Source organism: Pleuronectes platessa, chromosome 1 (assembly GCF_947347685.1).
Source record: "Pleuronectes platessa chromosome 1, fPlePla1.1, whole genome shotgun sequence".
Lineage (NCBI taxonomy): Eukaryota > Metazoa > Chordata > Actinopteri > Pleuronectiformes > Pleuronectidae > Pleuronectes > Pleuronectes platessa.
Window position 1 is genome coordinate 17,959,775 of NC_070626.1, and position 141,448 is coordinate 18,101,222.

Sequence of the window (141,448 nt, forward strand, 5' to 3'; positions counted from 1 at the left end):
ATTTGAACCGACCACCTTCTTGCTGAGAGGCGACAGTGCTCAGTTCCACATTACTGATTCTTCTCCATCTAATCCAATTTTCAAAACTTTCACATCTTTACAAATGAAAACAATTCATCCCCATACCGATACACGATGAAAAAAGAGGCTGCTCCGAAAGAAAGGTTTTTTATTAAACAAGAGAGTGTTCAAGAGCTGAAGGCCGGCAGGGAAAGCCGAGTGAATGAGGTGCCAGTTAATGCCTTGTGAAATGTGTAGCCGGCCCGCAGGCCTCTTATCATCAGCCCGGACGGTTCATGAATTCATTCTGCCATAGTTACCCAGAACTCAAAACAGGGGGAATATCTCTCCACCTGGGGGCTGTCACACTGAGAAAGCACTGCCTTACGTATTCACCACTGATCATATATACCTTTACCTGCATGCGGGCATGAGCATCCACATTTGCACAAAAACACCACAAACACAGGCTCACAGGCTTCGACCCAGACTCTCTCTGTCCAGGATAGTCTGCAGTTCCAGTGGCAGAACTTAATGAGGTTTTCACACTGAGACACTTCAGTTAGAGAGTGTTGGGGGAGGACTGTGTGTGTGTGAAGATGTGTGTGTATGTGTGTTTGGGGGAGGGGGGGGGGGGGGGGTAGGGGGGTTAGGTCCCCACTACATAAGTAATTTGTAGTGGGGACCTAAATCTGTTTACACAATCAAATTATGTGGACTGGTTGTCTTGGGGCCAAAAACATCCCCATACCGTACATAATTGGATTTTAAGGTGAACACATGTTTAAGGGGAGGGTAAGGTTGGCTTTCAGCTAAGGTAAAGGTTAGAGTAAGGGTCTGGGCACACATGCACAAATTTGAAGCGAATATCACAGTTCAAATTCATCAAAGCTGAACTCCATGTGAAGCCACACTGCAAATTGCCAAGTCACAGGAGGTGAAGGTTTTTTTTGGCCTTCTCTCTCGCTCAGATTGGAAAGGAACCGGGAGGCGAAGGTTTGCCCCTGATACATTTGCTTATATGTGACTAGGGCCGAAGTCTCCAGGAAATCAATGTAAGTCAATGTAATGTCCTCTGAAGTCATGGAGACACAAGTGTGTGTCTGTGTGTGTGTGTGTGTGTGTGCGTGTGTTCGGGGCTCATGGGAAGTGACACAGAAAAAAAAGGGGAAAGAATGAGGAAAGGCACTCAATGATAATATATGAGCTGTCTGCAGTGCTCCATGGTGGAGGGAAAGAGTGCAGTGGTGCATTTAAAAAGAAGATTATCATGTCAAGATACAGTAATACCTCGCTGAACACTGATTTTCATTGGGTGTTGATTCTGCGCTCGGTCTGTCTGGAGCAGGAGCACTAAGCAGGAGAGGAGGGAGTGTGTGTCCGGGACGTGCCGGCTCCATAGGTCGTCTTATAAAGTCACAGAGCTGAGTTAAAACCAAACACAACCACTGATCGTTTCCTCTGTGGCTCATGCAGCTACACTGGCTCTTCATGATTATCAATGAGCTTTGTGAGAACAGTGAGACGATGTGAGGAGCGTCACTCACACTGAGGATCCGTGTTTCATGTTTTCTTTAATATTTTGCCGATTCATGAGTCGATTTTTCTGTGACTTTCCAAACATGTCATTAAAAATTATTCCTGTGATTGAAAAAATAATGCAGGTGGTGTTACTTCACGTCACCTAGAAAATATAACTGCTGTGTAAATCAGTTGGAAACCCAAGTAAAGAGAGTCAGAGCTGTTTACTGAAACACATCTATTTCACACACATGTTATTTTGTGTAAAGTCAGCTAATACCATACATTTTATACAGTGTGTGTCCACTATACGTAGAATAAATTGAGTATAGGAAATGTAAATTTGGACTGGATTATAAAGGCAACTCAGTAGAGTGTACCTCACGCCCAACAGTCCCTTAATGAATCCACATTTAAAATGAATCCAATGCTAAATTCACTAGATCTGGATATATATCTGGACCAAATCTCAAACATTCTTGAATATAAGTCCCCTAAACATTACAGACATCCTTCATCCAGATCCACGAATTACTCTCTAAGACAGTGGCGATCCGGAATCCGCACGAAAAACTAGGGGTTCTCTTTCTGGCCTATATCACATCCTAGTTTCATGGTATCAGTACAGCAGCTACTGCTGAATCCTACTAACAAACAGAGGGGCAAAAAAAATCTATAAACATAGAAGAAAACATGAACCCTTTGGCAAAGGTAACGGAAATATACAGAAACAGAACAGCAGCACCTGATGAATGTCTCAAAGTGAAAGTAGATTTCTATTTTAAAGCAGGCCCGTGCTAATGTCCACAGTTCCGTTTGGTTTCCTGTTATCTATATGTGCTTTATATAACTGGATTTTAGAGGCAACCTCTGTAGTGCATCTCAACACGGCAAAGACATTGGCTTGTGTTTTTTACTGATGCAGCTGAACATTTCTGATGCCATTTTATCCAGGGAGCAGAAGAAATTAATAAAAAAAACTGTCCATTAGATTAAAAATAAAGCCTGGTCAATAATAAATGTTGCAAAACAAAAAGCAACAAGAACTTTCTTTTTAATTTCCAAGTTCTAATTTAAATGAGTTCTGATCCCAGCGTGACCCCTATTACATTATATCAGATCTTTGTTGTTTGGTCCTCATGCTCTAATTTTCAACTTGTTAATAGTAGTAGTACTTTTACCACATTAGAAACTTGAAAATCAATATTAAAGAGCTAATGGTGTTGATGAGAATTCAGTCATGACTTGACTTTAAATTACTGCAGCAGTACTTAGTGGTTTCACTATTAATAAGAAAAAAGACATATGGTTTAAGAGTCTAGCACGGATTTCTCAAGGTCCTGTTTTTCTGTGTTGATGTTTCTGTACAGAAAAAAAGAACCAACATTTTCGAGGGCCCATGTGCCAAAATGTTGTTTTTGTTTTTAGTCATTAGGAGCTGACTGCTGAACCTCAGCAGGACTGGCTGCCTCCCTGTGAGGGTTCATCAACAGTAAACAGCCCAGAGCCCAATGGCCTTTGAAATGTGGTCAATTTGTCAGTTGGCTAATCACAGCTTGAGGACGGTTGCTGAAACAAACCTTTTTCTGCAGCTTTACAGCCGAGGATATTACAATAAACGGCTTTATTTTAAATTTACTTGGAAATAACAATTTGAATATCAATTAGTAGCTACATTTATCAATGACTCTAGGGAAATAAGGGATGCCACAAATATATTCTTTATTTTTGTAGCACCTTCAACCTGAATGGGTTTTCATCTATTTGCATGGATGCTGATAAGGTCAGAGCCTGCTTTAACATATAAGCTCAAGGTTTTTTCTCCTGCCCCCAAGAGTTTTTCTTTTTTCATATTCCTCATTATTCCCCCTGTTCCCTGTACTTTTAAACTCATTACAGCCATTTTCTGAGACTGCAGGCTAATTTCCTCTCTCTTTATGCTTCCACCCTCCCCCTCAGCCCTCTCTGTTTTGGTGAGTCAGTCCACTGGGCTGCATCAAGCCGAGTTCTGCTCCACCACCTCCTTCCCTCCCTACTGTCCCTCCACCAACATCCCAGCCCCCTCACCTCTCAGCTGTTTGAACTCCTCCGAAAGAACCAAATGCACCTATTTGCAAGTACAGCATGAACTCAGAGCCATTAACAACTGAAACCTTACATCGACAGTTGGGAAGGTTATAAATAGTGATTGTGTTTATCAAGTTTTCCCACACATACGTTAAGTAGAGAACTACTCCTTGTTTACTGTTTACGTCACAAAACCTCCAGGAATGAGACAAGGCGGGTTTATAAAAAATTGTCACGGTCCAAACTGTGGTTCATGTGACGCCTACAGGACAATCCATCCATTACCAAAACCACTTATCATTTGTGTGTCGCAGAGGGAGCTGGAACCAATCAGAGCTGACATTGGGCTAGAGGCGGGGTATCACCTGAACGCATCACAGTGGATATGTTGGACCTAATCCCAGTGTGAACTGTGGGAGGAAGCTAAAGAAAAACCAATACAGAAATGGGATGAACATTCAAACTAAACACAGAAAAGCTGGGAATCAAACCGGGATCCTTCTTGCTGGTGACAGTGCCAACCACTGGTACCCTGCTCCACTAGGGCTTTGCCTCTCGCAGAGTTCATAGGTTCATTTTGTCTTTTTCTGCATTTAGGCTTCCAAATTATCCTTTAGTTGATTTTTTTACTATGCTTATACACTGATATGACACACATGCCAAAAGTGTCACGGATATGGTGAGGACCCAAAAGCAGCACAGGCAGACTAGCTGGTAGACAGGTCCAGTGGGGGGCTGTGGAGCCACAGAGCCGAGCAGGAGCGTAACCAGGAGGGAAAAGGCAAAACTCGTGGTCGAAGGCTGAGGTAATGTCCAGGGCAGAGAAGAGGCAGGCAGGTCGGCAACAGGTGATCAGTCCGGGGAAAGAACGCTGGAAAGTCAGGCATGACACAAGAACAATCTGGCACTGAAGCAGAGACAGGAGCAGGCTTAAATGCAGCCAGGGCTGTAACAGGTGTGGAGAGTTGGCCTGATGAGGAGGTGTGGCTGACTGGCAGAGTGGAGCAGAGACAGGTGAGTGGAAAAATACTGGCAGACAGGAGATGAGCAGACTGTGACAAAAAGTGGCTTTTATGGATTTTGTCACTGCTGCCATTCAAGGTTTTACACTATGTCCTACAGTTGCTGCATGAAATAAATTCTCTCTGGATCACAGGGTATCTTTCTGAGGCTCCATGATACATCTCACTCATCTAATCAATCAGTGGTGCGCACGAGGTGATGAACTGTAACAGGAAGGGACAGGACAGCATCAGATTGTTTCCAGCTCTCACGGCAGAGCAAGGGTGGGCTGCTGGGACACCACTTCAATCCTAAGCATTTATTTTAGTAAAATCATTTGTTTTTATGAAGAATTTTAGCTGTTTCAACATTTTTGACTGGTAAATTGACAATATTCACTGATGTGTTTCCTAAAATTCAGAGATCAAGTTGTTTTTACTGTTTTTATTTATCAACACTGACAAAAGCTTTAGCTAGAGGGGGAGCGTTGAGTCACAACCTTTTGTGTATGAGGGGAACACCCATTATATAACATTGTATGCAATATGTAATAACATAATGTAAAATATTATAATGGATTATTATCTATACCATGTTTTATGCCATGTTTTTATTGTGCTAACACAACTTCATGTTCATCTTATTACTCACTGATGTAGTAATTTAGTTGAAATGTAAACATGCAATAAAAACTACTGCTGACTACACTTGTTTACATCAGCATTGAAACAATAAAGTTCTTTATATGTCAATCAGAAAAATTATTCTCACATATATATTCTCTGAGTCTGAGCTATCGTACCTTATAGGCTGATGGCCCAAGGCTAATTTAGCACCTTGTCACACCACTCAGATCACAGTTGCCCAAGGGTTAACAGCTTAATAAGGCACTTGTGCCTGAGTTAAGGGTGGTGTAAAAAGAGGTAATATTCGTTTTGGAGTTGGCTAAGATTAAACCTTGGCTTGCAGCCAGACCTACCCTGTGTTGGTTGTTAAAGAAGCTAATTAAACCCACATGAAAGCTTCTCCTCAGGAGCCAGAGAGATTAAACCCCCTCAGGTGTATTCTCTACTCAAACACCGCACAACAAAACTGCAACGATTAGACAGCACGCACACTTTACAATTCCTAAAAAGTGACTCTGCCGCGTGTGTTTGCCGGGGCTGTATCAAGATCAAAGTGATGGGAATGATGTGGTGGCATGTCATGAAAATTATATTACGGTATAATTCAGTTTTTCTCCAAGTTTGTTTACATGTAGCTCACTTATCTATAGTTCAGGATCAGTGCAGAGATTACATCACTGTTTGTCTGAGCAATTTGTAATTACCTATTAATTTATCAAATATACTTTCTCCACATGCCATTAATCCCTTTGTTGACTGTGTTACATAATCACACTGGTGAGAAGACACTCCTTTCTTCACCTTGTGTGTATATGTGCGTCTGACTTTAGAGTCCAGTCGATGTATCTTTTCCCAGAAAATATCAACAGATATTAACAATGAGTATTGGTGTTTATGTTGGCTGATATAAGATGTTCATTCATATGTTTATTTATGTTAACATAAATATATTCATTTTCCGAAGTCAGGATATACGTGTTTAATATCTACATCTTATGGATCATTGCCATTTTTTGGGGCAAGTATATATGAATTATTTACTCGTTGATATCAATATACCCCCCCCCCCCCCAGATGTAACAAAAAAATAAGAAGTACACGTTAAATTATGTGTTTGCTGTCAATTTAGGTTGTTCTTATCAAACTAATGTATTTCCTCTTTTTAAATTTTCAATTATGTTTGGTTTTAAGTTGTTATTTGATTCTATAAAATATAAAAACAGAACATCATGATTGCCTTGGATCTAAATGCGCAAGATGGTGGCCTTCGTATCCGGGACATTTTGGCTTCATTTCTGGACAGTGAGAGGAAGTGGTGAGGCGTCATCCATCTTTATATACTGTCTGTAGTTGGGCTCTAATGTTCTTACTGTGTATATTCTTCCCTTACTGCCTATATTTAATAGTATTCAATATTCAATTAATGACCCCTCTCATCCTCCTTGTGAATGGGTGTTTATCATTTTGTTTGGCCTGCATGGTGTCCATGAAATGTGACTCAAGGTTTCTACTCTTTTGATAAGTGTGTTAAGATACACACACACACACACACACACACACACACAAACACATACACTGGCAGCCTCCTCGTCGCCTGGCTGGAATGTGTGAGCCCTGAGCTGCAGCCAGGCTCCTGTTGCTGAGGGGAAACCAGCTGCACACTCATCCAATCCTCCTGCCAGCACCTCCTGCTAATGGAAGAGCCCGCCGTCCACCCCTGCTACAGGAGCACACTTGGTATATCCCATTAGTGCTCCTGTGGCTGGTTTGTCCCTGACTCAGTAGGATCGCATCAGTCAGTCCGTTAAGCAGCAGCCTAAACACACACAGACAAACACAGACACACACACACTGCACAGAGAGGACGTTAAAGGGAGACAGTTGCCAGAGAGAAGAGAAGACATCCAGCCTCTCTTCTCCCAGTCTGCTGGTTCGGCTTCCCTGATATGACCCTCTTCAGCCCCAGATGTGAGTATACCAGGGTTTATCATTGTGTGTGTGTGTATGCGTGTGTGCAGATGTTTGCATGCAGCCCTATGTTTCTGAGAGACAATCATTTCCAGTGTGTTTGTGTTGCTCTTCCCCTTCATCTTCATCTCCTCACATTCTGCCTCCTCTGCTCCTCTCTGGACTTCAACCCCAGCTTCCTTTTCACTTTTGCATCATGGACGTTTCCTGTGGGTTTCTCTTGATGTAGCCCTGAGTGGACAGTCTGTGGAACACAATCAAGACTTTTTGATGTTAACCCTGTAATTCGAGCACAACTTCTTGACTCTGAGGTTCATGTGATGAAAGCTCATCCTGTCTTGTCACTTTGGCAAGGTCAGCACCCTCTCTGCGGGTGTTAAGGCTTGTGAGACAGAAACAACGGCTGGTTTAATTATGTTATAATCCTACTCTGTGGTGACGGAGTGAAGATACACAGTTCATATTCCTGCAGATTAAATATTCACAAAATTAAACCAGACGTGTACTTGTCACAACTTCGATACTCGAAATAGCTTTAGAAATAGCTCTTTCCTCACAAAGCTGCAGGTCTGTTAAGGCAAAGTCTGCAGAGACTGGACAGTTAAAGTGTCTTTTAGTTGTTTTACTGTATTGTGGGATCTTTTAGCCTCTATATGGGACCATAAATATATCACTATATATAGTGTATAGTGATAGTACTACTGTATTCACAACTGTGATGCAAGAGAGATCTTTCGTTTGCATCTTTTTCCACAGCTGCCGTGTAAAGATCACACAAGCATCACTCTGAAAATGCCATCCATTCATGTAATCGCTCTCTTTATCCTTTGGGATGATAATCCATGTTTAACGATGACAGAGATGCCTGTGATTTAGCCCTGAGAGTGTAAATGAATGCTTCACTGTCACCGCTTGGCTCTAATTCTGACCTGAGGTCAGTTGAGGTGCAAGAAACGGAGAGGATGCAGCATGACAGAGAGCAAAGGGGAGGCATGCATACACTAGCTTTACTTCCACATTTGACAAATCACTTTCTCTTTTAAGTGAACAAAAATACATTCTGTGGCAAGTTAGGACTAAAAGGTTGTGTGCACATTAATATGGAAACCCAAGTGTTGAAGTACATGATGGGACGCAAACAGAAAGTGGCAACAGAGCATAGAGTACAGAGTAAAACAAATTAATTATTTTAATGTTAAATGTGAAAAATAAACAGGTTTAGAAATCCATCTTGCACCATTAACTAAACATTTAACATATTAATTATAATGTATTTTAATTGTGGGTAAGTTTATATTTTCTATCAGCCATAGTTTTTTAGTCATGGGAATGTATTCTCAGGGTTGATGCATAGCGAACATGATTTAACCATAGAGGTTTGTAGTTATACGTAATAGATCATTTCATTTAAATTGTTTATGATGAAAATGATACAGTAAGCTTTCACTCTGTGTCTGTTATTTAATGAGCACTATCCTTATAAAATAAAATAAAATAAAATAAATTAATTAAAACATTAAAAATAAGGGGGGAAAGTAAAGTTCAGAGAAATATCTAACTGAAGCATAATTTTTCAACAATTTTTGGATTTATTTCTAAAGCATTGAAATCAGATTTACATCCTCAGCTGACCTAGTTTGAATTAATGTCGCAGTCATTCAGACATAATTGCAACATGTTTTTGTGTTTTGGGATGGAACATTTAAAAAAAAGAAAGATGTCAGAGGAGGTTCACAAAACCTCATTTTTTTCCTTAGATTTAAAAAGCACAAAACAATTTTGTTGCGAGTCATCAGCCCAAACATTATGTTCTGTTCTGAAACGAGTTTTGTGATTTAAAAGTAAAATGAAAGAAAATGATGGTTTACTACCGTTATGCACAACATTTTTGAAATCTTAATTTCTCTCTTTCCTTCTTTCTTTCTTTCCTACCTCTCTGTGAAGTTTTATTGATAAGCTGTTGTTAAAAAAACTGAATATACAAACATTAAATAATATATATATATTAATATAATAATACCAAACCTGAAATATCTAGCTGAAGGCAAGTATTCTAAACATATAAGACAGTTCAGACAGAGCAGTGTTCCTGGAGCTGGTAAAGTTCACGTGGACTCATCGTCAGCAGGGTTGATGCTGAGGGGCTGCAGCGCCCTGTAGAGTTTCTCCACATTGTTATTGTGATTTTGTTTCCAGGTAGTATGGAGTAAGTCAGCGCTTATTTTGGCTCGGTGTGACGCGACTGTCTGGCACTCAGCCTGACATGCATTGATAAGAAGCACGGTGACAGACTGTAAACTGTCTGGGACTTTAGAGCTCATTACAACTGATCACGTGTGACCTTGATGTGTCCTCTCGTGCTCTTTGGTCCTATTTAAAACCATGCCTGACTTTTGTTTGATCCATGTGTCATTTTATAGGCAGGCTTGTCTCTGTTGTTCTACAGTGAGAATCCCACCAACTTGGATGAACAATGTTAATAAAAAAGTGTTTTTTTAAGCTTTATACATAAACTAAACTAATTTGCCAGCAACGCCCCTATTTCAGGTTTTAAAACAATATAAAGCTTGGACGACATGTCTCTACTTCCTCCAACTATCCAGAAATGGAGCTTAAATATGTTGTATATGAACGCTGCCATCTTGCACATTGGGCCAGAATCCGCATTAGTGAGGTTCCTTAGATACATGCGCTTGACTAATCATGAGTCAGTCTCCACTGTCAATCATGAGGTTTCACTCCTTCTTTTAATCATAATTAACTAAATAAAGCAAAACTTATCGGATAAAGATACACTTGAAGATGCATCCGTTGGGACTACCTTTAATGAGAGAAAACATCTATTTGATGTGTATTTCCGCTTTTCGTTTGGTCCATGTCCCATCCAGTAACATGGAGGAGGTGGGGTTAATGACCTATAATTTTGACAATTACTGCACATCCAAAAAATCGATGTTATTATGTGTGTGTACTACTACGTAATAGGGTTTTATATAGCATTCATAATTGTTTGTATAGTGATCAGAAAGGGTAGGTTAATCTAGTGTTTCTGATATGACTAATCACTGAAGCCATGCCTTAAAAGGATTTGTGTGTGTGTTTAAGTGGCCAAATTGTTAGTGTTAGTGTGTGTGTGTGTGTGTGTGTGTGTGTGTGTGTGTGTGTGTGTGTGTGTGTGTGTGTGTGTGTGTGTGTCTGTTTGAAGCTAGAGAAGCTAATTGTAGCATATAAGATTTTGTTTACAGAATAGTAGTCTGATTACCTCCTGATGTTTGGCTCCTGTAGTGTGAGACTCAGTAGCGTCCTATCCTCTCTCTCTGTGCCATCATGCATCAGACATCTTGTTGCTCAGTAAAATAACTAATACTCAGTTTTGTGTTTTCCTGTCACACCAAGTCTGCGGACAGGACAGAGTCCAGGATGTTTTTAACTGGATGTGTGTGATGCACCTCATTCTATTGCTATACAATCGTTATTTCTGGGAGTCCAGATGTGCATACATTCTAGGGATGTCACGATATGAAATTTTGATATCACGATTATTGTCAGGGGAAATATCATGGTTTCCACGACTATCGGAAAAAGGCACACAACAAGCATTATATGGCTAATAATATAGCTAATTAACTAAAATATGTATTATTATGAACAACTATATCCAGTTAGTTATTTTATTGTGTAACGTTTGGGTATTTCAAAATCTTTTAGGGAAGCTGTTTTATTTAGGTGCCTTATTGTGGAAGGTTTGTCAGTGAATTCGTGTTTCCTGTCAGCATAGGCATACTTTTATTCTGAAGGGTCACCAGCGGAAGCTTTTCTGTATAGTGTTGATTAGTCGTGTCCTGCTTCAAGCACATTCTTTGTGTCCTTATTATACTACTTCCTCTCAGTATAGGTGAAGTAAACTCTTGACTACATTATAATGGTTAATAGGAAGACAGAGTATTTGCGTGTGTGTGTGTGTGTGTGTGTGTGTGTGTGTGTGTGCGTGTGTGTGTGTGTGCGTGTGTAAACCGCTCCTTCTGGTCAGAAACCGAAAGTAAACAACATTGCTCCTCTCGCTGTGAACTCCTCCGATGGAGTTTTTAGTCCAGCGTTGGTGGAAATAAGTCTGTTGCCTCAGTTTCCTCTTCTCAACTACCGTTTCAGTTCAGTGTTCTCACACACGCACACACACACACATACACACACACACACACACACACACACACACACACACACAGCGTGACTCACCATAGTTAGATGGCGCAGTTTTTTATAATTCTGACGGTTATTAAATCTCGACATTCCTAAAACATTTACACACACATCTCAAGTATACGTTTCTTTGGAGTGTCCGCAGTAGAGCTCAGGTCGTCACCAGCTCTGTTGGCTGCAGAGAAGCCATCCAGGAGTTTGACTGTTACCTGCCAGAAAGTGATCTCTGCTGCGGGAGGTACAGGAACATACACGTGTCCCAACCTCTTTTCACACATTCAGATCCATACTTAATTAATTGTAGTTTCCAGCCATTTGACAGGCACGCTGTGTGAGTGTACGTGCAGCTGGCCCAGTCACGCTCCATTCACCCCCCATCTGTCCATGTCATTCTGGCCTCCTCTCCTCTCCTCTCTCCTCTCCTGAACACATCCTGAATCCTTGTTAATTGTCCCACATGTATGGAGGTATTTGATGGAGAATCAAAAGCTTCTTTCAGACATGCACTGGACTTCATGATGAGGCAATCCGGATATTTTCTGGAACTTCTCCTGCCATTCCCTGAGTAAACTGTCTGGAAAATGTCTGAGTGAACCCATGTGAGAAGAATACAGCAGGATAGTTCACAGCCTGCCAGTGTGATAATGTCCCCAATAGAAAAAACAAACATCTCCGGATGAGAGACATACTCGTAGAAGACACTAAGGAAGACGTCAAATCGGAACAATGAGGACAACAAAAGCTTTTATAGCACAAGGGTTAAAAGGGTGTTTGACATTTCCCGGATAATCTCCCCCTACATTCTTCATATGTAAAAGGAGAACTCCAGACCAATGTCTGAACGCAATTATCCAGATATTTTCTCGAATTCATGTCTGAAAATAGCGTAATTGTCATAGTCCATAGCTTCTGTCTATAAGGGCAGACGTCTCTGCCCATGTGCTGTAAATGAAATATGAGATTTCCCCCAACATTGTCCATTCCTTGTAAACACATTTACAAACGTTGAATTTCAGCAAAATGTCCAAATAATTGGGTCTGGATATTTTTCCAGAGTTCAAGGCTGTGTCTGAAATCACTCATCCACTTTTCCCTGCTTCACTAAATGGTGAGCTCATCGGGAAAAGAAAAAAAATGCTTTCATACACTTGTCTGGAGCGCAATGCATGATGGTAGATATTGCTCGGTTAGTGACCATCGATTGTATTCTACCTTTCACAATGCATTGTGGGCAACAATGAGTGCACTATAAAGGGAATACAAACTTCACCAAACATTCACACACCACTAAAAAATTGCGAACTCACTATTTAGTCCAATATCTAATGATTAGTGAGTGATTTCGGACACAGCCTGAAAACAGCTTAACAAAGAAAATAATTACAAATACAGGGAAATAAGGTTTGTCTTTGTCTCTAAAGCTGCACCAGGTTTTGTAGGCGTGCAAAATGGAGACAAAAAACGTAAGCAGCTGGTCGGAGTGGCAGAAGCAATCAGTGGAGAGTGATCGAGGATAGACAAGAAAAACAGCCACTGTCAGTGTCAGCCAGCCCTCCAGTCATTATCATGTCAAATGATGACTACAGCTCCACCAGATTAGGTTAATTTTGTTGAAGTAAAGAGAGGAAGTGAGAGGAGGCTGAACGCGAGCAGACAGTATCCACAGCGTAGTTCATCATCTGAACCAGCTTGTGTGAGCCTGGGCTTTGTAACCCTGCAGCGATGCTCTTTCCTGTATCACCACAAAGTTAATTGGTCGCTCTTCTTTGCAGACACGAGCATGAGTGGAGAGCTGAAGTCCGGCCGCTCCAGGGCGGGGAGCAAGAGAGCCAGCAACACCACTTACGGGTGAGTAGGAGACACAGACACAGTCCCACCCCTGCACACTCAGAGATAATCATGCACTCTGTTATTTGCTGGAGCCCCTTTATCTGTAACTCGATAGCTGCACCTTAGTGTTGTAATCAGTGCAGCATTATTCCTTATTAGCCTCACACGAGCTGTGAATGTAAGCTGGTATCGATTTTAGCCAGAGGGGCTGTCTCCATCACTCAATGTTTTAATCCATCTGTTAATGCAGCACACACGTATGATTGGGGTTGATTACTCTGTATTGCTGGCGGCTCGATACGGCGCCATAGAGCCACGCCAACATTAACCGCGAGCTTGGATCGCTGGTGGAGAGAGACAGCGTAACAGTGTGTGGACTTGTTTGAATTCATCCGTGTCTTCATTACTCTCACCCCCCCCCCCCCCCCCCCCCCCCCCCACCCCAAACTCTCTCCTTGAAGTGTACTGCACCCTGTGTCCCAGCTGCAGCTCTGTAGGCTGGAGCTCCGCTAATGAACATAAAGCACAGAAAATACTCTGCGTCTGCGGGAGGTTTGATTCTCATTTCTCCGCTCTTAGTACATTTTCTACTGCACATCGATATATTGTCCGCCATACTGTACACGACACAGAAACAAAAAGAAAAGGCTCTTAGGAAGCATCGCTAAATCAATAGAAGTATGCAAAAGGATGAATATAAATTGGGTTTGTGAAAACATAGAGTATAGACGCCAAAAAAATGATAATGAAAATGGCTGTGAATGGCTGCATCCATACAGGCACAATGCTTTTTGCTGACAATGAGAGGAGAGATGCTCACATTAAAGCAGCCTGGGTAAACATAATAAATAATTTTGGAATTGTTTGCAGGACATCTGCCTGAGGACACCAAAATGCAGAGTGGGGTTAGGAATATGAGCAAGAGCAGGAAATAAATATGAACAGATTGTCACGAGCATAATCAGCAATGTGATTATTATTATTATGCGCTTCTGCATAACTGGGACTCCACATATGTTTTCCAGCATCACGATAAATACTGATAATCCTAACCCTGACAGTTCAATTTCCTGTCCCTCTGTTGGGTTCATCAAATCCTGCAGTTGTATATATATATACAGTTGTATACATATTCCAGTGTACGATATTATTCATATCACGTCCCCAGTGTGTCCTTCAGAATAGTTAATGTAGCTTTCCGCCTGTGCTCCCTCTGACCATGTCTGTCTAACCTTAAGCCCCCACACATTATTTACCCATTCAGCCATGTAGTTATTCAACCGTGTGCAAGCATGCATTAATGAGCTTTAGTCATACACCATGCACATGCACACACACACACACACACACACACACACTGGCACACTAAATGACTAACCACAAATGGAGCCCACCTGAGGTATCGCTCCTGGCATAGCTTGGGCCTGTTATTTTTCTCAGATGTGACACGCAGGCTCTCTTGGTTCAGTCTAATCAACTCTTATTGAGCTATTTTCGGCAACAGGCAGCTGTTTGCAGCAAAAAGGCATTAAAATTAATTAAATAATGTCTGCTCAGCACCAAACGACGACCTAGCGGTTGGACACAGCGGAGCGTTTTGCAGCTACAGAGACGGCTCTTTCTCTCTGACACAAACAATCATGATAATTTCCTAGAGACAGAAACTACAATATAGCGCATGTCACAAATGTAAATTGTGGAAAGACAGCCACCAAAAATCTCTCTGTCCAGACTCCAATAATCCTGTTGTGTGCTGCTGCCAGCGCTGTGCCCCATCTCCTCCCTCCTCCCACTGTTCTCACCGAGCTGGCAGGCTAAACGCCGCCTGTGGCCCAGATTACTTTCTGAAAAACTTTCTAACCCATGTCGAAGAAAGTAGTGTAATCAACTGATCCAACACCATTCACGTTGCCAGCAAAAAAACATAAATTTCCACTTCTATCTGCAGTTAAACCCAATAATAGCTTTTATGTTAAATGTATGTTCATGTATTCCCAGTAATGTCTTGTCTCACGCAGGCAGGCATGTTTCCACCCCCAAGCTGCTCGTCCCACTGGCTCTCTCTCTCATGTGTGTTCCCCTGGCTATTTGCTTAACATCGACCCCAGACAACATGAGGGTTTTGTCATCATTTATCGTTCACGCTTCCTGACTGTCACACTTCCCCTCTAGCTTGGCGAGCCCCAGCTGTGGTAGGAGGGTTTGGGTGGAGGGAGCGGCGTGTGTTTCACAGCCCAGATGCTGCTGCAGCCGCGGCCTTTACGCGCTCCAGTGCACTACTACAAAAGTTCACTGTGGTGTGTGGCCTGTATAGTCAGGCTCAGGTGCTGGAGGAAGAGTCCTGTGTGTGTGTACAGACATCTTTGTGAGGACCATTTTGTGTTAACAACCACAGCAAGAGGACAATTTGGGACAGTGGGGACATTTTGGCCTTTCAATAAGCTATTTAAGGGTTTTATGGGTTTTTAGTGGTGAGGGTTAAGATAAATTGAAAGGGCCAAGGGAATGCATTTTGCCATTGAGTGCACTCTCTAAGATAGATGGACTAGAATGTGTTTGTGTGAGTTTGTGTCTTTTTATACTTTTGTTTGCTCCCTCTTTTGGACCCTTTCCACTTTATACACTGGACCATGTCAGGACCAGTAGATCTCACGAGGACCAAAGCTTGGTCCTAATGAGACAAAACTTGAATTCTGGGGTCGAGGGTAATGTAAGGGGTAAGATGTTAAATGTGGATTGGTAAAAGTCTGGGTTAGACGGTCCACAATGATAGGAAGTCATTCCAATCTGCCAGCAAGGATAACGGGGGCAACCCTGTGTCTGTGTACAAATATTGTTCTTGTTCAGACATTAGATCTGAGCTACTCGCGGTCGTAGCTTTCCTCAGTTTAAATGCTCAGCCTGTGTCTGGGTTATTACAGCGCTCATTTTAATAACTGCTCCACTTTGGTTCTCGGCGGAGAGGAGCAGGAGTAAGGCAGAGAGAGGGCGGAGAGGGTGCTGGCCTGAACACTCAGGATGTGAAGTGAGCATCTGGTCTCTGGTATTTCCGTCTGATTTCTCCATGCACTTGCTTCTTTTAATATTCTCTCATCGGTTTTAATTGTCAGTGGGGCCGGTCAGAGGCGAGTTTGAGTTGGGACGGAAACATTGCAGTAGAACCATCTGTCAAATGGGCTCAGAGAGGCGGATGGGAGCAGCAGAGTTGGAGGCATCATGGTGCGAGTTGTCAGGAGCAGTGGGTGATTTGTCCTACGCGAGACACAGTGGGACACAACTTGAAGACTAATCTGATGATGAGAGATATTACAAGGATGATAGGAGGGTGAGAGGAAATGGGTCACATGCGTTCATGCTAGGGCGATTAATTAAAGATAACTCCAGTTTATTACAGTGTGGATCTTATTGTCATGGTCTTTGCATCTTCAGCTTTTTGCTCTTGTTTGTGTAAAGTTTTTCAAATCAGCAACGCCCCGGCAATTATCAAGACAGACCCGAAATCTGCCCAATTTTCCTCTCGTCCACTGCAGGCATATATCTCATCTAGTTCAAAACTAATTGACCAAATTGATAAACCAGAATGGTCCTCTTTTGCAGACAATGTTCTAGCGTTGTGAAAATAACGCTGTATATTTTCAGTCACATGTTTCATCATCTAAATTGTTCCGGTGTCCCTTGCTCTGAGAGGGTATATGTGTGTGTCGCCTGAGGAATGGCCAGCTGACATCTGGGAACACCACAGGCAGTGAGAGGGCAAACAGAGGCAATCTGCTCCAAAGACAACAACATATATTTCTGGACATATTTCACTAACATCATTCTGATCGTCTCAACACAGCTGTCTGCCTGCCAGCTGCTATGATACCCACCCACAGCTAAATCTACACACACATCATGGATATTTTTTTTACACGCTATAACCATTATTTAAACATATGAGGTGTATGTTAAACAGGGCCACATACTGGCAGGGGCATTTAATCATTAAATACAGTATGATTACATTGACATTCATTTATTGCTAATGTGACAACTAGTACAACATTTTCTTGCTTGGAAAAACCCATAAAACTAGAATTGCATCCAGTAGAGCGCCTTCCTCAGTGAAGGCTCGACAGTCCCCTTATGAAAGCACATTCACTAGATCCGGATTTTATTTTGATCTGCACCAAATTCCACACATTCCAATATCAGTTCCCTTAACAGTTTTTTCAGGATCAACGATTTATCGCTGGCAAATTGGTCAAAATGTGAAAGGAAACCACTTTATCTAGCAAAGTTAAACAAAGTTATACAAAATATTCTGGCATCTGACCCTTTGTACAGATCTGCGCCAACATTTTATGGATTCTTTCTTGGCCCATGTTCCATCCATTCACCAAGTTTTGTGGAAATCTGCTCAGCAGCTTTTATTTAATCCTACTGAACAACTAACTAATAAACCCATATCCCCTATGAATCTACATTTAACTCATTTTTTGGGGATCTGCAACAAACGACACACTCTCATAAATATTAGTCCCATAAACATGCCCGATTTTTATCAGTAAGATCCATGAATGTTCTTTGAGAAATCCATGAAAATGTCGAAAAAGCTCGAAATGATGAAGAAGATGGAAAAAAATCCTCTATCCGCACCAAAATAGACCGGTTCGTCCTTGGGCCTTGGGTTCCTGCATGATCCTGCACACAAACAAACACACAAACAAACACAGACAAAAACATAACGTCCTTGACAAAGGTAATAACCATCATATATAGAGACGACATTGTGCTCTTTACCCTCTTTCCTGTGTGGCTGTCAGGTGATGATGTGAAGTGGTTCCTCATGAATCCTGCAGGAGTGTGATGTGAGCTCATGACTGGTGCTGTGTGATTCTGTGAATGGTAGAAAAACCATCCTGCAGGCCACCACTTTCAGTCATCGTAGTACATACTTGATTTTCGATTGTTCTTATACATATTGAAAAAGTCAATAATAAAACAAGAAAAACCCAAACAGGAGAAAAATCACCCACTGCAGCGGGACGGCGGTTTTCCTTGTTCATTGTTGTACATTGAAAAGCACTTGAGAGTACACTGCAGCTCACAGTGATGAATTTCTTGCCATTTAGTTTTTCACAAATAGCAAGAGCATTCTGCTTATGTCAGCACATTTGTAAAATGAAGTTAAATGAAGTGTGGAGAGAGTTCTGGGCCTGTGTGAATAATGTATCAGTGTTTGCTTTGGGAGCAGCAGTGTTGTTCTGGCCATGTCAGACACAACGTGACCAATCAGCTCTTATGACAAACTGTGAAACAAGAATGAAACGTTCTCTTTCCCAACACAAGGAGATTTGAGTGTGACATGAAATAAATGGAGGTGTTATTGTGAGTCCTTTCCAAAGATAAGACTGTACAGATATGGAGTTTGTGATCCTGTTCAAATGAATGTATCAGGTCTGTTATTGACCAAAATAGATTTGATTATGAGCCAAGAAATAAAGGTGATAGTTAATCATACTTATTTAATTATCTTTGCAGCAGGGTTCTGTTTTCAGGTGGTCCGTCCGATCTCTTCAATATCTCAAGATCATCTTGAGGGAATTTCTTCAAATTCAACACAAACGTTTACTTGGACTCAAAGATGAACTCATTCGATTTTGGTGGTCAAAGGTCGCAGTTGTTTCATGCTCTTGTGAATGTGATTCATCAGGAACACCCATAGGGAATATCATTATATCAGACCCATACTTTCTTATGGACTCAACGATGACCAGATCAAGCTCAAGGTCACTGTGACCTCAAAAACATGAATTTGGCTTCTTGAACATGATACCTGAAGTCGGAATTTACGGAATTTCTTCAGATTTTGACCAGTTGTCATTTGGAACGAAATATTAACTAAATCGATTTCAATTGTCAAAGGTCACAGTGACCTCATATGAATCTAGAAACAAATGCAGAGCAACTAAACTGTAATGATTGTTGTTGGCATAGAAACGCGGAGCAGTAATTGTAGCTATGCAGTTGCTGTGAATAGTCGACTCTCCATGATGACAGGGTTTTCACCTTGTCTCAGAGTGTGGCAGTATAGAACAGCTACAGTACAAACATTTGCCTTTAAATTAGTTCACATGACACTTTGTGCGCAAGGTTTCGTTTGAAGCTCGCAGCCTCGACAGCGTCCTCGCACACTATCCCTTTGTGGGGGAGCCAGGGACCCTGAATGGCAAGCATATCAATTGGGTGGCAGTTTTTGCTTGTGCCATGGCCAAAAGCAGCCCACTAACTATCCACCAACGCCTGATGTACCTTCCCCTTTCACTCCAGCAGCAATTCCAGGGTGTAACTGCTGCTTTCGTTTTTGCTGTTTTCATTTTCCTTCTGTCATTTGTCGGATTTCTCTCTGCATGGATGCACAGATGATTTGCTGTCCACGGTCCGTTCCTGTGGGAGGCAACATGAGGGGCAGTACTATAGGTAAAGGTCAGTGCAGTCAGAGGTGGACATCCTGCTGGGGAAAAGGTCAGAGCAGGGAGGAGAGTGCACCTGCTGGTGTCAGGGGCCACAGCCAAAGCCTCCGAGACGGCAGAGAACAACTGAAGATAGGAGAAGTGTGGATGGAGAGAGGGGAGGTATGAGGAGAGGGAGGGAGGTGGTGGAAATCATGTTCTGTGGAGATAAGGTCATGACCAGGTGGTGGTGACACCAGTAGCTCAGAGCATTGATGGCAACAGTGACCACGATCACATAACCAAGAAAATAAAAAAGATGTGATTTTCTATGTGTCCCTGTGCTTGTGCAGGGTAGTTTATACCCATATATTCTGTGGCTGTGTGCAATAGCAAGTCACATGAGCTATCTCCCCTGTCCTGCAGACCTGCATCACTCTGCAGGAGTTGGTCCCTCTGCTAATGAAGTCATCTCTATCCCTACACCGACTACTCGAAGCTGGGAGGAGAAAAGTAAGGGAAGCAGCTGGGAGAGGGAGAAATGGAGGCATGGGCGAGGATTGATGCAAATGTGCAGGGTGAGACACAGAGTAAACGACATCACAGAGGACAAGTGTGAAACAATTGAAAGAGAGAGGAGTAGATAGCGGAGAAAAAATGCAGAGGGAGAAGGAGTAACAGTGAGGGGTGAGGAAAGCAAAGGAGGCAAAGCAAGTGAGCACTGCACTGCGTGTCATTGGCCCCCTGGCGGGAACAATCCATCTCAAATTGATCTTCCAGCTCGGCCCAGCAGGGCATTCTGAATCAATCTCAAATTGATCTCTGTGCCAGAGGTCGGGAAAACTAGCAGTGGAGCTTATCAGAAATATAGTGGTGCTGGGAGGATCTGACAGGGAAACTTATCACACTGCACAACAGGAAATGGGCTCTGAGCCCCCGGGGCAGCAAGAGGACGAGCCTGCTCCCTGTATACACACATACTCTCACACACAGGCAATTGCATGCAAGCACACACACACACACACACTATGTCCCTGCGTGTACCCAACACAACCCCCACACAACACATGCTCCCCAGTGTTCAGCAACGTACAGATACTGTGTATAGACACAGTCACATAAACAAACTGGCTCACACAAGCTCTCACACCCACTGCTCCGGCATCAGCACACACACCCAGAGGCTACCTTTAAAAAATAAAAAGTTTGTGCGAGCACAATGTGTCAATATATTTTAAGTTAGACAGGTAAGATTTGAGGCCTCGAGCTCTTAATGACTTATAACACATTTAATGTGTCCTCAGTAGGGCTGTGTGAGAGGCCGGAGGAAAGACGATCAATATAGCGTCTTGCATTTAGGGCGTCAGTCGGCTTAGGGGAGCAGCCTGCCTCTCCAGGCCCAGTAAAAATAAAACCATATAAACAATCATTCAAAAGAATCTCTGGAAGCACGTGGAAAGTCCAGCACAGGAGTGTAGCAACTCCTGCCACAGCTGCCGATGACTGAAAAGTCAAGTACCTGCTACTCAAGGTAATTTTTAATTAAGTGTGTTTCTAAGCTGCATTCAGAGATAAATGTTAAATGGTCTGTATTTATATAGCACTTTTCTAGTCTTGATGATCACTCAAAGCGCTTTACAGTACAGTTTGCCATTCACCCATTCATACCCATATTCATACAGTGCAACTATAAGCAGCAATTCTTATTTTTTTCTACGAGGGGCAATTCGGGGTTCAGGATCTTGCCAAAGGACACTTCGGCATGCAGATCAGAAAGTCTGGGATCGAACTGCCGACCTTCTGGTTGGAGAACGACCGCTCTCACATTTAGCCACAGCCGAGATTCACTGAGGACTGCAATTTCCCTAAAATTTTTCAGAGGTTCTGTATATGAGAAGGCAAATGTCCCAGTCATTTGCTCTAGGACAAGTTTTTCTCCCAGCCCCCGAGTAAAATGACCGGGTAATGTTGAGGATGTTTTTAACATCCAATTGATGCATCAGGGTGAAAGCGAGGTGTGATCCAGCAGCTTTTAGCAAATAGTGCACATCTGACCTGAACAATCTCTTGCTGCGTTCTTTAGATGTGAGAGGCAAGTCCGGAAAATATCCAGACCCAATTTTCCAGACATTTTCCAGAGATCATATCTTAAAATGGCTAAAATGTTCAAGTTTGCCTCTGTAACAGAAAGTTTATTCGCTAATTATTTATTTCCACTTGTTTACACTGTGATCACTGTGAAACCTCCGTTAGAAATCTCAACAAAAATCCTCCAATCATCTCTATCCTTTTAGGCTGTTGACGCAAAGTGTTTGTTTCATTGTGCCTCTCGCAATGGAATTTGTAGAACATCGTAGAAATTCTTTATGAGCTACCCAGACACCACCCCTCGCCTCAATGTTCCACACAAGTGTTTGTGGACTTTGCTTGTTCTTTCTCTCACTTTTTGTCGCCGTGTGGGTCACCAGAACCTGAAGCTGGCACCAACTTAACAGAACAAGGGCCAGGGACCAGAACGCAGAGAAAACTCAAAGTTCATTTTGACGTCAGAGAGAGCTGCAGTGTGACACAGAAAATGGGATGAGGGGAGCGATACGGGCAGTGCAGAGGGAAAAGAGTGAGGGCTGAGCATCAGGGTGTTTGAGCAAGTCAGCATTCGGGAGGCAGCATAAGAGACCTTTCTCTGTGGCCTGGACTTTAAAAGCTCTCTGTCAGCACTGAGGGGTAATGGGGGTTAGTGGGGGGGAATAGAGGGAGAGAAGTGTGTGAGAGTATAAAAAAAAGTGTGAGTGTGTGGGTTCAAGTAGCTGCGTGTCCCAAAGAATACTACAATGACCCCAGTGATTATCAGCGCTACAGTGAGCTGACTGTGCGAGCGCTCATGAATCCAAATAATTGTCTTCCTGTAAAAACTGGAGCATTCAGTGAATTTCAGGTAAAACGTTTTTAGCGGAACATATCTTATAATTTAAAAAGTCTCATTGGAGCTCGAAAGCAGCAGCTCCCGTGAATCAGCTGCCGTGATACCAAGACAGATGCAAATTTAGAGACGGATCATTAACAGGACACCTTGGTGTGGTTTAGCCGTCCTCTTGCCTCGGTGCCAAGCGCATAAACTCTCTGATGACCAGCTTATGTTAATTAATGCCTCTGCAAAGACAGGCCAGAGATGCTCTTCCACGTTTGGCCTCCACACACACACACACACACACACTTAACAACCACCCCACAGTTTCACACTTCATTTATTCTTGCAGTCTAACCTGCGATACCAACCAATGAATGCCCTTCAAATATCACACCCGCCTCCATCCTGCCGTCTACATGACGACCTTCCGTTCACGGAAATCATTATCCTATGACAAAAGCCTATAACTACCACATGTCAACTGCAGCCTTTACTGTTACTTAAATATAATTTTATTGGGAACCCTGAACCATTGTCAAGCAGAAACTGAACTGTTCGGATATTTGCCCCAAATGTCAAGTGGACTTACTGCACACATGTTGTCTGTGCTGTAGCTTGCAACAGACACGTGTGTAGAAGTGTTTCTTGTTTTTGTCTAAATACCCACACAAATATTTACAGTATATGTTTTATTTTTAGATTAGTAAAGCTGTATGTTCACATGGTTATGTTTTTGTTATATCTCAGTCATTGTGGAAGTGGGCACACATGCACCTATGGCCAGTGACACATGCATGTTTCTTGTGCTTTGGTACATCTACAAAGTCTTTTTATTTCTCTCCATTCTGTCTTTTTCCTCATGTTTTTGAATGTGTATGAAGGAGATTTGTAAAGTCCCAGGAAAAGATCAAGATGAAAAACTTGCATGGTTCCATCTTCACTCAAAGTTGCTTTGCCCTGGACAAATCGACTGCGCTGCCTTGTTCTGTCTAAACGCACCATAAGAGCAATATAATATTAAACATAAAATAATATTATTTCTAGAAAAAACAAACACAAGGTTGTTAAATATTGAAATTATATATGGGGCATTATGCGGTCAAATTTTTTTAAAGAAATGGCAAATCAAAGTAGTTCATCACTGATATTTGTTCTATAATCTCAGTACTGTGTTCAGTCAGCTCTGCACATTCAGATAGCACATTTCCTACAGAGCCATACTAAAGCCACATGTGTTAAAGCTGTATCAGAAGGATTGTTAGGATGGCATAGCTGCTCTTGAAAAATCTTCTTTCTTCTTACCTTCTCTAATACTTGTGACTTTCTGTTTTGAGTGTTTTGTTGTGCTGCATGTTTTTTTACTAATGGCCTCTTCACTTGACTACCACAATGTTGTTCTCTGAGCCGCATGGACACATTGAGCTCTATTTTATCAATCTAAGTGCACGGTCTACAGCGCACAAGCAGACCATCCCTGTGTGTATGCACATATTGCAACCCACCTGTGTAAGTGCATATTACTATTTTAAACATGTTCCCTTCAAATAACAGTTAAATACCCCACCACTGAGGTTTTTGTTGATTGAAAGCACCATGATATTGCAGCAACAGCAACACACCCATGAGTGCTCGGACGGGGCACATGTGCATTTACTTTTTAAACAACATGTGCACTGGTCCCTCCTTTACCATTGTCAGTGGACTTCTCAGTTTTTCCCCCGTTGCTTCATGGTTGACGTCACAAACTGAGAAGCTCTCTCATCTCGCTGTCTTGCCAAAACAGAGCGTTCACCCGGGTGTCACATTTCCAATCACTGCTGATCGGAGCTGATAAAAATACTGCAGAGTCATTTGCCGATTGTATCCTTTCCCATACTAGACAGAAGCCAGATCTTAGTGGGTTTGGTGACCAGTTGAAAAAGGGTTCGAGACTGAAACTAGCACGGACCCTTGGGTCGCCATCGGCAGCCACGTCTCCCTCCTTTCCTTTTACCACATCTCTCTGTCTTCACTTTTCGATTCCTCCGCCTCTTTCCTTCTCCATCATTAACGAGAATGAGGCAAACACGGGGAGGTTGTTGACAGAGCACGGCCGCTGTTGGCTGAGGTTAAACTTTTGCCCAGTGAGGATCGCAGACTGCAGTGCGAGGTTGACTTAGCAAATGTCAGTCCTGTCGATCACAGTTAAAAACACAGACAGCTCTCAGGAGACCCTTTCTGAATGGCAGCTTATTATTTGCTCCAGATATCCCCTAAATGTTCTGATCCTCTGTCGCTGTCCGATAGAAGAAGAGGATTTGTTCTGCTGGATGACAAAGTCAAACCAGACAGAGCCACACACACACACACACACACACACACACACACACACACACACACACACACACACCAAAACCGAAAAGGTCTTTGTAATTTTAGTTGGAAGCAGAGAAGTTCATTTTTAGTGCATGCTGCTTTGCCCTTCGTGCGATTGAGCCTAAAGGACTTTTAGCTTTTAATTCTTCAATGATTTCAGGACAACAGCACAGTTCAGGACATGGAGACGACGCAGGAGCTCAACAGAGATGAAAAGGCTGGAAGGATTAATTACTCCGGGCAGCCTCGGGTAACCTTTTTAACTTTGCGCTGTATTAGCCGGTTTTGACGGGGATAGTCACCCCTGTTAGAGGAAGCGCCTTGATATCCATGCTCCTCGTGCTCTTTACGGGGAAGGGGGGAGGGGTCTCTGGATGTCACCCGTCACCTCACCGCTGTGTAATGCAGCTAATTAGCCCTAAGTGTCCTGAACTCTGAAATTTCCAATTACTGCTCCCAGCGAGACCCGGCACTTTTGATGAATGGCAACGAGCTAAAGCGGTTGGCCCTCCTGCAGCGAGGCCACATATATACATGTATGAGGAGGTATTTACGTGCACAGCGTCAACAATAGGAAGATGACTTGTTAACCGGCCCTCTTTTCCCACTGAGCTCTAACTACAAGCTGAAATACTGAAGACCTCGTCTAAAAAAAATATATAAAGAAGCGTCATTGGCTCAGCTTGTTTTGTGCTGTTGCAGATGGTCTTAAGTCCAACAGAAGAATCAGACTTATCCCATTCCAAACACTCTGCCTCCAGGAGGATTAGGCCACATCATCAACGCTACTGAGGGGATTCTGCAGTGCACATACACACAGAGTTAAACCCACACTTTTGCACATGGTGTGAAGAAATACCTCCGCCCACATACTGTACACGCTATAGAATTCACTGTAGCACACACAGAAATGTAGGCTATACTGTCTTCCAGTGATTTAAATTCATAGTTTGGAGTTTCAGCCACTGTGATCTTTTTTTTTCCAGCGTCAAACAGAGGTCAGCTGCATCTGATCAGATTGGTTTATACATTATTACATTATGAATGGATTTTGTTTTATCTGCGACAACAGAACACTGGCAGCTTTATTCATTTATTTACACCCTGTCCTGCAAGATCGCTAAATTAGCAATTAATATAAAAGCTAATTTGGTCTTTTAATCACAGCAGACACCACAGTGTCTGATTTGAAAGGCAGATTATGTTAATCTTTTGTTTCGACAGTCCATGGCAATTAACCGCCTCCTCTCCTCAGCTCCTTTCTTCTCATCTCGTCTCCTCTCCTTCCTCTCGTCTCATCTCCTTTCTCTTCTCTCCTCTCCTCAGCTCCTTCCATCTCATCTCGTCTCCTTCCTCTCGTCTCGTCCCCTTTCTCTTCTCTCCTCTCCTCAGCTCCTTCCATCTCATCTCGTCTCCTCTCCTCCCTCATGTCTCCTCTCCTTTCTCTTCTCTCCTCTCCTCTTACAGACAAGATTGACACTTTTTTCTTAGTGTGAACCCAAATGCATGCTGGGCCACATTGGAAGGAAGTGAGATTCGATCCCAAGTGGTCACAGGAGACACATTGAGGATGGTTTTTAATACCTGGTGTCAACAGATGTACTTAACACTGTCCACTTGTGATCGAGTCTCTCAGGACTCATGTTAATACCAGGTCTGAATTGGGCAACTGTCTTCTGTCCTATATGGGGAAGCATTTGAATACACTCCATTATGACTCAGGTGTGTCGAACTGATGTATTTCAGTTTCCCATCAGTCGTAGCGGCTCACATTAAATCGCAGGCTGTTCCATGAGACTTGCACATTATTTCTAACTCCGTCATTCTTTAGCTGTTGGCAAATCAAACAATGACAGTGGAATTGCCACACCTCGTGCCTGCTGATCCTACGAGCCCGCTGCATCAGTCAGGAATGTCCACACCCTGACAGCTGTGGGAGAGTCTGACTCATTTCTCTTTCTGTCCCCATCCTCCTTGTCTCTTCCCCAAACTCTCCGTTTGCTCATTCGTCGGCTCCTTTCCCCTCCACTTTATCCACTCATGTCAGTAGCGATGTTGCAATACCATTTTTCCTTTCCCGTTACCGATACCCTGGACTTTGTGCATCAGCCGATGTTACGATCAAGTACCAGTGCATTTAAAAAGCTAACAACTTATATCACGTATTTCAACTACTCTATGCTTCTTACACTGTAAGGAAATGATGGTTGCTGTCATAGGTGTATGACCTGGCTCAGGTTAGAACTTCTTTTATTTTTTAGTTTGACAATCATAACTGAAAAATAACTACAATTGCTACCTTTAAATCAGGTATCAGGTTGGCACATAGATTTGGGTACTCAGGGATGCCCGACTCGGCATTTTTGGTAGTATCCGATTTCTGCAATCGGAACATCTCTACCCGTTAAAGAGCTCTTGCACGCCTATGAGGCTACGTCAAGGATATATTCTGATCAAAGAGGAAAATGTCTTTCCTCTGTGGATCCCTCTCCAGTTCCCTGTTGTCTGACGCACACATCGGAGGCGGAAGCGTCACGAAGCGCCATGAAATGCTATCCGCTTCCTTTCGGTGCCCATGTTAATCAACTGGCAGCGAAGTGCCACAGCCGGATTACAGAGTAGCAGATGAAGCAGAATTGTGGGCTGAGCGGCGCAGAGAAATGCGCTTCCGGTGTGAGCAGCCAGGCGGCTGCCCGCACGTGAATTGGCGCTTGTGGCCCTGGCGTGATACGTGTTGCTTCTGAGGCTGCAGCTCTGCTCCCATGATGCAGCAGGTCTCCCCCAGCTGCACTCTCTTAGCCCACTGCTCTCGAGCTCCTCTTCCTGATGGTGTGACTGCAATCAAATCAAAAGGGCCGTCAGCCATTCAGAGACACTTAAACCAAAGTGAAGAACGATGAGTGCAATCTGACACATAAACCTCCATATATTTTCAGACTGAATGAATTGCTCTCAGGCCATTATTTAACCTTGATGCACGTAAGGATATAAATTTATGAGCTGCACGAGGTTCCATTACTCCACTGCCTCTCGTGCTCAGGCCTGTAGCTGTATATCACTGCCCCGTGGTACATGCAGTATATCCGAATGAAGCAAACCAGTGGGCCAAGCAATAATGGATGTCAAGGAGCAGATTACATGGTGATGTGTTATTGATCGGCTACTTTCCTTCAGGCCATTGATTAAAGCAGCAGAGTGTGTGATCGCTGCATGTTTAAGTGGGTAATCAGGAAATAATAAAGATGCTCCTTGTCAAATGTAAAGTCTCCCACAGGATGAAACGTGCCAGATACCATACGTGTGAAAGTTATTGACTGTATATACCACAATAATTCGGAAGACAAATTCTTATAGATGATACAACCATGTAGTTGTCAATAATGGCATATGGAAAAATACAAAGATATTTCATTACAAAAAAAAAAAATTCTTGTATTGTCTGTGATGGAACCAGGGGGATTAAAAGGATAACGTCCTTTCCTTTGTGTAAAAAATCTCTTTCAGTTGACATATTCAGTAGAGCTGCATGATATGGGCAAAAATTATATCACGATAAAAAATGTTGCATCAGTCGATATCGATAATTACCACAATGAATGTCATATTATTTAAGTTTGAAGACAAATTTAGCTCCTCCTTGATGGTTTTGAGTGTGGTGGAAATGTAAGTCTACAAACAAGGTGTTGAGACAAGATGTCTTTGTAAATGTATTTGTAAAAGCTTTCTGCAGAAAGGATCACACAGGCAAGGTGGAGGTTGCAAGTGAGATACAATTTGAAGTGTGTGTGCTCATATTTAAGTGTCTCTTTGTGGGTTACCTCCTGACCCCAAAAACACGAAGAGGGGGCTGTGTGAATGTATTGTTCTGTGTCTGGAACTCATCGTCTGATAAGGTTGTGACTGATGGGCTGCATCCGAAATATGTTGGAGAGGAAATGGTATCATGTGTTGGTCGGGTGTTGTGTCACTCAGCTGTGTTCTTCAAACAAAGTACAAACACAGTTAAACCAGAGTAGATCAAAAGGTCAGATGATAAGGTGATATCAGGATCAACTTCTGCAAGACATGAAGAGACAATGGGCTCACATGCTAGACAGTGGGTGCACCATAAAGTCTGTGTTGAGCTGTACCCAGGATTGACATGTCTGCTGTGAGCATACACTAAGAAGTTATTAAGTAAATTTCCATTACGTGAGTCGAGCTTCACTGAGCTTTGAATAAACAGGTGAGCAGCTCTTTATGCAGCAGCAGTGGCGCAGCTTTGTGGTTCCGTGGACTGAGTCCTGCAGTCGGTCTCTTCTCGCTGCGACTCAGTAACTGCTGGTCACTATTACTGGTTCAGAAAGAAATCTGCAACCAGCATCACCACAGGCCAAACCAACAGGCAGGTTTAGAACAGACTCTGCACCAGTGTGAAATAACTGATGATGCGTTGTGATACCACTAACATGAATGATATGAATCCGTATGACCTATAACATACCATACAGTTTTGTTATTAACTGTGACCATGTGCATATTCAGTGTATTAAATGCAGAGGGGCGTAAACGGAGAATCACTCGTGGCTTTAAAAAACAAGAGAGACAGAGGAAGGGATTTTGAATGTGATTGAAATGAAGAGAATAGGAGCGACAGTGATTAAATGAAAGGCTAAGGGGGAGTAGATTAGCTCAGATTTTGTCCTTAGAGAGCGTTTGAGAGGGAGAACAAGCTGCCAGCATCCCCTTCATCTTCCCTTCGTCCCCCATCAAAGCCGCTACGCTTTCATCTTCATCATACTCACCCCCAACATCCCGTGGTGTCTCTGCTCTGTCTCTCTCTGTCTCTCCTCTAACAGTCAGTCCGTGAACACAAGCGATATTTTCAGATTTTATGGCTGGGCAACAAGAAAAATCCCTTTCTCACACAATTTAGAAATAAACTGAGGAACATCACCTTGTGGTTCAACTTGACAGGTGATCACTACAATTTTTGACGTATCCGCACTAGATGATGGAGTTAGGTCAATGCAGAGTAATTTGCTTCCTGTGCTTTGTCGTAGTTAGTTTGAACAATAGACTGTATTTAAAGATGGACCCCAAAATCCAAAACATCTTGATCTCCGCCTGGTGGGTGGCTGCGCTATAGGTCTCCTCCATGTTAGTGGATGGGAGATGGATCAAACTAAAAGTGACAGTACAGGTGGAATCTTTTTTTCTCAAAGATGATTTCTGACATTTTAAGTAGTTCTTACTTAAAATGTATTGTAAGTAGTAGTTTAAATGTAAGTAGTAGTTTAAATGTAAGAGCTACATTTACTTTTCAAGCAATTTTTTAGTATTAATCATTTCGTGCTTTTAAAAACGGGGTGAAACGTAATGACTGACAGCTGAGATTGGCTTGTGATTGGTCAAGCATGTGTGTTGTCTGGACCTCAATACCTCGATTGCTATACTTGCAGCATGTGCCCGGGATATTTTGACATTACTGGAGGTAGGGAGGGAGAAGAGACGTGTTATTCATATTTATATACAGTCTCTGTTCTGAACCAGCTGAAAGAAAACTGTGACACATCTGCTCAGTTTGTGGATAAATATCTCAACACTCTAAAGGAGAGATTATCTCATCATCAAACTACTTCTTAACAGGCTAAGACGCGGCTGGATGAAAGAGGAGAAGTTTTCTGAGTTTTACTGTTTTACTGCATCTGTTTGGAACCTGTCCTGTTTATTACACTGTTCACTTTGAGAGACCAAAACGTGAGCTTTAGATTCATTGGTATCAACAGACATTAGGAGCGCCACAGACTCCTCTTTGTAATCACATCGTGGGAACACGACCAACTGACACAACATCATTCCCAGTCTGTCTACATTTGTTCATGTAACTAATAATGTAACAACAGGTGTGCGTACAGTGGATAATGGAACACAATGGGAAGCCTATAAACACTAATAAAAACGCCAACACACGTATAACATGAGACTTGCGATCATAAATCTGTTTCCACATTGCTCGATGGATTTTTTCCCAACACAACAATGTGTTTCTATATTAATAGATTTGAGGCAGCCTGGTGGTACAGTGGTACGCACTGTTTCCTTTACAGCAAGAAGGGTTTTGGTTTGAATCCCATGCAGTGTGGCCTGGGTCTGGGTTTCCTGCATAGATTCAATATATTCTCCTCTTAACGGCTCATTACTAGCGATGAATGCAATATTCACACCTGCTTTTTATATGATCTGGAAATCCATCATACTTCACCTGCCGCTTCCGACCTGATTTAGGGAAAAACTTATGTTAAAATAAATCTGAATTCTCAGTGGAGCACAGTCGTTAAACCCGTCTGTCCTTCACCACATGCAAATGTAAATTAATGGCCATCACATTTTCATGGAAGAGAGCGAGCGAGAGAGAAAGAGAGTGAGAGAGGGAGGGGGAGAAAGGGGAAGAACATAATAGGTGTTGAAATGAAGTAACTGGAACTAATTCCTTCCTCGTGCTTTGTACTATGACGAATGACACCAAATTTCATTAATTCTGGGAGGTTTTAGTGTAACGCTGCACTTTGCTTCATGAATTGTTTGAGTAATATATCTGACAGTAGGTGTGTGTATCGGTGCACACCTAATTTCACGAAGTCACGGGTGTGCGGGAACATGATGTGCATGTACACCGGATGTGTAAAGAAAGATTACGTTGTCATTAGCTGCTGCAATGAGAAAAATGGGACGAGCTCCAACTCAAACTCCAAGATTTACCTTCAAATACACTCAAGGCAGAGAGGCTTGATGCTCTTCACTTGGGTGAGATTTTGCTATTTTTAAATGAGATCTACTTAGCAAGACGTTCAGATGGAACCTAAACTTAGCTGCTGCTTTTAAGATGTTTTTCTGAATCCAGCAGCAGGTCTACAGTTGTGGCACTTCTGATGTAATGGATCAAAACAGATATAAACCTTTGTCTGCTTTTCGCCATCTCTGTAAATGCGGTTACTTTCAGCAACAGATGCATTTGTGCTGTGGCTCACTGTCATTTGTAAATATACAGTTTAACTTTCATATTAATTGAACTGTCCAGTCTGATTACTAAGAGCTGGTAGTGATTGTAAGAAATGATCATTTGATGTCACCACAATCAAGAAAACAAGAATCCCACATTAAGTGTCACTTTGATTTATTGTCAGTGTTGATTTAAATTGCATCTGTCAAGGCTCTAGGCCAATTGAACTACATCTATAATATTTCATCTCACACAGTTTATCTCACACACACACACTCAAACACCGTACACACACACACCTTAAAGGTTTTTCTGATGGGTTTCTGCCTTTGGTGGTTGTTCCGTGTGCACGATGGAGGAAATCTTTGTTCACGAAAAGCAACTTGTCTGTGCCTAATGCACAAACACACTCACACAACCACACTCACACACACACATGCACATACACACAGGCATGCTGAGGCTGAAGTGATTTATGGCCAGCCATGACTAATGGATTGCTTTGGCACTTGAGAAATTATGAAAAAGAAATTAATTAGCCTTTAGTGACCCTGCTGTCCATCTACCTCTCTCTCTCCCTCTCTTTCTCTCTTCCTCCCTCCCGCTCTCTCTCTCTCTCACACACACACACACACACACACGTTTCTATGCTCAGGATACACAGTAACCCTGGAACTTGGATGCTCAGTGTAGATGTAAATACAGTCTAAATGGAGGCTAAGCTTACCTGTCACAGATTTATCTACAATGAATCACGTTTGAGTATCTGTTAATTACAGATATTTACGGCACCACTGTGACATTTCCAATGACCCAACTATCATTACAAATTAATAACCTACTATGTTATTTAACATTTGACAGTTATTTAACATTTATTGCTAATAATTGATTTAAAGAGTGAAGTAGAAGTGAAATCCTGCAAAGTCTAATCTATTCAGCCTAATTAAAATAACAACAAATACAGGGATAAAAAAAGAATAAAAGCTTCACATTACAAAATGTATTTACTGCGAACACCGATGATTTATTCTGTCTGCTTCTAAGCCCAGAAGACTCCGCTGTGATGAAGGTAAACGTTTGAGCGCCACTGGGACAGAAACAGGCAGAGAGTGAACAGCGGCTTAGTTGTCCCTCAGAGAGGATTTCGGAGAATAGCTGTTATTCTCTCTCTCTTTTTCTTCAGGCAGACTTCACTTAGAGAACAGAAAGCTCGGCTCAGCTGAGGAGCTGTGGAGTTACTGCTGCTCTCCTCCTCTTTTCTCATGCCTCTCTGTGTTTTCTTAACTGGTGGAGGGTGAAAAATAAGACTTTACCTGAAATACACACATCTTTATTTTATGTCCTGGAAAGCATTATGAATCAATGTGTTGAAAACTGTTTTGACAAAATGAGCTAAAACAACACATTTCACTATTTCAAGAACTTAAATTGGATCCTTGGCACATGGGTAGCTCAGACATGAGCACTTGTTATAAATAATTTGGCAGTTTCCTGTCTCCTGACCTCCAAAACCAGCTGGTGTGAGACAGAGAAGTGTCCCTGAGAGTCACACTGGAGGAGACATGATTGGAGTCCACTCCAAAATAGGTCCACACTTCAGATCCACACAAACACACAGCGGTTGAGAGGTTTGTTCTTCTCATAACACTGACATGTTTGTCTTTGTATATTTGTACAAAGGTGCAATTCGGTTTCAGTCCCCTGATGTTTGTCTCATGGAGGAGATGAGCATCAGGGGACTACAGCCACAAACTCTCGCTCTTTGACAGATAAAAAGATGTCAAGGACGGTGAGTGTGTTATGTAACTCTCCCGAAATAAGTCACCCGAACAGTCGTGTTGTTTTCATGTAACATTTTGTGAAATACGAGGTGTTACTTGAATATCTCTAAAATAGCTCTAAAATGTGGTTGAGGGAGAACTGGATGGAGTGAGGTCAGTTTGAACGAAGGGAAAGCATGACAGTTAGGTGAAAGAAGGACAAAGACAGATAGAGGGAGTGAGTCAGAGAGGGAGACAAAGAGAGAGACACAGGGAGGGAGAGCAACATGGAGGGATTATTAGGGACTCTGCGCCGGGATTAGGGAGGAATGCTGAGGTCTGACACACCAGAATGTTCGCCCTGGCTTAGTGTCACTTTTCTCTCCTCCACTTCCTCCGGTTCTTTCCGCAGGTACACACCAGCTACCACCCCGCATAAGTTCAGCCCTGTCACATCACTCACCTGCCACCGATTCTCCCATAAACACACACACATGCCTCACAGCTTGCCTCACTAAGCTGATACGTGTACAGAGGTGTTTAGTGGGTGGTACAGTTGGACCATGAGACCATTTTTATGGATTTTCCAGCTTTGATGTTGCAGCAGAACAAATCCAATGTCTTTTTCCAGCTGGCTGGAGATCATGAACACTGTATTCTTTCCAGATGAAGTGATAGCACCATATAACCCTGCTGCAGCTCAAACACACACACACACACACACACACACACACACACACACTTTTAAACACTAACACGCCAACCAAGCTTGCTGTGTGTTAAGAGCAATCTGTGAAAGCTGAGTAAAAGTGTATGATGCACCTTCAACAAATACTTTTTCTAACCACTTCCTCCTTCTTTGTGTCCCTCTCCACCTCTCCTGCAGATCTGAGTTCGACCTGGACTACGACAGCTATCATGAGGACTACTATGACAGGTACTGTCAGAGAGCTCTGCATGGCAGCTCACACACCTCATTGCGTGTCTGTGTGTCACAGGAGGCTAAAGAGGATGAGGCTGAAGCACATTCTTCATCCCTGCTGTCTTCCGTCCTTTCTGCTTCCCACCGCGGTCTGCTGCGCAACTGTCAGTCATCCGCTCTCTGCTTACGCTGTTGCCTGTTACTGCTTAAACAGCCAGCAGCTCGCTCATCACATCACCCACATGTGGACATGGAAAAATGCAGACATACACAAAATATATTTATGTCCTCAGGCAGTGACAGTCGCACACTTAAATGTCATGAGATGTTGGACATAGACTACTGGCTGGGCCATTAACCGAAAATGTATCAAGATTGACATTTATAACCTCTAACCGACTTAATCTTGCTCATGTCAGTTAATTTCGTTAATGCTTCCCCAATGTGTGCATTCATGAACTGTCGGGTTTCGGCTACGTTCAATTTGCAGTTGCGTGTCCCCCTGCCGCCTGTTCAGGGAGGTTAGTTCACAACCCTGTGGGGAGGGGATAATCGTTAATTAATCGTAATCAAGGTTAAAGTTTGAAATAATGGTGATATTGATTCAAAGTAATATAGCCCAGCCCTATACTGTATAAAGATATGGACAAATTGTCTCCACTTCATCCCACTACTCATAAATGAAGCCATAATATCCCAGATTCGAACGCTGCCTTCTTGTGCCGATGACGCAGTAGTGAACGAGGGATGGAACCACTATATCTAATTCCTGCTGATGCACGCTGTCGACAAGTCAGTCTCAGCTGTCAAGCACGGTGCTCTTATCACATCAATAACTAAACCTAACTGAGCAGAAAAATGTATACTTGAACATAAATCGTCGTGAGAAGAACTAAACTAAAATGAATCAACACCTGATTTCCATTCTGTGCCTTACCACAAAGGTGAAGTCATGAGCAGTCCTGGGTTAAGTTTCACTCAAAGACCTTTTCACTTTGCATTGACTTTATTTAAAACAAGAAGGCTTGAGACGACTAAAGCAGATTTTTTTTCAGACAGTCTAATAGTAGATTTAAAATGAATGCCAAACTTCACGGCCTGTGTTGAGAAATGTCACAGGTTATAAGCCACTTTCACTTCAGGTTAAGTTCTTAGTAGAAATGCAGTTGAAGCAACAACAACCAGACATTAGGGTTATGTAATTCTCCATGTAGACACTGAAACTGAGCATATTATCTGGGACTCACTGTGCATTCACAGGCTCCTGGGACGGTCCATTTTCCCCAAGTTGTGAAGGCATTCTTCTGTGGACGCTGTAAAGAAAACGTGTTGTATTTATTGGTTTAGAGCATTTAAACAACACCTTACCGATATTTGAATAATAATGAAGAGCAAATAAAAGGATCAGGTGCGACAGGAGGATAAATCATTTCAAACAAACTAACATTAATCATAAAAAGTCTGTATTGGCTAAAAAGTGGTTTTAGAGAGATGAATAAGTTAAACATTAGGAGCTACCATTCAGAGCTGATTGTAAAATAAAATGTATTGGTTTATAAGTGATGACGTCAGCAACTGGTGTACCAACATTTTTGCAGGCTTTCCGGGTTGTGGTTCTGACTTGAGGCGGCGTTCCAGTGATTTTTCCCAGTCGTAAACAAACTTCTTCTGATAACTTCAGTCACCACATCAGTTGGTTTACAATCTGTGAGAATGAGCAGAATAGATTCATGTGCAGTGTAGAGTAAAGTGCAGTGGTGCCATGGCTGAAGTATTTAGACCGAGCTCTGTGTTATTGGTCCTTGACTGAAATTGCTCAGGGACCCTCCTGCATCCCCCAGGCCTCACTCATAAACACTCCACTCAGCAGATCTGAATAAAACTTCAGATCTGAACACACACACACACACACACACACACACACACACACACACACACACACACACACAACAACACAATTCAAGATACACCTCATTCCACTGCCTCTTTCTCGAACATATCGACGCTCTGATGCTCTAAGTATTAACCGTCATCTTTTTTCATTTGCTTTGCTTTGCTCTGCATTTTTCTGCCTTCGCTCCGGGGGGAACACTCGCCTTGGAATTTTTAATTTGTTTTTAACACAGTGCATGATTATTTCCCATTCTGTTAGCTAGCACCACTGACAGCTGTGTGTGGACATTTATGTGTGTGTGTACGCACATGTGTTTGCCTCCGGGTGAGGTGGAGACAGTGTGTGTGGGGAGGAGAGGAATGACTGTTTTTGTCTGCTGTCCTCTTGAGCAAACAATGGAGGAAAGTGTCTTTCAGCACACAGATAACAGTCCGAGTTTACAAAGCGGCTTTTGCTGTGGGGTCTAATCCATAGAGACAAACTCTCTCACACACACACTCGCACACTTTTCTGTAATCCTCGCTCGTCTACAGTCTCTCATTGTCTGAGCCGCCATTCTCTGAGATGACACTTCAAAGTCGGTGTAACAGCACATTGTCTATCTGCCCCTGCAAACTGCTCTAAAGTACTTTAAACTCCCATAAGTATTTGGTCTCTGCTCAAAGCCTCTAATCTTACACACTTCTGGTGCTCTAACACACTTCATCCTTATGTGACACTGCCATACCTGTGTGTCTGTGTGTGTATTAGAGCCCGACTGATATGGAGATTGAACATAGAGAGGAACAACGCATCTCCACTTCCTCCCACTATCAAGAAATTTAACCAAAATATCTCACATATCAAATAGAGTCTGCGTGGTAGCGATCATGGTGTGCAGCCGCGGTAGCACGGTTCTATCGATACACGCACAGGTCACTCTCAGCTGTCATTCCTGACGTTTAGACACCATTTTAATAACATGAAACAACTAGTTTGACTGTTTAGTTTTATCCATATCCCATCCACTAACATGGATGATCTATACTGCAACAAGCCACCAGGTGGAGATCGAGATGATTCAGCTTCACTTTTTTGGAGTAGCCAGTTTGACCATCTTTATCTACAGTCTGTGGTATTAGGGAGGAAAGAGGTTGCGATACCAACATATCAGCCAATGTTTTTACTGTATTTAAAAAAATTGGTGTATGTTGTTATCAATTTCTTATGAAAAAAAAACGTAATTGAAGCTTAATATTTTACAGCTTAACCATGCATTTTATTGTTAATAACTGCGATTACAAAAATACAGCTAGATATATAGAACCTGAATTAAAATATTATAAAATGTAAACATAAATACACATCTTTTCGTGATATCATTTTTACATTATAGATATAATATTTTATCAGTGCATATTATCAAACATAAACTACAATACTGATATGACATTGAAATGCTAATCTCGGACGATATTATTGGCTGAGAGATCCGTGAACAGATCGTTTGCAGAAATCTCTGTATCAGGTAGAGCGGCTTCACAGAATATAACAGAGGAGAAAACAACAGAGAAAAGCTTCCAGTGACTGACTGGCTAACAGCTCAATCAGTAAATCTACATTACTGTCCAACTCAAAGTCCTTGCAGCTGACAGCTTGCCTCCCTGTCGCTGGCGTCTGATATACAGCAGAGGACTCCTTCCCTCTCCTGGCTCTGCAGAAACCAGGCTGGGCTCCGTCTGTCCCTCAACCAGATTGATCCAGATTGAGACTGTAACCGGTTGGATTGCTGTTACCACCGGGATTTATAACGTTCTGGACATGACCTTAGATTTTGTAGCTCATATGACCATATTTTTTATTTTTTATTAATGAATTCACTCAATTTGTTGGTCGGTTGCTGCTACAAATCCACAGAAACCTCAGTAAAATGTTAGATTCTGTTTGCCCTGGCCGGGCCCTACGCTCTCTGCAGCTTTGCCCCACAATCATTGGTCCGTTTGAACCTTGTACCTGGGTTTCACCTGGTCAGTGGGTCAGTGAATCACAACATCATCTCTATTTCTATTGAAACACAAACACACAAAGGCACAAACACAGTTTCATTTCTGTTACCACTATAGCGTTTGACTGTGATACACCTCCTGTCGCCCGTGCTGTTAGCATGGCGGGGAGCTATTGATTGGCCCTGACAGAACCAATTACATTCAGTGACAGATAGAAACATGGAGCTGTCCACAGGGACGAGGCAATGGCAGAGCACAGGAGAGCGAGAGAGAGACAAAGGTAGAAAGTAAAAGACAAATGAATGTAGAATATAAAGTTGCACCTTTATATATGAGATACAGCTGCTTTTTTACACACACACATACATCTCTATATATTCTTTCATGTCAGCTACTAGCCTGTATCACTCCCTTGTTTGAGATAGGCCTTTCAGTAGTTGTCATAGTTTAGACACTTTACCCACAGAAATATATATATATTTGTTTCTATTAACCAAATACCAGGTTAGACAAGCATCAATATAAAACCATTTTCTAAGTGAAATATTTCACACCAAAAAACTTCTAAGAGGCTGAAGCCGTTTTCAGATATGAATTGGGTCGGACAATTGGGTCTGTACATTTTAGGGTGTTTGCCTTTCGCATATGAAGAATGCAGCAGGAGATTGTCTAAGTCAGACGTGCTCATAACAGCAGGCGATGTCCGTAAAGTTCAGGGGAGGGGTTTGAGTCTGGGTAGAGCATGCAGGACCCAGGACATGATGTATAAATTCAACTGCAGATCACGCAATACTGTTTACAGCCCATCAACCCTGGCGCTGGTTCTAATCAGCGCCAGGGTCTGTGGAACCTCTCTTTTATTTCCAGTTTTGCCTCAATCGCGGGCTAGAAGCGTCATCCATGTATTCTCTCACCCGCTGTGAATTCTCTTGAGGTTCTTTGCAGGAAAAGCTCCAGGAGAATGTCAAGAGCCACGGACTCGCACATTTTAGTCACACACATCCCCTCTGCATAATTTCAGGAAAATGTCCGAAGTTCAGTGCATGTCTGAAGCAGCACAAGCTAAAGTAATGCAAACCGGTTTTATTAGCACAAACCTTTGACTGTCACAGTATCCAGGATACTTGTGTGTTCACTCACCTTTTAAAAGGTTCAAGGAAAAGACTGAATAAAGGGAATAAACAGGCACTCACACTTCACTGCTCTATCTTTAATCGGGGAATACATTAATGTCAAACTGATTAAAAAACGAATCAGGTCACAAACAAAAAAAAGAAATAGTCTAAACTTAACATGAATGATTCTATTTTGAAGATGCTCTCAGACTACACAACACTATAGGCCAGGAGGATGAAGAGTGTGTAGCTTGCTGTGTATTGATCTGGAAGAAGAGTGAGATTAGCTTGTGGGTAAACGCTTGCCACCTGTAGAAGGCTTTAAAAGCTTTGTCCTGGCTGTCGACAGCTCCCACGGCCTGCAGAACAATTACTATCTCCACTGTCCGTCACATGCTTACTTTAGTTTTCTGAGTGTATTGTTGTTGTATCTGTGTGAGGACTGGGCAGCTTAACACTTTTGTATTTCCAGGGTGTATGACTACCAGCGTGTGCCGGCATCCCTGTCTCCTCTGCCCCTGGGACCCAGTGTGGCCAAGAGACCCCGCTCCTCCTCCCACTCCTCCGGCCACAGACGCAGTCGAGACAGAGCCCACTCCAAAAGCTCCAGAGCCCACTCCACCAGTTCAAGCACAGCCAAGTGTGAGTAATGTGTCTGAACTAAGGCTCGAAGCCGTATTCAGTCGAGGTCATGACGACAGGCTGCGTCAGATGATTCTCGTTTGCCTGAAGCTCTTGGATGCAATGGTCAGCCTCTCTGCATTTAGATTCAAATGTTTATTACAGCTAAAGATTCTGATCAAAAGCGGCCACACACTTTTCATACACAGGAAGTCAGGCTCACTGGATCTATCACACGCCAAATATTCTGTGTGTACTCGACACACACCGATTCTAGATCAGTGGTTCAGAAGCATTTTTCTGGTCCCCCGCACCCCACAATTGTTATCAATTATTAAAAACGATGGTGAAGCAACAAATAAAAACAGGATCCAAGTTGAATTTGAGGAAAATAAAGACCAGCACGTTAGCAGAGCTTTATTTTTTCTACATAAATGAATCTAACTCAATTTCGTTTCGCTCCATATATTTTCCCAAGTCAACCATTTCCCCCCCACAGCAATCTCCAAGCCCATCGGCTATTGTCTGATTACAAATCAGCCTCAGGGAGCAGCAGCCAGTATTTTGAGGCCTGCGATGTAGAGAGTTGATATCTGGATCAAGACTCTTTACAGTCCAACTAGTTTCTTTTATGACTCGAGTCAAATGTTTCTCCATATAAAACACAAACAGGGATACTTTTTTGTTCTAGATGTTTTATAAATTAAAAAGCCTTTAGCTGAAGCAATTGACTCAATGGGTTCCTCCTCTTTCTCTCTCCACATGGACTGTTTACCTGCGGGCAACCAAAGCCTGCTCAAACCTGATAAAACAAAAAAACGGAAATCAGAAAACTTCCTGCCCCAAAATCATGTTCCCCGCCTACAGGTTCTGCATATTCACAAGCAGAATCTCTTAATAGAGATTCTACCTGCAGTGGTTCTTTCTTTGCCCCCAGGGGGCGGCATCCTCATTTTCAGTAATTTTTAGACTCTAACACTTACTCACTGAGGAATTGATGAGACGGTTGATGCCCCCGTCTGGAGCCAGGAGATAGTTTCTTAAGGCTTAACATCGGAGACATCCCAGTGTCTCAGGGTGACCAGAGGACTTCAGGCCTGAGATTGAAAATGTCTGTCTTGCTCAGGACGGCTCGTAACTGATTGAGATTGCCCAGACGTATTTGATAAGAGCCTGGTCGAATTCTCTAAATGCTTTGGAAAGATGTTTCAATTGTTCGCCTCTTATCTCCTTTAGCACAGCACTGACCAAGGCGTCTGTCTTCCTCTTATGTCCTTATGAATCCTACTTCACATCTTTTCTTGACCTCAAGATGTTGAAGTCTTTATACCAAGCTAAGCTAATCAGCTGCTCGCTTCAGCCATATGCAGCTCTAAACTGTAAAGCGTTCAGATATGGTAATAATGTACTGAAATGTGTTGAACTCTTCCTTCAAAGTTCTCTCTGAAGATATTTTTCTCTCGGGCTGTGTAATGTCCCAGTGTCCCTCACGTTCTCTGTGTCTCTGTGTCCCTGCAGTGGGCATGGAGGAGTTGCAGGTGATTAAAAAGGAGCTGACTCTGATAAAGACACAGATCGATGGGCTGCTCGACAGTCTTGAAAGGATGGACACACAGAGGAGTGACCACAAAGGTGAGACGCTCATTCAGGCAGACGGCGGAGGCGGGTCGGTCTGAAACTGGATGATGGATAATCCATTCGCGCATCAAAAACATTTTAAGGCGGACTCCGGTGGTACGCCAATTTCAGATTTCTGCTTGATTTGCTCCACCAGTCACAGAATGATTCAGGGCCCGTGCCGCAGGGAGCCTGCTGGCTGGGGAACACACTGTGCCAGCGGAGTCGCTCCTGTTATACCTGACAAATCAATTAATTTTCGTCCTGTCAGGGATTTCAAAAAAATTTTAATCAATGGCTAAATCAGCTGGAGCAGGAACATCAAGATGGAACATGCTGAACAAAGGGTTTGGTTAAAGTAACTGATGGATGAAGCTTCAGGATAAAAACAAATATCAGAACGACAGTGGCTCAGTGCAGGTAAGAGCTGCTGCTGCCCTCATGTGGACGTTAAAACCCAACACAGTAACTCCCAGCTCGGAGGAAGAATGAATCTTTGTTATCCCTCATAAGGAAATTGCTTTTTACTGCAATCTTAATTAAAATAATCACAAATCGTAAAATAGGATTTACAACACTCATGTGGTGCAGTCCACCTTCCGCTAAGCACAACGTCCTCAGTCGCCACCACACTTAAAACGCTTTATTCATTTTTTAAACAATGACAGTTCTTTAACCTTGATTCTAAAGGTCATCATCAAAACATTGTGCTGAATTTATAACAAAACAATTTACTAAAAAGGCAAAGTGACAGCTGCGGCTGCAGGTGAGCAGCTGGGTGTGTGTTTGTGTGTGTGTTGTGTGTGTGTGTGTGTGTGTGTGTGTGTGTGTGTGTGTGTGTGTGTGCTGCAGAAAAGTGTGTGTATGCCTGTGTGTGTTCTCCCCTCTGCTTTGAACGACCTTGTACGATTGATAGCTCTCATCTTCATATTAATTTATCTCCGGCTCCACTTGATTCCCCTGTCTCTCACTATTTAGCCTGCTGTCTCTCGCCCCCCCCCCCCCCTCCCCCTCCCTCTGCTTCCTCCTCATCTGTCCTTCAACCTGTCACTCCCACTCTTGTTTTCTGTCATCTGGTCCAACGTCAGTGCGCAGACACTTTGTGAGCCGCAGTAAACATGTTTCTTCACACGCGTGTTTCAAGATAAGGATAAGGTCCAAATCACATTGCTTTTCCCCTCATTCCCATGTGTTGGTTTCTGTGTGGTAGGGTCTCCCCTGAGAGAGGACAGTCCGGCCTGCTCCCCGTATGCTCTGTCCGCCAGCAGCCGGGAGCACTCCCCCTCCTCCCTCTCCCCACCCAGCTCCCGCCATCGGATCCACAGGGAGAGCGCTGGCCTGAGGGAGCCTGATGAGGACCGCCACACGGTAAATGCACACCTGCACATTCTCCAGGAGTTAATACAGTCAATACAATATAGTTAATAATATGTGGATGAAGACATTAATTTGCCCGATTTTTATTTGGATCTGCACAAAATTGCTCACACTCATAAATATGACCCAAAATATGCTGTCTGATAAATTAACAAACATTTTGAAAACCCAAGGTTAAAGAAAAAACTAAGATCTGCCCCCTAATGTAAATCCTTAATAGAATTGGTTCTTCCCTGTCCCACACTGGATCCTTCCACCTGGTGGTAATCTGCCCAGTAGTTTTTGCTAATCTTTCTTACAAACAAACCAACACACACAGACATGGCTGCAAACATAACCTCCTTAGCAGAGATAATTAGAAAACTTGAATATGGCCAGAGACCAAATTTAATCTTTTATTAATTAGTTCAGTTTTATTTTCAGACAGACAAGACATCTAGATGTCTCAGTCTTGTGACGCATGTGCACATGCGCGTATCTCCTGTGAAATCAGATCATTCATGCACAATGAAATTTTACTTAGTCATTCCGAGCTTGCAGTTTAAATAAAAAGTCTCTTTGTTTGTCTCTCCCTCTTCTGTCTCATTGTTTGTCTGTCACAGATGAGCAACCACAGCTCTGATCCAGAGGAGGAAATATGAGGGAGCAAGCTCGGACGAAACGTAGGAGATGCGGATTAAGTGCCAAACACTGAGGAAGAGAACGACCACAGCCGAGCCAACGCTCATACCAGAGGCTTCATTCCCCAACTGGGTGTACATATCAGATAACACAGTACTTTTCAATGTATTGCAGCAGCTTGGTTTGCGTGACTATACTTTAACGCGAAATGGCTGACACGGGGATCTATACACACACAGACACACAGATGTGGATGTGATTGACAGGAGTTAATGTTGGCCTGAGAGAATGAGGCGGGATCTTATCTAGAAAGTAATTATAAAGACGAGCTGGAAGCAGGTTCATTTAACGTTCTCTTCTGTGTGAGGGGCTTTGCAACAACACCAATATTCCAGTATTAATCCAAATGTGACAATACAGCTGTCTGATTAAACCTTATGTAACCTGCTTAACGGTTTATCCAGTTTATTCTTCATGTAAAAAGACAGAATGAGACTAAACAGTAATACACAGTAATCATTTAAAATAATAATAATAATAAAATGTGTATTTATGGCACAAGAATCTTTCTGCTGCTTCAATATTTTATACCAGAAAAGAGAGATCTAAAAAAACAATGTCTTTAAAGAATTTTACTCTTCTCTTTAACATTTTATGTTCACCAAGCCCAATTAATTAAATAATGCAGAAAACTATTCAAAAACTGAATATATGATTTAATCCTGTATCAACTTTAATAGCATTGTCAATTCCAGAATAAGGGTCAAACTGGAATATTGTGTGCATGTAGTGTAAATGAAGAATATACATCTGTGCATCTTCGACTTGTAAAAGCAAAAGGATACGATCTTTGATGGCAGCCTTTTGTTGACAGTCAACTAATTCTAGCCTTTGCTTGTACATGCTGATCATTCAGGAGAGAAAAAGAGTTTGATGTTTTTTTTGCTTGTAAGTTTCAGGTACGCTACATCTGAGTGCTACTCTCTGAAAGTATTATACAGACAACCTTGTAATGTTTAGAAATACTAGTAGTTTGTCTTCTTTAAATGTGTGAGAGGAATGTTGCAGCTCTCTTTCCTCTGTATTTGGCACTTAAAAGGCCCAGATCAGTGTGTAATATTGTGTATTATTGTAAAACTTTACTGTAACTGTTCTGCTGTCTGATTTTAGTCTTGCTTTAGGACTTCTCGTGTGTGTTTTTTTTAAAGACGATGATGTTATTATAATTCTTATAGTGTTACATGTATTTGTTTGCGATCTTAAGATAAGCCAAGTGGAAATACTCATTGTCACAGTAGTAAAGGTATTTTCATATTGACTATAAACGCAGTTCATGCTGGTGTGTTTTATTCTGACGGAAACAGAGGAAATAATAAGAAACCAATATTTGGAAATTATGTGAAAAAAGGGAAATATAAAATTGCTCGTGTTACCAAACCAGACTACATACACAACAATCTGAGGTGTGCAAATTATATAGGGAGAAAATATATATTTATTAATTGAACTGGGGAGGTTAGATAATGGTAAATATTACATTGAGACAGAGTGGATCATTAGAGCCACTGGTCAGATAGTGACATATCTTAATGAACCTACTGCCTCAGATGGTTTCAGCAGAGGTCTGACCCACAGGAGACTGTGTGCGATATCAGCAACTTGAACCAGACTCACACTGCATCATCATTTTCCATCCAGACAATGTTTCCCATGAAAAGAATCAAATCTAAAGCTCAGTCGGAGTCATAATCCAGCAACATGTCACACAGTTCAGAAACAGGTCCAGAAATGAAATGAGTGAATTAGTTCTGTGAGATTTGTTCAGTCTGTCGAGGCTCGGAAACTAAATCAGAGGAACTCTTCAACACCTGCTGTCACTCTAGAAATTCAACTTACATATCTGAGACAGAAAAGAACTGATTTATAAAGCTAAGATGCTACGGCCACACAGAAAGGAAATAGTTATATTTATTTGTTACTGTTGAGTTGAAAGAAGCAATAGCACATACAATAAAGCTTTTGAAGTGTCACCTAACAGGAATTGTATTTAATAATTTTAAGAATACACAATGTGTGGTGCAGCCAAATGTGAGCTTCAGTGCCATTTATAATATTTCCATTATATATATTTTTCTTCTGATGACGTCATGAGGTACAATGTTTTTTTATATTGATTCAATCACATGAGGAAATACAGTTTTAACCAATTCAGATTAATTATTGAGATTAATCAATTTATTTACTACAAACCTCGTAAATTGAATTCAGTTGAGTTCACAGGTGAAGGCAAATGAGATATCGAATTATAAAATTTATCCCAAAGCCGTCTTGTGGTTGATGTGTGTAGGTTCAAACTCTCTGACCAGATAATTTTCTGACATTCTCAAAGATTTACCATATCATTTATTAAACACTGATAAACACACAGTGGACTTGATGACTTTAACACATTTCTGATGTGCTGAGTACAACAGTTTGGTACATGAGAATCAGAAAAACAAGCGGAGTAGTTCACAGTCACCATTACAAAACATGATACAGGTAATTGCTTGTTTTCAACTTTTAGCACCAAATGATCCCTTAACGATCCAACGTGTAATATTAAGGTGAAAGGGATCTATTGACAAGAATTTTATATAAAATAATCCTAGTGATGTTTTCATGAGTGGGTTTCATCTAAATTATACAAATTGTGGTTTTATTTACCCTAGAATGGGCCCTTTCTATTGAAATGCTTCATATTTACATCAGGGGGTCCTCTCTCTGGAGGCTGCCATGTTTGTTGTAGTAGCCCTAACTGGACAAACTAAACACCCTTTGAGTTTTCATGAAAACTGAAGGTTACCACAGGTTCTCTTTCAGGTTCTGAAGAGGAGGATGAGGTGAGGGGTGTTCAGCTGCAACATGCAACTTCAGCACTTCATGTCACTACATTCTAAACCCTGCAACTTTAAATTTGAGAATATTAAACTAAACGCTTGGATGTGAATTACATTGGAACGTGAAGTTGAGGGTGTGTGGGGGGAGGAGACAGAGCACATGTCCTGTCAGTGAGGAAATTCAAGCAGGAAGCTTCAGGTGAGGATAAGTAGCGAGGTAAGAAAATAAAAGAATGTTTCTTTAACTACAATTCACTACAATTGTGCCACTTTAAATGAGCCCCCGTCTCAATGCAGTCGACTGGGATCATTCATTTCCACTGAGTTCAAAGTGCTGGAGGCAGAGTGTGACTAAAGGGGAACTTGCAAAACTGGTCGTCTGTTGACAAAGAGATAAGCACATGTCTACTGAACGGGCCACAAGTTATGCTACTGCAGTCTGATGCTGTTAAATAAACCGTAACATTGCATTCCTCAGTTAAAACTGCTGACCCAGTTTCATTCCCTCATTATATTCTTCAGCACACATGAGTGTGTCCAGGCTGCAGAAACTGAAGGGACATATTTTGCCTGAAAATAAGGTAAGCACAAAACTCTAACTAAACTAACTCTATCAAATAGAAGATTTTTGACTTAACATGATGAATGTTAAGCTACACAGCATTTTACATTCAAACTGATTATAGTATTATAGGGCAACTACATGAACTCTGTGGCTGTGGAGACATTTGCGTTAAATGACTCATCAAATTCAGAGACAGATCTTACATAATATTATATCCAGGGTATTTATTAACATTTACATTTACATTTTACATTCAGATATGATTAACAACTACCTGGTATTGTGGCTTTTAAGTCATGGTGGGAAACCTTCCTCCCATAAAGGTCCATTGTAGTTGTTATAACACTGTTGTTCTGATTTTAACAATTGTTTATGATTTTACCTTGACTATTTTGAATAGTGCATCTGTACTGACATAAAGCACCATGATTTTGTATCTGTGAAAGGAGCCATACAAATATAATCTGATTAAATTACTATGACACCCTGAATGTCCTGTTGTTCAATCATCCTGAGGATATTGTGTAATAAATGGTCATGTTCCCATTTATATATAAGATTAGTTGATGACGGATTAAACTACAAATCTGCATTTAAAATAATTATTGTCATATTGTCTGTTGTGATCTGATGCTTTTCTCTGATGAAAGACACAGAATCACAATTCAAAATTTCTTATAAACATCAGGATGCTCCCATCAACTCTTAGAAATTGTCAATTTGGAATAACCTGGCCAAGATAATTAAAACTTACATGAATTCAGTGTATGTTTGAGAAAACTTGGCCTGTCTGAATGTAATTGTGTAACTTGTCAAGTATATGTGAGAACTATTTGAGATGTGAGCTCATACATTAAAGTCTTACTCCCTTGGTCTTTAGAGCACAGCAATGGCAGGCTCACCAAGTCCGCTCACCACTCACGTGCTGAATACAGCCCTGGGCATCCCTGCTTCGAACGTGGCCCTCAGCCTCTCTCGACAAGTCCCCTCGACCAATGACTGGACACTGATAACCACTGGGTAAAAAAAAAAAATTCTCATTTCAGAGTATCAAACATTAATCTTGCAAACTTCATCACATATCTTACATCTCATGTCTCAACAGGACCACTAATGACGATGGACGTTGCCCAGGGCTCATCACAAAAGAACTGTTCACCCCTGGTGTGTACAGACTGCATTTTGACACCGCTCAGTACTGGGCGAGTATGGGCGACACCAGTTTTTACCCCTATGTTGAGGTGAGGAAACATGTTTGTGTTGACATCGTATGTCTATCCTCTTTTAACCCGTAGTCTGAAGATGATAACAGTCTTTCCAATCAGTGTGATCGTATTGGTTGTTTGTTGCAGATTGTCTTCACTATAAGTGACCCTGGACTGAAGTACCACGTCCCCTTGCTGCTGAGTCGTTTCTCTTACAGTACCTACAGAGGGAGCTAGAGCTCAGATGGGATGAAGTCCTGAGACTGCCTCCATCTATCAGGCACACACTGACAGTGACAATGTCACACAAGGAAGAAACACAATCCTCCATGTAAATTTTGAATGCATTTGAATAATGATGTCATCCTCAATATGACTATTTTGCAGTTAAATAAATAATGTTCTGATATAATCTGTACTAAGGCTTTCTCATTATTTGTTTAATATATTTCACAGTCACTATGACATACAATATTTGTATTGACCCATAGAATAAAGCGTTTCCGATTTGTTTATATTTTGTAAAAATGGAAGTGATTCTTGCTCTTTCTGTGTTTGTAAAGAGGCAAAAGTGGCCAAGTTTAGTAAAGTAAAGATGTCAAAAGAATATTAATTTAATACATACACACAAAATCATAATTATCTGTGTAGTAGCGATGGTGCATTTTTGTTGTATTCAGAAGTAAAAAAAACTATTAACAAACTACACCCATTAAAAGAGCGCGACTACACCACAGTCAAGTGATTTCAACATCACCTCCACTGAATTTGTATATGGCCCACATTAAAAATAAACTTAGGCTTCAGGTCAGATATGTTAAGTTAATTATACTTAACATATCACTGTATTTATATATTCGTGAGGACCGTTGGAAAGTTAAGACTTCGTTTTAGGGTTGGGGTAGAATTAGGTTTAGGTCAGGGTGAGGTTGAGGGTTAGGGTTAAGCATTTAGTTATGATAGTTAGGGTAAGGGGCTAGGGAATGTATAAGGACTAGGGTTAGAGGTATGTCTGGGACTGTCCTCACTAAGATAGAAGTACAAACATGTGTGTGTGTGTGCACGTGTGATTGTTTTTTCTAGCTTTCATATTATTGACTATATTTATGTTTACTTTGTTGACAAGGTTGTGGTCTCTGAGTGTGTTGCATGTATTTTGTGTATTCAATAAAGAAAATACAATATTAAAACAATCTATAGTATAAGCTGAATTTCATTTAAATGTAAAGAGCTTAATTTGAAGGAACCTTCGTCCTCATGAATAAAACCAAAATCAGGAAAATCTTTTTTCTACGGCTGGTGAACTACTCTGTGTTCGATTGCTCCCTCTGCCTGTCGCATGGATCAGTCTCATCCAAATCGACTCCACTTCCTGCGGCTGGGTAGGGCCTTGGCTCCGATGGGAGAATAGTTTGATTTCTTTAGCTCAACGCTTCTCTCATCCTCTCGGACTTAGCTCCATTTTCCCTTTTGTGAAAACATGGCGGACGAAGAGTTAGAGGCGATCCGGCGGCAGAGGATGTCGGAACTACAGGCAAAACACGGGGTGAGGCACTCTACACCAGCCAAGGAGCGTGCTAGCAGCCGCCCATATAAGGGGTGGCTGGGTTCATGCTGCTGCCAGCTAGTGGAGCTAAATCAGTCACCTCACTAAAACAAAGCGGTCCCACAGGGAACACACCGTACATGCTGACTTATTAAAGCCGAGATGAATGTGTGTAAACCGTTTAAAACCAGCTGTGATGAACAGAAACCACAGTAATCACCAGCCTCGCCTCCCTGCTATCTGTGAATCTATTGTGATCCAGCGATCTGACAACGTGAAGCCTCATTGGAGCTAAACGAGTAATAAACCAGTCAAACTGTTTTATCCATGAGACAATAACCTGACTGACATGGCTCAGGTGGATATTTCATTTATTAACGAGATTATCTATTGTTCTGCTAATGATCTGCTAACCCAGAAGGCTGGACAGTTTCTGATCTTAATTTTGTTTATTTAATTATAAACTTATTAAAGAATATAGGGAAATATACTAACTACTACGTTGTAAGACAGTGTTTTACATATACTTACTGTGGTATCCTTTATAATGTAATATCATGAAGGGCTGGACCATAAAGCACTGTCACTGTAATTATGGGAATTTACTTTTCATTAATAGCAGTGAAATCAAAATCAAATATATATGTTGACATAATCCTTATGTGTTGTGTCAAACACTATAAGGATGTACAACACAAAACTGATGTTCATCAGGTTACTTTTTTGTAAAAAAAAAAAAGAAATAGAGTTGAATTTTTCTTGCCATCACTCAGTAGCTAAAATCAGTATTTGAATTTATAAGAAATAATAATGAGACATTTATTGTGATAATTATCAATATCGACCAATATGAGTCTTTTATCTTGATATCATTTTTTCACCCAGCACTAATTTCAAGCAGATCAGTGTATTCATTAAACACAAAGTTTGTTGTTAGATTATTGAACCTTAGTTTCACAGTAAAATGTCAGTGCTTAAATGTCAACGACTACAATGATTACTTGTTAAATAAAGTTTATAATAGAATAATCAACTGCTTTGATAATAAAAAAAATTAAAGCGAAGAATGAAAAAACATTTGCTGGTTCCAGCTCTACCAGTGGGAGGATTTGGCATTTCTCTTTGTCACACACGATGCTAAACTGAGGGTTTGGAAGTGATTGACAGACAAAACAAGACGTGCAGTCGAGCCTTCATCTGATGAAAATAATAGCTGGCATTTTTCTATATGTTCTGCTACTTTATAGAGAAAACAAATTCACTTGCTAAAAAAAATAATCTGCAGGATAATCCATAATGAAAACAATTATCACAGACCTTGTTTTGAGTTAGAAACTGGCACCATTACATTAACAGTCTGTTCTCCAGCGAGCACTGAGAGGTTAAAGTAGTCTCCCACTGACTATATACATAGTTAATGCCCTGATACATACAGTATATTGTACATATCATTAGTGTACTCTCCCTCTAACCCACTGTTATTATCATGTTGCTGTCTCGCATGTTCTTCCAGGATGCTTCAAATAATCAGCAAGGAGAGGAGGCCAAACAAAGGTGAGATGTGTTCAATACTTATAGCAATTCTAGTTTATTTATATACTCTACATTGACTTCTCTGCAGATCTGGAAACTCTTTATGACCTTTAAATTGAATATCAACTTTTCCAGAATCGCAGTTTATTTAAAAAACAATGAGAATTTAAATCTGTGGAACTAATCTGATTCTCTACCGGAATTTATGTTTATGTTTTTGTTTTATTTTTACTTTGTCTTGTATCCAAAGAGTATTTTATAGATGCTATTGTGGGAATATAATGACTTTATATTTACAGAGAGGGTGAAATGAGGAACTCTATATTGGCCCAAGTTCTTGACCAGTCTGCCCGTGCCAGATGTAAGTCTGCTCTCAAATTCATATTCTAGCCTTTTGAAATTTTCGTTTGGAAATGAATCCTGTTTACTCTTTTTCTTCAGTAAGCAATCTTGCTTTGGTGAAGCCAGAGAAGGCCAAGGCAGTTGAAAATTATCTCATTCAGATGGCTCGCTATGGGAAGTTGGGAGGAAAGGTAAGAGCCTGTCTTCTGAAGCTTGAAGGGCTGTGTATGTGGCTGTATGCGTATATTCTCTCACATGGCAGCATTGCAATGACCAGATTCTCTCTTGTCAGATTTCGGAGTCAGGCTTGATCGAAATCCTCGAAAAGGTCAGCCAGCAAACAGAGAAAAAAACCACTGTCAAAGTAAGTGCCTCTGAAATGTTGCATACGTTTGGTGCATTTATTTTTCTCTAGTGCAGCTGACTTTTTTTTTTTTTACATCTTCTCACAGTTCAACAGACAGCGGGTGATGGACTCAGATGATGACGATGATTTCTAACTCTCAATTGGAGCCCTGGAATGAGCCAAGAAATCGGGAGAAGAAATGCTTTACTTGGAATCGGATAGCATCTCGAATCAGCGAATTCCAGTTAGCTTAAATCCTGGGATGCTTTGGGTCTCTGGAAAACACACCAAGACATGAGGTTGACATTGTGGCATCAGTGGTGGGGGGTAGAATACACACAGTGTCAAATAAGGAGGTCTTTTGTGACCCTTTTCTGTCAAGTTGACACAAATTTGCACTGCATATGTTGTACCCCTGACAACTCACAGCACTGTGTGACTCCTCTTGTTCTTCGTGTTAGTTACTCTTTTATTTCTCCATGGTCGATTTCTGTTCTTCATATGTATAAGGTTAGATAAAATGCAAAACTCTGCGGATGCATTTTATCTAGAGTGATCATTTAATAAAAAAAATTGTTTGCATTCAGGGCCAGTTTCCTGTCACACCTGGATGTTGCACTTGGATATTTTCTTTTGCAGACATGTATCTTGAAGGTTTACATACAAATAAAAAAGAAGCCTTAAATTCACGTTTTGCTTATTTCTAAGGGAACCATTTCTAGTTTTTAACCGCTTAAGAGGTTAACATCTTGGGTTTTAACACAAATTCTGTTCCACTGGGTTGGACAATTTTTTCAGACAGTATTCAGTTCAGAATCAAGATTTTTTTAATAAACCACAAAGCTGAAACCTGACTTATTTAGTTATGTGTAAGATACTTTGTGTCATAAAATTAATTGCTTTGGAAGTTTTGAAATCCTTTAATTTAAAAAACAATTATGACAAGTTATGATCCTGCATTGATTTTTTTCTTAACTTAAATGCATGTAAACATATCCTTTACATTCCTATTAAACAGTAAAGAACAGTATTAGTAACACTTATGCAGACGGTTGCCTCTGCCATTGTTAAACAGTTTTCATCATTGTTTCTTATGCATTTAGCCACATATAAATGTAATTGGTCAAGGTGCAAAGTGTAGTCATTTATTAGTTTAATGTCTATTTTATGAGATATTCATGCTCTTTACATTTTGTGTAAGTATAGTTATAAAATATTTCTAATTGAATGTGTGATAGGAGTAGTACAGAGTATAAATACTTGAGTATTTCAGTTAAACTTCACATGTACTTATTAATGTATATTCACGCTTGTATATGTGTGTCTTTATATATATATATATATATTAGAATGACAGTATTGTACATGTGTAATAGTTGACAGCAGACAGTGTGTGTGTGTGAGGGGGACGGTCTCTATCCTTGCCCCATTTTCGCACGACCGTGGTCAGATGAGTTCTCATTGGCTATTACGTCCCCTCCATCAAAACGGCTCGTCTCTGATTGGTGGACGCCTGAGCCACATGTTCAACACCAGCCAATGAGGCGACAGCTTAACGCTCCAGTCGATGACAGGGAAGCTGCAGAACACGAGAGGAGCAGCGACAGTGACTGATGAACCGCACCAGTACCGGTACACTACAAACTGCTGGTTTCACTGGTTGTGCCTGGAGAGAAACATGGAGAAGCCGAACACAGTGACCTGCTGCGCTCCTGTGAACATCGCTGTCATCAAATACTGTGAGTATGTCCTCTGTTGCTGTGGGTCAAACCCGGTTTAAACGAACAGACGTGTGTTTCCTGAGTGTGACCCGGGGGTCAGGTATTAGTAAACACTGGTCACTTGTGTTGTTTCACACATTTACACAGTTCGACACCGACGCTCGGTAATTTACTGTGTGTTCAACTCGTGTGCTTTTCAGGGGGGAAGAGAGCTGAAGAACTAATTCTCCCCATTAACTCGTCCCTGAGTGTCACACTGCACCAAGACCAGGTATTTAAGTCAACAACCATCTGACCAACAGTGTGTGTGTGTGTGTGTGTGTGTGTGTGTGTGTCTTTGTGTTTGTGTGAGAACAGTAGGTTTTCCAGATGTCCTCTTTTGCTCCTGTCCAGAGCTGCAACAGTGAATGAGTGTTTTTTCCTGCTTTCATATCAATCAAACTTTATTTGTAAAGCATCTTTCATACAGTTTAGTGCAGCTCAAAGCACTTCACAACCGACTGATGTTTGCTGTGAAATACAACGTTATTGTATAACGTTTACGTTATAAAGCTATAATAACAACACAAAAGGATAAAATAGATGAGATAAATATGTAAAAAGTCAAAGGGGGATGAAAACAAATAATCATATTAAGACTTATAAAGACTCCAGAAACCTTGAAATATCTCGGAGCAGAGCTGGTGTCTGGGCAAAGTGTCAACAACCATGTGACAAGGTTGCTGTAAAAAGCTAACTTACCAAATAACTCAGCATAAATACATGATCCCAATTTAAAAAAGATTGATGGTGCTTTTGAATTGTGCACGACGTGTCCTACGTGTTGTAAAATATTTGGTTTCTTCTGTTTAGCTGAAAACAACCACAACCGTTGCAACGAGCAGATCATTCCAGGAGGATCGAATATGGCTCAACGGCAAAGAGGAGGACATAACCCATCCAAGAATACAGTCCTGTCTCAGAGAGAGTGAGTCCTGTCTGTTTTGTCTCATCCTCTGCCAGTCCCAGAGAGTGTAGTTTAATGTCCTTCTTCTGTGTTCTGTACGCAGTTCGAAGATTGGCGCGGAAGAGACGTAACGATGGAGACCCTGGTTCGAATTTGACCGGTTTGTCCCAGAAAGTCCACATCTGCTCAGTTAATAACTTCCCCACTGCTGCAGGACTCGCCTCCTCCGCTGCTGGATTCGCCTGCCTAGGTGAGAAAACTATCATAATTAATGGAATATAATCACACTAATGTTAATTCCCAACAGTTGCCTACAAACTACATTGTGTTGCCTCTGTCCATTCTTCGATGTGAATAGTTGCACAAACCTAAAGGAATGGTTAATCCAATAATGAAAGTTTGAGTCCTTGATACACTTCTGGAGTTTCAGGGGTAAACATTGTTAGAGCAGAATCCAATACAGTTGAAGTCAATGGTGAGTCCTTCTTCAGACCTAGTAAAACAACAGACAAACCATAACATGCCTCCATACAGCTCCTGTGGTTTCGTCAGAGTGTCTGGAAGCCCTGACATAAATTTTCGACTCCATCGAGGTCATTGTCATCTTGTTTTTATATCTTTCTATGAGGTGCATTCAGGGACCGTCGGAAATGCTAATGTCCGCCAGCTTAGCCACTTCTGTTGGACTTTTAAGCTTAAAACAAGGTGGAAAATACCTTGTTTCCAGTAGAATAGGAATGTTGGGGCTTCCAGACATTTGTATGACAACACACGAGCAGTATGGAGGCATGTGACGTTTTTTCTGTGGTTTTATTACGTCTGAAGATAGGTCACTAATCAACTACACCGTTTACTCCTGAAATTCAAAAGGTGTTTTGTGGACTAAAACACTTTACTCCTCCACTGAACTATCCCTTTAAGTATCATTTAACCCAGACATGGGCAAAGTACGGGCTCTTTAATCCGGCCCGCCGAACTTTTCCAAATATAAAAAAAGAAAAATGAATGGCACTTACTTATAGCACTTTGTAGTTTTGCTTTATTTAAAAAAAAATTGTACTTTCTTGCTTGTGGTTCTGGGTTTGTACCCTCTGGGTTGAATGCACTTATTGTAAGACGCTTTGGATAAAAGCGTCCAGTAAATTGACCAGGAGTTAGGTGTATAGGGCTGGAAAGGGCACATGATCTCCCTTCACTTTTTCGCTTTGCCCTGTGAGCCCTTCTGTAAAATGAAATCCAATCGAAAGCTGTATGCCTGATATGCCGAGAGTACAACATCAACCGTCGAGTATTTGTTAAATTGCCTTGCAAATAAATGCTTTGCTACTTGTTAAAGGCCAAATCCTTTCATGTAATGATTTTTCCATGTAATTTATATTAGTTCACAAAAAAAACCTCCATCCATCTGGTCCTGGCCCGGCCCCTCTGTCAAATTTTAGAACCCATTGTGGCCCGCGACTCAAAAAGTTTGCCCACCCCTGAATTAACCTCATGGAGAAATTTAGTTTTGACAAACTACTAAGAGTTTGTGTCTCTGTTGCAGTTTACACTCTGGCTCAGGTGTTTGGCATTGAGGGGGAGTTGTCTGGCATCGCTCGGCAAGGCTCAGGCAGCGCCTGCAGGAGTATGTATGGGGGTTTCGTGCAGTGGATCATGGGGGAAAAAGATGACGGCAAGGACAGTCTCGCGCAGCAGGTGGAACCAGAGACTCACTGGCCTGAGCTCAGAATCCTCGTTCTTGTGGTAAGTGTGATTATGTGTGTGTGTGGGAGAATGAAAGACTAAACGTGTGCCTGTGTTGGCACATACGTTCTCTACGTTGAAAAGCACTTGCCTGTTGTTTGTACTTGTATAAATAAGAATAGTAACATAAACTTGTACTTCACGTCCTCACTGTAAATGAGATTAGTACAAAGTTACAACGGCTGTAATTTGATGTGTTTTTCTCACAGGCCAGTGCTGAGCGTAAACAAGTGGGCAGCAGCTCTGGGATGCAAACCAGTGTACAAACTAGCTGTCTATTAAAGGTAATGTGTTCACCCTCCAACACGCATGAATAAATATACTAACATCACTGTCAGTACGTTGCATTTAGACCCAGTTGACTGATACTCACAAGAGGGTGTATTTCCATTCTTTCCTCTGTGTGCAGCATCGGGCTGAGTCTGTTGTCCCCGGCCGAATGGTGGAGATGATCGAAGCGGTGCAGAAAAAGGACTTCACTGCGTTTGCTGAGCTGACCATGAAGGACAGTAACCAGTTCCACGCCACCTGCCTCGACACGTACCCTCCAATCTTCTACCTCAATAATGTGTCTCGACAGGTCATCAACTTGGTGCATCGATATAACAGGCACTACGGGGAGACCAGGGTGAGTGACCTCTCAGCTCGGAGACACAGCTCCTAGAAGACAGACAACATTGAGGCAGGAACATGTTTGTTAATCTAGTGTTACATTCGTCCATCTAGATCACCGTCTGTGTACCTTTTTCCATACAATTATCACTGCATATAAACACATTGTTTAATGGTAAATGGTTTTGTATTTATATAGCGCTTTTCTAGTCTTCATGACCACTCAAAGCGCTTTACAGTACAGTTTTACATTCACCCATTCACACACACATTCATACAGTGCATCTATTCGCAGTACTTTCTTATTCTATGGGGGGCGATTCAGGGTTCAGCATCTTGCCCAGGGACACTTCGGCATGCAGATGGGTCAGACTGGGGATCGAACTGCCGACCTTAAGGTTGGAGGATGAACACTCTACCCCTCAGCCGAAGCCGCCCACAGACGCAATTTAAAAACTGTTATCACTTTATTATAATTTTCTAATTGATTAAGAGTGATTCAGTCCACTGCAAAAAAGAAACATAGCATTATACAACTTCAGAGCAAACAATGCAAACTACAAACATCATTTGTATGTGATGGTGTCTATGTTTTGTAATAATATATTTCACACAGTGTGGGTAACTGTTGTTGCCCCCTCAGCTCTATATTACTACCACAGAGAGTCTGTTCTCACAGCTGAGTTTCAGAGCTGTTGTAATAAATATGTGAAACTTATATCGTAGTCTCCTGACTTGGAAACAGAGAAACTCTATATCTTTATATGACAGTCCCCATCGGTTTGTTTCCTTCTAGGTGGCCTACACTTTCGACGCAGGGCCCAACGCAGTGATCTTCACGCTACAGCAGCACGTTCCTGAGTTCATCCAGGTGGTCCAGCATTTCTTTCCCCCAGAAACCAACGGAGGACAGTGAGTTAACAGTTCCTGGACTTTACCTCTTAGTTCTCTGATAGGTACCTTTCTGTACTATTGTAAATATTAAGGTGTGTTTTTCTTTCAGCCCTCTCAGTTTTTTTCTTTTTCTACAGGTTTATTAAGGGTCTTCCAGGTCACTGTGCTTCACTTTCTGAGGATCTAAAGCAGGCGATTGGTCTAGAGCCCATGCCGAAGGGAATAAGCTACATTATTAGTACCAAGGTACACATACACACACTCGCACACACAAGATTAGATTCATGTCTGCATTTCCTTTAAACATGCTTATGTAACACTATGTTGCATTACTTTGGTTGAGTATTGTAGCACATAGTGTATTGTACATCAGCTCTTCTGCTTTACAGACACAACAGTAGAGAATCAGTCCAGTCTTTGACGTTTGTTATTCAGGTTTAGATGTAATTCATGCTTTTAATTCTGATGTATTTTAGACATTAACACTCAGACACTTCAAGAGGCTTCTCTGGTTAAAGTCGGATCTTGTTTTGTTTTTCAAGGCTGGACCAGGCCCGTGTGTTGTGGAGGATTCCACTGAGCATCTGCTTGGATCTGATGGTCTGCCTAAGAAGACTGCATGATGCCCTGCAGACCTGAAGAAGCAAAGTTCCCCAGAGCAGTAAAGAAGCCGATTGTGGTCCTAAATAACTTTCTTTACAAACACCAGGCATCTCTTTTACCTCTATTGGTGCTTATATTTCTCCCTTCATGTCTCAAATTGAACTGGTTTCCCTCAGTCTTTACACTACACTGTATTCTTCGAATATGTTTTCATAGCTTGCAATATTTCTAAGAGACAGTTATTACCTTCGCCAAGGATGGTTATGATTCCATGCTGTGTCTGATTATTATGGTTATTTGACAATAAATGGATACTTGTAAACATACAGAACCTATTTCAGTGATGTTCCTCTTATTCTGTAAAATAGAATAAAATATATTTTCGTCAGTAAAATGTGGTTCATTGTTGTTTTGGCATAGTAATTTATACTGTCATAACATTACAAGATTAGATTTAGCTTCTTCTTTATGGAACTAACTTGGAATTACACTCTGTAGGCAAGTTTAAAGTTCTTTTAATATAATGTTTCATAAAACAATGTGATTTTACATAATTCATGTTCACCACTGATTCCCAAATGTCTCTGTGTGGGTGATTCAGTTTATTTGCTGAGTCTTACATGTGTTGTTTGTTATCTGTCCCCACTTGAATTTGTAAATGCCTCGATGATCACACAAAGCAAACACAGGACCAGGACTTCTTGGCAGAAGAGATATGGGAGCTTCCTGGATAAATAGATAAATAAAACAGATGACAACAAAACATGAAAATAACATCTTATACATACTTTTACATACATTGCCAAGCTGCTTACTTCTAGTTTTGAAACTTGGAGCATATTAAAAAGTGTAAAAGCCAAATGTGCTTTGAAAACACATCGATTGGCCAAATGTTTGACTGAGAACTCACTCATTCCTCCATTGATGGACAAATCTTATAAAAGTGTTTAGACTTAATCCATCAATATTTAAAAGTGACTCCAAATCCACCTGTTCTATTGTTAGATTACCTGTCTGGTTTGTCTCACTCCTTTGGGAAATGACGTCAAATGGGGCGTGGTGGTTTGTCGAAGCCCCTCCCCCCGCTCGCACATGCACACACCTCACATCTCGGAAAACACATCTTCTTCCTTGTAGAGTCGATCAAAGCTGCGAGTCAGTGAGGGAACTTTCAGAGTGTTTCAGAGCACTGAGACTGAGGAGGTGAACACTATGGGTAAGATAGAGTGGGCGATGTGGGCCAATGAGCAGGCTCTGGCTTCAGGACTCAGTGAGTATTTCTTTGTTTTTCCACATTCCAACCTGGATTGTTATTATTCTGCTTCAGCATTGTAACATTAGATATTTACATGCATCTGTAACTTTATATGTATTTTAGTGAAAACTTAAATTCGCAGCCTTAAAGTAAATGTTTGCTTCATCACAAGCTTGTATCTTTGTTGAGAGTCAAGTAAAGTGTGTATGTTTTCACACTTATATTTGTTGTATTCTCATTTTTATTTCATCTTCCTGTTTGCTCCTTTCAGTTCTGCTCACTGGAGGTATTGTGGGGGTGGCCGGACAGTTCAGGGGCTGGCAGTTTGCTGCTTACGCTGTGTATCCTTCATATACTTTTCATAATTCATAACAACCCAGTTAAATATCTTCCTATACTTTATCTTATTGAAAAGATAACTCTTTGAACGTAAGATTTAGTTGTAAGTGGTTTTGGATAAAAACAAATAACTCTAATTTAACATATTCTAAAGAGGAGACACGTTTATGTTGCTACATTGTGAAACTTATGTACAATACCATGCTGTGTAAGAATTCATACATCACAAGCATAAACGCACAAATGAGATTTAGATTTAGGCTCAAATATAGGGTGGAAAGTAAATTGATGCCACAACCTAACAAGATCATGTATATTTATAGTATGTTATACTTGACACATGGAAACAGCATCGATAGGAGCTGAAATACCCTCTGTGTGCAAAGTTAACATTTAAACCTGGCATCATTTTCTATGGATTTAAGGCTTAAACTAATATATAATAAGTCTCAAATGTGCCTGCCTCTATCGAGATACAAGAGTTATGATTTATTTTACACTGGAGAACATGACAGTAGTAATTGTTCTCTCTGAATTCTCACTGTATTGCAAATGTTCCTTTCTGTCAGAAACAATCAGTAAATTCATCAGGTCCAATAATGTTTATTTAAACTCACTCAGATTTGCTGTCAGTCATATGGTTATTGTGACCTATTGAACCATGTGACATGAATCAACCTTGACAGAAAACTAGTGCTGCCGGAGTGTTTGTGTGTCTTCTGGAGTATCCCAGGAGCAAGAGGTCCAAGGGCACGAGCATGGAGAGAACGTGAGTGATGTTTTAACATTTTAGATGTTTGTAACATAATCATCTGTAGTTATATATTGCAATGCTCATTCTTCACTTCTGATTCTTGTTCTGCGTCAGGGGTCAGCACTGCTTCACTGTGGTTGTAAAAGCATTCGGGCCATTGACAAGGAACTACTACGTCAGAGCATTTCTGCATGCTGCGTGAGTGAACTTTATAATACTCTTTCCTCTGCTGAACAGCATTCCTCTCATTGACATTCAATCTGTCCAACAAAAGATGAATTCCTTGTCATCTGGTCTTTTCTTCTGAAAGTCTCTTTGTGTCCTTTGGTCTTTTTTTTTTCAGAATCTGTGTTCCTGGAGGTTTCATGCTCGCCACAGTCCTCGGTTGCGTCTGCCTCGGCATCGCCAGCCTCATCTACCTGTCGGTGAGTTGGAAGTAGTCACTGTATTATTCTCCAGTCAGGCAGGTTAAATATTGTCTACCTTGATAAAGTTGCGAGCTGAAGGAAGTAAGTGGCCGGTTGATGGTAACAAGGAAGAGATTGTTTTATTACAGTTTCCTCTATTGAGACACAGCCCTTTGGTTATGAAAGCTGACAGTCAAGGGTGTGACTGAATTCTTCAACAGGTCTAAATTTGGCAATTAACCCTAAGTTTGAATCATGTTTAACTGGATTTACAATACACACAACCATTACTGACCTGCATTCTTTATCATGTTCTCGCTTTTATAGGCAGCTATCCATGGCGAGCACTGGGAGCCCATTCTGCCACGGAAGGAGGTTCGAAAGCCGGGGGACAGCATGAAGAACCCTCCTCAGAATCCACCTCCGAGACCTCCTCCAGAGACGCACAGGAAACGGGTGGACGACCTGGAAGGAGCCGCCTATGACAACCCTTTCTCTGTTACTGACAATGAGTAACCGGCCCAGCGCCCCGTCCTCTGTGTGTCATCCAGTATCTGCACTGAGAGCTTGGAAATGTTAAAAACCAGTCACAGCGGGACATCACCAGGTTCTGTGAGTCTGGTGACTGAACAACATCCTTTATACCTGCAATGAAATATGTCAATACATAAACATATTTTACTGATGAACAAAACACAGAGGAGATACACGTAAATGAAGTAGCTGCTTAGTGTCAACCACATGTATTTTTACTGCTTTGGTTAAGGTGTAAACCAGTATATGTTTCTGAACAAACCACCATGTATTTTAAGCTGTGTTGAGTATTGTGTTGTCTTGCATAGTTTTCCCATTATATTGTATAATGTATATAGTGTATTACCGTGTGTTCATATCCCTTTTATATTTCTGTATTTCTAAGTCAACTAATCAATATACTGAAAAGCTACATTTTACTGTTTGCTATAAATTGACACGTATTTGGCCAGTGTCAGCCTGTCATTGACCACACATCATTTTTTTCTCTACTTTTAATGTCTCGTAAATTAACCTGTTGAATCTTATCATGTTTTCGGTTGGTACTTTCCTGCCTCTGATTTTACAATCCTCCCTCTCAGAATTATTTTCGGTGATGACATTTGCAACTTCCCCCTTTCGCAAACAAGGGCTTTCAATATACCAGAATTTCCTGCTCTTGTCTCAACTGTTTCTTTTCTGACATTCTTGTCACATTGCAATCTATTGTTTGCTCGTGACAGAAAAATAAAAGACAATTTCATTTGGCGTAACTTCTAGTTGTCAAACATGTTTCACCTTGGTGTCATGTCTCGTCTCTTGTTACATGATTTTTCTTTTTGTCAGTCACAGCTGACCTGTGAAGCAGCTGGAGGAGGTAAGATGTTACTTCCTCATTTTAATTTGTGGGGCTGTAACACGTAAGACACACCAACAATGTAAAATGCTGAATGGAGTTTTTATACATCCATGAATGCTTTTTAACTTAAAGTCCTATAGTCTCATGTTCACAATCATTCGGATCAAGGCTGATTATAATAAAGAGTGATTTAAAACTTGCCAGTCTTGTTCAGGCACTTTTACTCACGTTACCACCTCTTTCTGCTTGAGAGATCATCAGACTTAGAGACCTGAGCAGTTAACATTTTGCTTAAGATAATTCATACAATCCAGTAGAAAATAATATATAGTTTGAAATTATGAAATGGGTTTCAAAAATAATTTAATGCTCTGCAGTTATGCTTCACCTTTTGTGTGCTTCGGGGAAAAAAGCCTGAAATTCTCACAATTTCAGGCCTGAAGCCGAAAAACAAAGTTTTGCAGCTGCAGACATATTTTGTGTGCATGTAGTCACATTCTTAACTGTGAGGTTTCACATAGTCTGTCACAGATATACAAATCCACCATTTGTGCATGTGACACACAAGTTACATGCTTCAAATATGTTTGTGGGCAAAGAGAACAAATTCTAAAAAAAGATATATAAAAGAAAATTTAAAAAAAGTTGAATATAATGTTTTTTAATTTAATTAATAAATTAAATTAAATTAAATTAAATTATTCGCAGTTCATTTCTGCGCAGGAGGTAAATAACAATTTGTTATGGGAGTACCTGAAATACTGAAAGATGAAATTCATTCACTTCACTGAAATATAAATTAAAACTAAGCCAGCTCATTTTAGACCCAGCTTTATGTTACATTCATCGATCTTGATGGGGAAAAAATCTAACATGTTAACGTGAATGATATTTATATTCGATTTAAATGTGGTTTCATAAGGGAACTGTGGGCGGAAGTATGCGCTTCACTGGGTGCCATGCCTCACTGTGGAACTTGTTTGACTGACACTCCTTTCCAGACGGTGGCGGTAATGCGCCGATAAGTGGTTTGTCAACCGCCGTTAAACATCATCATCATCAGAAAAGGAAGAAGAAGACGAAGAAGAAGATCAAGATGAAGATCTAGTGGTCAACACAGTGGCTGTGAGCTCACTCAAACTAATTCAATCACAAACATCATAGTGTACGTGTCTCCGTGGAGTAGCGGACCATGTCGACCCGGGCTCTGCGGAGGCTCCGGGGCAAACAGCGGGGTCAGGAGGCCCTGGACCTCGGGGAGCTAACTTTGAGCGTCGGTCCTGAGGAGCAGCAGCAGCAGGCTGAGGCTGCGGACGAGCAGCTGGACGTGGCTAATGTCGCTCAGCCGCCTGTAAGGAAGAAGAACAAGGCTCAGAAGAACTTCAGCAACATTTATGAAGTGGTAAGTTGACGACGTGTTGCTAGCTACTGCGTTAGTTTAGCTAGCTCTCTGTTGAGAAGCCTGGCTAACACCGAGCCGTGTTGTGTGTTAGCTCGGCTCCTTAAAGCTGCTGTTAGCTCAAATGATTTATGTCATTGTGTTGCCAACAAGGTGCATATCGATGCTTGTGGTCCAGTTTGGACAAAAAGCTTAAAACGTCCCCAGGATCCAACCTGTCCCCCCAGCTACACTTTACCTGAATAACATGTTATTGTTATGTGAAGACAATTAATAAAGATAAATAAAGTTGAGGACAGATTTCATGGATATGGGTTGTGGATTCCTTCATACCTTTGTTAAAGATGGTATCAGAAATTGAATACTTGAAACGAAGTGGGTGGAAAGGCTTGTTGTGATTAAATGTTAATTTATACCAAAGAATTCCTCACATTTGAATCGACCCTGTCTTAAAAAAACATGGGCTTTGTTTTATGAAGCCAGCGATCAAAGTTAACCAAGACTGGTAATACATTATCATCCCATTATTCTGTCATGCTCAGATTCACAGTTTTTTTTTTAAATAACTTTGTGATCTAAAGGGAAACTGAGACCCCATTTTCCAAACCAGGATTTGAAATTAATTCTTTCAGTTGTACAGGACAGGATGAATTTAAATTATATATTAGATGAGATGTGATTCATAAATTTACACTCAATGATGATGCTTGCGTTTTATTCATGCCACCCATAAGCCATGGCTCACAACAGGGAGTTTGTGTATCTGTAACTTTGACATCTAGAATTCACAGATGTTGTACTGGATTTGTTGTAATCATGACATAATTTCTGGGAAAGATGTTGTTGTCTTTATGCTGGGTAAAGCTTTTTTTAAATCAGTGATTCATCCAGCTATGGATATTCTAACCACATCTAGAACTTCGTTGCCAGCACGATTTAATGCCATTTTCACATTTTATTAGATATGTGATGTTGACAATGACGCTGAGATGGTCTCGCCAGATGAAGAGGCAGAGAAACCAGATGGAAATAAAAGCAATGAAAATGGAGACACTGACAAATCACAGAAGACATCTACAAAGGTAAAGTTTGAGCGAAGGTAGTTGGGGCCTCTTCTTCTATGATCTTCTGTTTTGACTTAAATATTCTATCGATCTAAATGTGTATCTTTGAATGTTTCAAACTGTCATCTCTCTTTTCTTTAATAGTCTGTGTCTGGAGACAGAGTTAAAAAGAAGAAGAAAAAGAAGAAGACAAAAGTGACGTCAGAGGATCCACTGGTACGTTAAGAAGTTGTCATATCTGCTCTAAAACTGAAATGATAACCCACCCTGTAATTGATCACTTTAGTAATATATTTTTTTGCATTTTCTCATTTATAAAGAAAACAATTTTTGAAAGACAAAGAAAGGAAGCCCACACTATTCAAAACTGTAGCACATTCAAAAATTACATGTTGTCACACTTACTTCACTATGTGTTTAAAACCATCTCTCTGTGGGATTTTAAAAGGCTGATCTGGACGATGACATGGATTCAATGCGGGAGGACGTGGAGTGGATCAATGGCCTGAGTTTGCAGTGTGGATATTGGGGCGGCTCTGAGAGACGATCGGTGTTACATGTCGAGCACAGGTGAGGAGACAAACACCCCATGTGGACACAATAAATACATCCAGACACGATCTTTTTGTTGTTGTATTTGTTAGTCTTTATTCAATGCTACACAGCTTATATGATCATTCTCAATATTAGTGTGACGCCTCACTGCCACCACGTGGTGGAGCTTGAAACCACACAAATGGTGTCCCAAAACAGTTTGGAGCCTATTAATCTTTGGGGATGTTCTACATTGAATTAGCACAGAGTCATGATAGGTTAGAAATTGTTGAAATATTTTGCACACCAAATAGTAAGCAAGCAATTACAATAACCAGTCATATCATCTGTGTTCAAAGCAAAACAAACTTATCTTATATACTTAATTTGACGTTCTTATTCACTGACAGAAGAGACAGTCAAACATGTTTTTGTGTGTGTTTGAACACTGGCCTTCCTAAACTATCATGGATGGGATAGCTTATTTAATTAGTTTGGCATATGTATACTATATGCTGCCTCTTAATAATCACAAAACTGAAACTGTAATCATGTAACCATTGATTAGTCTGTATTTTTGTTAATGATTCCGGACTGACTTGTCTAGAAAAATCTAAACATCTGTTCGTTGGACCATATTTCCTCAACTGGTTCAAATTGTCTTCTGTCAACCTGCTGTTTTGTGTGTGAATTCATCAGGAATCTCAACTCAGAGACGGAGCTGAAGAGATATTTCGGGGCTCGAGCTGTTCTCGGAGACCAAAGGTAATAAGAACAGGGGATCTTTATGAGTTTGTCTGAAAATTAATAGTTCAGCTCCTGAACTCTTTATATTGTAAGTTCTTCTCATTTTTTGTTTATCTTTTGCCAGACCTCGACATCGAAACAGGCAGTTTCACCGCAGCACCTGGATGACCAGTCCCAAGGAGAGCTGGCCTCGCTTCAGCCGCACAGGTAGATAAGGGTGTGTTGACATCCAGATGACGGCATAAGCCGATACACGTTGCTGGTGTATTTTAATGCTTCAAGCCAATTTAAGTAAAGGGCTTTTATTTTTCCCAAATCCCTTTGACTGCCTGGACCTGGATGTTCATGCAGCCATTATAATATAGAATGAATTTTACTTTTGTTAAACTAACGTCATCACAAAGACTGCCTCGTTGTGTTCACGCTGAAAGCCTCCATTGATGTAGTATACAATTCTCTTACTGTTGGTTGATCATTCTATGGGTGGATATGATGTAGTCAGCTGTCAAAGTAGCTAACCCGGCCATTTCAATACACGGAAATGTTATTTCAGACATTTGCTGGCTCACTCAGACTTTTTCCTCTATCAAAGTTCAGGCAAAAACTTTTTCTCATAAACTTTATGCTTTTAACACTATTGGCTTCGCCACTAGTCAGATCTCCCTAATGTTTAAAGAGCATTGCGTCACTGTTAAAATCTAGGTTGTCTTCTCATGCTTATCTGTAAATAATGCTGTTGATCAGCCGTGGCACAACCTGAGATGCTGTGATTTTACTCCTTTGAATTAAGGGTCAGCTCAAAGTGAAAACAGCAAACAAACAGCAATGGTCTGAAATATGAAATATTATAAATAATGTTTTGTTTTTTTAATCCCCTAAACATGTATTGCTAAATATTAAGTAGTTCAGAAGGGATTTTCATTTCAACATTAGTTAATACACAAAAGATCCCATGTTTTCCCCACATTTATTGAGAGTTGTTATTCACATTGAGTTCAGTTTGAGGAGTGAAGAGGAGGCCAACTGAAAAATGTAATGAGATTCATAAAGCCACTGTATCCTCACTTCCTTTCGGCCTTCACTTTCTTTCTTTGTGTTGCCTTTCTCTTATGTTCTTTTGAATTTTGTCTTTCTGTGAAGCACGTTGTAACTTTGTTTAAAATGTGTTGAAAGATAATTATATCTCTGCTCTCCACAGGAATCTCAATGACATTACTGGAATCAAAGGATGGCGTTCATTACTTCACCTATGAGCACAGTCGGGACTATCAACAAGTACAGTTCAAGTTCCTGGATGCTGTAGAGTCCATGGATCCCAACAACATAGTGGTAAAATAAAATATCCTCATTTGTAGTGGATGAATGGATGAACAACCAAATAACAGCGCCTGCCGTGAGGACTCGCGTTCCAATAAAAATAAATCAATATAGCCTTTATGGGTTTCTTATATATGCAGACAATTACTTAAAGCTAAATGCAAACTAAAATGAACAGAGGCAGAATATTCTGTATTAAATATTTTTGGATTTTTAATATACATTGTAGATTTAATATAAATTTTTCACTGCACTCTGTCAATTCACTCTGTGGTGGTATATGCATATCTCTCAAAGTCATATGGCAGCAACATTTATTTACAACTCTGTGAAGGAGTTTTATCATACATCAGAACACTGCAGGCAACTGAGTCTGTGGTTAAATGGTGAAGGACTTGTCGAGATAAAATTGCTCTCTCTGTGTAAGATGGCGTACACTGACACAGTCCCCCCAGGCAGGTTGTTTCTCACTTCCAAACAGACATTATTTGGACAAATCTATAATCTTGAAGAAATATTTTAACTGCCTGAAATTGTTTTATTGAATTTATTGAAATTGAAAGTCTAATTTATGTATTTCAATCAACTTTCCTCTGATAAACACTTTTATCAACCGTCTTTTTCGATCTGTCAGTTTCACCCTTGTCCCTTTTTTTGCCCGCAGGCGCTTCTACAGCTCAATCCTTACCACATTGACTCCTTACTGCAGCTTTCTGACGTCTGCCGCATACAGGAGGACCAGGAGATGGCCAGGGATCTCATTGGTGAGGATCATCGGCTCCCTTCATAAATGTTGACTTTTCTAAACCAAAGATGAGACAAAAAATGCGTTTAAGGCCTGCCATTACTCATATATTTAAGTCAGTAACTATACTAACCTTCAGACTTACTCGTCTGAGCTGAACACAGATTTTATTTGTGGCTCAAAAAAGAAGCCTGTTTCAATAACGGTAACAACTTAATTTAATTTCGGTACAACAAGTCTGGCTTTGACATTGTCCACTTAATCTACAAACTCTTTATTTTTTCCTATATAGACACCAGATTTAGGCATAGATATGAAATCACAGCTCCTCTTCAGACATGATTATGCTTTTTAAGTCTGTCTTTTTTCCATCATGTCTAAGAGGATCACGCATGTACTATGCATTTATTACTATTAATTCGTCACATAGATTGTTTTCTCCAATGACCTGAATAATCCTTGTCTAAAAATAAATAAATTGGTTAATATAATATCATTCATTTAGGTGCTGTGGGCATCGCTGGTTATTTTTAGGTTTTGTATTGCGTATAGTGTATAGGGTTCACTTAATGTTTTAGATTGACATAATCTATTTATATAACTTGCCTAAAGTAATCAAATCAAATCCCTGATCCCCCTCCAATATAAATCAACAAAACAGCCATTGTTAAAAAGTCAAGGCTTGGTGCACACCACAATACCTGTGTTATTATCGCAGGACCCTTTCTGCATGTAGATGGCTAAAATAGTTTATGTAGACGACCAGGGAGATAAGTTAACAAAGGACTTTTGTCTTCTTTGGTTCATTTGATAACAGGACATCAGTTGAACTTAAACATAAGACAGAAAAATAAGGCCGTCCACCGACGACCGTCAGTTGACTCATGACATTTACTTCTCAGTTTCTGTGATTTCTCTGTGAGCACACGTCCTTCAGTCTCATGTCCTTTTATTTGCATTGTTGGGTGTTGACCTATGCTAATTAGTAACTTGTGGAGACAATCTGATGTAGAGTTTCTTAGGAAACCTTTTTAACCTTTCTTTGCTGCTGTAATCAGGCAAACTTCCCCATTGAGTTATTTTGTGAAATGGTCCAGTCGTCTGATTGGTGAGCCTCAGATGAGCCAAGAGTCCCTGTGCACCAGACAGGTACAGAGAGTAGCCAGCTCCATTACGAACGATGACTCGCATATGCATGGAGAATTTCGGTTTCTACCCTCTGGTCGAAGATTTACAGTTCCAAGGGGTAAAAACACTACAGAAATTATTTTGTTCCACCAGCAAATGTTCACTTGAATGAGTTATAGCTAGATTTGCACATTTGGCCATATCCAATTCTCTATTTATGTCGAAGAATTTTGGCACATTTTGTGTGTTTTGATGGATGCCTCCTCTCTTTTTGGCTGCAAAACCAATCTACCTACGGGTACAAATAAGGTAACCTAACCTAACTTAACCTATTGTGGGACTAATAAATAAACTTCTTATCTTAAGAACAAATTTAAGAAAAATCTTAAGCAGATATTGGTAAATGAGGCCCAATGTAATTTTCTCTGTCCAGCTTCTGCATCACTGTACACAATACCTGTGTTGGAATTAAGCTACACATTGTGAGCTGGAACATTGGATGTTGTCAATATAGAAAATAAATCTAATTATTTCTCTCTTTTTCTTTTTTTTTAAGAAAGGGCCATGTACAGCTTCGAGTGCGCATTTCACCCTATATTCAACCTGACATCGGGTACCAGCAGATTGGATTATTTAAGACCAGAAAACAGGTTGGTTGCTCCTTTTTCCTTCTTTGTTGTGTTTGGTAAACATCTTGCTTTCATCATTCAGAGACTAAATTGTGTTCTAAGGACTAAGGAATTTAATGATTCAATCATTTTCTGTTTGCAGGGCATTTTATCTGGCTCTTTACAAGCACATGATGTTCCTTGAGAAGCGCGGTTGCCCAAGGACGGCGTTGGAGTACTGCAAACTGATCTTAAGGTACAAAGAGAAAGGCTTTGGCTCTGGGAAAAAGACACGGTATAAAGTCAGAAATAATATTTTTCAAAAGATTACAGAAAATAATCTTGCGCTTTTCCATTTAAATGTTGACCAATAACATTGGTCTCACATTAGTTAATAGTCGGTACCACAGTGATCTCTTTGAGACAAACCTATCTTTTCTATTATCTCTATTTCTACAAAATAAGGAAGGTGGGAGTTTGGACACTCATTTCTGTCTGATGATTTGATACACACTGTGAATTATTTCATATGATCACATGGTTTTTTTTGTTAAACAAAAAGAACTTTCATTTCCTTGAATAAAGTAACCACAGAGAGCAGTCATTGCACTTTGAAAATAGTCTTCAAAGACTGTTAACTCAGCTATTAGACAGGGTTTTCCCCATGGTTCTGGAGGGCTGAGCCTTTGTGATGGTAGACATGAGCAAGAAGTAAGGGGAACAACCACTCAGTGATGAAGGGAGTGCGATGTCCTTAAATAGTCTTTCACAATTTTGTGAGTGCTACCACTGTATGCCAGACAAAATAACATTGGTTAAATTAGCGAATGGATTTGAACTGAACTTTTGTCATCTGCCCATAATCATGTGACTTAAATAATTTTTTTTCTGGCTTGATTCTGCTCGTGAAAAATCTATTTTGTCTGTGCCTTCATAAACCAGAGGTTAAATTGGACTAACCAAACACTTAATTGATTAAATCCGAAAAACTCACTGCAAACAGATTCCAAAACACTCTATAGCCTAGCACTGGCTACACTGGTATGTGCTCCATTCAAAAAGAATATCTGTTGTAATGAATTGGCATTCTATTATTCTTGAAATATAAAACACCCAATTTTTTTATACCTAAGTCTCTGAAAAATATGGCTCTTATTTTGGGGCCATGGCTGTAACTCTCTGTATTTTTATTCTATTCTTATGGTTCTCTTTACTTAAAGCAGGGTTTGGTATCCTGGAAAAGGAAAAGCTAAAAAAAGACATGCTACACTTTGAAAAAATGCAAACAATACATCCCACCCCCCTCCCATCGACCATCTTGTCAAAAATACGTCCCCAAAACACATGAATGAGAAACTGCCTGACAACTGCTTGAAGCCCATGCTTCTATGGTTTGCTTGGTAACTTCTGGCTATCACCTCTCCCTCAGCGGGCTAAGCCTCCTACACTGAAGGCAGGAAGGTTGTTAAGTGTCTGACAGGAACACCGACCACTCATTGGTCATGTTTACTACATTATTGTGTGAGCCACAGAAGAGTTTAGTAATAGGTGGTGTGGACATGAAAGAGGATTTCAACAAATATTATCAAAAGTTTTTCACAAACTTATTAACAATTCAACTTTTAATTTTTACAGTTGTACCCTGTTGGGTTTGCTCAGACACAGGAGAAGTTGAAATGGAACTTTTTGTCTGTTGTATTTCGATTGACATGATGATAAAGTATCTCTAATAATGATTCACTTAGTGGAAAACAACTGGGCATTTACTTGAGACAGGGTGTTTTAAGTTCGCAATATGTTTTATGTTATTGAGGATGGTGTTTCTTAAATGAAGTACAGCCTAATATGAAGTACAGCCTAATTTGTGTGACCATGACAGTATAAATTAAGAACGACATTGACATTCGCAATAAAAAAATTCGCTAACGGCGATTATTTGAATCTCATATATCAACATAAAACCTTGTGGTCATGCTGCTACAGACACCACTTACATAAGGCGTATCCAACACATTGCTAACATTTGTCTGCCATAGCTTGAGATTTAGAGGCTGCCCATGTAATGTTCAGTGCTTATCTGTGATTTCCATCGAACTCTGGCTTCCTGACCTCATGACAGCTATGTTCTGGTCCTTTTTGAAAGGCAGCAGTTGGGGATAAAAGCTGACAGCTGTCCCTCTCAATACTGCTCTGATTAAATCAATGCTTCTAATGGAAACGTGATCTATAACAGAATATTTGAAAGCACAGTTTGAAGAAGTGCCTCACATTTACTGTTTGATATGATTAACCCTGCAAGTCCACTGTTTTAGAGAAAATAATCACATCAGTAATTGTTTGTTAGTGTGCACGGGTCTGTACACTAAAAGCAAATAGTATTACAGTGACATTTTTGATCCTCTGGGGTTTTTGAAGTGTTGTATATTTTGGTAACATTAGAATTTAAGATGAATGTTGCCTTGTAAAACCACCAAGACATGTTTAGAGTTTGTTTTTATGTTCCATCCTGCAGAGTGGGGGGAGACTTGAGTTGTGCTTGGTTTCAGATGTTTGGTCTTCTTTGTTTTTATGTGTATGTCCGACCTTCTGCTATCGCTTCGTTTAAAAAAAAAAAAATGTCATGAAACTGCACATTTATGTTAATCAGGTGCCGAAGTGCAGCCTTTGGTTATTCTGGGTTTCTGAGAAAAGAAAGTTTCTGAACAGTTCTGTCTACAGGGTTTGACTAAGTAGGGATTAACTGGCACTGAATTATAGGATCATTCAATACTTGACACCTCCATTCTAAATTAACACTAAATAGAGAAATGATCAGCAATTAAAATAATGACATGCCTTTTGATATTTACCTTTCTGATAGTTGAAAAAAATCTGTCCTTTACCTCTGACGGAATAGTAAAATTAACGTTCATGTGATGGCACCACATATTCTGCTCTTTCTGGTTGTGTGTCATCTCCTAATGACTCTTATTATTAGTGAAGTGCATGCAGTAACCTTTTGCCTCTCTTCTTGTCTCCTGCTATTTTTCAGTTTGGACCCAGACTCTGACCCTCTTTGCATGCTCCTGCTCATTGATTTCCTGATGCTGCGGTCCAGAGAGTACCAGCCCCTCCTCCAGTTATATCAGGACTGGGAGGTAAAGAGTGCTATTATGTGTATAAGTGCTTTTTGTACATGTTGTTATAAATTGTAGTTTGATGTTCATGTGTCGATCTGATGCAAAAATGTATCCTTTTTCATTTCAGGAGCACAGAAATCTTTCCCAGTTGCCCAACTTTGCATTCTCCACTGCACTTTGTCATTTCCATCTCAGTCAGCAAGAAGATATGGATCCTGAAGAAAGTGACAAACAGAAACGCAAAGCCGATGTAATGCTGCAGAACGCCCTCATCATGTTCCCTGGAGGTAAAACAGGGAACCACTACCATCAAAATAATAATGTAGAATTTAACAACTTTCATTCATTTTCTCACATCGTCTATGGCATGATTAAATTCTGTAAAATAGTATGGGTTTCTTGACATTGACATTTAGGAAGTTGTAAATGGGTATCTGTGTTGCAGTTTTGATGCCTCTGCTGGATCTGTGCACTGTGCAGCCAGATGCCACCGTCGCCTCACATGTTTTCTTTGGGCCAAAGAGTCAAATAGGGTAAAGTATTATTAAGTGTTGCATAAACCAGCATGTATTGCCATGAAAATGAGCTCTTTCATTAGATCTATCGATAATACATGATTTCAATATTTTGAATGCTTTATTTTACTACAGATAAAACAATATCTACAATGCCATTTAAGTTTGAAGATATTTTAAATAGTAATCAACAGAAGTTGGTGCATCTAAAGTAATTGATTCGATTAACATCCTAGGCTGCAGGAAAGCTATAAATTAAAAATAAATTTAACCCCTGAACATTTTTAATTCTCAAAGAAATTTACAGTATTTTCAAGTTTTTTTTATGGCCTTTTTTTCCTACATCCATTGAGGACATTTTCCAGGGTATAGTGGTTTATATCTATATACACTTTCCACAGCCATGCTATAGGGTTTGGAAGGGGAGTGTTTGACGGAAGGCAAACACTGAGAAAACACTGGTTTTGATAAACCATTCATGTATATTCTTTGACCACAGTTAAAGGTCACGTTCACATTAACAGGATGCTCTGCCGGGTAAGGTCCTCTCTGCTCATGTCTGAGCAAAGCATTCATTGTACGGTCGTAAAATAACCTGATTTGACATGTGTGAAAATTTTGAGTGATGGTGTGATAAGTATGTGAACAGGGTGTTAGTTGTGTTTAACCTTCGGAAACCTCTGTGTTTCATTCGGTGTCAATGTGCACCTCACTGCTAAATGTCTTTAGTGAATGAAAATGTGTGTAAAGTTTTGCCAACTGTTTGATTGATTTGATAAAGTCGTTTCTACAGTTGATAGATTGGTTTAGAGAATGGGGTTTAGTGTTTTGCCAAGTCAGAAAAAACTAACTGGTCTTCTTGGGTCAAAATAAAAACTAGAAACTAATTTGGTTGTTGTAAAACTTGACTGGTAGGATGTATGAAATACATTAATGCTATATATCTTTTCATGAATTTTCTTCAATTGTAACTTTAAAAAGTCATCCTCCCCTGTCTGTCTGTAGGCAGCCGCCAGCTCTGGCTGAGCTGACCAGTCTGTATGTGGGGAGGAGCTGCAGTGTGTGGAGGGAGGCAGCAGTGATGCTTTGGTTGGAAGAGTCCGTGAAGGAAGTGTTGCATCGAGTCGATACCAAAGACCCTCTCGTGGTGGACTGTCAAAACAAGTAAGACCTCGAGGACCTCCTCTGCTGCCACAAGTCACAGTTCTGCCAAGCAGTAACAGAGATGTCAACCCTCTCATGGAGAAATCTCCCTCTTTCTTTCTGAGTGACTGTCATTTTTATTTTCTCAGCAATTGCCAATCTGATGAACTGTAGCTGATGTATTGTTGAGGATCCAAGGAAGTTTAACTAGAAACATTTTTAGATGAGTGGTTGTCGAGGAAATCATCAGAAATGTGTCTATTTATTTTAAACGATATAGTGCAACTGTAAACTATTTGCTGTTACTATGGTTACCATGTTTAAGACCCAACCGATGATGTCACTGGTAACATCGTCAAAGATCATTCTCCAAATTGACAAGCAGAGCCCAGGTATATAGGTATAGTAAGTTAGCCTTAAGGATTTGTGTTTAGGATTGGTTACCCGGTGACTGGGTCTTAACACCCTCCTTAAAGACTTGTACTCAACACCTTCACCTTCAATGTGTAATTGTGTTGTAGGAGAAAGCAGAGGTACCAGAGTGCACCGAGGAACATCCATCGCCACGTCCTCCTCTCTGAGATCAAGGAAGCCACTTCAAGTCTGCCTCTTGTAAGAAATGATCAACAACCACTGTAACACAATCCAATGTATCCACAATGTCATGCACTCACCAATGGAGATGAGATTTAAAGATCAATTAATCAGATTAGAAAAATGTCTGTATTTATAAAATACCTGCAAACTCACACTAAGCAATGTTTTCCAAGGTACATTTATTTTGTTTCTGTGAAGTTGCGTCACACACAAATTGTTGATGTTCCATTTCTTAACTGTAATGACTCCTGATGTTCTCCGTACTACGACAGGTCACCACCACTAGAACAGATTCCAGCAATTAGACTAAACCCTTTTATGGTCAGCCTCTCCTTTAGACTGTTGACAAAAGGTTGGAGGCCAGACATTTTATGTAGTTTGAATAATGTTTGGAATTTTACTGGTTTTTAAAACTCGCTGTAATCCTGTATTCTACAAATAGTACATGTGTTAACTAATAGCTGTTGCAGATTACGAACATATTACAAATAATATATTTGTAATATATATATATATATCATTTATTTGACATCCTCAGGAGGTGACCACTCAGCCTGTGATGGGCTTTGACCCTCTACCTCCACTGGACTCAGTCACATCGTATACTCGACCTGAGAGGTAAAAGAGCTATACATCTTTGTACATGAAATTCCCTAATAGTGTCAGAGAACATACAAATATCCATCCACTTGAATGAGCTGTATGTTTTTGTGTCTGAATATAGGCAGTATGTTGGTGCATCCAATGAGAGTACACTGTCGCTGTTTTTCCGGTCACTGCTGCCAAACTTCAACCTTCAGGTGAGTTGATTCGACCAGACCAGGTAGGGCTGGAAAAAAACACCTGATCCGCGGTTCTATAGTGAGCGGGGGAAAAAGTCATTTATAGTTTCATTTGAGTAACAGAAGGAGAGACATTCGAAAGTGGAAGAGGGAAGATGGTGCGCTAGTGACATGCACTTATTGCATTTGAAGTCAGGGCAAGCCCCAACTATACTATCATCTTTTTCAATAAGGAAGGTTGGAAGCCCACTCTTAAACACAGAGAGGGTGTCTGGCTCCTGTTCTACTTTAGACTCTACGAAGCAACAGTCTACTGTTAATACAATGTTGTGGTGTGGTAAGAGGGGACAGTGAGCTCGAGCTTATGCTCTGCTTTATGATGTCTGCCAAGAATCCTTAAGGTGGCTCTGGAGGCAAGGGTAATATTAAAGTAACAATAAGATCATATAATGTTACTGTACACTGAATCAATCCAGGGCTTTATTTCTTTATGGCATGCTGGGGGTTTAAACCTAATAACGTTGCTTAAAGGAAGATTGAATAATGTGATTAGAATATATTTAACTCCAGAACCTTGTGGAACTCCACATCTAACTTTTGCATCTATTAAGATCTTCAACTAACATGGACAAAACTTGAGTACATCTGATAAATAGGACTTAAACCAAATTGCTGTGCTTCCTTTTATGCCAATGATGGTCAGTGTTGTCAAATTCAGCACGTCAGATCGATCATGACAAGCACAGAGACCTCTCACAGAGAACGATCATTGGCGTCTCAGTGCTGCGACTCACTGTACATCCTCAGATAAACTGGTGTCACACCATGTCAGTGGAAGTCACACAGCTAATGCACGACACAAGGAGTTGGGAGGTAGTTTTATGGAAGATGCAAATTAAGTTTTATCTTCAACACACCCTACTGAAGCAAGTCCTTCCATGAGCTTAACTGTGGTGATGTCATTTAAAGACAAATCTCTCTGCTGCCGCTATTGAATAATAGAAAAAACATCTTGGACATGAATAAAGAACCCATGGTGTGCATGTGGGGACATCATGTGATTAATAGCTCGAAGCCCCACATTCAAATAAAGCTCAGTTGTCTCTTTTAAAATTGTGTGAGTTCACGGAGTCAGTTATTAATCATGATGAAGTGCAACTTCTCCAAAAGGTGTCACCAGATGTTATCACAAGTTCTCTTTTTTTGCTGTGATACTCTTTGAGTTGACCTTTGTCCCTGAGCTTCCAGTCCAAACTCATTGTCGGAGACAGGTTGAGTTTGCTGGTTATTGAAATGACTCACAGATACACCCATTTATGGCAGGACCCTTAGGGCTGCTGGATTTTTCTGAACTGTCAGAAGATCTGGGAAAACATTCTAACACGTATCCTTGACTGATGAAACATTTCCTCCAAAGCCTCATGGTTCCCCTGAGGGAGTGACAATGGGGAAAAAAGCATATGATCTTGCTGCAGTTAATTCTGTCCTCCATTTGTCTATGTGTCATTGAAGACCTAAAACAATAACAACATTCATGCAAACTTGTTTGTGGCCACGGTTCAGGCGCCTCTTTCCTGAAAGTGAAAGCCGCCTTGACTGGGAAAAATTCTATTGAACAAGTTTTGAAAATATTTTAAAGAGTTTAAAAGCGAGATAATTTTCTCTATAACCTCGGTTTGCGCAACCTAAATAAACTGCTGCTCTCCTTGACTCATCCTTGGTCCGTATTTTACTCGGCATCAAATGAGTGTTTGATCTTTTCACTCATTAACTTTATCTGCGTATGCCTCATTCCCCCAGAACACACTGTTGTTTGGCCGAGAATGTGTGACAGATTCACAGGACGGCCATTTGGCCACAAACTCTGTGATGTCAAGTAGGACGGTGAGAAGCAGGATTGTCATCCTCTGTCCAGGTCAATTGAACATGTTGCGCACATTTTCGAACGGACAAAAACATGAACTCACTTGTGACAGTTTTATGTGAACATCTCAACACATCAGAGCTTCATAACCGAGTATTGAAAGCACTGCAGTAGTACTGTACACAACAGTAGTATTGATGGCATTTTACACATATTCGTATGTACAACAGAGGGCACTTTGGAAAAACTCTGCTGAACAAGTACGAGGACTCGTATGGTCATCAAAAAGTTTTGAACACGTTTGAACTGACCTGTAGTTTTTGTCATGTTTGCCACATTCAGCCTCATGATGGAGATGGACTGACACTATCTGACATGAGTTCATAAAACAGTAGACAGAATCCATAGCAAATCGTCACTGCTTTAGTGGTGGCAGAAGGAGGAGCCATGTGAATGTATATTCTTTTACAGCATCATTTCGGTTATGTCGTTGAAAGATGCATCAAAGCATGATCCCACCATGACATGTCAAAATCATTTCAAAGGCAGCGCTGAATGTGACGTTGCATTTTTTTTTTATAAAGAAAAACATTATCAGACTCAGCACTGTGTAATGTGTCTGTAGAATCATATTAAAATGTTTATGTCTCTATGTAAGTCTCGGTTGAATGGGCCGAGGGGCAACAAATACTGAACCCTTATATCATTTTGGTAACAAAATGTTTCCATCAGAATAATTTCCCGAACAGCCTGCGATATAATGTGTACTGCTGAATAACATAAAGACTCGTTGTGTCCAAGCAAGGGATCTTTGTTAAACATGGGACAGTGTGTAGTCGGGATCGGAGGTGTTATGCAAAGACTGTTTATGTACCCTTCACCATTTTTATAGACATTTACTTCAATATATAAAATCACTCAGCTTGTCTAATTTTTGAACCGTTAGTCCGCTGCTTAAATCATTACATTAAGATGCATACATATCAAGTACTTGTACACACAGAGCTATACATGTTTATTGTTAACACTTGGGCCCGAGGCATGTTTCAATCCGGACAGTTCTATCCATCCTGATCATGTTATCCACTTATAGAGAGGAAGAGATACGATATGGATAACATAAATATAGTTAACTCTTTTTACTCTTAAAATAAAGTTACATGTTGTAAAGCAACATCAACACAAAGCTAGCTTACCCTGGTATTGCTGTTTTGTTATTTGTGTTAGATTATGCACCAGTCAAGTGGGATAATCGGTGTTACTAGCTTAACAAATTATATCAAATTGATTACACACTTGGACAAATGTTTTTTATCAACATCCTGCGATTGAACAAGTTGGATCCGGTTTAGGGGGAAGATCTGGGATTTTCTTTCACTTTCTGTAACATTCAGAAAGGGTGTTTTTCTACATTTGTATTGATTTGTCAAAGGAAAATTCATGAATCTTGAAGAAATAAATCATTCATGTTAAGATGATTGTTCTTTATTAGTGTGCAACTTGGTACAGATCCAAATAAAAATCTGGATCTAGTGAATTTGAATTTGGCTTCATAAGGGGACGGTTGGGCCTTGGTGGAGCTATCCGCTCTCGTTCTTATAGTAATTAGAATGAAAGTTTGGAGGGAGCCAAATAACTGGTTCATATTTGAAGCAGTCGTAAAAGATGTCCGTCTCTTCTCTTGTTTAGGGTGAACTAAGGCAGGAGGACGATATGGAGGTGGCGCGAGCTGGTCAGGAGCTGAACCAGGAGGTGAATCGTCTTATGGTGGCGATGAGGGACATGTTGGCAAACATCAGGTTTCAAGAGCCACCGAGAGAGGACAACCCTTACAGAGACGAGGAGGAGTGGGACTGAGACGAGGAGAACCTAGGAGGACAGATGAGTGCTGAGGAGGCTGAAGAGGAGACGAGTGGACACAGAAAATATCAATGACGCTACAGAAAAAGAATATTTAATTGTGTTTGTAATTCAGAGGAAATGGAGAGGGACGAATAAATGTAATTTTTTTTTAATTGCCACAAATTCCGAAGACTCAAGGGAAAGGAAGAAGTGAGTTGGTGTCTTGAGACGGCCCACTTCTCTGCCTCCGAGGCATCGATTAGAGAGAAAGTTACTCAGGGTGATTCACTCAGTCGTAATCAAGCAGAATCTTTTAGCAGATTAAGAAAACAGGTTGTGTCATTGAACCTGTCATGTCACGAACAACAGGTTTTTTTAAGACGATAATTAAAAAAACCTTGTTCGATGATGGATGTTTCTCTTCCCCCTCCTGTTGTTCATGTTCACAGTGGACTGCTTTATGAAAGAATAAAGTTCTTACAGATCTTATGTTGAGTCGAACTTCTGTGTCACACAAACACTTAACCACCTACGTTTGTGAGAATAATTTCAAACCACAACTACATTTTTACTCTCATTGCTTTGAGTCAAAAGGCTTTGATCCTATCATGTATAATTTGGAAATCTATTGTAATGACCATGTGAACTTTCAATGGCCTAAGAATCCAGAGTTGAATTCAAAGGCAAATTAAATTTTGTTAAAAACATTTGCCACTTAACTTGAATATGGATAGTTTTAATTGTTTTGGTCTGAGCCAAATAAAGAGTTCAAATCTGATAAGTCTGTGTTTCCATAATGTTATTAAGTCAGAGCCTTCCTCATCATTTGTTATCTTTCATAGAGACTTCATTTATGAAACCCTAACACCCAACCAAACAAATAGGACAAATTGCAATAATTTGCAATTTGTCAACCGTAACTTTCAGTTACACTCCACTCTAATGTAAACAAACATCAAAACTTCAAGTAAAGTAAACTGGACCTTTGAGACTGCAGACTGAGCTGGTCGTCCATTTAAAGCCACAAGCTTTCTTTACGATGAACCTCTGACCAGCTGCGTCTTTGGTTACTTTGCCATTTTCTTACCACTCGCACAACAGAAAAAAGTACTTAATCCTGCAGTATTTCATTACTTCGTTAACTTCCCTTACTGCCTGAAAGCTGCATGTTAAACAATTTATTAATCCGTGAGAAGCTAGTTATCAATTTTGGGTAGCCTATTTTTTTTACCTTTGGCAATTTGAAGCTTCGCTTTGTACCATTAAAGATTATTAACTGAGCTCACATCACATTCAAACTTCTCAGACTGCGATTACCAGTCAAAAAAAATTAATTACAGTTCTGAAAAAGGAGGAAACAAATCTGAACAAGCAGATGAAACATAAATTAAATTACTCGACTTCTCACAATGATTGAGAAAAACTTCTAAATCTAGTCATTCCTGATCGCGCATATAATCACAAAATAATCCTTTTCATTTTCTTGGGACTGAGTACATGAACCTCCTGTGACCTGTGGTGTAAGCATTCAAAAAGTGGATCCTGGAGTCTGTAGCCCTCATGAATACAAGGTGTAAAAAACTGACTTTCGCAATGTTGGTAATCTGCTCATTTGTCTTATTCAAAAAGAAATGTTTTCATAAGATGGTTATTTTTCCGACATATGTCGCATCATCACTTTTCTTGTAAATCACGTTATTGCTGCGGCGTGTCAGGAGATACATTCATTAACGCTTACTGGTACAAATAGCTGCTTCTCCCCAGTGAGATCTGGAGAGAATACTTAGGATTATGATGCTTTATAATAACTTCACTTCATAGTTCACAGTTAAGACTCGACCCTTTCATAAAGCGTCTGTACCCTTAAGAGAGATCCTAACAAGGAAGAACTGTTCTGTGTAGGGAGGAGGGTTTAAAACAAGTATTTAGGTTGTTGTGTTAACACATTAAGGGTAATAGAAGTAAACAAAGCTATAACGACCCCTTTACTCCTCATTGGTGCAGCACAACCAGAGGAAATGAGGTGTGGATCTGCTTTTTGATGCACACTGCAGCACCCAGCCTTAAAACGGATTTACACTTATCCGTCCAGTTGGGTTTTCTCGTCCTTTTGCTTCCTCTGAATTCACCTTCAACTTTTTAACCTTTAACTCAATCTTTCTAATCTAATTATTTTTGCAATGTTTTATTTCATTTTGCTTTCACTCATTTCTCATCTAAAACATTTGTATCCTTCTATCTCTGCCCTGATGTTGTGTGATCTTTCAACTGCTTTTAATTATTTCTTTTGTTTGCCTTAAAATTTTAAGTTGTAATGCATCTTTGAAAGGTGCTCTGTAATTAAATGTATGTTTTTATTATTTTTGCTATTGAGTTGTTTAGACTCACATACCAACCACCAGACTGACCAGCAATCACAGCTGTTGATGAGAAGTGAAACATTTTCCTCTTGTTTATATAAAATAGACTAAGTATGAAATTACCAGCATGGTAAATACAGGGTCAGCACGTGAACAGGCTAATGCGCAATAGGTCTGATTTCAAGCATTTTGAGGGCTACTTTCAAAATAAGGCGTACAAATCAATCAACAGGCACAAAATAGACTGTTAATAATTTCACTTTGTCCTTGTAGAGTAAATTAATTGACGAGACGAGGTTAAAAATAATTCCCCTCTTGCTCTGAGAAGTTTCTTTAGCTTGGAAATGTTCAGGCAGAGCATTGCTTCTCTAACAACTTTCCACATTCATTCATTTAAGTCATCATGATATGAGGGTATTCTGTGTTGATATGTCGAAAATATTTTTAAATACATATCTAATATCTTTCTTAAACATTTTTGCTGGTGTTGTTCCTTGAAATAAGTAGGTAGAAGTGAAATAATGTAATTATCTCCTTGGCTGTGAAATGTTCTGGTATTCGAGGATATTTAGGACTTTAGCCCCCCCGCTCTAGCTCTATTTGAGTTAATGATTCTCACATTTCCATTTGCCTATATTTGATTATTTGTGGCTCACAGAGAAATGGCTGGAGTTTTTTCCAGTAGCATGATGCTGTTCATTAGTTTATATTCAGTGCAAGAGAAAGATAAATCTAAATTGATTCAATCTTCACAAATTTTGCCCGGACTTATCTTAACTTTTCCTTGGTGCTCTCGGCCATAACTCATGACCTCAGCCGAATAATGGCATGTGTTTAACTGAAGATGAGACTGGCTGAATTTGCTCTTGCGCCTTCCTTCTCTCGTCTTCGAGTGAATTCCCACTGCCATGGACTGGACGGATAGAGTCGTTGTTATTTCACTGGGAGTTGAAGGCCTGAGCATCCCATGTTCATTTGTTTGATTGCTTCGCTCACAAAGACAAAGCAGAGATGTCTTTACCTTTCTGGTAGGACACATCTCTACACCACATTTTGCTTTACTACAGAAGCTGCTCTCAAATCACAGGGATAGACAATGCACCAGCATGTACTGACTGAATAATGTCATTCAGCCAGTGAGCCTGTTAGTGTGACAGTCAGTCACGGCGGCCTCTCTGTAGCAGTGCAGTTAAAAAAAGAGGTCACATATAAAGCAGTGTGAGCCCTCATTTTATCTGTAGCTCTTTTCCATCTGTTCTTCTTATCTGTTAGTCTCTAGTCACACAGAGGACATAAACTTTAGAGATACTGATCAAACTGGAGCTGTCTTTACAATTACTTATTCACTCCGTGAGCCACATGATACGTGTGACTGTGCTAGTTCACCTGCAGCTATGGTTGAGGTTGCGAGAACTTTTCATGTGATGCCTGGATGGTATAGAATGGCCTTCACATCGGTGCCTGAGAAGGAGCTGTGTGTGTTTGTTCCAACGTCACCAAAACGTCACTGAAACTCTGCAGCCATTCCAGGTGTGTCACGTGATTGTGCATCAAATCTAATTATAACTTTGTTTTTATTAATTTCAGTGGCTGCCGAGCTTCAAACCGAGCTAACTGTGCTCAAGGTTTTATAGAACCGTCTTCCTTGAAGTGACCACGTTTGTCCAGTTGTTGGTGGGTTTGTTTGATTGTTGATCAACGATTATGGAAACACTACAATGCAAATTCCCATCAAACTTGATGGAAGGATATGGTATAGGTCAAAGAAGGACCAGCTCAGGATTTGTTTCTATACTGTGTACCCAGATAATCTTTATACTTACCCAAATATATGGTAAAAGAATTAGTGAACAGGTTTGCTCTATACTGAGTTCCCTCTAACAGTTGGTGTGCTACTTCTATAGAAAACACCCTCTCGGATTTGTTCCACTCTATGAGTCACTAACTCTGTGTAATGTCACAAGTTCTGATCCATATAGATATATGACTTCCGTGAGGTTCAGCTTTGGATTTCTTCCCTTCAAGTCACAAGCACAAGTTTGTCATTAATGGCTTTGATTAGTGCATGACACAGGCTCTGAAGTGTCAACAACAAACAACAGCGCTCATTGCATAACTCCAACTGTAAAGAGTAAAATATTTGTCTCAGCTCACCTCTGATGCTGCATTTAAGGATGAGGTCATATTTTGTTTACTAACATAACTTTAATATAAGCAACCTCCCGGTTCTGTGTAAAAAACTGGAAAAAAAAACAAAATTCAGGCACAAAGAGGGCTAAATGGTTCTATTTTTAGTTCGAGTTATAGCTCAGCCAAGGGACAGTCCACGTAAACACGAAGAGGGAATTTTGCTCTAAATTGACTCTAATTTCAGAATAAATGCCACTGATTAGAATTAAGCCCAACTGAACTCGTTTTAAACAGAACTAGGCCTGTGACTCCACAGATTCACTGACATTTTCTATATGGATAGGGCTACTATAGGGTGAACCTACCCTTCCATATGGTTTAATTTGATTGGTTTCAATGAGAAGAGTACTGCAGGTATAAATTCAAAAGGTCTATACACAGAAAAAAAACTTTCTGGGGACGAAATGGCCAAGACGAGGAAAATGTGAAGATGTGACATTGTTGCGCATGGTGCGTAAAAGTGCTTCGTTAAAAAGTTTTGCCACATTCGTTACGGCAAAATAAACTGTACAGCTTGCATTGAAATACACGAGTCACAGCAGAAAACAGGAGGTGACAAATCGGGCCCAACATCTGTAAAAAGCTCGATAGTATCCGCTCCCTGCTTTTCTATCCTTTTCATCAATGAGTGTGTGACTGTGCGATTAGAGGCGGCTGAGCCATGACTGCAGCCCAGCTGACGTTTGCGTGAGAGGTGGAGTCGCCTCCAGCCATCCGGAGTCAGCATCACTTTGAGAAACACTCGAGCAGGTCACAGCTTTGTGCCAAAGACACTGTGCAGACTCTCCTCTCGTGTCGGTGCGAATAGTCTGAGGAGTTTGTCGGACGGTGCACGACGAGAGTCGAACAGGCATCAACTGCGAGCGCATCGTTCTCAAGTTGAAGGACATTTTATGGATTTCTGCGCCGGACAAGTTTTGTTTTTGACGTCAGCTTCGCGAACTGCTCCGGTGCGTAAATTGGACTGTTCCCACTTCACCAGACCAATGGCTGAATTAAATACCATTAAACTGCGCTTTGTGGATATTTAACAGTCAACGGGTTGATGTGTTAAGAAGCTGAACAGTTACTCGGACTAGTCCCTTGACTTTTTCCTGCTGAGGTGTGACCGCAGCAGCTGATTCAGAAGCTTCCCCAGAGGTCACCGCCCGTCAGAGAAACCAGATGAGTCTACTTCACCATCATTGCTCAGGACAACCTTTACGCCAGACGGTCATTATACAGAAGTCAGACATGGACACCAACAGGTCCCACATTGGCTCCATCCTCCACGTGGAGCTCGGCCAGTTCAGTGACTTTATGTACGAGAACGACACGAACTCCACCGGCGGTGAGCGACCCTCTCTGGGCTGCGTGCAGATCCGCATCCCGCAGGAGCTCTTCCTGGCGCTGGGGCTCATCAGCCTGGTGGAGAACATCCTGGTGATTCTGGCCATCATCAAGAACCGCAACCTGCACTCGCCCATGTACTACTTCATCTGCTGCCTCGCCGTGTCCGACATGCTCGTCAGCGTCAGCAACGTGGTGGAGACCTTCTTCATGCTTCTCCACGACCACGGCCTGCTGGACGTGCACCCAGGTATGCTGCGCCACCTGGACAACGTCATCGACGTGATGATCTGCAGCTCCGTGGTGTCCTCGCTCTCCTTCCTGTGCACCATTGCCGCGGACCGCTACATCACCATCTTTTACGCGCTGCGCTACCACAGCATCATGACCACGCAGCGCGCCATCATCATCATCGTGGTGGTGTGGCTGGCCAGCCTCGCCGCCAGCATCCTCTTCATCGTGTACCACACCGACAACGCGGTCATCGTGTGCCTCGTGACCTTCTTCTGCGCCACGCTGGTGTTCAACGCCGTGCTGTACCTGCATATGTTCGTCCTGGCGCACGTGCACTCGCGGCGCATCGTGGCTTTCCATAAAAGCAGTCGCCAGACCACGAGCATGAAGGGGGCGATCACCCTCACCATCCTGCTCGGGGTCTTCATTATATGCTGGGGCCCATTCTTCCTCCACCTCATCCTCATCCTCACCTGCCCCACCAGCCCCTTCTGCAACTGTTTCTTCCGAAACTTTAACCTTTTCCTGATCCTCATCATCTGCAACTCGCTCATCGACCCGCTCATCTACGCGTACCGGAGTCAGGAGCTGCGCAAAACCCTCCAGGAGCTGGTCCTGTGTTCTTGGTGCTTCGGCGCCTGACAACTTTACATTCAGGGAGAAAAGATAGTCGGACCATTGTCGACCCTCTCTTCTTCTTCCAAAATGCACATTATTGTTGCAGAAGCTGAAGTGAGCCATGACTCATAAATGTTGGAACTAGCCAATGCGCAACGCTGTACATGACAGACCAAGACTGTATCGATGTTCAAGACTATTGCACATGACATCAGGGACTTTGCGGTTATTCCCACGCATGGCTTCAGATTTATTCGCCTGTTACTTTGCCTGCTGTTGCGTTACACAACTCCCGAGTCAGGTTCAAGCTGTGAAACGTCTGGACATTTAAATCCAGAGAGAGATTCTTCGTTAAAGAGTTAATATGATAAATTATAATAACTAATAACCGTTTTTGTTGTTTTTGTTTATAAAGTTTTTGTTTTTTTTCATGTTGTTGTCCTCCTGCAAATGATACTTTTGTATATAAAACATTATTGTATATTTTGGGCAGCCGAGAAGTCGATGATGGTGAAGTTGATGCTGAAGGAAGAATTCTCCGCAGACCCAGAACTTGCTTGTGTGGTTAAGTTTTATTACAAAGAAGTTCAGAGATCAGGACGGGCACCATGGTATACCCGGAGACATTCACACGCCAATAGTGAAGCCTGCTTTGCAGAAGTTGAGCCCACATTATATAGAGGTTGCCTACGCCCATGACAACGTCCCACATCCCATGGTTGAGAGGTACATGACTGCGTGTATCTGAGCGCATAACATGTAAATGAAACGATGAATTCTGCCTCGTGCTTAATAGACAAAAACCCATGTTCTATACTCATCCATTAACAGGTCAGAGATCATTCCCTAGAGGGAGAGAACTAATGAGAAATGCATAGAAGAATTACTGAGAATCTGAAGATGGGGGCCGCATGCTTAAACATGTGATTCTGGTTCATACCCAGGTTAAAGGTAGCAGAATATACCACAACATCATTTTGTGTTGGTGGAAATGTGTCATCTACTCTCGAACACTCAGCTTCTCAAAGCTATTGACAATTCAATTTGAACAAGAAAAGTTTGCGAAAAACCTGTACTGGGGAGAAATGTTTGAGGCCATTATATCTCTGATCTGAATTTCTTCCTTCATTAAATAATAACTGAATGTTAGTGTGCTTGTTATTGGGCTATTTCATGTCCTGAACCTGAACAAAGTCTCCTTATGATGCCAAAATTTGGATTTATTTCTGAGGGAGCTTAAGGTCAAATAAGCACAGCGCTTAACAAACCAGGCTTTAACATGCATGGCTTTGTAGATAATGTGATGTGTTGAACAGAAAGAATTGGGCTCCAGTGTTTGATTATTTTCATGTCCAGACCCTGAGGCCTTTTCTCCACCTTGCCTCCATTCACTGCTGTTTAAAATATGTGATTGTTGCATCCTCCAAAAAAACAGAAGCATTGTGTGCAATGAAGTATGATGCCAAAATGACTGCTGCTAAAAAAAGTACTTCACTTAGTAATTAATTGAAAAGGATCATCAAGTTTTTGCCTAAAGAACATGAAATAGCTGAGATATAAAAGGAAAGCTTTGTACGTAGCCTTGGTGTGATGTAACTTTTAAAATGGCTTGTTGCAGTCTACTTGGGGTTGTTGTGTGGGAATTACTCCCCCCAAAATAAATGTCTGAACGACTGACGATAAAAAAAAGATACAAAATCACATGACCCCTGCCTGGTGGTAGGCCTGAGGCCCAGAGCACAACAAGAGGGTTTTATGAAAGAAGTTATATCAAAGTTATGTTTGTGGAAGTTTTTGTGGTTGTTTTAGATGTGTGAAGAATGAAAGAGCTTGATTTCAGTTATATTGATAAAACTATTAAGACATTATACCTCATTGTTTATGGAGAGTTCTAAAAAGCTCTTTAAAATGTTTTTGTCTGCAAATGGCGCAGATGCCGACACATGGCTCTGGAAATTGAGAAGTTTAGTGTTTTCTTTTCTTTTCTTTTTTTCTTATCCGATAATATCTTTATTGATTCACGGATTCAGAGTTAAGAGAACATGCATGTTTTCCTTCAGAAAAAAGGAAGTTTGGTCATAAATCTGCGCTTGAGCCATGAAGTCTAGATCTTTTTTTTACAAATTCCCACTCACCCTAAGTGTTTGCGTTGTTTTTATCTACAGTGGATTCTAATTGAAGGGGAAAAGACTCACAGGTCCCATGATAAGGCTAAGAATTAGACAGAAATAGCTAACAATTCAATTCAGACTACTGATGGAAACCATTAATGAAAAGTGCATGTTAATACTCACAATGATGTCGGCTGAAATGTATTTTACTGCAGAGTACTGTAATTTACAGGTTTTCTTTCTTTTTGTCTTTCTTTCTGTCTTATTTCTTTCTTTCCACTCAACATTAAAAGAGATAACAGATCTTAATGTTTTGCCTGGTGGGTGTATTTCTGAGTTGTTAGAGTTAGGAGTAATCAGTAATGTGATTTGAAATTTATTTTTGGTCTTCAAATTTTTTCCATGGCCTGAAGGATTGAAAAGGTCGAAAATACACTGATCTGCCATCAAATCTAATGCTGAGGCTGATGGGTGTAACTTTATAGTACCGCTGTTATGTATCTACTATTAAAAAAAAAAAGTAACGTAATGTATATAAAATCTTTTAAAAGTAAGACTTGGAGATTTTGGTGCTGGCGGCTTTGGTATATTTCCTAAAGTAAACCTGATTCAACTGTAAATGCTGTGAGTATAATTATAAATCCTGCAGCATTTATCCCATGTTTACTTGAATGTGAGTGAAACAAAATTGTGTTGTATAGCTGTTGTATAAAAGGAACATGTGTTCTACTGTCTGTAATCCCTTAAGTGTGTTTGTATCTCAAATAAAGGGGTCAACACAAAAATAGCCTGTGGTCAATAACTACTAATGGTACCTCGTGCGTTTGGTGTCTTTGCTTGGACAGAGGTTGTTTTAGAAGTTTTAAGACCAAACATCCATACCAAGCTCTTCATTCATGTGCACGCCAACAAGACGGCAAAGTCCATTAGAAATGGCTGTGAAGTTTGCACCATGGGACGTGTCACGGGCGCCAAATTCGGCAATAGAGCAAATTGCTGTTCATGGCTTTTTAGATGTGAATGTCTCAGTTCATTAAATCTTTACAGCTGTGTCCATATTATCTGCAGATAATCCAGGACAGCAGGCACAAACCAACACCTTTGAACTTAAACGTATATACATTTAACATCATTTTTTCTGCCTCAAAGAAAACATTTAGGAAAGATATTTGCTGCCAGCAGACAGAAGGGCCATTGATGTATAATACAACAGAGACATTATTGAAATCCTCCATTTTTAAACTCATGATCAAGTGCTTTTAATAACCTCACTAACATTTTCCTATCCATCTAAATATCTATCTATCTATCTATCTATCTATCTATCTGTCCTTCTAACTGTCTGTCTGTCTGTCTGTCTGTCTGTCGGGTCTGTCTGTCGGGTATCTACTGTATATACCAACCATATTTAAATTTTGATTGTAGACATCAGCCATCTTGAACCATCGAGATTAGATGTCAAGCTACCACAGTCAAACTGAAATCCTTTTCCAACGCTGACTACGTTCCATCATTGTAGATAAATTCATAAAATAATAAATGACATAAGGAAGCAGACACAAGCTTGTCATGGACATGGCACTTGACCATTTTTTATCTCGACCCAGTCCAAAGGATAATCAAAGTGTGTATAATTTCGCAGGGAGCAGCATGTTTGATAGTTAGCATGATTTCATCCTTCGTTTGGCTGCACAAAGCAGCTCTGTTCACAGCAAAGAAAAAAACAAACTATCCTGCTTTTGTGATTCACCCTAAACCCTATGTCCGGAAATCAACCATGACCTCTGACCCTCAGGGATGGACACAAATAGAACAATAGACAAACTAACCTTCACTGAAAAGCAAATGTCAAAAAAATTCTAAGGGCATAAATGTGGCTTGCCAAATTATTATTACCACTGAACATGAATTATATTGAAGCCCTCTTGAAGGGCCGGAGAACAGTTGTTTCGCTGTCATGATCAAGTTGTCTTTCCTTTGTATAAGGCGATATTCATATATAACTATGCTTTATTAATCCCCCAAGGGGTATCATATCACACTGTGTCATATATTGCATTGTATCGTACGTATATCATCTCATCGATTGGCAAGGCATAGCATCTTATTGTATCCCATTCACATTGTGTTGTATCATGTTGTATCATGTTGTATCTTATCCTTTCATGTCACATCTGTTGAATCGTATTGTAACGTACCACGTAATATTGCGTCACATCACATTGCATCACATTGTGTCATATCGTATCATATCATGATTCATCGAATCTGTCGTGTCGAATCGTATCACATTGTATCGAATCGTATCATATGTTCATCGCGACACCATTACTTGGTGGTAACAATAGGGCGGGATGACCATTCAAGAAAACGACCTAGTGCCTGAAATGATCTTGGTGTGTGTGTTGAAATTGTGTCGTCATTACCAGAGTTAACTTCTTCCTTTTGGGGCAAGTTGAAGCTGAATGTCGTTTATTCTTAGTCTATATGCAACAATCTGTCGTGAGAGACTGTCCTCAGTTTGGGCACTTCGGTACACGACTTCGATTTCTGTCCAATTATGCAGCTGAAGTGATGCACAGACTAATCTGTGACTCAGATGAACTTGACGAGTGTATAAACTGAATAGAACAACCTTGTTTTTGAATGCAAACTGTATATGTTTGACACAGTGGTGGAGGAGAAGACAGGTCATTACATGAACATGGGGATGTTAGTCAGTGGTTAGTTAGTTTGTTAGTTTTGTTAGTTTGTCTATATGTTGGACCTGTGATAGGCTGGCGACCTGTTCAGTGGGTAGCCTCAACACACCCCACGCCTACGACCCTAAATGTTATAGATAATGAATGGATAGATGAATGATTGCAGTTTAAAGGTTCAGTGTTCAGAGAGATTTAGGTGAAAGGCAGAAATTGAATATAAGATAATAAGGCAAGTTGTTCTTTATTATTATTATTAGTATTATTATTGAGGGAAACTGCGACACAAAGTGATCATTCTGTTTCTCACTGTCTGAAGTGGGTCACATGTTTCAGTCAAACACAACATTTTGTGACAGGAAACATCTCTGAACAAAAGATCTTTTCATTCATGAGAACGCAGGGACCTTTTATCTCTCCCCTGAGTGCAGGAATCTTTGTTTGGTAAACGTGGAGAAATTGATTCCCTGGTCTTCGGCTGCACTTTTTAACTCAGCTCATGAAGTTCTTTCTGTTGGCATTTAGAGCTGAGAGGTTTTGCTTGTAGCGTAGCACACACAACCTGATATATCCTGCTTTGGAGGATTTTTAGCTTAGTTAAAGGTATGCCGTGTGTTTATACAGATGATACACCATGGCTTTATAATAGCACATGACATAACACATAAAGTTCAATAAGAACAAAGATAAGAAATGTGACGGTTGATAACAAACACATATTAAGAAAATAGATAGAGAAGAGATACATTCACTTCTACTTACACGTGAGAAACCTCCAAAGGTGAGGTGCGTGTCTCAAGCAGAATCTGAGCTGTACAAACCCCAGAGGGTTGCATGTGCCCACATCCACAGAGCAACATGGCCAAGATTGGATTTCATGCAACCATCTCAGTTAAGGATGGAGGAAAGAGTGTGTTCTTTATGTGCTGGTGTTCACGGACTGTCCTGTCTGACCTGTCTGGCTGTGGAGGGAAGCTAGAACCAACCCTGGTACATTGTGTTCAGAACTGACCTGTCTTATCAACCTGCAGTAGCTCAGAGAGATCCCAGAATGTTCATCAATTACCCAATTGCTACATCTCAAACACATCACGGTGAGGTCAGACAACACCACGGTGGTAGGTTATTTAAATAGGGATTCCCAGAGGTGGTCTTGTCACATTCAAAGCACAAACAACTTTTGTCAGGCTACAATGATCTTGAGCTCTGACCTTTGAGCCACAACAATCACGTCATCCCTGAAAGTAAGTAATCCTTTGTGGAAAATTTCCAGGAAGACTAACAACCCATGATGCCTGTAGGTATGACGAGCAAAACATCTTAAGAACACACGCCCTTTGTGACTTTCTGTTAAATTTTCTATTAAAGTGTTTGAAAATTTGTCAGTAATCCATTCAGATTAAAGGGATAGTTCACTAAAAAATGAAAAATTCACTCAACTGAAACTCCAAAAGTGTTTTGGGGACTCAAACACTTCGCCCACCCCTCTATCAGTATAGTGGTGAGTAGATATCCCTTAAATTACCTTTTTATATATTTTTTAACATGTGTTATTCAGTCTCTCTAGGCCTGACAATATCCGTTCAGAAAACAAATGATATTTTCCCAAAAGACTATTAAAGACGGGTGTGGCATAAACCTAATCAAGCTACTTTTTTAATCCAAATTTAAGCATCAAAAACAGGAAAACGACAGGATGTCAAGTAACTATTTTCAAAATAAAAGCATACAGCATCACGTCCACCTAAACCTCTTGTTTACACTACAAGAAAGCGACAAAACCATCGTGTTTGTTTTTCCTCAATACGTTTAAAACCATTATTCATTATCCCTATCACCTCCTCGTATTATTCACGATGCTGCTGCTTGTTTGCCGCTTGAAGGATTTTACTTTGAAACTGCTGAGCGGATGTGGATGTTTTAGAACTCGTTAGCCTGGTGATGTCGCTGATTAAGGAGACAAACAACACGGAGGGACTGCGCGTACAAACCGCAACACATACATCTCACCAGCGCCTCTGCCCTCATGATCAGTGAGGTGAACTGCGTGGTAAGCCTCCAGCAGCACCGAGCTCTCAGGCTATAGCCATCGTTAGCATCCCAAACATCACAGCACCGGGTTGTCTGCGAGGCGAGTTAACTAGCTAGCGTTAGCCTGCTGTTGACATCTGTGCAGTGATGTTTACTATCTGTGCCACAGCTGTCATCCATCTGAGTCCAATGCTAAACGTGTAGCAGTGATGCAGGACACACACTGAAGGTTGTAACAGCCTTTAGGGAGACGGTTGAAGATGAGGCAGGTTTACCAATGAGGGAAAAGAGGCTCCAGCCTGTGTTTATAACGTGTTCGGGGCTTTGCAGGGTTTCCTTGATTAACTCCATGTGCTGAGCAAAGATGTTGATGCCAAATATTTCTTTCATACTGTATCAAGTCGTCTGCATCCTAATGATTGTTCTGAAATGACTTCCTGTTGGCAGATTTGCAGCCTGCTGAGCAAAAGTGCAGTTGTCGTCCATCTGAAGAGAGCAGCTATTTTAATATGAGTAATGTAGTTTAATGCCATTTTAATCAAAAAGCATCCCCTAAACTGAGAATCATTTGAAATCACTTGTCTCCCCAGCCCTTTGCATGTTGATTTGTGGGACTTGATTTGTTTTTTAAGATTTGAATGCAACTTGTAATTTGAACCTTTCCTTCTTGACCTGTATGGTTTTATTTTGGGTTTTTTATTGTCCTTTAGCAGCGGGAATACACCGCACAACTAGAACCACTAACTGAGAGCACAAACCTGTGCCTAAAGGCTAACCTTCCCCTCAAATTCAATATCAGTCCCCTAAATGTGCCTGAGATCCAGGAATTATTCTCTGGGAAAACAGTGAAAATGTTGCTAAACACCCTGCCCTACCCTTGCAGTGTGTGAGTCGTGTTAATGACAAATAATTCCTGGATCTGCAACAAAGTTCTTTCACGCATCCTCCCACCAAGTTTTGTGGAAATCCGTTCAGTTGTTTCAGTTAAGTCTTCCCTAAATGATGGTCTTGTGTGAGCAGAGATCAACCGACCACTCATTGTGTCATGTGTCTTGTCTTCCCAAGATGTAGCCGAAGAAATGGAGTATGACGAGAAACTCACACTTTTTCGCCAAGCCCGCCTCAATCCATTTGATCGGGGAGAGGAAGAAGATGATCCCCAAGGAGGCAAGACGCCCCCGCAGCATGGTAAGGTCGGCCCTGGTTCCCTCAAAGGCAAATCAGGAGAATTTCTCTCATTTCAGGTATTTCAAGTGTAGAGTCTCACCTCGCTCTGAGGTGTCCTTCACACCTGTAATGTAATTCAATGAGCCAACAGGTGTAAATGTAGTCAAGGCATTTATTAGATCTAATTCAATGAACACTTTTGGTGGCATATCCTGCATTTACAGCACTACACTGAAAAACATTACTGTCAGTAAGTTGTATCGCTTTTTCCTGCACCAATGGGTTTGTTTATCATCTTGTGTTCACAAAACCTCATGAATCAACGTCTCCCTTTTTTATTGGTCAAAACACACGAACTGGCACAGGTCTGTTTTGCCTTCATTCTAGTTGCTAAAGTATCAGAGAAAGCAAAGAACTGCTGCTTTGTTTTGCAGCCAATCAAACTGTGAGGATGAGGAATGAGCACTAATCAGCTCTGATGTGATGCATTCTAACGTTTGTTGAGATAAAGTGTGGTTAGTCCACTTTGGCAGAGATCGAGCCATCACATGTTTTTCTCTGCTAAGAAAAATGCCCAGTTTGTGAAAAGAGACCAATTGATTTAGGATTTTTGTGTAAGAATACTAAAAGGCCCCTGTCTGAGGTCTGCCCTGAATAGTGCACAATACACAGCTGTCCTTGTGTTTGCCTTGGGGAAAATTAGGATAAAATGTTGTATTAATCAATTGGTTATGGTGTTACGGTGACTCACTTACTGTATGGGGTTTTAAAGGAGTAGTTTTCAGAAAAATAAAAATTCACTCATGATCTACTCACCACTATGCCGATGGGGGGTGGATGAAGTGTTTGAGTCCACAAAACACTTCTGGAGTCTCAGGGATAGGCAGCGCTGCAGCTGAATCCAGCACAATCGAAGTCAATGGTGCACGATATCTGTAGACATAATAAAACAACAGAAAAACCATAACATATTCGACCCAAAACGAGCCTAAAGGTCCTCTGATATCTTCCTTTGAGATGGGTTCACGGACCCTTGTAAAAACCATCCTGTGGCTACGTTCGCTAGCTCCGCCACTTCAGGTAGTGGACATTTAGGTTTAAATCACAGTGTAAAGGACCTTGTTTCCAGTAGAATATGAATGTTGAGGCTTGCGGACACTTGGATGACACCACACGAGCAGCATGGAGGCATGTTGTGTTCTTTCTGTTTTTTCTTTTTTTTTACGTCTGAAGAAGAGGTCGCCTGGGCTAAACACTGTTTACCCCTGAAACTCCTCAAGAGTATTGTGGACTCAAACACTTCACCCACCCCCCACCCCATCGGCATAGTGGTGAGTATATAATGAGTGAATTTTCATATTTGGTGAACTATCCCCCTTGTGAAACTGACTTTGACTACATTTTAAGGGTCTCCAATAAACACTAAAGCATAAAGAACAGTGGGTTGTTCAGAGTAACTCTAATCTCATAGAAAAGGAAGTAGGAAATACTGGGGCTGCACCAGAGGAAATGAAAAGCATTGGGGAAAGCAGCACCACACTAACACTTCCTGTATTTGAGGATTGAGGAAATATGCAACTCTTCTGTTTCATTTCATTTCCAGGCAAACAATGTTATAGCTGAGTTGATTTCACAGCCTTATTTGCATGTCTGTCTGACACTGAGCAGCTGAATTCCCTTCTTTTCAGAGCTGTATACAGGTAATAACAGCATTTGTCTGTAAGATGCAGTGTAAGTTAAAAAATATAGCCTTGTTTAAATGCATAATTTAAAAGATGCAATTTGAGCTTGCATGTCTCTTCAAGGGTTAAGTTCTTCTGTTGTGTTTTAGCTCATTAGTACAATTTAGCTGGTTGTTTGTGGTGTCAATAGTTGACAAAAAGAACAGTCTGCTGAAACAAAGTGTTTAAAAACAAAAGGAAAGAAAAGCAACACCCAGTGTAAGGGAACAGTTAAATACGAGTGCTTGTATCTGATATATTTCTGTACTACCCTACATAAACAGCGCATTGTTTTATAGTAATTTTGATCCGACGGGTATGTCGGATTGAACTTGACTACACTGGAGATGCCATATAGATTTCTAAATTTGTATTCTGCTGTATTTCTGTGACCAGATGTATCCCACCCTTCTTATGAGAAGTAGAAATACAGACATTTCTCAGCCCCTCCAAGGACAAACAAAGTTCAGTGTCCCTCCGTCATGTCATTATAGCTGTACTCAATAACGAAAGCATTGATACTGAAACCATCAAGTGTTTACTAAGTATGTGACTCTGCTCATCATAAAGCCAGAATTTAAAAAAGCCTATTATCTATTTCAGGAGTTGGTGGACGGCAAACAACTTTTCATAGACTGAATATTGGATTTACAACCTTTTGATCTTGCAGAGTTGAGTGAATAATCAATAAATGTTATTTCACTCATTGTATTATCCTCAAAGTTGGGCCTATTGTTAAAGTTGTGTTACTAAAAAGGATCAGAATCACCTCACATTTGACAGGACTCTGCTACATCAAATTATACAGCACACAAACATCTGTGCACACATCTCTATGGTAAAACAAGTGAAAGACTTGTATTTACTAAAACCGTAGCAGCAGCAGTTGTCGATGTATACATGTAGGATAATGGTTTGTATTGTTATTAGTTAATTCAGCGGTGCACAGAGATTATGCAACAACAAGCTTTCAGAATTTCAAAGTTCATCCACCCTGGTTGAGCCGCAGCTTTAATCAGATTGTCTGAGTCGGTCTTGTCAGCTGTCTTGGTTATACATTACCAGAACTTATGGGACAATTATCCAGGATTCCTGCAGTCGTCCCTATTCGACTTCTTGAGTGTTGAATGGCCACAGTCAGGTGAGAGACCACAATCACACAGTGACTGTCGGTCAGTGTATAATCAGCATGTGTGACTAAGGAGACTAAGGAGACACCATTGTGTGTGTGGTTGTGTGTGTGTGTGCAGCTCTTCATGCCGCATTGCCCTTGTTTTTCTAGAAGCCAGACCTGAGCTGTTCTCTGGGAGCAGAACCCACAGCTCAGATCGGACCATGTACCTCGGTCTAGCTGAGGACCACTTCTCCAGGCCGGTGGTGAGTAAAACATTGTTTCCGCGATTCACCTCAATGTTTAACAGCTTAACAACAGTAAATTAAATTTATATTGTAAAACGTCCGTCCTTCCTTCCTTCCAGGGTTCTTTTGTGCCGTCAGACATTGAACAGCTGCAAATGGCCATAGAGGAGTGTAAGAAGCTGATCCTGGAGCTGCCAGAACACTCGGAGAGACAGAAGGACACCGTGGTGAAACTTATACACCTGCGTCTAAAACTGCAGGAGCTTAAGGTTGGAACTGAGAAGTGGTTAACATGATGTTTGTAGTAGCTGATGCTAGCCAAGTTGGAGTAAAATTTCACTTTTTTTTACATTGCGAGATGAAGCATTTTCCAACATTTGCCCATCTTCTCACGGAACGTTCAACACATTAAGATAACTGATATCTATGAGCATGTGGAATTTGGTGCAGCTTGATTTAATCTGAGCCTGAGGGGACTGTTGGGCCTTTGTGGTGGGATGAGCTCTACTGAGTGCCATTATCTTAATTCACTTATTTCAGTACAGACATAATATTTGCAGTGGTGATCAGTGTCAGAGAGTTAAACAAGAAGATCATTAGAAATCCTGCTGAATGTCATATACACGCTGTAAACAAAATGCAATTCTCCTAGAGCACTTTGTAGATATAATAATGCAGCTGATTCAGTTGATCAAAAAGTTGATCTTTGGCACTCAAGGGAGAGGAACAAATGGGAAATGAAAATACATACATAGATAGATATGTAGAGGAAAATATCACATCAACACCTTTGGTAGAATGAGGAATTTAATATGTCTAGGAGATGGTGTCAGTGCTTCATTGTGCACAAACTGGTATTGTGCAGATATTTTATGCGTATATAGAGCATGTCTTTGACAATTGTAAAACTGCGACTACACTTTGAGTTTGTACTTTGTCCTTCGACAGGACCCTGAGGAGGACGAGCCTAATCTTAGAATCCTGCTGGAGCATCGCTTCTCCAAGGAAAAGAGCAAAAGCGTGAAACAGACGTGTGACAAGTGTAGCGCCATCATCTGGGGCCTTATCCAGACTTGGTATACATGCACAGGTGAGACACTCCATCCAACGTATGAGTCTGATACAGCACTGTGAAGGTAAATGTTGTGCTGAACTCCTAAATCATTAAAAATGGTTGCTTGCTCTAAACCAAGGTTTTTCTTGAGATGTAAAAGCTAGAGCCCGACCGATCTGGATTTTTGAGGGGACGATATTAATATTAGAGAGCAAAAATAAATCAGATTTTGACATATTGGTCAATATATATATATATATATATATATATATATATATTAGCCTTTGCGCTCTCTTTTTTTATGCAAATATATGTTGGTTGAATAAAACTTTTTTCTTTTCTTTTTTAAATCAAACAAACAACCAAACCTTTACACAATTAAATCTGAGCCCATCTGTAGAAGCAGTGTTGAGCCAGTTCACACTTAAAAAAGAACCAGTTCCAAGTTCAGTTCATGCAGATGAAAATGAACTAGTTCACGTTCATAGTTCATTTTTTGTTGGGATGATTTAGGTGACAAACGTACGGTCATGTGTTTGGTTATGAGTCGATTCGGTCGGATCAGTCATTGTTACCCTGACGGTGAGCGTCACGGCTCGTGTTGTACTGAGCACACAATGTTGACGAGTCCCTTTTCATGATGTTTAAATGCAGCCTCATAAACTCTGGAACGAATCGAACAAACACTAAGTTACTTCATGTACTGATCAGGTCGTGATAACTAGTGAGGAGTATTTTATGAGTGAGGATAATTAGTTTGTGGCAGTGGTGCTTGCCACAGGGCTCTCACAGACACAGCCAGAGACGATCATGTTGCTTTCCCTAATGTTGACAGCCCTAATAAATATATATAAACATTGTCAATGATTCCTGACATGTTGTTATCAAACCATTATCACAAAGAAATGTAATCAAGGCTTAATATTTTATAGTTTATCCATTAAATTTACTATAAATAAAACTGAAATGCAACCACATTTAGAGCTTGAATTAAGAAATTAAACATAAATTCTTCACATTATTTATTTTGTCAAATAAAAGTCTTCATATAAATGCAGATCGTCATATGTCTGTGAGAGGCTCATATCGGCCAACCAATAATCAACCAACCAAACCGAACAACCAATCCTGTGTCACACTCGCATGATGTTACTTTGTCTAATTATCGTACAATAAATTGTCACACCGGCATGTACTTATCCATTTCCTCCCAGGTTGCTACTACCGTTGCCATAGTAAGTGTATGAACCTGATCACTAAGCCCTGCGTGAGGTCAAAGGTCAGCCACCAGTCGGCGTACGAGCTCAGCATCTGCCCTGAGATAGGACTTGACCGCCAAGACTACCGGTGTGCAGAATGCCGCACGCCTATTTCACTGAGTGAGTATGAGGATATGTTGCTGCCATAAATCTCAGATATGGATTCATCAGAAAATCTGACTTATTTCAGTCATTCACTGTAAAATGTTGGTGTTTGCACTGCAGGCGTTTTGCCTGGTTTCCTCAACAACAACTATTGTACTTTTGCTGATTGGAGTCTTGTGTTCTTTGTTTAGTGAATTTTGTATCTATAATGAAGTAGCATTTTTATTTCTGAGAGTCATAAGCTTGATTTATCATCAGATAGTGTGGCTGCCTGATCGGGCTTTGGATACAATTGATCCAGTTTCTGCAACTTGTTGTGTACTGTACCATATTTATCTTGCAGGGGGTGTGCCAACTGAGGCCAGACAGTGTGACTACACTGGCCAATATTACTGCAGCACATGCCACTGGAATGACACGGCCATTGTCCCAGCTCGTGTCATCCACAACTGGGAGTTTGAACCACGCAAGGTACAACAACCGCAGAAAACAAGTAAAACGACATGTAACAACATCTCCTCCTCATTAATATACCAACTAATGACAATTCTTTTTAAGCTAACATCAACTGCGCATGCACACACATGTTTAAGTGAACATATCATCATTCGGCGGTTGTTGCTGACGGTTCCCTGATTGGAAAACATGCGTCCCAGACCACCTTAAATGTGCTCTGACTGATCGGATTTGGGACGCATCCGGGTGTGTTCAGTCCCGAACTTGGCACTGGTCTGAAAAGGGTCTCTGTTAACACTAACTGTAACTGCTGAAACAGTCTCAAATTGTAGTCCTCTGCTTTATAACACAATAACAGAATTACACAGAATTGTATTACAGTATAAAATAAACTTCAGGGATCCACTCCATCACTTTCACTTGTCATTGTCAATAGAACGGTCACGAGAAGGACTGAACAGCCGGTGATAATCATGTTTTCTGTGTCTCCCGGGAGCTTTGCCAAGTCATAAAAAAGTCACTCAAGAGGGAGTCAGCTTAATGTTGTTTAAACATCTATACTACAGTAATATAAATGCCTGGTTATGAAGGCCAGTCAGCATCTGACCTATTTTCTAGTTTAACCCAGATCAGAAGGAGGGTTGCTATTCCTGGTCAGGTGAAGCACAATGGCTGTCCGCCAATTCAGGTTTCACCTACGTCACCTTGTCGGTATGAAAGGTCCATTATCGTGTTGACATGGGCATATCCAGCCAGTCCACTGTCTGAAGGTGTGTCTCCTTTTTCAGGTTTGTCGCTCCTCGATGCGCTACCTGGCCCTGATGATCTCACGCCCTGTGCTAAAGCTGAAAGAAATCAACCCTCTGCTGTTCAACTTTGTGGAGGAGCTGGTGGAGATCAGGGTGCGTAACTTCAATTTTCTGGAGGCTTGTTGGTAAAAACCCAGCAACAAGAGATGGAAGTGAAAGGGTTCTCAAGCTGAATGAAACCAGAGGCACAGTTCTAGTTGTACTTGACAGTCTTTCTCAGTTCTAGCTCTAGCCATTGACTCCTTCACCATAGTTACTGTTGTTGTTTTGTCACACCACCCATTCTAACACAATCAGATGATGTTATGATGAAGTTCAAACAACTGTTGAATCCAGTTCTGCCAGCAGGAGCACTGGACGAGGACATCAACTGCAGCTCTGTGCATTAAGTGAGACGGATGTGTTTTCCTTCACAGAAACTTCGTCAAGATGTTCTGCTGATGAAACCTTATTTTATTACCTGCAAGGAGGCGATGGAGGCTCGGCTACTGCTACAGGTCGGCAACGATTTACAGCTTCTATTTACCACGATTAAAATGATATGTGCTCTCACAACGTCATCTGCAGGACAGTGGCATATGTACCCCATAAGTAACATGTAACAACAGCACCACAGTGTGGTGGAGTTGGGGAACTGAATTACCAAAGGTTGCTGTTATTAAACTTGCAGTGACACTAGTCAGTTTATACAAATAAAGCTGGCTGTTTGATTTCAGAATATTTAAAATGTTGAAACAAATTGATAATTTTGGATGTTGGATGCTGCAGGATGACCCAATGAGATAGTTTCATATCTGTTTTTCTGTCTGCAAGGTTGTCTGCATATGTGTTATGAAGCAGTTTCCCACTGTGTGTGTGTGTGTGTTTGTGTTCTCCAGCTACATGATCGGCAGCACTTCGTGGAGAACAACGACATGTACTCACTACAGGATTTGATCGACATCTCCAGTGGCAGACTCAGCTGTTCCCTCACAGAGATCCATACTACATTTGCCAAACACATAAAACTAGATTGTGAGGTGAGCTCATACATTAAACACAAAGGAAAAATATGATGGTACCGCTGATTTCTCTTTGTTAGAAAGTATAACACCTTATTTGGTTGTAGAGATCCTGTGGTCCTCAGAGAAATCTGACTTTGTTTTCTCTTTTGTATGTATGTGCGTGCTGTGTACTTGTGTGTTTGTGTGCGTGTAGTGGTGTCAAGCCAAAGGATTTGTGTGCGAGCTGTGTAAGGAGGGAGACATCTTGTTCCCATTCGACAGTCATACCTCAGTCTGCCACGACTGCTCAGCTGTCTTCCACAGGTTAGTCACCAACCAGCCATTTATCAGAGTGTTGAGGTTAAAGAGAATGTGTGAAGCTACTAGTAACCCCAAACACCTCAAGCTACTGGTATACACTGGTCAAAGATTACCAGTTAACCTGAGCTGCTTTTCAACACTGAAGTCCAGGAGGGGCTGTATGTGAAAAAGCACGACTGGTCACGCCCTGCCCCCTGCATGCTCTATCCGGGTGCCGCCCGTCTCCTACATGTTTAGGGCGTGTTCCTGTTGTCGTGAATGCGTCTGACCCAGACAATCTCCTCCTGCGAAAAAAGGCAAACTTTTATTTCCAGAGTTCATTTCTGAAAAACCGCAATACTTTTAAACTGCATCCAGAGAAATAAGAAAACAAGTTCATCCCACACAACTGGTAGCAGCATGGTACAATTTCCTGAACACTGAACCATCATTTAAAAAGCCATTACCCAGATGGATACATTAATCTGATATCTAGTCTATGTAACAATTAGTTACAGGTTGTATTCTCCCTCAAACACCCAGGACCTGCTGTTCTCTTATGATAGAATGCAATCGAATTGTTGGTCTTTGTTTTGTCTCTTTAGAGATTGTTATTATGACAACTCCACAACTTGTCCGCGATGTGCCCGAATGACTGAAAGGAAGCAGGACGACGAGTCGGATGTGAAAGACACGTAGCTCCGGAGAGGACCACCCGCTATTACTGGATGTTTCACTTTGCCTCATGTTCTGTTCCCCCCCCCCCCCGGTCAAGGAAGACTGATTAAGTTTTTCGCCCTTTGGTTTTATCACATGTTCAAATTGTAGGGTTTTCCGGTGCACTACATCATGAAGCAGGGAACAGAAACCCATCTGGAAATTAATATATATATATATATATATTTTTAGCAAATCTTTTGATTCCTGTTGTAATTGGTCGAATGAACACTGTAGGTGTGAAGTGAGGTAGTCACATTAGTGTGTCTGCTTGTATAAATGCACAATATGAATAACCTACAGTGAAACGATACATGGAAGTGGGTGCTTGTTCATGCAGAAGCTGTTTATCAATCCTTAAAAGCCTCAACTGCATTAATCTATACTGCTAACTTCGCTGAATGCTAAACTTGAAGGTTATTGTGTGCAACAGTGGTGGATTTTAACAGTCACAGTAAGTTCAGCCTCAAAAGAGAAACTTAAAAGATGATATTAACCAAAAACTCACCTTTCAGTTTCCAGCTATGTTTTTATTTTAATAGTCTAAATCTTGCAAACATGTCAGAAAAGGCTAAGCTGCGAATTTAAAGTGTATTTGGTCATGTAAGTTATTATTGCATAACAAAAAATCCAGTTTGTTTACAAAAGGAAATTGATTAAATCTCCAATCATAACATCACTGTAGCTTCTGTTTAACGTCATTTAACATAATCTGCCTTCACCTCCAACTGTTTATTTCCCATGTAATGACCCTAAAACACTCTGTACTCGTCCTCCGTCTGTGTTACGTGCCTGATCTCCTCTCAGCGTCATAATCTGTTGTTCTGAGAAACATTTCATGAGGTCTTACAAATATTCCCAGGCCCTAAAAACAATATTTCTTTGTAGCATCCTGTTTGCACATCAGCACACAACACAGCCCTCCTCTGAGTCGGTTAATTCTTTCAATTAGCCATTCTGGATACTGGAAAGAATACTAACATATAATCGTTTGACAATAAAGTTGTATCTACACTCTTTAAAACCATAATTAAAATGATTGCGTATAATCAAAGCATGCATTACCAGAACATTTCATTGTAAGTTTAACCGATAAAGAAAAGAAACGTGAGAGTTTAATAATCTTTTCCTTATATTCAGAACTGTGAAGTCATGTCAGCCCGTTTGATCTGTGTTTACTCTGCTTCAGTTCAGTGCAGCGTCAGTGTCGTGAATAGATGTGAACATTCATGAACATAGGGGGCCTAGGATTGTCAGGTAACATACAGCTGTTAACCTCATGATAATACTTAGCTCTCAGTCTCAACATATCTACAGCACATTTTGTCACAGAGATTGACCCAGAGGTTACAGCGCCACCTCTGGTAATAACGTGTAAATGTTGACCTCGTGTATTTGTTTTAAAAATAATGAGTCTTGGCTGTGATATCTTCAGCATGATGTACTGTATTTTCTCAGATGTACATAGTGTTGGTTAAAGCCATGCCCTGTTGTGGAGTCATGTGGAGTCGAGCATGAATAAAATTAAGTATATCAAAGGTGCAGCGGTTTGTCAAAGATTCACATTTTCACGAATTTGATCGAATATGAATTTTGGGCCAGAGTGGTAGAGGGGTGTAAATCTAAACTATTTTGAATTTATAACATCCATGTATCTTTCCTTTATCTACACTGCTTGTACTTTCCCAGCTAACACTGGGGGGAGGTGGGCTACACTCTGGACAGGTCACCAGTGTATCACAGATATAGAGACAATCATTTATACCTTCAGAGTTTCCCATCTGCATGTCTTTGGAATACGGGAGGAAGCTCGAGTTTATTTTACAACAATACATCATATTTTCTTTGCAAAATCCCAAATCTGCAAGTGTCTTCAGCCGTCAGATAAAGCTGAGAGGTGAGAATGCTCTCCCAACTCACTCTGTGGGACACAGAAACAAGATCTTTAGATTAATATTAAGGAAATTGTTTGAAAATGGCTCTTTCTCTCAATTTGAAAGAAAATGAATCTGCTGAATCTGCACAAAAATGAATGTAAATAACCGAATGCAGACGAATAACCTCCTTGGCTGAGCTAATTAATCTTCTGTCGATTGGGTAATTGTGTATAAATAGAAAGTCGCATTATTATTTTAATAATAATAATGTTTATATAGCATCTTTTAAAATAGCTATTACAAGTTCCTTTGAAAGGAGGAGAAATAAAAACAAGAAAACAACTACTAGAAGCAAATTAAAATTGCCATTTAAAATCAAAGACAGCTAATTATATCATGTCAAATGTAAAAAGTAGCAGATACAATAATAAAAGGACTAAAGAAACATAAGTATTGCAAAATCTCAATTAAGGTACTAAATGTACAATGAGTAGATACAGATAGGTAGGGCAGCATGTGGAGTGGTCACGCCCACTCTGCTGCACGTGAAGCAGCACACTGTTACATGAGTGATGTGTATACTCGGGTCTTTATGCAACGTCGTGTTCAGTACACTGTGTACCATACGGGTGTGTTGAGATTTACCACAGTCACCGTGCAGAGTCAGAGTCCTAAACTCGATATGTGTGGCACAGAGGTGTCATGAATGTGGACCGCATGGAGAGCAGTGCATTCTGCGGTGCGGGAACAGAATGTACCCGCTGACCCCGTCCTTTGTGTGGGTCCTGTGTGAGACACACGCCCCCTGCAGCACCGACCTGCAGAGCAGCACTGACACAGGCAACTTCGCGACGCCACCGTGCTCCTTGTCAGCGTTGCATCTTCTTGGCTCCTCCATGGCTCGGGCGGTCCAGTGAAGTTCAGCCGGGAGAAGAAGCGCACTTCATGGCTCTCCTCTTCGTGAGCGTCGGGCCCTTCCGGAGCCGAGTGCGGTCGGTCCGGACGTGGAGCCGAGACTTGTTCACGATCCCGGCTACTTTCCACTCCAGCGGCGCCCTGGAGGCGGTACGGTGACACGCTTGTTTATTACAGAGCCTCTCTATCGTGCATTGTGTTATTCACAACCGCTACTTGTATATGCACGAAACAGTGGTGTTTTGCAGCCCTAACCCACTTTGGTCCTGTTCAGACCGGATGTTAGTGGACAGAGCAAATCTGGAATTACTGCAGCACTGTTTGAGTATCACTCATTCAGGATACTTCCGAGCTATCACCCCTTGGTTTGCATTTACTTTTTTTTAAATGGGTCATGCAAACGTTTGCAATTTTGCAGACATGTAAACTGCATCTTCAATAATAACAATGAGAACATGAATAGTTATAAAATAATGTGCATCTAAAACTCAGTTATTTGTGGGGATTAACAGCTCAATGGACTTTTTCAATTGCAGGTTGGATTTCTCAGTGACTGGCCTTTTCATAAATAACCAAAATTTTCAAAATAAGATGTAACAGAGGTTTTTATTGTCTGACACAGACTTGACTTTCTTCTGTGGACTGCTGAAGTGGAACAAACCAGATAAAGTCCAGACAGTGTATTTACCTGATCATTAAAAGAGCTGCTGAATGTTTCTTAATTTATTGACACGAGTTCCATTGAAACAAAAACATGTAACACGCTGACACACAATCTAACAAACTGTTCTTGGCTTCACCACCATCCCTGACCTGTACCATTATAATGGGAAATGTCTCTGGCTGCTGGACTTTGGATGGTAAATGTTCAGCTAATATTAGCTGTAACTTTGGGTTATATAGGGACAGATATGTAGAGAAATTAATAGAATCCTTTTGTTCAAAAAATATATCCAATATAGATGAATTGTATTATTATATTTGTTAATCCTTTATTTGTTTTTCATATATTCCATGATTTAAAATATGTAAACATGTATTTATAAACATCTTACCAAGATGTCTGTCAAATATTTTGCACTTTTCATTCATCTTCATTATAGTGGTCTGCAGAAATAACCAATATAATAACATGAGAACTGTGTAGCAGCTGCTCACTGTCACGTATACGTGTGTTATCTGCGACTGTGTTATAACAACTTTATGAAAGTGGGTTGATTGTGACACAGAAGAGAAAACCCAGGTCATAGTAAGATTTCACTAATCCTGTATATAATGTGGTTTGAGGAAACAGGTGGAGGGACAGATTTCAAAAGCTAGTGTGTGCGACTGGTTCCTGTCAGCAGTAGAAACCAGCAGCACTGCCATTTAGATTAGGTCTATCTTCACCTATTACATTAATGTTTGATGTCTCTGCTGTGCAATTCTTTTCCTGTCATGCTAATATTCATCACACACTGTTGATGTTATTTCAGACGTCACTAATCCAAAGGAAACATGCAGGGCGTTATCAACACAGAGTCTCGCTTACTCGGTTACTCAGCTCCAACAAACCACCAAGAGGTAAACCACCTCCTGTGTGATGCGGCTGAATGAGTGACCTAAAGCCTGTTTCTTCTATTTATCTAATTCTCTTGTTCTTTGTGTTTGTCGTTGCACTGGTTCAGGTTTTGAAAAGTTTTTCCCAAAGAGGGAAGCGAGCGCTGGCGTCAACAAATCAGTGGAAGGTGAGTGGAGGCTGTGATAATTGAAAACACCATTTGTACATTGTCTCTCTCTTCAGATCTGCTGCAGTTTACAGTTTGGTCCCTGTCACTTTTTAGATGAAAGTCCCAAAGAGCAGGAGTCTCCTGGAGGCGACTCAAACAACGATGATGGCGAAAGAAGAAAAGGAGGAAAAAAGGAAGAATCACATTGGTGGACGAGATTTCAGGTGCAAGCAACTGACTCTTTTTCAAGTTTTTTGACGCATTTCATTTATATACACAAACACAAATAAGACAACATAGAGCTGATGCTTTTATCCAAAACGACTTCCAATTAGTTCATTCAACATCTGTGAGGGGCCATCTCAACATCCTGCAACATGCTGCTAATAGAACAAACAATGTTATAGTGTATATTTAGAAAACAACTTCATCAATATGACGACACATGTGCTGCAAGTACAGAAACGCGCTGCAGATTATCAACCGATCAGTCCAGCTCTTCTTCTGACGACACTTCTTTCTCTTACAGGATGAGTTCCCCTTGGATAGAAGAGTGCTGCAGAACGTTGCCCTCGGTGCAGCAGGCATGGCCTCAGCTTTACTCTACTTTCACTTCAGAGAGACGGGCGTCCAGATCTTGTGGCGGGACTTTGTGCATCACTACTTGAGCAGAGGCTTGGTAAGTTGGAGAAGAGTCTTGAGATCTTCTGACTCCGAACTCCCTGTCTCTCTGTGTCTCATGTGGACAAATTGGTTCTTGATCTTCGCAGGTGGATCATCTGGAGGTTGTCAACAAACAGTACGTCAAAGTTTATCCTGCAGGCGGAGTCAACGCATCAGAAGTGGTCAGTTGCAACCGAATAACATTTTGAAATGGTTAGGTGTCGGTCATAGATTGTCATAAAACCTGATTGTATCGCACAAATACTAATATATGTAATATTGCATAAGACGTCTGACCTGAAAATAGATGCATCAGCCAGAAACAATATAATAAAGGAGAAGTAGTAACAAATAATAATAAAATCACAGAAAATGCTTGATTAAACTCTGCATGTTTCTTCTCACATGTTCCATATTTGTTTGTGTTCACATCTTATATTAAAACAATGATTGCTCTATGACAATGTGGAAGACCCTTAAAGTAAGTAAGGTGTTTTGTATTGTCTGCGTTTCAGAGCTATCTGTGGTTCAACATTGGCAGTGTTGACTCGTTTGAGCATAACTTGAATATGGCACAGCAGGAAATAGGCCTGAACCCCCCCCACAAAGTACCTGTGTTCTACAGCACTGAAGGCGATGGGTGAGAAGCTACAATTTTCATATTAAAGCAGCTTAACTTCTATGTATATAATTTTCCCCCCTTTGGATCCCGGTGTAATTTAAGTTCTCTTTCTTCCTCCACAGGACACTTCTTGCCGCTGTTCTCCCATCTATACTTTTGGTTGGATATTTGTTGTTTGCCATGCGGCGGGGGCCCATGGCAGGTGGACGTGGAGGTGGGGGAGGAGCAAACCCCTTCAGCATGAGTGAATCCAAAGCCAAGATAATCACAGACAACATCAGTGTGCGCTTCAAGGACGTTGCAGGCTGCGAAGAAGCCAAACTGGAGATCCTGGAGTTTGTCAATTTCCTGAAGAACCCGTCTCAGTACAAGGATCTCGGAGCCAAGATCCCAAAGGTGTGAAGTATTTTCATAATGGTTGAATCAATGACAAGCCCATACATTTGGGCTACAGTACATAAAACATTTTTTTAACATCATTATTCTCAGGGTGCTGTGCTGTCAGGGCCACCTGGAAATGGGAAGACGTTGCTCGCAAAGGCGACTGCAGGGGAAGCCGATGTTCCCTTCATCACCATCAGCGGCTCCGAGTTCCAGGAAATGTTTGTTGGTGTGGGCGCAGCTCGGGTCAGTCCTCAGCTGCAGTACGACTCTGCCCCCAAAATTTAACATAGATCAGTGTTATAAGTACTACCGAAAGTTACAGAAAGCAACATGGAGTAAAATGTATTAGATATTGTTCATTGCCTTTTATTTTGGTTCATGTCCAATCTGGAGGAGGAGGTGACTTTTCGGACTTATACTGCATCCAGCCACTAGGTGGAGATTGAGACGCTTTGGGTTCACTTTTGGGGAGCAGTCATGTCTTCCATCTTTATGTACAGTCCATAAACACACCTTCCTCTCTGTCTGAGTATCAACATGACATTTCTGATTTCTATTTGCCCTGTCCTGTATTAGATAAGGGACATGTTTGCCAAGGCTCGAAAAAACGCCCCCTGCATCCTGTTCATTGACGAGATCGATGCTGTGGGCAGGAGGAGAGGGAACTCTGGTGACCAGAGCGAGCAGGAAAACACACTCAACCAGCTGCTGGTGGAAATGGACGGTAGGCTGTCATTTTTATTTCAGTCTGGGTTTGAACTTCTCTCCCGTTACTGGTGTAAAATGTCATAACACCTCAATCACCACTCTCTTCTCTTCAGGGTTCAACAGTAGCACCAACGTGGTCATATTGGCTGGAACCAATCGAGCTGATATCCTGGATCCAGCTCTGATGAGGCCTGGACGCTTTGATCGACATGTCTACATTGGTACAGTGACGCACTTAGATCAATTTCTTCCTCTCTTTGTGCGTCTTTAAACTCACAGTGTTTAAGAAGCTGTAGCCCCCCTCTGGCAGCAAGGGTAATAACACAAACTAAGATATTGCCACATTTCCAAGTTAGTATTTCATTGTGTGCTCAGAGTAAATGTTATTTACCTTGTCCAAGATAAGACAAGACACACTGCTTGTCCTTTGAGGGCTGCAGGGCTGGAGCCAGTCCCAGCGGATATTGGGCGAGAAGTGGGGGACACCCTGGACAGGTCGCAGTTTGTCCTCCCACATTTCTTTAAATGTATTAATACTATACATATGAATATGCTCTTTACATAGTTATTCTCAAGAGACTTCTACAGTCCAAGGATTTGCAAATTTGGGTTTCGGTTGTTTGGAAACTCTAAATTGACCATAGGTTTGAATGTGAGTGTGAATGGTTGTACTCGCTGTCCAGGGTGTATCCTGCCTCTCGCACAACCTCAGCCCTGATTTGATCCTCCGACCCTCAAAGCATGAGTAGCATAGATAATGAATGGATGGACGGATGGAAGCAAAGGGATGATCTGAAATCCTGAGTATGTCTGTGTGACCTCTTCCTGTCATGTTGGGACTTGTTATGATTCTTTGCTGAAGCAGGAATATACAAAATAACCTCCCCAGTATTTAAGCTCTGCATATCAGGCGTTTTGCAACAGCAGCCGGTGCAATTCAGTAGCATTACTGCACATGTAGACCAAGATTTAACCTTTTGCTTTAAACTTGACTTTAATATAACTCATGCTCTTACTGCACTGGTTTCCCATGAATATTTGCATCAAGCCTATTTCCTTATGTTTCAAGTTTTTGGCACCTTTTCATATGTTATATCAGTTAAAAGTTTGTATTACACACTGTGCACTTTTTATTTAATGGTTGATGTTTTTCTGCCTGCAGATCTTATTTGCTTTGCACAGGCAGGGCAGGATAATGGTGGGCAGGGCGTTTTTCTCTCTAATAAAGAATCTGTGTAAAATTGAGAGAGCTGGCTTTTTATAAAAGAGGGATTAGATAAGTGGAGGCCAACGTGAGGGAGGGATGGGACACAGGGCGGGCTCCTCTCTCTATCATTGAGTTTCTTTGTTCCCTCGGTGTTGGTGAGATAATATTTCCCAAAACACTTTGATGATTAATGTTTTATCAGTTGGTTAAATCATTTGACACACCATTATGTGACTTATTTAAAAATAAAAGTGTGGTTTTCGCTTGCATGAATAATGCAAACGTAATCGATGCTTCCAGCTCAGATCTGATTGGTCCTTTAGTAACCCCCCACATTCTTTCCTACCCTGAGGTTATTCTCTGTTATCAGTTTTAAAGAAAAGATCTATCATTGTCATTGACTCTATGACTTTTCCTCGTCGATGAGAACAGTTGTTTTGCTTTCAGAGCTGAAGCTGCTGAATGAGGATTTGCTGTGTCTTTCAGTTTGATCCCCAACTGAGCAAGATGAGTTTTAGCATTTAGCTGTTGATGCTAAAAGTCCTAATTTGATCTGACCTACTCTCTTATGCTGCTGTTGACATGAATGATCCACAGAATACTTTGGTGTCTATGGTTGTTGTAGCAGTAGCAGTTCTTTTCATCTCACTTTGCTGAGTACTTCAGTACGTATCGTTCTTCTGTTTAAAAAAAAAGCAGATACTCTGAATGGCACATGATACAAACGTAACCATATTCTTGTTTTCTTGTTTGTTTTCCACAGGCCCACCAGACATTAAAGGAAGGGCGTCCATCTTTAAAGTGCATTTAAAACCTCTGAAGTTGGACTCCAGTATAGAAGCAGAGGCTCTGGCCAGAAAACTAGCTGCACTAACCCCAGGTTTTACTGGTAGGAACAATAGATATTTAATCATGGTTACACATATTTACACACAGCTCAGTCTCTCCCTCAATCACACAGTGGTCGTACAATTCATCTTCTGTGCCGGTTTTTGATTTTCCTCTTCACGTCACATCACCGTCTAACTTGATTGTGATGTCTTCCTGTGTGTACCAGGGGCTGACATCGCTAATGTGTGTAATGAGGCGGCTCTGATCGCTGCACGACACCTCCACCAGCACGTCAGCACCAAGCACTTTGAACAGGCAGTTGAAAGAGTAATTGGAGGTAAGTTAACAACCACATTTACAGACTTGATGTTATGACAATGCTCATAGAAGGACTGTGTGATGAGGGGTATACACATTAATCAAGTCAGTCAGCAGGGAATGCAATGGTCTTAAAGTTTTGATCAACTATATGCTCTTATATTGATTATCATTTCATATGGATCCATACATATGAACTTAGTGCTTTAATTAAAGACATAGGCGGTTAATGTCTTAACTTACACTACATCCCATACGTCACATATTATCACATACAGGCTTCTCTATTAGGATTTGATTTGAAGTTCTTTACTTAACTTACAGTGTGATTTCATTTGAGCATGACTGGCCACTAGATTTCATGCATGTTTGGCTCCATCAACCCAACATCTTCTCAACTGTGTTCAGTAAAGCACATCAGCCCTGATAACTTACTGTGTGCACAAAACAGACAGTGAAAGACTTTTTCCCTGTTCTCAGGTTCCGAGAAAAAGACTCGGACCCTGCAGCTCCCAGAGAAAACCACCGTGGCCTATCACGAGGCCGGACATGCTGTGACGGGCTGGTTCCTGGAACATGCAGACCCTCTGCTTAAGGTAAACAGACTGATTCACCAGAATTTTTGATGTCGTCACCCGTAGGGAAAGTAAGATCTCCAGCCTTTGATTATACTGATTATTGGATTGATTGTAATGTTCTCCCTCAGGTGTCCATTGTCCCCAGAGGGAAAGGTGTAGGTTATGTCCAGTATCTGCCTCAGGATCAGTACCTGTTCACCCAGGAGCAGCTGTTTGACAGGATGTGCATGATGCTCGGCGGCCGAGTGGCTGAGCAGGTTTTCCTCCGTCAAGTCACCACCAGAGCCCACAATGACCTCAGGAGCGTCACACAATCGGCCTACGCACAGGTAATCAGCATGTTCCAGAGCAAACCTGTCCATAGAAACACAAAGCTGTAAGGCACTGGGGATTCTGGATTAAAAGTCGTTAAAAATGAAGCAGTCGGATAATGTAGTCAAGACATATATATATTGATACCTGAATAAAAAATAAATGTGGAAACTAGCTGTTTCATTATGATCAGGTCAGATTTGTCTGAAACATGGATTCATGTTCTTTCATAAGAACTTCCTGTGCTGCACCTTGCCGACAAACAACTGGAAGATCAGCCTATAGTCCTGATTATCTCTAGGAGCTCGGTTAAAAGCCAATCGACACATTTAGCAGGCGCCCCTCAAAATAAATATAGAGGCCTGAGTCCCCCTGCAGCGGCCAAAGGGTTTGGTAACGAGCCCGGTTCTTCGCTGCGTGTCCTCCCCTCTGTCTCTCCCCATTTCCCCGCTAAGTGTCCTATCAATAAACGTGGAAATGGCCAAAAGTATCTTGCCTGGAAAACAAGGCGCATAACAAGTAGTGGATTTGAAGTGAAGCAGCACCGTTTGCCATTTTGCCTAATGATGAGCTTTCAAACTGATCTTTTCTAGTCATTACCTCTGGGAGCTGTACGTGAGAACTCATATGTCTGAATCAGATGGACCGGACATTAAACTTACTCCCCCTGTGCAAAAGTCTCTGTCGTGTCTTATTTAGTGGATTTATTCATAATGAAAGAGGTGGTTATTGTCCAGGGAAATGTGAATGGGCGTAGTGATTTCTATCCTGCTTCCTGCCTCTAAACCAAACAGAATATTTCCATTAAGTGAGGAGGTGCCTGCCACAGATTATCTATTGTTATCTGCTACATGTACACAAAGAGTCTGAGGCTCTGGACATTAACCTAAGTTCATCTGAGAAAATGGCTAAAAAGAGAATTTTTTTTGGCTCCGCCTCATCAGTGCTCTTTCCTCTTTGTGTTTTTAGGTCGTACAGTTTGGGATGAATGAGGCGGTGGGTCAGGTCTCCTTCGACCTCCCTCAGCAGGGCGACATTGTGACTGAGAAACCCTTCAGTGAACCCACAGCCCAGCTCATAGACCAGGAGGTCCGCCTGCTCATAGATGCGGCCTTCCAGCGAACAGTGCAGCTTGTCACTGAGAAGAAAGAACTGGTGGAGAAGGTGAGAGCAGTGTTCTCACTCTAGGAACAGATGGAGAGAGGTAAAGCTGAGTAGGCTAGTGTGTTCCCCTGAAGCTGCTCACAGAAGAGAATGATGCAACAAATTACGAGGGCAAAAAGTGAAAGAGAATTGCGAGGAAGATGGATAAGATGTCGTTGAAGAGCAAGTTGTCATCATATACTGATAATATTAGTTATATATGGCTGCTACTGATGCGTCACAGCCTGTTTGACATTGTAAGTGCAAAAGAATACCTGCTTTTCGAATTAGTTCCTCATTAGTACCACATGCATTTGAATCGATGATGGAGCCTTAATTGATATAGTTTCTCTATTATGTTGTACAATGTTTGTTCATTACTGTTGCAGGTGGCAAAATGTCTTCTGGAAAGAGAGATGCTCGATAAGGCGGACATGGTCGAGCTGCTCGGACCTCGTCCCTTTCAGGAGAAGTCGTCGTATGAGGAGTTTGTTGAAGGGCTTGGTGAATCTGAAGAGGACACCTCTCTTCCTGAAGGACTGAAGAACTGGAGCGAGAACAAAGGGAATGAAAAACACAATAAATCCGCCCTTTACTTGTAGCCGCCTCAAGCCAAATATTCCACTGGATTCTGGTGAATATAACTGAAGATAGTACGCCACCGTCTGGTCCAGCCTGCAGCCTGTCGGGACTCTAATCATGCAATTTTTAAATTGTAGTTTTTATACTCCAGCAGGAATTCCAAAAGAGTGCATAATCATTATAATCTGGGGAACTTAAACAAGTGAGCTATAGCTCTTGGAACAGTGGACTTTGTAGTGTACGTTTCACCAGAGGTGCCTTCTGTTCCCCCGCTCCCACAGTCTGATGCTGTCCTATAGTGTGACTACACTGATAAACATGCTACAGAACAACTGGGAGTTATGGACAAGAGAGTTATTGTGCTCAAGCAGAAAATAGAAGAAGAATTCAAATGTTTTTCTAAGCTTCTGAATCATCTGCTGTTGTTTTGGTCAAGCTGCTGTTCTTCTTCAGTCAATCATTCTTTTGGTCAGTCGTTGGTATGTTTGAATGTTTTCCTAACTGGTGAGATAAGCAGGCTGGGCTAAAATAAGTGTTCATGAAGCCTTGTCATTGTCATTGAGAATGACCCCTCGATGCATCTGTGCTGAGTAAATAGGTTTAATAATGAAATTACTTGAACTTTTCATTTTGTATTGTGAGAAATTTGGGCTCCTTTTTTTAAATACGTCGACCAGTGTGATGCTGGAACATTTTGTCCTCCAAAAATCATTGGACGGATTTTTTTATGATTGTGTTTTCTGCCTATTTGACCGTGCATGGTTTTTACTTGATCGTTTTTACATCTATTGTCACTTAACTTTGTCACGGTTACTCTTGAAGGAAAATGTGATTTAAAAAAAAAATGTAAAACTTTATACTGCCATTACTGTACACTTTTCTTGTGTGATGCCATTAAATAAATGCTGTAATGTCACAAAAGCCTACTTTTGTATAATGATTTTAGTTATTGATTCCATTGGCTGTGTTCAAGCCACGCAGCTGTTCTACTATTTTAGTGCGTGAATACAAAATCATTTGGAAAATCAATGAATAATTTCATCAGGGAAACATTTGAACAGTATTTGCTTATAGAGCAATGATTCACTCTCTCAGCTTGGTTTTCCTTGTTATGTAGAGAACACAGTATCTACAGTGCCCACATGAAGATATGATAAATGGCCTGTATTTATCTAGGAGCTTTTCTATGCTTGATGACCACTCAAAGCCTTTCATGGTACAGTTTTGGCCCATTCACCCGTTTCTTCCCCCATTCACACACATTCATACAGTGCAACTCTGTGCAAACATCACTCGCCCACTGCTGTGAGGGCTCAGTGTCTTGCCCAAGGACACTTCAGCAGGCGGAATGCTAAAGCTACTCATTGTGAACTTACCACTGTCGTATGAATCCAATGTAATTTTTGCAGCTTGTCACATTCCACATGTGCCTCATCACTTAGCGATACAGCGCGTGTGTCCTCCACAGTGATTTAACATGATCAGTCACACAGACACAGGCTTTTTCAAGACTTGTATTTATTCTTCTATCATCCCTGTAGTCTCACTTCTCAACTGTGCTGTGTCAGCACCATCCTCGTGTCGCCATTGATCCGTTGTGTCAGAGCGTTCAGAATTATTGGCACGGCTGGTTTAGACAAGCTCCACGTGAGATAAATAAATCGAGGAATCAGCTGTTTTCCTTTGCTCAGAAAGATCAGAATTATTGTCATGAAGTCAGATTCAGCTGAGAACAGATGACAAAATGTTTGGCACTTTGTATTTTGGGGCATTCCCGTAAATGTGATACCTTCGTTCCTGACGACTCCAAAAACTAAGGAATTTGATTACCAGAAGATTTTTGGATTTGCAACTTGAGTTTAGCAGCTGTGACTGGCAGACCTAATTTTCTAAAATGAAAATAGAAAGAATTTGATCTTAACAAAAGTCTGAGCTGCTGCTTGGTCTGTTTATTTTTTAGTTATCTGCACCTAATGCCAATAATTCTGGAGCGCACTGTAAATATGATTCAGTGAGAAAAGTGCAATGTTCATATTGATCCATTTAAAATAACATCTTTATTGATATGGAGAAGGTCTGATGGATAGAATTTGGCCTCACTGAAAATCCACCGTATAAGTCGCCTTATTTACAGGCAACAGTAAACCCTGTCACATTGTCAAGCAGCACATGAAGTAACGGCCTCAGCGTGAAATTGAACAGCTTTATTGATATGTTTTTTTAGCTCATGTCCTGGTGTTTCAACATGAACCCCAGCGTCTGAACGTCACATGGAAGATCTGGCCTCTCTGGGCTGGGGGCGCTACTGTTAGAGCCAATCGCAACTCTCCAGCCACTGTTTCCCACCCTGAGAGGCTGTGAGGATGGAGATTACTCTGCTCACCTCATACCCTGTTATATCATTAAAAAACAAAAACTGAAAAATCTCCTGACAGCCCGGAGTGGATCGATAACCCCATTGCATGAACGACTCCATGACCCTGTGTGTTTGTGTGTGTGTGTGTGAGAGAGAGAGAGGGGAGAGGGAGAGAGGAGAGTGTGTATTGCACAGCTCAACATCTTTAGTTAAAGTGCAGAGCACAGTGTCCAGAGTTCAACCTGAACTAATCCATTCAGCACCATGAAACATTATGGGAGTGCATGGTGGCAGATGGGGGGGGGGGGCTCTCGATCCACCTTGTGTTCCCCCTCTGGCTGCGTCTGTCTAGCTTGGGCTTGTCTCTCTCTGCAGTCCGGCCGGTTCACCACAGACGTCCTCGTCATGGCTGCTTGGGCCGCTCCAGCTTCATCAAGGGCTCCACGGTGTCCGAGTCGCTGTGGTGTTTTCTCTCTCGTGGGGGCTCGACTTTGCTGCAGCGCGTCCATGAGGGGGAGCGCATGTACCCACCTCTGGGCAGCATTGGCTGTTGGGAACCTGTGAACCAAACACACACAGTAACTGGTCACTAGACGTACAGTAAATACAAACGCAGTGATTTTATTTAACATGAAAACAAAGACACCTGTCGTGTTTCCATCTGCTTGAGCTTCGAAATCCTTATGTTTACTGCCAACACAGCTCCATCAAGGCTAAAAGCAACTATCTCCAGAGCTCAGACGTATGCCACTGAGAGAAGACCATAGCATCATTTTACTTCCTGTTGTTCATTCAAAAGGGCCGGTATCACATTGATTATGGCCATCTTGCAAACTCTGAAAGTGACAGTGATTGGTTAAGATGGGAAAATGAGACCAGCCCTTTTTATTAGGGCTGGTAAATATCAATAATTATCGCAATATAATTTTAATCATTAGCAATATAGCAAATGATTATATGGATATATAGCACAGGGAGGAGGTAAAACGCATATTTTATCACCTTATATTTTCTGTTGGTTTTGTCATTCTCTGCTCATAAAGAAGTTTGAAGAGTTCAATACCACAACAAAAATCTTAATACAAAGTCTGTGTGGGTTTTCTCCACGTACTCCCCCTCCTAACCAATATCAAGTGGGAATGGCTCCAGCCCCCCTTGTAACCCCTCGATACTAGGCAGTATAAATGAAGATTGGATGTATGGATGGAAAAACCAGTATATAAATATATACCACACGTTATATCACTGCAGTGACTCACAGCAGTGTCACCATTTTTTATAATTAGTGTATTTTTGTTGTGTTTTCGCCATACAAAGAAACATATTTCTAGTTTTGTTGCTAGCTCCACTTCACACCACTTGGTGGTGGTGTCCAACCAAGCGAGACTAGGACAAGGCAGGAGAGGGAAGAATGACTGACTGATAAAGAGTCGACACCTCTCTCCACCTTTCACTGCCCACATCACTGGAATCTTGGCTCTCCTAAGTGAATGTTATACTCAGTACGTGGCTCATTCATCTCCCCGAAGCCTCATCCACATCCTCGCACACACTGGAGAGAGGAAGAGGAAGGGGAAGAGGGAAAAGACATATTGATCTTGGAAGATTGATGGCATCTCGGCTGGGTTTTAATGAGGAGGACAACAACAACCTCCTCAGCAGCACAAAGCAGTCTGCAGCATTTGGTGTCACAAACACCTGCTGATGGTGTCTGGTAATGTCAATATTAGTGTATGGATTCATATCTTCAATGTATTTATATTGAGGGCTCTATAATGCATATATTTCTTCTCTCCCTTCATTGTGAGCTTTGTTCAGACTGCTGTTGGCCTGTTTGTATCTAATAAAAAAAAAACGACGAACAGGAATTCACTAAAAAATATATCGAGATACAAACAAGTGTGAGCACATCTAACAACAAACCTTTCCACAGTATAAATAGATTTTCCTTGGTTTTCTGTTTCTTCTTTGTGTCTGTGGATCTCTCTCTCTCTGTCACATACACTGAATACCCTGAGCTATGTGGTGCTCTGCTGTGTTCCGTCTGTGCCGCTGGCGAGCAGCCATCCAGATTCTTCAGTCAGCGTGTTGCTGCATAACTTATCGTCTCAGAAACACTAGACGCTGTGAAGGCGCAGACCAAACATGCTGCACAACACTACAGGATATGTTCATCTATCTGCACAAACAATCTCTTTCAGCCCTTTATTTTGGGTGCATGCTCATCCGAGAACAACCCAACCAGACTTGGTGAACTGGGGCATATATCTTTCTAAGACACTGATATGGAATCTCATTAAAATCCTGCTGCGGCCCCAAAGGCAGCAAGTTGAGCTGGAATCTGACCTTTCACATTCAAAGGAGCTTTACAGAGGGACTATAAAAGACATTGGTAGGTTCCCCAAAGGATAAGTCACATATGAGACAGAGACGGCCTCTCTGGGCTAAAACTTCCCAGCATGCTTCAGTTATATGTTCAAATCGGCGACGTTAATGCAGGTTTTTGGGATTGGATATTCATACTTTGACATCAATAGGGCAGTTGCAGTGATAATATTCAAGTTTTTTTGTATTTTTCTGCTTGATACTGCCAACAAACAAATACGATTACAACATAGCCCCCTTGGTGTGGGTAATGACATCATATTATTGATTGAGAGTAATACACAAATGCTGTGGTCATCAAAACTCCATGGACGGACCACGAATTTGATCAGATTTAGTTTCTCCTATTGGTGTCCCCAACTTCATTCTTTCCCCATATTTCCATCCCTCCATCATTCGTCTATGAGAGAGATCCTCGTTCAAATCCTCAAAACAAACACCCTCTCTAAAGCACTTGACCGTGAAAACATCCACACAACAGACACACAATAGGTCATAGTTTGCCATGTCATCTGTTACTGCTCCAACAGCAAAGAATAGGAGGTGAAAGCCGTGCCTGGTTGTTTGATGATGTAACTTTATGGTTCATCAAACTCATTTGAGCCTAAAAACAAAGAGCAAAGCAACTGGACAAGGTCAGCCTTTTGTCCAGTGCCTCTGGAGCTGCTCTAGAACAAGTATGTTCACAGTATTCTGGAGTCCAGCTGTGAAGCACAATTAATCACATTCACTAGTTTTGCTTGAAATAGTAGTTTAAGCTGAAAATGGCTGAAAGTAAAGGGGAGGAACATGGGAACTGATCGAGCAGGAAAATGGAAAACTGAGTAAACATAAACAAAACAAGACACATGTATCTATCAATAATGCAGTGAAGTGTAGTTATGCAAAAAGTGTGTAATTGGCTTTTGAAGGACTTTGTTTCTGCAGGGAAAAGTAAATTATTTAGGGACCTACATTTAGTATGAACTCACTTACCCGTCTCTTGTTCCTCTCCTCTTCTTCTCTCTACTTCCTTTTAACCTCTACTTCAACTCGTACCTTGCCCTCCACACACTCAGCAGTTTCCCACAGAGTCCAATGCTCACACAGCTCAGCTATAAATTACCTGACCCACATTGACTATACAAACTTTGACACAAATGAGATAAAGTAAATACTCTTTCACAACGACTCTAAGACGGCTGGTGACCTTATGAGCAAATAAACCAATTATATCTTCTGAAACTGCCTTTGTCAAAGTTTAGTTCACAGTATTTCAGGGTTATAGTTATAGCAGGTTTGTTCAAGACAAGAAAACTTGCCCTTTATGAGATTACAAGGTCTAATAATGAAGGAGGTTTTAGAGAAAACGGATGAAACAGAACAGCTGGTACACAGCTGAGATTTGTGCAGTAAGTTGCTGTTTGAATAAGTCCTCACTCTCTCTTTCTCTCTCTCTCTCACACACACATGCATGCACTCTCTCACACACATACACACACACAAACACATAAAACACACTCAGTTTACAAACTACAACAATTGTATCCAAAATTACTTACACAGCACCAAAACTTAGGCCAGGTGTTTTTCAAACCACTGACCCTGGCAGTTCACATGTTTAGATGTGTGTGTTGACACAACTGAGTGACACAACTGACTGGATTTTAAGAGTTCCCAGTTAAATAGAGGTTTAACATCTAGTCTAGTTTTAGTCACATTAAACTCCTTTTCTATAAAAACATATAGCTGCAGCCTAATAGCTTAAAAATATATATTTAGTTTTAAATGTGAAAACAAAACGTGAGAGCAGGTCAGGCTGGAGGCGGACACAGAAACTGAAGCTCGGTTCAAACCAACTGCAGCTTCTGCTCTGATCAAGAAGCTGCGGCGCTGATCTCTGAGCAGCTGAGACCAGAGAAACTCGATAATTTGTCCATCATCTTATTGTGCTTAGTTCGGTAAGAAAACCATCAGCTGCGGTGGCCTAGTCGGTAAAGCGTTCTGTCTCTAACAACTGCAACCTGGGTTCGAATCACACTCATTCCCATTTTCACGCTGGCAATATGTTACACTTAAAATTGGCAGGACTTCTTCTATTAATTGCAAAATTTCTTACACTATGTTAATTTAAATTAATTCAATATAAAAAAAGGAAAAAAAAATAATTAAAAAAAAAAAAAAAAAGCTGCGCGCCCATTGGGCTTTTGCGCAGGATGTGCGCAGTGGACTTCTGCGCAGAATGTGCGCAGTAGACTTCTGCGCAGGATGTGCGCAATGGGCTTCTGCGCAGGATGTGCGCGCGCAGTTTGTTTTTTTTCCCCATTTAATTTAATTAAAAAAATATATATTTAATTTAATAAAAATAAATTATATTTAATTTTATATTTAAAATTTGTATATTACATTTCATCATCATTTCTCCGCGCTGGTTCAGGGGTAAATGATGCTGGTCTTCACAGGTGACTGACCTACGCAAGCCTGTAGCCGCCACCCCCCCACAGGAGATTATGTGCTTGTGTGTGTGGCTGCGGCGCTTCCTGGTTCTTCCCGGCACTACGCTGCCGGTGCGAACAGCCAAAGTATTTACCATGGGCGAGGAAAGGAGGCGGAGCGCTTTTCACAGCGCTTCTACCTCCGGTGCGTCCCGGGGTTAGAGGATGATGGTGTGACGTTAATGTATTGTTTTACATTGCATGTGTCACGTCTAAATCATTCTCCTATGTCGCCTGTACCAGGAGCCGCCCCTGTCACTGGTTGTCTTGGCTCGCTGTCTGGCCGGTAACCAGCCGTCCGGACCGCTCCGTGAAGAAGGAGGAGGAGATGTTTCTTTACTTGGAATGCGGCCACTTTATTTCTCGGATATACAGCAGGAGCAACACTCGCACCACCTCTACGTGCTCCGTCACTTCTCCTTATAAACACACTTTTAGCGTATTTTCCCACAATACCCTGGTGCACTACGTCACACACTACAAACTTTCCTTAAAGGGGCAGGCCATACCTGCAACACAACAGCTCTCGGTCTCATATACAGATGGAAAGAGAAAGCAGAGACGCAGACTCAGCAACTACATCTGAGATCCGATGCACTTTATTATTATCTGAGGGTTTTTTACACACTGTCTGATAAACATTCCGACAGTAAAGGCAAGGGGTAGTGATGGATAAGGTTTTCTTTAAAAAGTTAAGTCTTTCATTCTCACTTTCCACCTTAAAACTATGAAATGAACTGAAATATGAACTAGTTCAGAATTTAAATGGTGAACTATGAACGTGAACTATTCATGTTTACTTGTATGAACTGAACTTTAAACTTGTTCATGAGAGTAGTAAACTTGCACAACACTGAGTGTGAGACATAGACAAGTCAAGAAGTAAGAGTTTTTGACAAAATGCTACGTCTGGTTAAAGATTCAGCAGGAAGACATATTTGCTGCTTTCTCAGAAGACTGATCTATTTTTATTTGTGATTTATTCAGGTAAAAAATAGAAGAGCGAGAAGGCGCTGCTCATTGTGATAATTAACAAAACTGATAAATACAATGTGTCATTCTGAGCAATTTAATCGTTACAGAACTCTTTCTCAGATATAAGGCAGTGTGAATTCAATCATGTCACATAACAGTGAATACAGCTGTCCATAGATGACAGCAGAGAGCAGAGCAGCAGTTGTGTTCCGCATCTGTAGTGTGTGTTCACAGCTACAGAGAGGGGGGGCACTACAACTGTTAAATCTGCCCACTGTGGGAACATGGACTCTGGAAAAAAATGTATGCTATAAAATGTATATATTATCCACTAACCTGTTGTTTGAGGAACACATCATCAAAAATAGATCAAATTCTCTGAGAAAGAGTTTTGGTGTGCAATGTGCTCAGTCATTGTAGAATTAATCAAAAGCCTGACGATTTACGAATATGCATCAAATCTTAGAAGGATGAATCTAATTGGTGTTTGGATTAATGTTAATAACCAACCAACCAACCCTAACCAACCACCAACCAACCACCACCAAATCACCAACCAGCCACCAACCATCCAATCAACCAACCAACCAACCAACTACCCTACCACCAACTTACCACCAACCAACCACCAACAAATCACCAACCAACCACCAACCAACAAATCACAAACCAACCACCAACCAACCAATCAATCAACCAACCAACCAATCAACCAACCAACCAATCAACCAACCAACCAATCAATCAACCAACCAACCATCTCTATATCTGTCTATCTATCGGTTGCAGTTTAAATAAATATGTCTGACACCACAGTTATAATATTACTAGCAGCATGATTGGTGTACTTTTTTAAATACTGCCTGACATTTTACTCGTCCACTCTTGAAACTAAGGTTTTATGAAAAAACGAATCCTTTCTAGCACATAAGCTACGCCTCTGCATTAAATGCTGCAACCATCTTTAATTTACATTATTGGCTGTGGAGCTGGAGACAACAGCATGCAGTGCAGATGGTCCACTGGGATCATAACTCACACCTAACAAGCTGTGCTGTTATGTGGAATATTAGTATTGAAACAAAGACAGATAGGAGGAGGTAGGGAGAGGAGGATGTTGAAGAAAGAGGAGGGTTTTATAATAAGAAATCTAATCGATATGAGGAAAAGCCTTTATAATAAATCATGTTTGGCGTGAGAGGTACGTCTATTTGACCTGATCTAATCTGTTTTGTGCAATTCAGTGAATTCAAACAAGTTGCAATCTCTGCATATAGGTCAACATCCTATCACCATGAGAAAGACCATTATGTGTTCTCAAAGTAAACAGTACAAACAGTTGTTCACAGCTCTTGCTGATGATAAAATCACGACTGAAAACCTGAGTTTTATTTATCATCCATGCACAGTATAACCAATATATATGCGACATTGTCTAAACTGTGTCAGAGGACCTTTAGATCCTGAGTTGCCCTGAGATCCTGTGTGCATGCTGAGAGGCAGCAGTGGGGGAGAGAGTTCACTGTCCGCATGCAGAATGAGGCAGGATGAGGCTCCGATCATAAATAAAACATGGGAAAGATTTTGTCTTAATTTTAGCAAATCATGTAGAGAGAAATGTAAGCTTTAACCCTTATACCTTCTGCTTTGACACACATGCAGAGTGAACTGTCTCATTACTATGCAAACATGTGCATGACGCCCATATATTGAATTTGATGACTATGTGTAGTGTGATCACGGCTCAACACAACATGCGTTTATTCAATTTTTCAGATCCTCCTGCTCTTATAGATCATTGACCTTAAACATGCTCATGCTCTATATAGTTTTGTGTTTTACTCCTAATGAAAATCTTACCTTTCAGAAAACTGCTAAGCAATCATGTGAGCAAAGGCAGTCTTCTTTAATATTTTTGTTGGGCATATTAAAATCTGTGCGAAGGCCACAGATTAGCAGAGCTGACTGCACACTAGCAACACAATTCCTGTGTTAATGCTTCAGTCTTTTGCTAACAATATGTATAAACACAGTGTTTACACAGTGTTTAACGACAATGTTTACATCTTTGTGTTTTCCACAATGTGCAGTGTAAGTCTATTAATATGTTAGCAGTGTCTTCTACACAAACCTTGAGTGAGTCAAAGTGTGGTTTTTGAAAATATATTTATTTCTACTTTTATTTGTTACACTCATTTAGGTTTAAATCCATCCATCTATTTGTCCAACCATTTATATATTATTTATCATCCTCCACCCCTGTTATCTTTTGAGGGTCAGGGTCAATCCCAGCTGAAGGGTTAGATACGTATGTATTTCAAGTTTTAGCAGGTCCTACCTGTTGGGAACTCGTTGTGGTTTTCCTCATCAGAGTCAGCAAACACTTCAGCCAGTTCCTGGTCAGACATGTCAGTCAGCTCAGTCAGGTCCAGGAGGTCAAAGTGCACCTCTAATGAAGATACACTACTCAGTGGTTCTATGAGGCAGAGAGGGAGAGAAAACACCATGCTTTTATTCTGGAGGGAAATTGAGAGATAAAAATCATTAACAAATTTTTGCTGAATGAGCAACAGAATATATTTCTTTGTGGTGAGGGTTTTTTTTAGCTTCTCTGTTATGGACACTGAGTTCATAACTCCATCGTTGTAATGTTGCTCTTGAATATCGACGTGCTCATTATTAGATCTATGGCTTTCTCTTACACATCTATTGTAAAATCAACTCCAACAAAGATAATTTTAACTCTTTGATCCACTAATCTGCAGGTCTCTCGTAAAGCTGAGTGTTGACCTCTTCAGGAATATTCTGGTTTCAGTAGGTTTCGTCAATCTGCCGCTGAACTTGCTTGAAACACGTGTTGGACTCGGTGCATCTGAAAATAGCCCCTTCTTAAATGCACTGTGAGCTCCATCTCTCCTGGGTGTGTCTCACTTGTTCATTTCTGCACAAGCCTCTGACTCTTTGAGGGCAGGCCTCTCTGCTGCTGCATTCATCAGGGGTCAGCATCACGTACGAGGTGCATCAATGTGCCAGCCCGGTCATTCCAATCAGGCTGCCACCAACACTGACATTCTAACACAAATGTAAAGTATAATGTATTCAAAGATTCTGTAAAACCTAAATAAAGCCATGCAGGGGTCCAAGAATACCTGCATTATATCTGCCTCCACCAAGTTAGGAGCGAACTGTGTGTAACAGAGCTCAACCGATCCTCCATTATAGTGAGAAAAATGTTTGGACTCTTCACTTAGGGAGATGGATGTGTGTTTTTTTTTCCTGATGTATCAGTGGATGCTGGGCTGCCATGCTACATGAACTCTGAATGTGTGATGGAATATGTGACAGGTTGAAAGCTGTTTTGTCAGGTGTTGTTTTCAGGCGACGCCTCAGGCCAAGAGAGCCCACTCCGCTGCCACTGCTCTTTGTCTGCTCCCATATTTGATTATTCCCTGCATCACCCTCCTGATAGAGCGCATATTGATTTGAGAAGGGCTGATCATCATGCTGAAGCGTTGGTAGGTCACGCTGTCTTGTTTGAAATATGAGTGATAACACTCATCACCTCAAATGCCAGGAGACAAGTGGGATGACATTTTAAGGAAGCAGGGACTGGGTGAGAATACAAATAAGAATTGAGCAATGAGCATCATGGTTCTTTAACTAGAGATGAAAAAACACAAAGACCCACTTAATCTGCTTAATCATGCCAAAGAGTGTGTGGCCAGCACAGAAACACTGCACAGGAAATGATATTGACAATTCCATTTACCTCTGCCAAGGAGGTTATGTTTTCTTCCATGCGATTGTTGGTTATTTGGTTTGTTTGTTTGTAAGCAAGATAATCAGCAACAACTGGACAGATTATCACAAAACCTGGCGAAAGGATGTGATATGGGTCAGAGAAGAACTACTTACATTTGTAGAAGATTGGGACAAGGGGGCGGAATTTTCAGTTTCAATAACAATTTGAGTTTCTCAGGGAATGATTATGGGAATCTGACATAATTATGGAACTGGTACAATATTCTATGGATCCGAATAAAAATTTAACTTTTATGAATTTAAATGTGGTTTCATAAAGGGACTGTTCGGTGTAAGGTAAGGTAAGATATAGTATGGTATGGTATGGTATGGTATGGTATGGCATGGCATGGAAATGTTTGGTATGGTATGGGATGGTATAGGATGGTATAGCATGGTATGGTATGTTAAGGTAAGGTAAGGTAAGGTAAGGTAAGGTAACGTAAGGCAACGTAAGGTAAGGTAAGGTAAGATGGCATAAGTTAAGATAAGATAAGGAAAGGCTAAGGTAGGTAAGGTAAGATAAGATAAGATAAGATAAGATAGGGTAACAACATAAGCTGTCAGGAGCAGTACTCATCAGTCTGCACTATTTTCTAATCCAAGCTTTTCTGTCTGATGCCTGAAAGTGGTTGTTTATATTCAATGCAGAAACACTGCAGAATGCAATGTGGTGACAAGCATCATTTACAATCTGTTCTTTTATTGACTTTGTGAATATTGTTTTACCTTCCACTCAGGCTGCAAGCACAGACCCCTTTTTCATGAAGAGTGAAGGAAGTGGAGGCAGTGAAACAGGGAGGCAGGGAAATGTGGAGGAGGAGATGAAGTGACAAGAGAGAGAAAGGCAGGGAGAGATGAAACGAGGTAAGAATGTAAAACAATAAGAGAGAAAGAGAAGAAAGAGAGAGTAGATGAAAAAGATGGTGAAAGAAAGTGTTTTGTAAGAGGTTCCCTTACATTTTGTTCTTATTTTGAACTGGTTATCTGATTATTCCCACTCTACTGCACTTGTTCCTACCGCCACACCCCCCATCTCCCTTCTTCCTTCTCCCACACCCTCTCCTTGAATAATTGATCAGTGCGTTTTCTCTCCCAGGCAGAAACAACTGCCTTCATCTGAAAAGCCAGTCAGGGAAGGAATGAGATGTCAGCTGGGACGAATGGCAATGGAGAATTCACGCTGAGACAAAGAACAGAAGACTTTGTGTCTGAGGCAGATGAATGACGTAAACTTCTTAAAGCAAACACACAGCCTGGTTCCTGTGTTCCTGCTTGACACCTCTTCACTTTTTAAGCATGTCCTTAATCCCACTCCCTTGAAATTGAGTGAAATTAAGGTCCTTTGATTACGAATATCACATGAATAAAAAACAATTGTTTGTGTGCTCTCGATTTGATGTGCTTTCATTGTCCGTCCCGTTCTTTCCTCTCTCTTCGCTCAGAAAAGTACAGATGGATTAACTGCCGGAACAAAGGCTTGGGAGGGAGGGCGGGAAGGAGGAGTTCACGCTTGGGAGAAAAGGAATAAGGGAGCAGAGAGGAGGTGCTTGCATGTCAGTACGTAATGACTAGTGTGTAATCCCCTTCCCACTCGTCAGGGCCCTGAGGTCAACAAGCAGCCTGAACAGCTTCATCATAATGATGTCGTCTGGACCTTGTTGGAATGAAGACGACTGAGACAAGGCTCAGCTACCGAGAAAAACAGTAAACACACATTTCCCAAGATGTACATTAATTTCTTTATAACCTTTTCTTTTCATCATTTAACTTAAACATCTATTTAACCAGTTATTTTCTGTTGCTCTGTTTATTAATCAAAACCTTACAGGTAAATAATGCAAGGCTTCTATGCAAATCTATCAAAATGTCACACAACTCTCGTGGAGTTCATCATCATCATCATGCTATGTTATTTGAATCCAACATTTCTGTTCAACCTGTTCAATTCAATTCAATTTTGTTTGTATGGCACTGAATCATAAAATGCTTTATCTCAAGGCACTTAACATATTAAGGTTGAGACCTAAAAATGTATCAGTTCCAACTAGCAGCACTTTGGTGACTGAGGAAAAAATAATAATAATCTCCGTTATCTCCAATCTGTGAAAGAGTTTAACTTTGAAATTGATCTCTTCTGATCTTTAGATGATGCAGAATGAGGAAGAGGTTCCCGTCATTTTGTTGAAATCGTGCCTCTAAACAGGATTTACCAGCTTTGTGTAAATATTTTAACCACCAATGCTTTTTCATTGTGTTGGTCTTAGCCCGTCTTTCTCTCCCTCTATCTCTCTTGCCACATACTATTAGCTGACCTGCCAGGTAGAATGGCTGTATAGTGGGTCACATTAGCCTCTGGGTGAGCTGTCTGAAAAAAAGTGTTGGGTTGGTGGAGCAGATAAAGGCTTCCTTGTCGCCCATGTAGCCCCAGTATCCGTGTTTCTATGCCCTGGGCTCCGAGTCTGCCATGTACAGGGAAGCCTCTGTGTGGGACTGATGCACAATGAGGCCTTTCAACCAAGGCTACGCTGCACCAGCCTCTGAGACTGTGGGACCAGAATACCCAAAGCAGGCAGTGATCGTTCCGCTGGTTTCGGGATCACTGAAGATCTACCTTCAGGATGTCGACTGTTGTTAATGCATTAATGCCCCACAGGCCTATAAACTATGAGATTCATTATGAGTGAGATTGATCCATTATGGTGAGTGTTTACAGAGAGAGGACATTGTCTGTCGACCTTCCTCATCTCCTTTGTTGAAGTCGACTCTCGCTATTGATTACCTTGCTTGTGGCAATTTCCACCAATAATTAGCCCACCTCTTTACCACTAATGATTATTCAAGACTGTTAATAACTCTCTCTCCGTTCCCATTTCCCTGGTACTCACGTCTCTTCTCAGTGATGTGCAGCAGGCTCGCAGTGTGCCCCGACAGGCTGCCCTCCTCCTCGCCTGCTGCGTGCTGGAACAAGTCCTTGGATAGGTCGGCTGAGCTGGAGGGCTTCAGCAGCTTCTGGATGTCTTTATTGGGCTCTATTAGCACCGAAAAAAAGAGAGGGAGGGGAGTCAAAGGTCGTGATAATGGGTTTTCCATAGAAGATGACATTAGCTTATTTACTTCACTGCAGATCTGAGGTCTAGATATGACCCAGAATAATTGAAGGCATCAATTATCTGCAGAAACAGACATTGGACTAATGTGGACGAACTGAGGTATGGAAAGAAACCAATGTCTGTCCATCTTGATCTGTGATTATCCTCCCTGTGTGTTTTCCAACTCAATAACCAAATCAAAACCTTACAGTAATCCTATACTTTCCACCGCTGAGCAGGGGTGAGCACGCTCAGTTCTGAATGGCCCCCCTTTATGGGGGCGGCTGAGGGGGTAGGGTGGTTGTCCTCTAAGAAGGTCGGCAGTTTGATCCTAGTCCTTCGCATCTGCATGCCAAAGTGACCTTGGGCAAGATACTGAGCCCCAAGTGGCCCCTCATAGAAAAAGTGCTGCACATACATGCACTGTATGAATGTGTTTGAACGGGTGAATAGCCTGTACTGTAAAGCGCTTTGAGTGGTCGTCAAGACTAGAAAAGCGTATTTTAAATACAGAACATTTACTGTTTATCTTTCTGCGTTGGTTTTCTCCAGGCACTCCGGCTTCCACCCAAAGTCCAAAGACATCCAGACGGGGAATAGGTTAACGGTCTTGGTCTGAGTGCACATGGTTGTTTGTCTCCACATGTCAACCCTATGATGCACTGGCCCACCTCTCACCCAACATCAAATTGTAATTGGCTCCGGCTAACCCCTGCAAAACTTGAAGAATAAGGTATAGATATTGGATGGAATTTCAAGATATGTTTCTCCTTTTTAAAATAATTTCTTTAGAGCAGTCTTCACACTCACACTGGTTTACATGACTGTTTGCAGACATCTTTTTCAACAGTCATCCCAGTTGCTGTTATTTCTATGAGGAAAATGTTCTCTAAGAGCCTGACTGTGCTCTTCGCTCAAGCCAACTGAAAAACAATCTCAAACATTCATTCCAAATAGAAAACCACACAGGCTGTTGAACACAGGCTGTCTGAAAATAGAAACGCACTTTAAATAGCATCTCTCCAAATGCGAGAGTGTGCACAAATTCTGAATTGTTTAAACCTGATCAAAGTTTAATGTTAAACTGTTTGACCGAGCTGAGGTTAGCACAGAGGCATGAATCCTCAACATTAGTAAATAGCTAGAACTTTCAAACTAGGCAACATAAAATGTTGGCGGACGAACATGTACAATTATAACAGTGATCTTTAAAATATACACGAAAAGAGACAACATTTGTTATGATGTCAGCAGTGAGGCTTTTTTTTATGAAAGTATGCAGATTGGATAAAAGCAGTGTGGGAGTACAGCATGGTTTCCTGAGGAGCCTCACCAGATGGCTGATACAATCTCTCCTTGCAATATGTCCCAAAACTTTTGAATTTCTCCTTTCAGAGAAGAAGTGTGTTAAATCCAAGGCCAGGCCCAATTAACGATGGGTTTTGATTTCACCCGGAGAGGCTCATTGCTTGTTTGATCGATTTGCCCTGCGAGGAGAATTACCTCTGTTGTCATAATGAAATGTTCTGTCAATATTTAGACTGTCTGCCAGCTCCGCATGGTTTCCCCTTTGCCTCACCTTCTTCAGCAAACACTAACTATAGAAAATAGATCCTGCAGATTTCTGTTCCTGGCCATTTAAATACTCCATTAGTGGAGCACAGAATGATTACCCAATAGTGTTACAGGCCTTTTTCTTTATGTTTTAACAGGAAGTCACAAGGACGGCACGATGGTGAAGTGGTTGTCACTGTCGCCACAAAGCAAGAAGGTTATAGGTTCAAATTTTTAATAGATTTTTGGGAGTTTGCATGGTTTCTCTATGCCTATACATCGGTTTTATATAATCCGGCTACATTTCATGGGAAGAGCGTGGCCTAGGGGATAGAGCGGGTGTTCTGCAACAAGAAGGTTGCTGGTTTGAATCCCACTCTTTCCCATCGGCATGCCTAAGTGTCCTTGGCAAGATACTGAACCCCTAAAATGGCCCCTCAGAAATGTTGAGTGTACTAAAAATGTAAGTCGCTTTGGACAAAAGCGTCAGCATGTAGATTAGGGTTATATTGATGAATAGGTGTGAATGTGAGTAATGATGAATGTTTGTCTCCGTATGTTGGACCTGAGATACACCAGGGTCCAGGGTGTACACCACCTTTCGCCCATTGCAGTTGGTAACCGACAGTGGTGGACTTTAAGTAGAAGCAATATGGATGTCACATTGTTTTGGTGACAACAGATGTAAACTCCGTCCTAGACGTGCTTGTATTAAAACTTGGAATGACTAAAATAAATCTCTCAAGAATGCCTGTGTATTTATACTGGCTCTCACAGAGAGAAGAAAAAGGGCATTCCAGTAAGTCACGGTATAATAAAGTTTACACAGATGGCCTGATCCAGCTGCCACCTGCTGAGCTGACAGTGAAGAAGCTCTAGTCAACCATGAGAATATAAGACAGTGCCAGGAAAGGACAGGCAGCTATGGCACCTGTGCCCTTTCCAGGCGCAAGGCTAGGACCCCGTGCTGAGCTGTCAGCCATGACTGCCTGTGAATCAGCTATGCCATAGAGGGACAGACGGAGAGAGGGGGGGGGGGGATATTTGAGAAAATGAGGTTCTGTACATTTGCCAAAAGTTCATTCAAACTCAGTGTCTCGGTTCAATAAACCAATTTCACTGTGTAGCTCAGACAGAATCATCGTGCTAACTCAACACCCTTTTCGCCAAGTCATTGTGCTGCTTGTTGATTTATCGCTCTACCTTGCATCCTTCCACAGTTTATCAGTTTTTTGGTGCATTAATATTAATATTCATGCTAATCCTCTACCAGAGTAGCCACTCTGTCCGAACACTTGCTCTCCCACCTAGTGACCTCTTTCTGTAATCCATCATAATAATGATGACCCCTCTAATTGAATCTTATCCTAATGAACGATTGTTATTCCACTTTGTCATGGGCAGGTCATTCAGGCCATGTCTGAGAAACCACATGGTTTATAAACTGTGGTGGAATGCACACTGTGGACTCAGAGGAAATAAACTCTATTACTGCTTTACCTCACTTTGCACCTTATGAGATGCATATCTTTTTATTTATCAAGGCAAATGTTGTTATCCATCAAACCACAGGAAGGTCAGATGACTTAGAAAGCTGACTATACTTTGCATTGTGAAATTATCAGCCTTTTCAGTGTTTAGCTGTTATAGAACAATAGAAGCACTGAGGCATTGTACAGTGTCACCAAACATCACAGCCTTCACACACAAAAGCCATATACGTCCACTGTTGTATTCTATCAGTCCAGCTTTTGTAAGGTTGGTCTACAGTGTGTGCAAATACAAATTATCTGCAGATTGGATGTATTATTGGTGCAGGAACCATTCACAAAATATTTCCCATATTGCAAAAATGATGACAGAGAGACACATACAATTAACAGCACAAGTCATGCACAAGGCAGATACACCCTGAAACAACCATGCATGGTGTAATGTAACACAGGGAAATAAAGAACAGAAAATGGCTCTTACCTGGGCTCCCTGCCCCTCCCTGTGCCTCCATGCAGCTTAGCAGAGAGTGTCCTCCTGTTCACCACACCAGCATCGGAGAGTGCAGGAGACAGACAGGGAGGGAAGAAAAGAGAGGCAGGGGAGGCTGTGTCTGCCTGTGTGTGTGAAAGTGTGTGTGGTGTGCGCACACGAGGGGGGAAAGCAAGGGTGGGTAGACACAGCGAGACCCCAGCTTTCCAAAGACTGCTCCTCCTCCTCCCCCTCCTCCTCCTTCTTCTCCTTCTTTTATATTGTGCTCTGTAGTTCAATATTTCCCAGACAGGTGATGTTGGTTTCTTCACCTGCTCCTCATCATCAGTGACGAGTATGTGTGTGTGTGTGATAGAAAAGCTGCACCACCTCACTGAGGACTGAGGACTGCCAACAGCCACATCCCTGCAAACAATTTCTGAGCCACTTGGTGTAGTGAGCACAGCATTGTGAGGTTTGGCTTGGTATGTACAGAATACACAGAGAGGGATCCTGAGCGAGGGAGGGTGAGGGAGCATGGAGGGAGAGAGAGAGAGAGAGAGAGAGAGAGAGAGAGAGAGAGAGAGAGAGAGAGAGAGAGAGATGGGGGGTAGGCAGAGAGGGAGATGGAGGGTGAAGCTGGCAGTCTGCCCAGAGTAAGAGAGAAATGGGGTGTCAGGGAGGGTTATGGGGTACTGCAGGGGGCAATTGTGTGTGTGTGTATGTGTGTGTGAGAGAGAGAGAGCGAGAGAGAGAGAGAGAGAGAGAGAGAGAGAGAGAGAGAGAGAGGAAGAGAGAGAGAGAGAGAGAGGAAGAGAGAGAGAGAGAGAGAGAGAAAGAGAAAAAGCCTGATCCTAGTGAAGGAAAACTTCCTTTCTGAGGTCCTGGTTAAGGTTAGTTGTAAGATGTGAATTGAGGTTAGGTTAAGGTTAGCGTTAGGAATCAATTGATCATGGTTAAGGTGAGGATACAAGGTGTTGGTCAGGCTGTCCGAAATGAATGGAAGTCAGTGCAAAATCCTAACAAGGATGGCTGTGAAAACTTGTGTAGGTACTTGTACTGAGGGCATTTTGGGTAAGTTATGACATTTGGCCTTTCCCTGCAGGCAAAGGCTTTCCAAAAGGCGGTTTGAGTTATACGACTTGGTTTTAGGGTTAGATTAAAATTTAGGTTAGGATTGGGCATATAGTTGAGATTTTCAAAGTTAGGTTTAAATGTCATTGCTAAAATAGAATTAAAAGAATATACATGAGTGTGTGCATGACAGTGCCATATTGACACATTTATAGGAAAGTTGTTAAACCTGACAATGAGCCAATTGTTCAGATTTTAAAGTGTAATTTAGAAGAAGTGCACTGGGTATAAATCCACTGATCTTAGATACTTGATGTCAATCTGAGCCTTCAGAAAAGCAGGAAACTGATCTTCAAACTGCTGAGCACCATCTGCTAGAAGAGATCGCCCTCTAGAGGCGCAATGTGACACTCACAGGTAGAGTCACGCCAGAAAACCACCAAAAATCATAAACTACACATTCAACAGATTAGATTAAAAGCAAACTGTCTACTCCGATGTCATTCTTCTTTTCATAAAATAAAAATATAAGTTTATACAATTTTCCAGTAAGAAACGATTATCAATTTGTCCCAAATTGTTTACGTATTCCGATATAGTAATATTGGGTTGTTTTATGTTATGTTATGTTATGTTATGTTATGTTATGTTATGTTATGTTATGTTATGTTATGTTATGTCATGTCATGTCATGTCATGTCATGTTAGCAAACATAAAACTTCGCAAGTAAAAATCCTGCCAACTCTAAACCCGCCCTCTGCTTCGCGTTTCGTTAAGACTGGTGATCCCGGGCCGCCGTAGCAGTGATAAACACTGACAGGCAGCTGTTCTCTCAGTATCATGTTACCGAGCGCACATGTGAGGTTTGTCTGTGTGATGTGAAGCGGAGACCCGAATAGAGAATCATCTGAATCACCAGCGACACGATGGAGCCTGTTATCACCATAAACCCCGGTACGTTCCGTCGTCACGTGGTCTGTTTTGTCTTTAGAAGTGAATCGACACATGTCGCAGCGGAGCACATGTAAATGTTTGTACCTCGGTTGAGGCCGATTCCTGCTTCAGTCGATCAGAAATGTGTTTAAAATGTGAGTCCCGCCGTGTGTTGTGTTCAGGAGCGTCGAAGTGGGACATCCGCCAGCGCGTGTGGGACTACATCGAGGAGAAGAACCTGGCCAACTTCCCGAGGCCTGTACACAACAGGATCCCCAACTTCAAGGCACGTTGAGCCCGTTTTCTCCCGAGAGCCACGTGACACGTACCGGTTAACGGTTAACTCGGATGCACCGCCACGTTCATGTCCGCACCGTGGATGAGTCCTTCACGCGGAGCAGAGGCACACGGGCGGATCGCCCCATGTGCCGTTTGTACGGAGACCACGTGTTAGCTGGAAACCATAAGCAGTCACGTTACAAACACAAGCTCGAGATGAGACCCACATTCAACACAAAGTTCATTAGAACGACACGGACTAAACAAAGACTAGGAGATCAGTAGTATATCATGATATTTTATTTAAAAAATATATATTTTCATATTAATATTCAAGTGCCTTAAGTGGAGTGTGAAAGCGTTTATCAAACAGCCTAATACTGTATCATATTTTCAAGAATTCAAACAAAGTAACTGTTTATCAGCCATCATCAACTTGATGATTTTAATGATAAAGCTAACAATAATAATACTACATTTATTTATATAGCATCCTGGTTTATATTTTGTCAAGTACATAAGCATGTTAGTATCTAGGTTAACATGACGCTTATGAATGTAAATATGTAACATCACTCTTAAAATAAGAGGCTGGATAGTTAACCAGATTCTTTTTGAAACCACGTTTAAATTAACTGGGTCCATATTTTTTTGTTATTCAAACAGCACAGACTTGTAATCGTCAAAGTCCCTGAATTATTTCTGAGAAATGAACAAGTGTTAAACACTTGGATCAGCACCCCTATCCACGTCAACATTTAATTGGTTCTTTCTAGGGTCATATTGCATCCTTCAGAATTTCCTGGTAATCCGTCCAGTAGTTTTTGCGTAATCCTATTAATTTAAAGACAAATGCCGATGAAAATATAACCTCCTTGGCAGAGCTAATATGGCCCCAGGGTATTTTATTGATTTTGTTGAATTTTCAAAGACTAATTTCACTGCTATTTGTACATCCATGCATCTCTTCTGCTGTGCATTCAATGGCCAGGGTGCAAGTCAAGCATGTGACAGGCTTGCAGACCTGCAGGAGTTCAAGTCCAGCCAGACAGTCAAAGTAAACCCAGACACACCCCAGAAGCAGGCGCGCTTTGTCACACTGGAAGTAAGTGAACTGTGTTTGTGTGTGTATATATATGAATATCATCCTCCTTTCCTTCCAACCAGGGGGCCTTCACAGCCTGTGCCAAGGTGTCTGAGCTGGAGGAGTTCACCAACACACCTGAAGTGAAGGTGGATCCGGACAAACCTCTGGAGGGGGCTCGTCTGGCAGTGCTGCAGGTAGCACTGCATTCTGGGAAGAAGCTCAGATCCACAGAGCCTCGAGCTATACAGCAGATTTAGGCTTTCTTATCTGTTTTGTAACAATGTCAATTCGACCCACATGTAGGGGTTTAAATTGGATATTTATTTTTTGTTATAGAAAAGCATCTGATTGACATTTAAGGCACAGCTATACTTAGCATCTGCTGAAATCTACCTTTTTTGTTTTGTTTACCATCACTCACTGAATAACTTACAATCCTTTATCACTCTGCGTGTTGAATTACTGCAGATGTTTGTTCGATCATTTTTGAATATCCTCTGCAGGCTCAGAAGACTTTACTGGTCCCGACACCTCGGCTGCGTACAGGTCTGTTCAACAAGATAACTCCTCCTGAAGGGGCCAACAAAGAACAGCTACGAGTTTGCTCTTCCTCTCAGGTTTGAACTCATTTTGAACACGTTTTTTAGGATTCATAAACCCCAAACTTTTAGCCTGTTTCCATTTTCATCTCTCTCCATCGGTTCTGCCCTTGTCCTTCAGGGTGTGAGAGACTTCAGTGTGCCGGTTGGCCTTGATGCGAAGGTGAAGGTAGATCTGTTGGTGGTTGGCTCGGTGGCGGTGTCGGAGAAAGGTAACAGGTCGGCATTTCTCCCAAGGTTTCACCACCTCAATGTACCAATACTATGAAATACTGCAAGATTAAACATGTTACCAATTTGAACTTTAAATGGGAGTGGTGCATTGTGCAGGGGTTAGCACTGTCACCTCACAGCAGGAAGGTTCCTCGGTTTGAATCCCAGCTCCTCAGGGGTTTGCCTGTTCTCCCTTTGTTCCGGGTCGGTTTTCTCCAGGTACTTTAGCTTCCTCCCACAGTCAAGGACATGCACATGGGGGTTAGGTTAGGCGGAGACTTTAAATTGACTGTAATTGTGAGACTGAATGGTCTGATACGTTGGCGACCGGGCCTGGGTGTAGCCCGCCTCTCGCCCAATGTCAGCCCTGATTGGCTGTAGCTTCTGTGACGGCTCTTACAGGATAAGCGGTATATACTTATGGATGGATCACTTAATTATAATGATAATGACCAACGTAGTGTATATAACCCCTTTTCAAAAGACCATTAGAAGGTGTTTTCACATACAGATTTATTTCTGTTTACGTATAGTGGTAGCCTGTGAGAAGCAGAATCATCAGTGTTATTTCGTGTTTAATGTGTAATATACTGTCATGGTGCAGTGAATATGACTGCACATTCACTGTCTGATAGTAAAAACAGACTCTGATAAACCACAACTTTGTCAGTTTGACGTTAAATGTTCCAAAGGTTGTTTAGTACACTGTGGAAAATGACATTTTAAAGGGACTGATTGAAGTTGTGACAAAGGTCCTCATGTTAAATGGCAATGCAGATGTTGCCACTTTCAGCTTTATACACATGAAATGAATCTGTTACACTGGTCAAGAGAAAATCCTTGCCACTACACAATGCAGTTAGGAAAAAATACAGAATATGTGAATAGACAAATGTACAAACGCAAATATGCAAGGTAAAATGTCAGAATTATTCCACAGGTCTATCTTATGTGTGCACTGCTGAACTCTGTATACAAAGACCGACTTTTAACACATTTCCTTGGCCTCTGCTCATCTCGTAGGCTTCCGCATTGGGAAGGGAGAGGGCTACGCTGATCTGGAGTATGGCATGATGGCTTCAATGGGAGCTGTGGATGAGTCAACTGTGGTGGTTACTGTGGTTCATGACTGCCAGGTCAGTGGACCCTACTAAACAAACAAGTTGTTTTTATCATACTTGGTTTTTATCTTATTATCAAATGAAAAACATGACAAACACCATAGCCTTAAAAAAGCACACCCTTTTTTACAAAACAAGTCTTCACTTCACACAGACATGAGTAAAATGTAAATGGTAAGAATACATTTTCTAAGAAATCATAATTTCAACTGACAAATGTCTTCTATCTTAAATGTTGAAACTGTACTGTACCGGTTTGGTGGAACACATAAACCATTGTGTCAGGGCTAATGTGTATATATGTGCTTTAGGTGTTGGACATTCCAGAGGAGCTGATGGAAAGTCATGACCTGACCGTGGACTACATCCTCACACCCACCAGAGTTATCAAAACCAATTGCAAGTCACCCAAGCCACAGGGAATCATCTGGACTAAGGTACATTTAAGTCCCTTTTCTTTGTTGTGTTATCTGCTACTGTAAATTTACAGGATAGTTAGTTGATTCAAATGTGCACCATAGTAACCAAAGAGGTGACCTCTGAACCCTGGTTTCTCTGGTTTCTCTTCCTCCTTTATTTCTTGTCATCTATCCAATGACGGCAGACACAGCCCAAAACAGAAATAGAGAACATGTATAGAAAAATGTACAAAATCATTAACTTTACATTTAAGTTAAAGGCAACCCATCATAGTTTCAATACTTTAGTTTTATGTTCCTAAAATGTGGAGCAGTTGCATAAGTTGTATTGGCTGTGTATGAGTATGCAAACAGAGGAATATTTTACAATGATAATTAAGAGTATCTTGTTCATAATTTAATAGTTAAACAAATTATCTGAACTGTAGCGCACAGATGTTTAACAGCAGGTGGACAGAGGCAGATGTATAGAAGCCACATCAAATTGTAGACATTAAAAATACCTAAGTCATAGGAGTAAGCAATTATAAGATTGAGGGCTGAATTAAATTTACTTGCTGTAATTTCAGGGTCCTGGTGTCGTGCATGCGTTCACGCAACTGAGACAGTTTCTCTTTAAAGGCTCTACCACATTTTAGAACCTCTGATTTGGATTTAACTAAAATTGGATGTTATTTGTGGTTTATGTGAAAACATTCAGGTACACTTACGTCACTTCAACACTATATGATGTATTTGGTGTTGAAATGTATCAATATTGGGTCGACTGCTAAAACAAAATGATCCTACTGCAGGAAAAAAAAACCTGTCTGGCAGCACAGCATTTTGTTTATGTAGTGTGTTTTATATTGTGGAGCAGTTTCAGGTGTCTTCTAATCTGATTCAAGGAGCAGCCTACTCATCTTTATGACTCTTTCATGAGATCACATGTAAACTGGGAGAGCAGCTTTATACAGAGATGCTCCTATTAATACTGTAAAGTCCCTCTCTTTGGTAGACACTGCCCTCTATTGGACATTATAGCACACTGCAGCAGAGGACTTCTACATTCAATCTGTTCAGTTTTTTAAGTGGGTGTATTAATAATGCATATAATTCACTGTATTTTTTATATACAGTATACTGCAGTAAATATCAATCTATAAAACACAAAAGTGATAATCATCCAGAGAAAAATGGCCTAAATAAATATTTACTACGAGTGTAGTTTTAAAACTTAATCTTAATCCGCTTCTGATTTACTGACCCTGGCAGCGAGCTACCATGTGCTTTTCCACCTGATCATTTGTCTTTTATTGGACATTGCTGGGTGTTATTCTTATCATGTAGAGAGTTTGTGTGTAACCTCTTAGTTTCCTTCAGACACGCATGTAAGTAAACAGGACCCAGTGACCTCACAGGCAGGAAGGCCATGTCTGATCATCAAAGCCGCCCTCTGCCCAGCCAGCTCGGCTCTGCAGGGGCAGGGGAACGACGGGTCAGGCAGGCCAGTGTAAAAACA

The 141,448-nt window shown here is 41.1% G+C and overlaps 11 protein-coding genes across 16 annotated transcripts in view; 10 read left to right on the forward strand and 1 right to left on the reverse strand.

Annotated features, from left to right (window-relative positions):
* The first annotated feature begins 6,986 nt into the window (after nucleotides 1-6,986).
* Nucleotides 6,987-45,134, forward strand: LOC128437993 (heterogeneous nuclear ribonucleoprotein C). 3 transcript variants are annotated; one of them, XM_053420318.1, is made up of 7 exons: nucleotides 6,987-7,184; nucleotides 13,154-13,229; nucleotides 34,540-34,590; nucleotides 40,042-40,211; nucleotides 41,709-41,822; nucleotides 43,018-43,175; nucleotides 43,787-45,134. In XM_053420318.1, the coding sequence occupies exons 1-7, from the start codon at nucleotides 7,163-7,165 to the stop codon at nucleotides 43,823-43,825; spliced, it is 630 nt and encodes a 209-aa protein (XP_053276293.1). In that variant the 5' UTR covers nucleotides 6,987-7,162; the 3' UTR covers nucleotides 43,826-45,134. The 3 variants fall into 3 exon arrangements, with proteins under 3 accessions (XP_053276293.1, XP_053276302.1, XP_053276310.1); XM_053420327.1 differs by lacking the exon at nucleotides 6,987-7,184 and adding an exon at nucleotides 10,977-11,079; XM_053420335.1 differs by lacking the exon at nucleotides 6,987-7,184 and adding an exon at nucleotides 11,161-11,619.
* Nucleotides 45,135-46,788: 1,654 nt separating this feature from the next.
* LOC128438010 (5-hydroxyisourate hydrolase) lies at nucleotides 46,789-48,866 on the forward strand. Of its 2 annotated transcripts, none has more exons than XM_053420355.1 (5): nucleotides 46,789-46,883; nucleotides 47,207-47,265; nucleotides 48,130-48,269; nucleotides 48,355-48,490; nucleotides 48,602-48,866. In XM_053420355.1, the coding sequence occupies exons 2-5, from the start codon at nucleotides 47,212-47,214 to the stop codon at nucleotides 48,689-48,691; spliced, it is 420 nt and encodes a 139-aa protein (XP_053276330.1). In that variant the 5' UTR covers nucleotides 46,789-46,883; nucleotides 47,207-47,211; the 3' UTR covers nucleotides 48,692-48,866. The 2 variants fall into 2 exon arrangements, with proteins under 2 accessions (XP_053276330.1, XP_053276322.1); XM_053420347.1 differs by having other exon boundaries at nucleotides 46,802-46,901.
* Nucleotides 48,867-49,791: 925 nt separating this feature from the next.
* pdcd5 (programmed cell death 5) lies at nucleotides 49,792-52,906 on the forward strand. The gene is made up of 6 exons (XM_053420367.1): nucleotides 49,792-50,000; nucleotides 51,514-51,554; nucleotides 51,833-51,894; nucleotides 51,975-52,066; nucleotides 52,168-52,239; nucleotides 52,328-52,906. Exons 1-6 carry the CDS (start codon nucleotides 49,935-49,937, stop codon nucleotides 52,373-52,375), a joined length of 381 nt encoding a protein of 126 aa, XP_053276342.1. The 5' UTR covers nucleotides 49,792-49,934; the 3' UTR covers nucleotides 52,376-52,906.
* An 882-nt stretch (nucleotides 52,907-53,788) lies between these two features.
* mvda (mevalonate (diphospho) decarboxylase a) lies at nucleotides 53,789-59,134 on the forward strand. Its single transcript, XM_053422558.1, has 10 exons — nucleotides 53,789-53,960; nucleotides 54,143-54,213; nucleotides 54,795-54,909; nucleotides 54,992-55,138; nucleotides 56,432-56,631; nucleotides 56,841-56,915; nucleotides 57,041-57,259; nucleotides 58,040-58,155; nucleotides 58,275-58,383; nucleotides 58,680-59,134. The coding sequence occupies exons 1-10, from the start codon at nucleotides 53,789-53,791 to the stop codon at nucleotides 58,758-58,760; spliced, it is 1,305 nt and encodes a 434-aa protein (XP_053278533.1). The 3' UTR covers nucleotides 58,761-59,134.
* Nucleotides 59,135-59,839: 705 nt separating this feature from the next.
* On the forward strand, nucleotides 59,840-62,781 carry LOC128440005 (cytochrome b-245 light chain). Its single transcript, XM_053422571.1, has 6 exons — nucleotides 59,840-60,010; nucleotides 60,267-60,336; nucleotides 61,029-61,103; nucleotides 61,203-61,286; nucleotides 61,432-61,513; nucleotides 61,823-62,781. Exons 1-6 carry the CDS (start codon nucleotides 59,953-59,955, stop codon nucleotides 62,009-62,011), a joined length of 558 nt encoding a protein of 185 aa, XP_053278546.1. The 5' UTR covers nucleotides 59,840-59,952; the 3' UTR covers nucleotides 62,012-62,781.
* A 1,143-nt stretch (nucleotides 62,782-63,924) lies between these two features.
* tcf25 (transcription factor 25 (basic helix-loop-helix)) lies at nucleotides 63,925-80,760 on the forward strand. The gene is made up of 18 exons (XM_053421381.1): nucleotides 63,925-64,269; nucleotides 65,229-65,348; nucleotides 65,475-65,546; nucleotides 65,779-65,900; nucleotides 66,564-66,629; nucleotides 66,736-66,818; nucleotides 67,810-67,940; nucleotides 68,593-68,692; nucleotides 70,358-70,451; nucleotides 70,573-70,665; nucleotides 73,441-73,546; nucleotides 73,656-73,815; nucleotides 73,974-74,061; nucleotides 75,049-75,207; nucleotides 75,708-75,798; nucleotides 76,322-76,401; nucleotides 76,508-76,583; nucleotides 80,119-80,760. The coding sequence occupies exons 1-18, from the start codon at nucleotides 64,060-64,062 to the stop codon at nucleotides 80,284-80,286; spliced, it is 2,019 nt and encodes a 672-aa protein (XP_053277356.1). The 5' UTR covers nucleotides 63,925-64,059; the 3' UTR covers nucleotides 80,287-80,760.
* A 5,294-nt stretch (nucleotides 80,761-86,054) lies between these two features.
* mc1r (melanocortin 1 receptor) lies at nucleotides 86,055-87,026 on the forward strand. The gene has a single exon (XM_053421938.1). The coding sequence runs from the start codon at nucleotides 86,055-86,057 to the stop codon at nucleotides 87,024-87,026; it is 972 nt and encodes a 323-aa protein (XP_053277913.1).
* A 6,699-nt stretch (nucleotides 87,027-93,725) lies between these two features.
* def8 (differentially expressed in FDCP 8 homolog) lies at nucleotides 93,726-105,311 on the forward strand. Of its 2 annotated transcripts, XM_053423874.1 has the most exons (12): nucleotides 93,726-93,862; nucleotides 94,909-95,031; nucleotides 98,014-98,108; nucleotides 98,210-98,359; nucleotides 99,039-99,180; nucleotides 100,359-100,523; nucleotides 100,852-100,979; nucleotides 101,753-101,866; nucleotides 102,190-102,270; nucleotides 102,652-102,792; nucleotides 102,971-103,080; nucleotides 103,662-105,311. In XM_053423874.1, exons 2-12 carry the CDS (start codon nucleotides 94,923-94,925, stop codon nucleotides 103,753-103,755), a joined length of 1,329 nt encoding a protein of 442 aa, XP_053279849.1. In that variant the 5' UTR covers nucleotides 93,726-93,862; nucleotides 94,909-94,922; the 3' UTR covers nucleotides 103,756-105,311. The 2 variants fall into 2 exon arrangements, with proteins under 2 accessions (XP_053279849.1, XP_053279856.1); XM_053423881.1 differs by lacking the exons at nucleotides 93,726-93,862; nucleotides 94,909-95,031 and adding an exon at nucleotides 96,495-96,710.
* Nucleotides 105,312-106,257: 946 nt separating this feature from the next.
* Nucleotides 106,258-116,537, forward strand: LOC128444014 (AFG3-like protein 1). The gene is made up of 17 exons (XM_053426304.1): nucleotides 106,258-106,715; nucleotides 108,041-108,128; nucleotides 108,233-108,292; nucleotides 108,389-108,498; nucleotides 108,804-108,953; nucleotides 109,045-109,119; nucleotides 109,453-109,577; nucleotides 109,682-109,955; nucleotides 110,049-110,186; nucleotides 110,520-110,667; nucleotides 110,765-110,872; nucleotides 112,622-112,747; nucleotides 112,916-113,026; nucleotides 113,488-113,603; nucleotides 113,714-113,914; nucleotides 114,867-115,061; nucleotides 115,430-116,537. The coding sequence occupies exons 1-17, from the start codon at nucleotides 106,596-106,598 to the stop codon at nucleotides 115,640-115,642; spliced, it is 2,358 nt and encodes a 785-aa protein (XP_053282279.1). The 5' UTR covers nucleotides 106,258-106,595; the 3' UTR covers nucleotides 115,643-116,537.
* Nucleotides 116,538-118,302: 1,765 nt separating this feature from the next.
* On the reverse strand, nucleotides 118,303-134,264 carry dbndd1 (dysbindin domain containing 1). The gene is made up of 4 exons (XM_053423861.1): nucleotides 134,234-134,264; nucleotides 130,502-130,645; nucleotides 126,151-126,288; nucleotides 118,303-118,536 (listed from the first exon to the last, which is right to left on the reverse strand). Exons 1-4 carry the CDS (start codon nucleotides 134,262-134,264, stop codon nucleotides 118,382-118,384), a joined length of 468 nt encoding a protein of 155 aa, XP_053279836.1. The 3' UTR covers nucleotides 118,303-118,381.
* A 1,817-nt stretch (nucleotides 134,265-136,081) lies between these two features.
* mthfsd (methenyltetrahydrofolate synthetase domain containing) overlaps nucleotides 136,082-141,448 on the forward strand; it is a 7,619-nt gene continuing 2,252 nt past the window's right edge. The window contains exons 1-7 of one of the 2 annotated variants that reach the window (XM_053420111.1): nucleotides 136,082-136,250; nucleotides 136,412-136,515; nucleotides 137,500-137,613; nucleotides 138,099-138,212; nucleotides 138,316-138,406; nucleotides 139,431-139,543; nucleotides 139,840-139,965. In XM_053420111.1, the coding sequence (XP_053276086.1) occupies nucleotides 136,223-136,250; nucleotides 136,412-136,515; nucleotides 137,500-137,613; nucleotides 138,099-138,212; nucleotides 138,316-138,406; nucleotides 139,431-139,543; nucleotides 139,840-139,965 (690 nt within the window). In that variant the 5' untranslated portion in view covers nucleotides 136,082-136,222. Of the gene's footprint in view, nucleotides 136,251-136,411; nucleotides 136,516-137,499; nucleotides 137,614-137,675; nucleotides 137,790-138,098; nucleotides 138,213-138,315; nucleotides 138,407-139,430; nucleotides 139,544-139,839; nucleotides 139,966-141,448 lie in introns of both variants that reach the window. The other variant, XM_053420103.1, reaches the window with a different exon arrangement.

Excerpts from the sequence above, each read along its gene's own strand:
- LOC128437993 (XM_053420318.1), top strand. The coding sequence starts at position 7,163 with ATGACCCTCTTCAGCCCCAGAT. Across the intron at positions 34,591-40,041 it reads CATGAGGACTACTATGACAG|GGTGTATGACTACCAGCGTG; the intron begins GTACTGTCAGAG and ends TTGTATTTCCAG. Across the intron at positions 41,823-43,017 it reads ACAGAGGAGTGACCACAAAG|GGTCTCCCCTGAGAGAGGAC; the intron begins GTGAGACGCTCA and ends TCTGTGTGGTAG.
- LOC128438010 (XM_053420355.1), top strand. The coding sequence starts at position 47,212 with ATGAGTGTGTCCAGGCTGCAGAAACTGAAGGGACATATTTTGCCTGAA. Across the intron at positions 47,266-48,129 it reads ATATTTTGCCTGAAAATAAG|AGCACAGCAATGGCAGGCTC; the intron begins GTAAGCACAAAA and ends CTTGGTCTTTAG. Across the intron at positions 48,270-48,354 it reads TGGACACTGATAACCACTGG|GACCACTAATGACGATGGAC; the intron begins GTAAAAAAAAAA and ends ATGTCTCAACAG.
- pdcd5 (XM_053420367.1), top strand. The coding sequence starts at position 49,935 with ATGGCGGACGAAGAGTTAGAGGCGATCCGGCGGCAGAGGATGTCGGAA. Across the intron at positions 50,001-51,513 it reads AACTACAGGCAAAACACGGG|GATGCTTCAAATAATCAGCA; the intron begins GTGAGGCACTCT and ends ATGTTCTTCCAG. Across the intron at positions 52,067-52,167 it reads ATGGGAAGTTGGGAGGAAAG|ATTTCGGAGTCAGGCTTGAT; the intron begins GTAAGAGCCTGT and ends CTCTCTTGTCAG.
- mvda (XM_053422558.1), top strand. The coding sequence starts at position 53,789 with ATGACAGGGAAGCTGCAGAACACGAGAGGAGCAGCGACAGTGACTGAT. Across the intron at positions 53,961-54,142 it reads CATCGCTGTCATCAAATACT|GGGGGAAGAGAGCTGAAGAA; the intron begins GTGAGTATGTCC and ends TGTGCTTTTCAG. Across the intron at positions 55,139-56,431 it reads TGCTGGATTCGCCTGCCTAG|TTTACACTCTGGCTCAGGTG; the intron begins GTGAGAAAACTA and ends TCTCTGTTGCAG.
- LOC128440005 (XM_053422571.1), top strand. The coding sequence starts at position 59,953 with ATGGGTAAGATAGAGTGGGCGATGTGGGCCAATGAGCAGGCTCTGGCT. Across the intron at positions 60,337-61,028 it reads CAGTTTGCTGCTTACGCTGT|TGCTGCCGGAGTGTTTGTGT; the intron begins GTATCCTTCATA and ends ACAGAAAACTAG. Across the intron at positions 61,104-61,202 it reads GGCACGAGCATGGAGAGAAC|GGGTCAGCACTGCTTCACTG; the intron begins GTGAGTGATGTT and ends GTTCTGCGTCAG.
- tcf25 (XM_053421381.1), top strand. The coding sequence starts at position 64,060 with ATGTCGACCCGGGCTCTGCGGAGGCTCCGGGGCAAACAGCGGGGTCAG. Across the intron at positions 64,270-65,228 it reads TCAGCAACATTTATGAAGTG|ATATGTGATGTTGACAATGA; the intron begins GTAAGTTGACGA and ends ACATTTTATTAG. Across the intron at positions 76,584-80,118 it reads TGCCAAACTTCAACCTTCAG|GGTGAACTAAGGCAGGAGGA; the intron begins GTGAGTTGATTC and ends TCTCTTGTTTAG.
- mc1r (XM_053421938.1), top strand. The coding sequence starts at position 86,055 with ATGGACACCAACAGGTCCCACATTGGCTCCATCCTCCACGTGGAGCTC.
- def8 (XM_053423874.1), top strand. The coding sequence starts at position 94,923 with ATGGAGTATGACGAGAAACTCACACTTTTTCGCCAAGCCCGCCTCAAT. Across the intron at positions 100,524-100,851 it reads CCGCACGCCTATTTCACTGA|GGGGTGTGCCAACTGAGGCC; the intron begins GTGAGTATGAGG and ends TTTATCTTGCAG. Across the intron at positions 102,793-102,970 it reads ACATAAAACTAGATTGTGAG|TGGTGTCAAGCCAAAGGATT; the intron begins GTGAGCTCATAC and ends GTGTGCGTGTAG.
- LOC128444014 (XM_053426304.1), top strand. The coding sequence starts at position 106,596 with ATGGCTCTCCTCTTCGTGAGCGTCGGGCCCTTCCGGAGCCGAGTGCGG. Across the intron at positions 108,129-108,232 it reads CTCCAACAAACCACCAAGAG|GTTTTGAAAAGTTTTTCCCA; the intron begins GTAAACCACCTC and ends GCACTGGTTCAG. Across the intron at positions 109,120-109,452 it reads GAGTCAACGCATCAGAAGTG|AGCTATCTGTGGTTCAACAT; the intron begins GTCAGTTGCAAC and ends TCTGCGTTTCAG.
- dbndd1 (XM_053423861.1), bottom strand. The coding sequence starts at position 134,264 with ATGGAGGCACAGGGAGGGGCAGGGAGCCCAG. Across the intron at positions 126,289-130,501 it reads GCACATCACTGAGAAGAGAC|AACCACTGAGTAGTGTATCT; the intron begins GTGAGTACCAGG and ends TCTGCCTCATAG. Across the intron at positions 118,537-126,150 it reads CCACAACGAGTTCCCAACAG|GTTCCCAACAGCCAATGCTG; the intron begins GTAGGACCTGCT and ends TTTGGTTCACAG.